General features: G+C 33.9%; 1 protein-coding gene across 4 annotated transcripts; it reads left to right on the forward strand.

Moving 5' to 3' along the window:
- The first annotated feature begins 48,733 nt into the window (after window positions 1–48,733).
- RBBP8 (RB binding protein 8, endonuclease) lies at window positions 48,734–121,574 on the forward strand. 4 transcript variants are annotated; one of them, XM_016163865.2, is made up of 19 exons: window positions 48,734–48,873; window positions 51,448–51,667; window positions 65,267–65,309; window positions 70,675–70,770; window positions 80,365–80,477; window positions 84,091–84,157; window positions 90,470–90,645; window positions 95,203–95,307; window positions 96,987–97,084; window positions 98,736–98,848; window positions 99,929–100,826; window positions 100,909–101,035; window positions 102,817–102,905; window positions 103,696–103,813; window positions 106,960–107,103; window positions 110,683–110,752; window positions 114,446–114,542; window positions 119,728–119,869; window positions 121,143–121,574. In XM_016163865.2, the coding sequence occupies exons 2-19, from the start codon at window positions 51,559–51,561 to the stop codon at window positions 121,238–121,240; spliced, it is 2,703 nt and encodes a 900-aa protein (XP_016019351.2). In that variant the 5' UTR covers window positions 48,734–48,873; window positions 51,448–51,558; the 3' UTR covers window positions 121,241–121,574. The 4 variants fall into 4 exon arrangements, with proteins under 4 accessions (XP_016019351.2, XP_036085794.1, XP_036085795.1 ...); XM_036229901.1 differs by having other exon boundaries at window positions 48,738–48,873; window positions 51,461–51,667; XM_036229902.1 differs by having other exon boundaries at window positions 48,746–48,877; window positions 51,461–51,667.
- The last annotated feature ends 322 nt before the right edge of the window (window positions 121,575–121,896 follow it).

A 121,896-nucleotide genomic window follows, 5' to 3' on the forward strand; every position in this document is an offset into this window, starting at 1 on the left:
CTCATCAGAAACTTTGTAGGCCAGGAAACTTTGTAGGCCAGGAGACAAATGTTATCCAAAGAGCTAAAAGAAAAAGAACTGTCAAACAAGAAGCCTATAGCTGACAAAACTGTTCTTCAAAGTAAGGGGTAAATTAAGAAAGTCCCAGATATACAAAAGCTGAATGAATTCATGACTACTAGACCTGCCCTCAAAGGGAGTCCTGCAAAGTGAAATGAGAGGACACCTAGACCCTTACTCAAAGACAATGGAGAAATAAGATCTCAAAAAAAGGTCAATACATGTGCAGTTATAAAAGCTAATATTATTGTAAACATGGTTTGTAGCTGCACTTTTAATTTTCAACATGATTTAAGAGACTAATACATATAAGGGGAAAAAAATATTAGCCTAAAGGCTCGTTTTATTATAACTTTGGTTTATAAGTTCAAATTTTGATTTCTACATAATTTAAAAGAAGAATGCATTATAAATAATTATTATTAGTTTATGTTTTGGAGAACATAATGTATTAAAATGTGATTTTTATAATAACAACCACCAAAAGAGTGAATACACAATGGTAAAGGAGAAGAGTTTTTGTATGTTACTAAAGCTAAACTTGTATAAATTCAAATTAGAGTGTTATAAATTAAGAATGTTAAATATAAACCCCATAGTAACCACAAACAAAATAGTTACAGAATATACACAAAAGGAAATGAGATAAGAACTTAACATTTAACTACAGAAAAGTCAACAAAAGAGAAAAGAAAACACTAATGCAGAAAATGAGGGACAAAAAGAAACTAGAAGGCATATGAAAACAAATAGAAAAATGACAGAATAAACCATTCCTTATCAGTAATTACTTTAAATGTAAATGAATTAAACTCTCAGATCAAAAGGTGACATTGGAATAATGAATAAAAGCACCTGATCCAACTACATACTATCTACAAGAGACTCACTTATTTTTGTTTAAAAAGAAACATTTTTTTCCAATTACATTTGACATTCAACATTATATTTGTTTTGGGTGTACAGCAGAGTGGTTAGACATTTATATAACTTACAAAATGATCCTGCCAATAAGTCTAGTATCTACTTGGAGTCACACATAGGTGTTACAATATTATGGACTATATTCTCTGTGCTGTACTTTACATTCCCATGACTATTTTGTAACTGCCAAGTTGTACTTCTTCATTCCTTCACCTTTTTCACCCAGGCTCCCTGACCCCTCTCCCATCTGACAATATTGGTTTGTTTTCTATATCTATGAGTCTGTTTCTGTTTTGTTTGTTGACTTTGTTCTTTAGGTTCCACATATAAGTAATATCATGTGGAATTCATCTTTCTCTGTCTGACTTATTTCTCTTAGCATAATACCCACTAGATCTGTTCATGTTATCATAAATGGTAAGACTTAATTCTTTCTATGACTGAGTAATATTTCATTGTATATATATGCCACTTCTTCTTTATCCAATAGTCTATCAATAGGCACTTAGATTTCTTCCATAGATTGGCCTTTGTATATAGTGCTGCAAAGAACATAAGGATGTATATATCTCTTCAATTTATTGTTTTGGTTTTATTGGGATAAATACCCAGAAGTGGAATTTTGGGGCCATATCCTACTTACAGTTTTAATTTTTTGAGGAACCTCCATACTGTTTTCCATAGTGGCTGCACCAATCCAAAATCCCACCAACAGTGCACATCTTTCCTCCACATCCTTGCCAACATCTGTTGTTTTTTGATTTATGAATGATAGCCATTCTGACAAATATGAGAGCATATCACATTCTGGTTTTACTTTGCATTCCTCTGATGATTAGTGAAATTGAGTATCTTTCCAAATGTCTATTGGCCATATGTATGTACTCTTTGGAGAAACGTATATTCAGGTCCTCTGCTCATTTTTTTAATCAGATTGCTTTTTTCATGTTAAGATGTATGAATTATTTACATATTTTGGATATTAACCCCATATCAGATATATCATTGGCAAATATCTTCTCCCATTCAGTATGCTGTCTTTTCGTTTTGTTGATAGTTTCCTTTGTTGTGCAAAAACTTTTTAGTTTGATGTGGAACTAAAAAAAGAACAAGCTAAACCTAAAGTTATCATAATCAACAAAATAAGGAGTAGAGCTTAGAGAAGAGATGTGAGAAAATGCCATATGATAGAGGTTCTGCTCATCCCTCTGGTGACCAAATCAAAATTGTGACAGAAACAAGGAGCAGCAGCAAGGAGAAATCACCTGGGATCTAGATGAACAAGCCATACAACTATGGAGAAATCCAAGAAATCACCCTGAAATTGCAGAAGGTAGGATGGGGTGAGGACGCGGGGCTACCCTGTCTTGAGCAGCAGCAGCTGTTGCAGCAGTGGCAGTGGTAGAAGCCTCTTAAAAGGGCTGCATCTGCAAGCAGGTTTTTGTAGTGATGTACCTGCTCACTCTGAACACCAGTGATGATTTGGTGGCACGCAGGGAGCACCAGGGACTTACAGAAAGGCATTGTCAGAGTGAGGGCTGAGGTGAGACCCACTCTGTACAGAAGTGCCGGTGGTACCCATTGTTCCCTGCTGAGCCTTCCCCTCTCCCAGTGCATGGACACAGCTCTGCCATAGCTATGACATCATCAAACTCCATAACAGAGGTCACTCCTCCCAGAGGAATCCCAGAAACTTTGCCTAGCACAACTTGTGGCCCCACCCAAACCAATCCAGGTATATCCTCAGCAAATTAAGAGCTCCTTGCTGGGCAATGCCTAGACTCACACTGGAGGCTACTGGCCTCAGTTTCTGGTGTGGCCTTTTGAAGCAACTATAAGCACAGTATCTGTGGATTTCTTGCTGAATCTTAACAGGTGGCCCTGGAGGGGCACAGGCTTAGGCTAAATTGGCCTGCAGCCAAACCTCTCTTAGGAGTGTGCTACTGTACACCTACTTCAAAAATCCACAGTAATAAGACTGGCAGACTTAGGAGCTTTGCTTAGTACATAGAAACAGACACAGAAAGGCAGCCAAAATGGGAAGACAGAGAAGCAGAAGCCATAGGAGAAAACAGAATAGAGACCCAGATATAATGGAGTCAAGTAATCTAACAGATGCAGAGTTCAAAACACTGCTTATAAAGATGCTCAATGAACTTTTGGGAAGTGTAGAGAACTTCAACAAAGAGATAAAAAACATAAAAATGAAAAAAGCAAATTATAGAAGAGAACCAGTCTGAAATGAAAAACACACTATCTGAGATGAGAAGTATATTAAATGGAATAAACAACGTGAACAAAGAAAAGGATCAAATGTCCTATCTAGAGGATGGGAAAGCCAAGAACACACAATCAGAATGGCAAGAAAAAAGAAGCCAAGACTATAAAAATAATTTAAGGAGCCTATGGAACACTATTAAAGGTCAAAATATCCATCTTATTGGCGTACTGGAAGGAAAGCAAGATGTTTAACAGTTGTTTGAAGAAATAATGATGAAAATTTTTCCTAACCTGGTGAATAGACATTCAACCCCAAGAAGCTCAGAGAATCCCAAAAAACAGGAACCCAAAGAGGCCCACACCAAGGCACATCATAATTAAAATGCCAAAGGTTAAATACAAAGAGAGAATCTTAAAAGCAGCAAGAGAAAAATAGGTAGTTACCTACAAGGGAGCACCCACAAGACTGGCAGCTGATTTCTCTAAAGAAACTATGTAGGACAGAAGGGCTTGGCAAAAAAATATTTGACAGGATGAAGACCCAATATGATTTATCCAGCAGAGCTATCATTTAGGGTTGAAGGACAGATAAAGAGCTTCCCAGACAAAAATAAGATAAAGGAATTTGTCGATGCCAAGCCAGTATTATAGGAAATGTTGGAGGGGCTTTTTTAAGAAGAAAAATCATGTATCAAAAACAGGAATAAAAAATGGTAACAACTACATTTCTATCAATAGCTACCTTAAATGGAAAAGAATTAAGTACTCCAACCAAAAGATAGAGTGACTGTAAAGAAAAAAAACAAGACCCCTTAAGAAAAGAAAAGAAAAGAAAAGAAAAGAAAAGAAGACCCTTATATGTGCTGCCTACAAAAGACTCACTTCAGATTAAAAGACACACATAGACTAAAAAAGAAGGGATGGAAAAAGATATTGCTTTGATGGACCTAGAAGTTATTTAAGTCAGACAGAGAAAGATAAATACCATATGGTTTCACTTATATGCGGAATCTGAGGAATAAAAAGAACAAACCAATCAAAAATAGACTCACAAATATAGTGGACAGTTTGGTGATGGACAGAGGGGATGGTAGTTTGGGGGACTGGGACAATGAGGTGAAGGGTTAAGGAAGTATAAATTAGTAGCTGATGGATGGTTACTGGGATGCGGAGCCCAGCATAGGGAATGCAGTTAGCACTAATATGTTGGCTAGGTAAAGGGTCAGGGGAGAGAAGGAGCATTGGGAGAATCGTTTTACAAACTATACAGATGTCTAACCAATGTACTATATACTTGAAAGTAATTAAAATAAATTTAAAAAAAAGAGAGATCTTAGATAAATGAAAGAGGGAATAGAAAACAATATGGAAAATTAATGAAAAAAATGTTGGTTCTATGAAAAGATCAACAAAAATGACAATACTTTTAGCTACATGAACTAAGGAAAAAAAGAAAACTCAAATTTCTAAAATCAGAAATGAAATAGAGGACATTGCTACCAATTGTACAAAAATAGATTATAAGAAAGTACCATGAATCTGTTCATAGCAGCATTATTTACAATAGCTAAATCATAGTAGCAACACAGAGTTCATTAGAAAACGAACAGACAAGCAAAATGTGGTGTGCACAATGAAATATTCAGCCTTAAAAAAGAAGAAAATTCTACAGTATGCTACAATATGGATTGACTTAAGGACATTATACTAAGTTAAATGAGCCAGTCACAAAAACACAAGCACTCCATGATCCCACTAAGATGGGGTACTTGGACAGCCAGCAAGGAAATAGTCATCTCAGTCATACAACAACCACGAGGAACTGGATTCTGCCACAATCATATGAACTTAGAAAAGTATCACAGCTCTAGATGAGAACACGACCAGGCCAAGCCCTGAATTTTTATCCTTATAATACCTTGAGTAGAAGGACAAACAAGAGAAAAAATAGAATAGTCAATATAAAGCAACTCTGAGATGATACAGATGTTAGATTTAATAAAGACTTTGAAAAGTTTGATAAACATATTCAATGATGTAGAAGAAAATATGTTCAAAGAGAATATGGTTTAAATAAGTGAATAGACAGCAAAGCTCAGCAGAGAAATATGAACTATAAAAAATAAAATCCATCATTTTAGATTAGACAATAGATTCTTAGATATGACACCAAAAACAGGAGCAAAAAAAGAAAAGAAGATAAATCGGACATCATCAAAATCAAAAACTCGCATACTTCAAAGGAAACTATTAAGAAAGTAAAACCATAATCCATAGAATTTGAATTTATCTGATCAACAAATCATTTTGATAAGGGACTTATATCTAGAATATATAAAGAAATCCCATAACTCAATAAAATGACAAATATCCTAATTAAAAAAATGAGCAAGGATATGAATAGACAGTCTCCAAGGAAGATATACAAAAAGCCAATAAATGTATGAAAAGAAACTAGACATCAGTAGCCATCAAGGAAATACAAGTCAAAACCACAATGAAAAAATACTTCACACCCACTTAAGATGGCTTGAAACAAATAGTCAGATAACAAGTGTAGGCAAGAATGTAGAGAAATTAGACTCTTTATACACTGCAGGTGGAAGTGTAAAATGGTATAGCCACTATTGAAAACAATCAGGCAGTTTCTCAAAAAGTTAAACATAGAGTTATCATCTGACCAGTAATCCCACTCCTAAGTATCTACCCAAGAGAAATAAATATAGCCTTCAGCCTGTCTGCCCAGAAAACCTAACCAGAGCACACATGAAGCTGTGTAGCCCATTCAACAGCCCTATATATGATGGCACTTGACTAGAAAGCATAACCTGTGGCTCCCCCTGTCTGTAAAGCAAAACCAATGGCTCCACTTAAGCAGACAATTCAGTGCATACTCTGGCTCGATTCCAGTCCCCAAACAAGTGACACAGGCCCTGGTTCCTGCTCTGCTGTCCTGACAGGGCAGTAAAGCTAATTCATAGTCCCATCTGCTACTAAATGTAGTACCCACTCCTGACCATCTAACAAATATGACCAGAGAATCCAGGCAACCACAGAGTGCATCCTACAGCCTCACTTTGTTAAGGAACCAAGCCAATAATCCTATCCAATTATTCTCATTCAAAGGGACACACACCAATCACCATCCTCAGAGCTTGAAGAGCTGTCTTCCCCCAAAAGAGACCATAATAGCAGGTCCCAGCAGCCCCCCAAAATTAACTGCAGATACAGTCAGGATCCCAAATGAGCGCACCAGTGCAAAACTAAAGATTACTCAAATACACAAATACCAACATGAAGAATCAAGGATCACAGAAAATCAGGTAAATATAACACTACCAAAGGAAACTAATAAAGCTCCAGTAACACCCTAAACAAATGGAAATCTATGAACTGTCAAAGATTTTAGAGTAATCCTCTTCAGGAAGTTTAGTGAACTACAAGAAAACAAAAATATACAACTTTAAAAAAAAATTAGAAAAACAATACATGAACAAAACAAGAACTTTCACAAGGAAATAACAACCTTTTAAGAAAAAAGCCTTTGATATCATCTATTAAAGAAAAATTTAGCCATAGCATCACCAAGTCAGAGAATTGAGCTTATCTCTATTAAGCTACCTAATTAACTATTAGGAAAAATTTTAAATGATTGATCACTATGAGAATGCAACCATTTGATTTTCATCTGATTAGATGCTAAGGATTATGAAGGTGGTTAGCCCAACAATTCCAGGGCCTGATCATTTCTACAGTGTAGAATCACTCAAAGTTCATTCTTAAAGATTTTTCTAAAATGTCAGATTACTCACCACAAAAAAAAAAAGCAATTACATGACATGATATAGATGTTAGCTAACACTATAGCAGTGATCATTTTGCAATATATGTGTATCAAGTCAACATGTTGTACACCCTAAACATACACAATGTTATCCGTCAAGTATACCTCAATAAAGCTGGAAAATAAAGTGTTAGATTACATTCCAAAAATAATAAAAAAAAAGAACAGAAATCCTAGAGTTGAAAAACACAATAATTAAAATGAAGAATTCAATACAGAGTTTCAAAAGTAGACTTAATCATGCAGAAGGTACAGTTGGCTACCTGGAAAATATTAGGAATTACCCAGTCAGAGGAGCAAAATAAATAAATAAAAAGAAGTGAAGAAAGCATACAAAAATTATGAGACACAATGAAAAGTAATGCTATTCACATTATGGAAATACCAGAAGGAGAAGAGAAAAAGAAAAGGATAGAAAATATGTTTAAAACAATAATGGTTGAAAAATTCCAGAACTTGGAGAAAGAAATATACATCCAGATGGATGTAGCCCAATGGATCCCAAATATGTTAAACCCAAATAGGGCTACTTTGAGACACATAATTAAATTGTCAAAAGTCAAAGACAAAGAAAAAAATTAAGAGCAGCAAGAAGAGAGAAATTACACACAAGAGAACCCCCATAAGAATAGCTGTGGATTTCTCAACAGAAACTTTTCAAATCAGGAGAAAATGGGATAACATTGAAACCATTGAAAGAAAATAACTGTCAACCAAGAAATCTATACTGGCAAAGCTGTCCGTTAGTAGAAAAAATTGAAAATCCTTCCCAAACAAACAAAAGCTGAGGGACTTTATCACTACCAGACCTGCCTTAAAAGAAATGCTAAATGGAGTTGAGTAGAAGTACAAGAAAACTAATTAACACATAAAAAGTTAAAATAAATCTCAGTGGTATGGTAAATATATAGTCACAGTTCAATTCTGCAATATGGCAATAGTGGTGCATAATTCATTTACAACTATAGTTTAAAAGTTTTTAAAAAATAAACATAGAAAAAATAAGCATAACTACTACAATCTGTCATTAGTTACACAATATAAAAAATACGTAAATTGCAACAGCAATAACCTAAAATGTAAGGGGGAGGAGAAGTAAAAGTGAAAGTTTACAAATTCCATTGAAGTTATCAGTTTAAAATAGGTGTTATAACTCTAAGACATTTTATGTAAACTTTATGGTAATCATAAGAGAAAATCCTTTAGTAATTACATAAAAGAACATGGTGAAAAGGTCAAAGTATACTAATAAAAGACATCAAAACATACAAGAAAAAGCAGCAAGATAAGAAAAAAGAAGCAACAGATCTACAAAACAACCAGAAAATGCAATAGTACATCCTTATATACCAATAATTACTTTAAATGTAAATGAATTAAATTCTTTAATTAAAAGACATAAAAGGGCTGAATGGATCTTTAAAAAAGATTCAACAATATGCTGCCTCACTTAAAGACATGCATGGACTAAGTAAGAGTGAAGGAATGGAAAAAAACATTTCAAGCAAATGGTACCCCCCCTCTCCCGAAAACGCTGGAGCAGCTATACTTATATCAGACAAAATTAACTTTAAAAATAGCAAAAAGAAGCAAAGAGCATCATTATATAATGATAAAGTAGTCAATACATCAAAAAGTTATAATAATTATAAATATTTATGTGCCCAAATTTAGAATACCTAAATATATAAAGCAAAAATGAACAGAGGCTAAAAAAGAAATAAACAGTAATACTGTAATAGCTGGAGATTTTAATACCCTACTCTTAACTACATACAGGTCATCCGGACAGAGAATCAATAAACAGTAGATTTAAACAACACTATAAGTCCAATAATTCCTAACATATATGCAACATTCTATCCAACAGTAGAATATACATTCTTTTCAAGTGCACATGGAACACTTTCTAGGAAAGACTATATGTTAGGCCACAAAATAGGTCTTAGTAAATTCAAGAAGACTGAACTATTATCAAATATCTTCTTTGACCACAATAGCATGAAAATAGAAGTCAATAGGAAGAAAACAAAAATTCACAAACACATGGAAATTAAACAACATTCTCCAGAACAACCTATAGATCAAAGGAAAAAATTAAAGGGACTATAAAAGAGATTCTTGAGACAAATAAAAATGAAAACACAATATATCAGAAATTATGGGCTGTGGCAAAAACAGTTCTAAAAGAGAAGTTCATAGCAGTAAATGCTTACATTAAAAAGCAAGAAAGATCCCAATCTAACTCTGTACCTTAAGGAACTAGAAAAATAAGAACAAACTTAAGGCCACAGTTAGCAGGAAAAAAAAAGAAATAATAAACATAAAAGCACGAATAAGTGAAACAGAGAGCAAACAATAGAAAATATTAACCAAACTAAGAGTTGGTTCTTTAAAAAGCTAAATAAAATTGACAAACCCTTTGCTAGACTAACCAAGGGGAAAAAAAAGAAAGGACTCAAATCAACAAAATTATAAATGAAAAAGGAAACATTATAACTGATACCGCAGAAATTCAAAAAATCTTAAGGGGCTACTATGGATAACTATATGCCCACAAACTGGACAACCTAGAAGAAATGGAAAAATTCTTAGAAACATACACTCAACAAGACCAAATTCAGTAAAAATAGAAAATCTGAATGGACCAATTGTTAGTTAGGAGATTGAATCAGTAATCGAAAACATCCCAGCAAAAAATAAGTCCAGGACCAGATTGCTTCATGGGTGAATTTTACCAAATACTTAAAGAAAAATGAACAACAATTCTTCTGAAACTCTTCCAAAAAATGAAAGAGGAAGAAATGCTCCCAAACTCATTTTATGAATCTAGCATTATCTTGATACAAAAAAAAAAAAAAAAAGAAAAAGAAAAAGAAAAAAGGACATACTAAAAAAGAAAACTACAGGCCAATATCCTTGATGAATATATAGATGCAAAAATTTTTATTTGCAATGAAATACTTGCAAACCAAAATCAGCAACACCTTAAAAGAATCATTTACTATAATCAAGTGAGATTTATCCCTGGGATACGAGGATGTTTCAACATACACAAATCAATCGCTATAAAACATCACATTAATAAAATGAAAGAAAAGAATCATATAATCTTCTCAATAGATGCAGAAAAGCATTTGTCAAAATTCAACATCCATTTATGATAAAAAAAAATCTTAACGAATTAGGAACAAAAAAAAAAGGAATATATTTCAACATAACAAAGGCCATATATGACAAGCCCATAGCTAACATCATACTCAGTGGTGAAAGGCTGAAAGCTTTTCCGCTCCTATTGTACATAGTACTGATAGCTCTAGCTAGAGCAATGTCAAGAAAAATAAAGGTATCATAATTGAAAAGAAAAAAGTAAAATTGACCCATTTTCAGATAAAATAATATTCATAAAAATTCAGTCAAAAAACTGTTAGATCTAATCAACAAATTCAGTAAAATTTCAAGATACAAAGTTAACATCTGTATACAATGAGTTTTCTGAAAAAGAAATAAATTGATCCCATTTACAATAGCGTCAAAAACAATAAAATACTTATGAATAAATTTAAGTAGGTGAAAGATCCCTACTCTGAAATCTATAAGACACTGATGAAAAATATTGAAGAAGACACAAATAAATGGAATGGTATTCTGTGTTTATGGGTTGGAAGAATTAATATTGTAAAATATCAATACTACCAAAAGCCATCTATAGAATCAACACAATCCCTATCCAGATTCTAAAGGGATTTTATTTCAGTTCTCATTTTTTAAAATTAAGTTTATTGGAGTAACATTGGTTAATACAATTATATGATTTTCAGGTGCACATTATAATTTGACATCTGTATATTCTATTGTGTGTTTACCACCCAGAGTCCAGTTTCCTTCAGCTACCATATATTTGATCTCCTTTACCTATCCTCCCTCTACTCCTCTGTATTAGACCGCCTTTACCCCGTCTACCTTTCCCTTCTCCCTGACCCCCTACCCTCTGGTAACCACTAGTGTATAGTCCATGTCCATGAGTCTCTGTTTGTTTGTCCTGTTCATTTGTTGCTTTAGATTTATATCCCACATATAAGTGATATCACATGATTTTCAACTTTTTCTGTCTGGCTTATTTCTCTTAGCATGATTATCTCAAGATCCATCCATGTTGTCACAAACAGCAGTATTTCATCTTTTCTTACGGCTGAGTAATATATGTACCACAGCTTCTTTAGCCAATCATCTATCGTAGGACACTTCGGTTGCTTCCATGTCCTGGCCACTATGAATATGCTGCTATGAACATCCGTGTGAAAATATCTTTTCAGATATGGGTTTTCAAGTCTTTGGGGTAAATACCCAGTAGAGGGATTGCTGGATCATATGGTAGATCAATTCTTCGTTTTTTGAGGAACCTCCATACTGTTTCCATAGCGGCTGTACCAATTTGCAGTCCCACCAGCAGTGTATGAGGGTTCCTTTTTCTCCACATCCTCTCCTGTTAGCTATTCTAACAGGTGTGAGATGACTTCTCGTTGTGGTTTTGATTTGCATTTAGTTAACAATGCTGAGCATCTTTTCAAATATTTGTTGGCCATTTGTATGTCCTCTAGGGAGAAGTGTCTGTTCAGGTCCTCTTCCTATTTTTTGATTGGATCATTTGTTTTTTTATTGTTATTGAGTTGCTTGCAAATACGTATTTCCTTTCAGATAGTTCTCTCTTTACCTTGTTGACAGTTTCTTTCGCTGAGCAGAAGCTTTTTAGTTTGATTTAGTCCCTTTCATTTATTGTAGCTTTCACTTCCCTTGCCTTTGAGGTCAAATTCATAAAACCCTCTTTAAGTCCAAGGTCCTTGAGTTTGGCTCCTATGTTTTCTTCTATGCATTTTATTGTTTCAGGTCTTATATTCAGGTCCTTAACCCATTATGAGTTAATTTTGGTGTGTGGTGGTAAACAACAGTCTAGTTTCATTCTTTTGCAAGTGGCCTTCTAATTATCCCGGGACCATTTACTGAAGAGGCTTTCCTTTCTCCACTGTATGTTTTTGCATTTTTTGTCAAAAATTATTTGCACAAATAAATATGGGTTTACTTCTGTACTCTCAATTCTGTTCCACTGACCCGTGTGTCTGTTTTGCTGCCAATAAATGCAGTTTTGATTACTGTCACTTTGTAATATAATTTGAAGTCAGGCAGAATGATGCCTCCAGCTTCATTTATTTTCCTCTCAGGATGGCTTTAGCAATTCAGAGTCTTTTGTGCTTTCCTACAAATCTGACGATTTTTTGTTCTATTTTTTAAAAATATGCTGATGGGATTTTGATGGCGATTGCATTAAATCTGTATAATGCTTTAGGTAATATGATCATTTTAACTATGTTGATTTTCAATCCAAGAACACAGAATATGTTTTCATTTCCAAAGGCATTTTTTTTGAAGAAAAAAAAAACTTCTAAAATTTACGTGGAACTACAAAAGACCCTGAATATATAAGGAAATCCTGAGAAAGAACAGGAGGCCTTACTCTTCCTGATTTCAAGCTATACTATAAAACTGTAATCATCAAAATAGTATAGTACTAGCATAAAAACAAATACACCAAAGGAACAGAATTGCAAGCCCATAAAAAACCCAAGCATATATAATCAATTAATATTTGACAAAGGTGCCAAGAATATTCAATGGAGAAAAGACAGTCTCTTCAATAAATGGTACTGGGATAATAGGATATTTATATGTAAAAGAATGAAACTGAACTTGTATCTTACGTCACTCATGAAAATTAACTCGAAGTTGATTAGAGACTTAAATGAAAACCTGACACCATGAAACTCTTAGAAGACATAGGAATAAAGCTCCTTGACATGGGGCTTGGTAATGTTTTCTTTTTTAGATATGACACTTAAAACACAAGCAACAAAATTAAAAATAAACAAGTGGGACTAGATCAAACTAAAAAGCTTCTGCATAGCAAAAGAAACCATCAACAAGTGAAAATACTGCCTACAGGATGGTAAGAAGTATTTGCTAACTATGTATTTGATAAGGGGTTGATATCTAAAATATATTTTAAAAAACTCATATAACTCAATAGCATAAAAACAAATAGCCCAATTAAGAAATGGACAAAAAATATGAACAGATATTTACCCAATGAAGACATACAAAAGGACAACGGGTACTTAAAAAGATGCTCAACAACACTAGTCATTAGGAAAATGCAAATTAAAACTACAATGAGATATCACCTCACACCCATTTGAATGACCCTCATCAAAAAGATAAGAGATAACAAATGCTAGAGTGGATGTAGGTAAAAAGGACCATTTGTATACTGTTGGTGAGATTGTAAATTGGTACAGCTACTATGGAAAACACTATGGAGGTTCCTCAAAAACTTAAAATTAGAGCTACTATATGATCCAATAATCCCATTTCTGGGAATATACCCCAATAAAACAAAAACATTAACTCAAAAAGATATCTGCACCCCCATTAAACGAGTTGTAGTATATATATAATGAATATCATTCAACTATAAAATATTAGGAAATTCTACCATTTGAATGGACTTGAAAGGCATTATGCTAAGTGAAATAAGTCATACAGAGAAAGACGAATACTATATGATCTCACTTATATGTGGACTCTAACAACAACAAATAAAAAACTCATAGAAAAAGAGATCAGACTTGTTATTCTCAGAAGTGAAAGGTGGGGGAGGGGGAATTGGAGGAAAGTGGTCAAAAGATACAAACTTCCAGTTATAAGTACTAGAGATGTAATGTACAATATGATAGCTATAGCTAACAGTGCTATAGAATATGTAGTATATATAAAAAAGTTGTTAAGAGAGTGAACCATAAGAATTCTCATTGCAAGGAGCAAAAAAATTTTTTCTTTTTATTGTATCTATATAAGATGGATGTTAATTAAATCTATTGTAATCATTTTACAATATATGTAAATGAAACCATCATGCATGATGCCTTAAACTTATACATTTGTTATGTATGTCGATTATTTCTCAACAAAACTGAAAAATTTTTCAAAAGTTTAAAATCTTACACAATGGAATAAAATTCAAAATCAATTACCATAAGGTATTTTAAAAAGAATAGCCTTCATTGGGAGTCACCTGAAGTCTAGCCAGAAGTCCTACCACTGGAGACACACAGAAGAGACCATCTTGAGACTCATAGGAGAGGTAGAGATGGTCAGGCTGGTCCCACACCAACATTTCACAGTTGAGAACTAGGGGAAACATCTCAGCTGCAGAGGTCTGCCTAGAAGCGTGAGGGCTCCTGGCCCCACGCCAGGCTCTTCAACCCAGGGTTCTAGTTCCAGAAAGAGAAGTCCCCACAACTTCTAGCTGTGAAAACCAGTGGAGATTGTGGCTGAATGAGACAGAGGCTTGAGGAAGTAGTAGAATTAATTTCCTCTTAGGCTCCCGTGTCAGGACTTACAGTGACAGACTCACTCTGAGCTCCAGCACTGGGCAGCAACTTGAAAGGCATCAGATTCATATGAGGAGGAAACGAGTTGTCTGGCTTCAGGGCAAGGGCTAGAGGGCAGCTTTCTTCCAGATAAGAAGTGCTGGCAGAGGGCATTGTTCCTTTGTTGAGCCGTCCCAAGGCCTGGCATGCAGACTCAGGCAGCTACCATATCTGAGTATCCAGCAACATTGCTACATGGTGTCTCTGCCTGGGTGATTCCCTGAGACCACACCCCAACCAATTTGCAGACCTGCCCAAGCCACTTCCTGTGAATTTGCCAAGCAAAAGGCCTGTCTTGGCTCATGCTACAAAATATTCTAAAATCTCCCAAAAGTTCACAAAACCTAACAAGCAGCATCTGACCTTGGCATGTCCATACATCTTGCTGAACAGCCCCAAGCCCAGCACTAGCGGCAGCCAGTCTTGGTCTGCGGTTTGGCCTCTCAAGGCACTTTTAAGCCCAGAGTGGGTAGTGGCCATCTGTAGATTCCTTGGTGGCTCATGCCAGATGACTCTAGGCAGGGCACAAGCTACAGCAGAAATGGCCTGTGGCAGAGCCCCTCCTAGGAGGCTCCAGCCTTGCACAACCAGTGGCCAGCTTCAGCTGAGCTGGAAGATCACCTAGGGTCACATCTGAGGATGATATACCCAAAAGGCACACTGGGCAGGCACCAGAGGCCTGCTAAAGTGAATACTGCTCTGTAGGGTCAGCCCCTGCACAACAGTTTCTTCCCTGGTCACACCCAATCATCACAATCAATCAGCCTGAGGGGCAGTCCCTCCCATTGACAGGCAAACAGCAACCAAGGCTCAACTACAACAGGAAGGCACACACAACCCATACCAGGGACACGCCTGGAGTACCCAGCCTAGGTGATCAGGGAAAACTGTGTGCCACTGAGACCCACAGCACACTCTACTAAGACTAGGAGACATAGCAGCCCTATAATACATAGAAACAAACACGACTAGACAGCCAAAATGGAGAGACAAAGAATTATGTCCCAAACAAAAGAACAGAATAAAGTTCCAGAAAAAGAACTAAACAAAATGGAGACACACAATCTACCAGATGCAGAGTTCAAAACGCTGATTATAAAGATGCTCAATAAACTGAAGGAAAGAGTAGATGAACTCAGAACAAGTCAGAAATGAAGAATACAATAACTGAAATAAAGAATACCTTAGGAGGAATTAACAGTAGATTAGCAAAGTGGAGGATCAAATCAGTGATTTAGAACAGCAGTCCCCAACCTTTTTGGCACCAGGGACCAGTGCTCCTATGAGAATCTAATGCCTGATGATCTGAGGTGTGGCTGAGATGGTGATGCTAGTGCTGGGAACGGCTGCAAATACAGATGAAGCTTTGCTCACTCACCTGCTGCTCACCTCCTGCTGTGCAGCCCAGTTCCTAACAGGCCATGGACTGGTACTGGTTCATGGCCCAGGGATTGGGGACCCCCAATTTACAAGATAAGGTAGCAGAAAACAACCAATCAGATCAGCAACAGGAAAAAAGAATCCAAAAAACTGAGAATAGTTTAAGGGGTCTCTGGGACAACATCGAGCATACCAATATTCATACTATAAGGTACCAGAAGGGAAAGAGGGAGTGCAAGGAATCGAAAAATTATTTTAAAACTAATGACTGAAAACTTTCCTAACCTAGTGAAGGAAGTAGACATACAAACCCAGGAAGCACAGAAAGTTCCAAACAAGATGAACCTAAAGAGGCCCACACTAAGACACAGCATAATTGAAACACCAAAGCTTAAAGACAAAGAGACAATCTTAAAAGGAGCAAGAGAAAAGCAGTTAGTTACTTACAAGGGCGCTCCATAAGACTGTCAGCTCTACGGCCATGCCACCCTGAATGAGCCCAACCTCGTCTGATCACATAAGCTATGCAGGGTCGGGCCTGGTTAGTGCTTAGATGGGAGACCACCCAGGAATATCAGGTGCTGTAGGCATTAAAAAAACAGAAGAAAAAAAAAAAAAAGACTGTCAGCTGATTTCTCAACAGAAACTTTATAGGCCAGGAGGGATTGGCATGAAATATTCAAAGAGATAAGTAAGAATCAAGGATCTACAACTAAGATAACTCTACCCAGAAAAGATATCATTGAGAATCAAAGGATAGTTAAAGAGCTTCCCAGATAAGAGAAAGCTAAGGGAGTTCACCACCACCAAACCAGTATTACAAGAAATATTAAAGGGACATCTTTAAGAAAAAGAAGAAAAGATAAAAAATATGAAAAATAAAATTGCAATACATATCTATCAACAATTATTTTCAACATAAGTGGATTAAATGTTCCAATCAAAAGGTAAAGTGGCTGGATAGATAAGAAAACAAGACCCCTACATATGCTGCCTACAAGAGACTCACTTCAGATCTAAAGACACCACAGATTGCAAGTAAAAGGATGGAAAAAGATATTTCATAAAAATGGAAACAAACAAACAAACAAACAAAGCTGGAGTCGCAATACTAATCCCAGACAAAATAGACTTTAAAACAAAGGCTCTAACAAGAGCCAAAGAAGGACTCAGTAATCTTACTTCTGGATATTTATCCAAACAAACCCAAAATACTACTTCAAAGGGACATGTGAATTCCTATATTCATCGCAACATTATTTACAGTAGCTGAGATATGAAGGCATCCTGAGTGTCCATCAAATGGATAAATGGATAAAGAGATGGTACATATATAAGATGGATTATTACTCAGCCATAAAAATATGAATGGGGTCTTGCCATCTGCAATAACATGGATGGACCTGGAAGATATTGTGCTGAGTAAAGTACAGAGAAAAACAAATGTCATTTGCCTGGATCCCAAAAGTGGGATCTAGAGAACAGGATAAACAAACAAACACCAGAAACAAGTTTATAGATACAGAGAGCGTTTTGATGGTTGTCAGACTGCAGGCAGGGGGATGGGTGAAGGGTAAGGAGATTAAGAGGTACAAAATGGTAGTTACAAAATAGTCATGAGGATGTAGAATATAGCATGGGGAACATAGTCAGTAGTATTATAATAACTATGTATGGTGTCAGATGAGTACTGAATTTATCAGGATGATCACTTCATAAGTCATAAAAATGTCTAATCACTGTGTTGTACCCCTGAAACTAAAATATTATTGTATGTCAACTATAAATGAAAAAATAAAAATATAAAAAATTTTAAAATCCACATACATTTGGAAATAAAATTACACCATTCTACTTAGTACTGGGGTCAAAGAAAAAAATTACAAGAGAAATTATAAAATATCTCTGGTATGCCCCGTAACTTCCCTTATACTTCCTTCTCCAGAGAAGGAGTAGAGACAAGGACTGATGAAGGGCTAATATAAATTTAGTCTCTTGTATTCTTTTAGCTTTTATTTTGAAATAATTACAGATTCACACAAAATTGCAAAGATAGTATAGAGAAGACTCATATACCCTTCACTCAGTTTCTCTCAATAGTTACATCTTAGTAACTATATTTACTCAAAACCAGGATACTGACACTGTCATTTGATGTGGCATTTGGTCATGTGTGTACATTCATGAACTACCACCATAATTAAGACACAGAACTATCACCACAAAGATCTCTCTCGTGCTCCCCCTTTATAGTCACACCCTCCTCCCCTTACCATCCCTAAATCCTGGCAACTACTAATTTTTTTCTCCAGCTCTATAATATTGTCATTTTTAGAATGTTACAGAAATGAAATTACATAATATATGGTTTCTTAAGATTGACGTTTTTTACTCAGCATAATACCCTGAAATCCATTCAGGCTATTGCATGTATCAATACATAATCCATTCCTTTTTATTGCTAAGTAGTATCCTCTGATGTAAATACACCCTACTGTTTGCTTAATTAGTCACCTAATGTAGGACATCTTGATTGTTTACAGTTAGGAGTTATTACAAATAAAACTGCCATGAACATTTATGTAAAAGTTTTTGTGTGAACATAGGTTTTCATTTCTCTGGGATAAATGTAAGAGTACAGCTGCTGGATTATATGTTATATATATATTTAGTTTTTAAAAAAAAAAAACAAAACACAAAACTGCCAGACTATTTTCCAGAGTGCCTATACCATTACATTCCTGCCAATGACATCTGAGAGACCTATTTTCTCTGAATCTTCACTAGCATTTGGTATTGTCACTATTTTTTAAATTTTAGCTCTTACAATAGGTGTATTAAAAATATCTCATTGTGGTCTTAATTTGCATTTTCCTAATGGCCGGTGATGTTGAATATCTTTTCATGCACTTATTCGCCATCCGTATAGCCTCATTAGTGAAGAGAAGGTGTCAATGTCACCTTGAAAGGAGTTCATGTGGGATAGGAGATACTGTTGCTGCCATTATTAGAAAAGATAGTCTGTACAGGCTACTTTGAAAAGGTGGATCTTGAGCTAGGCAGGATTGGGATAGGCAAGTAGCAAGAAAAGGCATTTTGAGTGTAAACTATCATGTGCACTCTGTCACTGAGAAATTTTAGAGTACGGCATTTTTATTTAGTCAAAAATGTGTAACCAGAATAAAAGATTTGGAGATAGAGGGCAGGCCACATCAATTTTATATAGTAAAACCTCTCAAAAAGATCCTTTATTCAAAGGAAAAAAATGGCGTAGATGATAGAGGCTCTTTTCATCTCTCTGGCGACCAAATCAAAGTCGTGATGGAAACAAGGAGCAGCAGCAAGGAAAATCACCTGAGATGAACAAGCCCTACAACTAGGGAGAAATCTAAGAAATTACCCTGCAATGGCAGAAGGTAGGACAGGGCAAGGTCGTGGGGCTGCCTGGTCTCAAAGGGCTAAGTGAGACAGAAGCTGTAGCAGCAGCAGCAGCAGCAGCAGCAGCAGCAGCAGCAGCAGCAGCAGCCTCTTAAAGGGGCTACATCCACAGCGAACTTTCGCGGTGATGGACCTGCTTGCTCTGAGCACTAGTTCTGATTCGGCAGCACACAGGGGGCACCAGGGACTTACAGGGAGATATTGTCAGAATGAGGGCTGAGGTGACAGCCGAAGTGAGACTCGCTCTGTACAGAAGTGCCAGTGTTATCCATTGCTCCCTGTTGAGCCCTCCCCTCTCCCAGTGCATGGACACAGCTCCACCATAGCCATGACATCATCAGACTCGGTAACAGAGGTCACTCTGCCCAGAGGAATCCTGGAAACCCTGCCTATTGCAGCTTGTGGCCCCGCCCAAACCAATCCAGGCATATTCTCAGCAAGTTAAGTGCTCTTTGCTGGGAGAAAAGGGTGAAGGGTTAAAGAAGTACAAATTAGTAGCTGATGGATGGTCACGGGGATGGGGAGCACAGCATAGGGAATGCAATTAACATTAATACGTTGGCTTGGTAGAGGATCAGGGGAGGGATGGAGCGATTGGGGGGATCATTTTACAAACCTTAAGTTTGTATACTTGAAACTAATTAAAATAAATAAATTTTTTAAAAAAGATCCTTTATTCATCTCTTTTTCTCAAAACTCACTCTCTCTGGCAATTAATTTTAACCTCCATTCTTTCTCCTCGTCTCTGCAGCCCTAGATGTTAATCTGTCTCTCTTATTCTCTATTACGAGAAGAAAATTTTTTCTTTAACTTCTTCCAATCTCTTCCAAAATCAATTCAGAAAAAAAAAAAGCTATTATATAGTGACTGTTCATCCTTTGAATGTTAAGGAAGAACATAAGTTCCATATGATAGGTGAGGTAACCTGAGGGAGGAGCAGGAGTTTTATAAATCAAAAGAGATGAAAATGGTACTCTAATTTTTCAATGGATTCAGTATATACTAATGTATTTCCGTCTATGTGTGCCCAATCAAGTGCATTTAGAGATTATTAACCTAACACTCGCACAATGGCTTAAAAGGCAAGATAACAACACAAACAAAGCAAGCACAACACCAAACAACAAGAAAGCAACACAATCTCTTCTTCATTGGCCCATCCTCATTTACAAACAATAACAGTATAATGAAATCTGGCAAGAAACCAGCCAAAAAATTTTGAAATTACTTCTTAAATTATTTTTAAATAATTGCAGTTATCATCAACAATAAACTCTACTTTGTATTTAGATGTTCTTGGTAGTAGAGCTACATGTATATAATTTATAAGTAAGTAAATAATAAATGTCAACAGTCCGAATATTTAGAGGCCGCTGGGCTAAAGCTAGCACTCTTCTCTTCACCTCTCTCACCCTGCCCTACCCCTGTTAGGCTGCCCTTGTGAAGGTGAGGATGCTTCTCTGACCTCCGACTCAGATCTCTTGAGTTCCTAATTTTCTCTTTTCTCCCAAGGTAAAGATGCTTGGAGAAAGTCTGGCCTTGGGTACCAGCTGAATAACTTGAGCCTGTTTCCCTTTGCTTCAATTCTGGATAGATTTCCTAAGTTTGCATCCCACATTCTGGTCCCTTCCCTCAGTACCTAAAGCCAGGACCAGAGCCAAACTTCCAAGTTGTATATTCTCCATCATTTGGAGCTTGATGCCTATCTGGCTGTCCTCTACCTGATACTTAGGAAAGAGCCTGGCAGCCTGTGCGGCTTGGAAAGAACTGAAAACAAGCCAACACCTACAGTTCTAATAAGCTTTATAATAACTTGCTCTGAGGATAAAATTCTTAAAATCTAAAGTTAAGAATAAACTTTATATGTTTTTTAAATAATAATACGGTAGTATTTAATGGAAATACCAAGAACCTCTATCAATTACCAGTGCCTTCCCAATAGAAAAATACATTTATAGTGCTACTTTTTGAGTCCCAGACTCTGTTGACCTATGCCTTTTATTAAGACAGGAACCATTCCTCATGCATCTTTGTTTACTCAGGCCTAGCACTGAAAATAATGTTAGGATTATTTTTAAATACATATTGCTACTGCTTTTTAAACATTTCTATGGGCTCTTGCTAAGCACATTGCCAATATTCTCCCATTTAATCCTCGTAATAATTTTTATTAGCCCTCTTTATAGATGAAGAAACTAAGCCCAGAAGCCCAATAACTTACCAAAGTACTCATACCTAGTACATGGTTGAACTGGGATTTGAAAGCAGGACTTTCTATTTTGAAACTCTAACTCCTAATAACTATACTATAATGCCAAGGAGGAAAGAATTGGAGGGGCAGAAAGAGAGATATAAAAGCTTGCCACTGCTTTCAATACCAAAAGCAAGGGCATGTTGCTACTTAGAAAATGTGACTTCCAGCCATATTTCCAGCTAATTACAACTTCCCTGACATTAAAGACACAGGTCATGACACCTCAGACATAGGAGATCTCTTTCTAACATATGTCACGAAAATAAATAAAAATAAAAGAAAACAATAAGTTGAAGAGACACAGACATAAAGTAAAAAAAAAAAGAGAGAAAGAAATAGGAAATAGGAACTTTTACCCAGGTAGTTGAGATTACTTTTCCTTGGTAAATCTAGTTATTATTGCTGGCACGTAAAATGAAACTATTTGCAAATTCATATCTCTTAATTTGGCACATGATAGCACTTTAAAGGAAAAAAACTATTGATAGAAAAAAATCACTGCTTACAACAGCACTCGGAACAAGAGTGTTGCAATTTTCATTGCATGTCTCCTCAAGTTGGAGACTTTGTTAGCACTTATATAGTACTTAGGTATTTTCAGACAAAACAATTTGTAATATTTAACCATAAGTTCATTTTGTTTGTAGTTCCATAACTTCATTTTAGACATTCAACTACATCGATTACTTCAACATTATATAAAGATATAAAATATTCATTTCAATTTCTTTCTCTTTTAAGCCTTGATCAATCATAAAATTTTCTAAGTCGTAAATTCTCAAAGGTTTATTCAACTATTGAAGTTCATTTTAACCATAAGAATTGAAAAATCTGCCAGATTGCAGTTTTACATTCAATTCTAAATAAATTTTCATTTACACTGATCTTTTAATGGTAAATAATGCTTAAGATAACTGACCAATAGGAAACTATCTTTGATCAATGAGAATGGACCCCATCAGCCTGATATGTACTAAATAACCTGCCCCTGGCCAAAACTGAGTGATTAGGGGTGGATATATAATCTAATCTCTATCAATCTGATTCTTCCCTCTGGGGATTTGGAATTGAAACTCAATTCTAATTAGCTAAAGTTGCTTGCTTAAGTTCCTTCAGGAAGGACTTTTTTCTCCTCCATAAACATTAATAAGCAAAAGTAACAACTATAAAAATTTATTCTCTTACTGACAAATACCAGTGTTGTGGGCTGAATTATGCCCCTCCTCCAAATTCATATGTTGAAATTTTAATCCTCAGTACCTCAGAATATAATTGTATCTAGAGATAAATCATTAAGGTGGGTCCTAATCTAATACGACTGCTGTCCTTATAAAACCAAGAAATTTGGATACAGATATAAACAGAGAGATGACACAGGGCAAAGACAGTCATCTACAAACCAAGGAGAGAGGCCTGGAACAGTTTCTTCATTCACGGCTTTCAGAAGAAACCAACCCTACTAATACCTCGATTTCAGACTTCTAGCCTGCAGACTGTGAGAAGATAAATGTCTGTTTTTTAAATTATTTAATCTGTGGTACTTTGTTACAGTAGCCCTAGCAAATAAATACAACCATTAAAAGATGCGTCCTTGTTTCAGTTGTTTAGGATAAAAGATAAAATCCTGTGACATAAGTATAAGAATCAATAAAACAAAAGAGATGGTAAAACTTCCTTCTTTCCTTCCTTCCTTCCTTCCTTCCTTCCTTCCTTCCTTCCTTCCTTCCTTCCTTCCTTCCTTCCTTCTTCCTTCCTCCCTCCCTCCCTTCCTTTCTTCCTTCTTTCCTTCCTTCCTAGTCTAGCTAAAATTTATCAATTTTTTTCTTTTTTTAAAATAGTATAGTTGCATTGATTTTTTAAATTGTCTTTTTAGTTTCTATTTCATTTATTTCTGCTCTGATCTTTGTTGTTTCCTTCTTTTTACTAAGTTTGGATTTAGTTTGTTCTTTCTCTAGTTACTTGAAATGTAGAGTTAGGTTGTTTATTTAAGAATTTTTTTTTTCTTAATACCTACATTTATCACTATAAACTTCCCTCTTATGACTGCTTTTGCTGCATCCCATAAGTTTTGGTATGCTGTGTTTCCATTTTCATTTGTTTCATGATCTTTAAAATTTCCCTTTTGGTTTTTTCTTTGACCCACTGGTTGTTCAGGAGTGTGCTATTAAATTTCGACACATTTGTGAATTTTCTAGTCTTTTTCCTGTTACTGATAACTATTTCATACCATTGTGTTCAGAAAAGATGCTTAGTGTGATTTTAATCGTCTTACCATTTGCTAAGGCTATCCTGGAGAATATTCAATGTGTACTTGAGAAGAATGTGTATTCTGCTGCTGGATGGAATATCTTATGTATGTTTTTTAGGTATATCAAGTCTAATGTGAATGGAATGTTCTATATATATCTGTTAAGTTCATTGGGCAAATGCGTATGGCCCAAATGTTTCCTTATTGATTTTCTGTCTGAATGATCTATTCATATTCATTATTAAACGTGGTATATTGAAGTACCTTACTATTTTTTTTTTTTATCACTGAGGAATGTTACTGAAATTGGGACTAAAGTTTAAGGAAAATAAACCATAAAATGTCACAACTTAGAAGAACCCTGGAGAGTATCTAGCCCATAGCCTTCATTCTATAGTCAGAGACTGATGCTTAAAAGAAAGAATAAATTTGCTCAGGTAACCAAGTCAAATAGAGTTTAGTTCAATTCATGCAATATACATTTACTGAATGTTGACTCTATGCCAGGCAGACTCTGTGCTAGGTGTTAGAGGTACAGTGGAGAAAAAAGCAGAGATAGGCTCTGATCTCACTGAGTTTATTTTTAATTGAGATATAATTGACATGTAACATTTTATGAGTTTCAGATATACATCATGATTCAATATGTGGATATATTGTGAAATGACCACCATGATAAGTCCAGTTAACACCTATCACCATACACAGTTACACATTTGTTGTGTGTGTGAGATGAGAAATTATAAGATTACTCTCTTAGCAACTTTCAAATATATAGCACAGTATGCAGCTTTTTAGTTTGATGTAGTCTCACTCATCTGTTCTTGTTTTGTCTTTACTTTTGATATCAAATTCAAAAACTCATCACAAAGACCAATGTCAAGCAGCTAACCACCTTCTGGCCTCTATGCGCTAGGAGTTATATGGTTTCAGGTCTCACTTTCAAATCTTTAGTCCATTTTGAGTTGATTTTTGCATGCAACGTAAAACAGTGGTCCAATTTCATTCTTTTGCATACATGGAAAATTGGCTATCTAGTTTTCCCAAAACCATTTTTTGAAGAGACTATCTTTTCCCAGTTGTACGTTTTTGTTTTTTTGTCATAACTTCTTTGACCATACATGGATGAAGTCTGTTGTTATTGTACTGCACTCTCTTTCTCCCTTCATATTTGTTAATATTTGCTTTATATATTTAGGTGCTCTAATGTTGAAATATAAATATTTACAGTGAGCTCTTATATCCTCTTGATGAATTGACCCCTTTACACACTGACCTTCTTTGTCTGTTGTTGTAGTTTTTGGCTTAAAATCTATTTTGTCTGACATATGTATATCAGCCCCTGCTTTCTTTTGACTTCTGTTTGCACAAAATATCTTTTTTTCATCACTACATTTTCAACCTCTGTGTGTGCCTTTAAAGCTGAGATGAGTCTCTTGTAGGCAGCATATAGTTGGGTCTTGCTTTTTTATCCATTCAGTCACTCAATATCTTTTTTTTTGAAGAATTTAGTCCATTCGAAGTAATTTTCAATAGGTGTGACTATTGTCATTTGTTAATTGCTTTTTAGCTATTGTGTAATTCATTTGTTACTTTTTCCCGTCTCTTATTCTCTTCCTTTATGATTTGGTGGTTTCTGTAGTGGTATGCTTAGATTCTTTTCCTTTTGCCTTTTGCATATCTGCTATAGGTTTTTCCCTTTGTGGTTACTTTGAGGCTTACATAAAACATCTTATAGTTATAATAGTCTATTTTAAGCTGTCAACAACTGTAAACACAAACTAAAGCTCTACATTTTACTCTTCCTAACCAACATTTTGTTTTTGATTTCACAATTTATATCTTTTTACCTTGTGTATTTATTAACAAATTGTTGTGGTAATGTTTAATACTTTTGTCTTTTAACCATTACTAGTTTCACAAGTGATTTATCCACCAACATTACAATCTTAGCACATTCTGAACTTAACTATATATTTACCTCATAAATTTTAATATGTTGGGGTTTCATTATCATTTATAACAAAATACATCCTAATTTTCCATTTCATTTTATCATTGACCCATGAGTTAGTTAGAGTGTGTTAGTTTACAAATGTTTGCGAATTTTCCACACCTTATTTGTTTATGACTTCTAATTTAATTCCATTGTGGCCAGAAAACATATTTTGTATGACTTTAATCTGCTTAAACTTGAACCCTTGGACCTGATGCTAAAGCGATATTTTTGCATTTCTTATTCTCCTTTCTGGTACTGCCTCCCTGATTCCATTACTAACTTTGTATTGGAGTACATTTCTAATAAACCATTTGCACCTGAATCCATATCTCAGCGTCAGCTTTTGGAGAACATGAATTAAAATTAGCTTGCATTTTTAAATTGCTCTCTTATAAAATGTCTCCTTGATTAGCCTATTTTGCTCGTGCTCCAACATTTTCAATTGTCCAAAAGAACTTTAGAGTAAAAGAGTTGAGCTAAATATTTAGAATATACTCAATCAAACTTCGTTATTTAACAAATAAAACAACTGAGGCTCAGGATATTAAATAAATAACAAATCCATGTTTATATACCCTAAGAATAACTGAGGCAAGCTCAAAATCATGCTTCCCGATTTGGTCTTATTCAGGTAAAACATACTCTTAATTTAATAGTGATCAGGTTTTACTAGATTTTGAATAATATGTTGCAAACCCTTACTTATGAATATTGGCAGGTATAAATGTGCACACTTTTTTCAACAGGTGCAAGTTTGTTCTTGTAACAGTTTGATTGCCTTCCTCATTTTATGATCTTTGAACATTAATCCCTGGTGAAGAGTGAATTCAGCACTTGCATTAGAAAAAAAATGTTTAAATTAAATCTAATATCAAAAACTAATCATATTCACATCTTACCCCCTTCCCTCTCCCTCTCCCACACCCCCTCATGCACTCTCTCTCCCTTTTCTCGCTCCTTCCTTTTCTCCTCTCTCTTCCTCTCTCTTTCCTTCCCTCAGGCATAGGCAACGTGATTTTGAAGTGAAAATCACATAGTCTTCATAACTTACTTGTGTGCAATGACCCTATATAGTGCTGTGGTCTTGGGATTGGTGGCCATGTTGAACTTTAAGGAAAGAGAAGTAGAGATACTTCCCTTTTTAAATTTACTCATATTCTGTAGCACATTCTTCAGTGCTTTCTTACTTTTACTTTCTGGTAGATTACCTCAACTTTATTTTCTAACTCCCGTTGATTTTCTTTCTGCTATCATATTTTCAATAACTTTTATTCTCCCAAAGTTTCACTTTAGATCGCCTGATGTTTATGTTTTATTTAACTGATATCTTCTATTTCTTTGAAGATATTAATATAAGTGGAGTTTATTATTATTAGTCAGCTCCCTATATTGACTATTTTATATAAATTATATAAATTCTTTTTATCTATTAGTTTCTTTTTCGTCTCTCATGTTAGATGATCTCTTAGAATGAAGCATTAAAATGCTGATTTGAAACTGTGTGCCTAGGTGGGATTTGTTTATATTATAGTAATGTTGACTGGTAGGCTTAATATTAGACGAGGGTTTCTCATCTTTGGCACTATTTACATTGTGAATCGGATACTTATTTTGGGTGGCGGGGAGAGGGGAGGATGTGCTGTCCTATTCATTTTAAGATGTTTAGTAGCATCCCTGGCCTCTATGCATTAGAAGCCAGTGACACACCTCTCCCCACTACCAAGTAGTTTACAATCAAGAATTTCTTGAGACATTGCCAAATGGTCCCTGGGGACAAAATCATCCTTAGTTAATAACCATTGCATTAGGGCAATAAGAATTCTGAGATTTTCTTGGAGAAAATTTCTTCCTGACTTCTGAGTGAGGAGTATAAACCTGGTTATTACATTCAGAAGTCAAGCAGAGGAATGGACATGGTCATCTCACCATTCAATATAGAAATTTTGTCTTAATCTCTGTGGTAGGCAGAATGAGGGTCTCTCAAAGATGTCCACATTCTAATCTTAGGAGCCTGTGATATGTTATGTTACATGGCAGAGGAGAATTAAGGTTGAAGATGGAATTAAGGTTGATAATCAGCTGATCTTAAAATGAGGAGGTTATCCTGTATCCTATGATTGGATTTAAATGTGGAAGAGGAAGGCAGCAGAGTCAGTGTCAGAATGCTACAGTGTGAGAAAGACTTGACTGGTCATTGCTGACATTGAAGATAAAAAGGGGCCATGAGCCAAGAAATACAGGAAGCCTCTAGCAACTTGAAAAGACAAGAAAACAAGTTCTCTCTCATAGCCTTTAGAAAGGAACTCAACCATGCTGATGCCCTAATTGTAGATGGTGAGACTCATCTTGGACTTCTAATCTCCAGCACTGTAAGATAATAAATGTGTTCTTTTAAACCATTAAGTTTGTGGCAATTTGTTATAGCAGCCATAGGAAACTAATACAATTTCTTTGCTTTCATTGTGGTACTTCACCGTTCACCCTCATCTCTACTTGGTATTTTCAAGTCCAGAACCAACCTAGGAAATCTTTCCCATTGTGAATCAACAAGTCCTACCTATCTTCTGCCAACAAATCCTCCCGTTTAAAGCCCCATCCCAATTCCCCAAAACCATCTGTGGTAGCTTGTGACTCCAATTCCTAAAGTTTTCCAGGATTCTGCAGCAAAGATAGACTGACTTTTATTATTGAAAGTAGACTTTCTCTTTCTCTGTTCTGCTAAATCAGTCATCATTTATCTATCCTTCTTCTTCCAAAATTCATGGACACATCTTGTCTGCTACCTCTCTCATTCTTTTTGATCCTTAAAAGTTCATGTTGTTTTTGATTCTTTACTGTCATTTTAGTGGTATTTTAAGAAATAATAGAAATAAACATCCATGCTCAACTGCTATGCTTAACTAGTTTTATTTCTAGCTGAATTTTATTGGGCCCTTACTGTGTACTAGATTTTTGGATAAAGCCTCATGTGAATTATATTATTTAATCATAAATAACTCTAAGGGGTCACAACTGTTACTTTCATCCACATTTAATAAAACAAATAAGTTAAATAAATTAAATAAAGTAAAATGGATGCTCGACTCAGGTGACAAAGCTAATATGGAACAGAACTGGGATGGATGCCAAGTCTTTCTGATACCCAAGCTTATTTTCTTTACCAACTATGCAATCTTGTTAATTTTTACAATTTTAGCTCTAGAGCAAGGGTCAGCAAACTATGGCCCATTGGTCAGATCTGATCTGTCACCTATTTTATTCATTTCTATTGGAACAAAGCCACACCATTTCACTGACTATCGTTTGTCTATTTTTCTGCTACAATGTTAGAGCTCAATATTTGAAACAGAGACAATCTGGCCTACAAACCCCAAAATATTTACTCTCTCATCCTTGTGGGAAAATTTGCTGGGCCCTGCTCTAGGAAATAAACCTATTACTAAGTTTTCAGGTTATGGTGTCCTCAAGTACTTAAAACTTTTATTACTGAATCGAATCAAAGGTATTCTTTTTATTGTTCCCTCGACCTTTTGTTATCCTGCAGATAGCAATCTTTGGTCATGGTTAAGAAAGAAAAGTCTCTAAACCCATCTTCTTTGTGAAATCTATCCCATATTCAGTAATATTTGCTCCTTTTTCTGTGTCCCTACCTCAATTATTACAATTATAGTATTTAACCCATTTTATTCAAATAATAGTTATTAGTTATAATTCCCCTTGGATCTAGTAAGAGCTGGTACTGAGTATATCTTTACGTAACACACATTTATTAAATACTTTCTAAGGGTCGGTGTACTAGACAATGAAGATACAAAAATAAATGTGGCAATTTTTGATTAATATGTATCCTATTTAATTAAGTACAAAAAATAGACAAGAAGCAGGAGTCTGGGCCTATGGTCCCTGCAACAACTGCAGCATAATCACCTAAGAGCTTGGGTAACATCCCAGACCTATTGAATCAAAATCTCTGGAGGTGTGGCTCAGTAATGTGTGTTCTCAATCAGTATTTTAGATGATACGTAAACAGGAAAGTTTGAGAATCACTGCATCAGTTTATAGAAAACATTGTTTCTAAATATGCAAGTGTTATGAGAAAATAAGACTAAATCTCACATGATCTCCCTTAAGAGAAATCAATTTCTGTCAGAATGTGATCTTGTGTTGCTCATTTCTTCTTCCCAAAAGATTACTAAACATGTTTAACTGGAACTTGGACATTCCTCCCATCTCTTACTAAACTTGTCTTTTTCACTACTGTAACCCTGTACCTGGCAAGGTTCCTGGCACCTGGTAGATATCAATAATTTATGTTCAACTGTTGATATCCAAGTAAAACTTTTTCAAGTTGTCCTAGTATGTAGAAATAGGAGTTTTTCCAATTTTAGATTACAATTGTATAAGGATCATTTGAGTACAAGGAAGATAACACACTCAGGCAAATGTTTAGTCAGGACCACTAGCTTTCAGGGCCACTACTCTTGTGGGAATATCAACCTCCCGCTTAAGGCTAAGCTAGAGTAAACAAAGTAAAGTAGACTAGTAGAAAAGGTCAGGCATTATAGATTCTTCTTCATTGTAGATAATCTCTTTCTAGAGGCTTCAGTCTGCAGGGAGCCCTGGAGTACATTTAAAAAAGGATTGCCTATCTCTGAGGATGATAGATACTCGAGTATCTACAATGAGATGTTTATGACAATGGACTCTTGCTATACCTAACACACATCTCCACCTCCCACTAGAACTCTGAATTATTTTGCTGGAGGCTACAACATTCTAAGCAGTTTGTTGGGAGTTGACGGCAGGTGGGGATAACTCACCCAGTACAAGCTTAGCAGAGTTGAGCCGCTGCAGCTTGTTGGGCCAGCCTTTGATGCAGACTGGTTGGACGGGTTCTGGATCTACAGAAGAACCGGTTTGACTGGCCTGTTATGCCAACATATTCTGGTTTGATTCCATGTTCCACAGACGGTAGAAACCTGCCCAGCCAGTTAAATGAAAGGCATATTAGGTTATCCATTGCACACTGTATATAGCTTAGATGCAGCAGAACTCTTCCACATAGCAGTAGTATCTGCAGACTCTAGCGTAGTCCAGAGAGGTGGTTTCCACCGCTTTACTACTTAAGTTCATAGCTTCAGGGAAAGTCGGCAGTGAAATATCTGCTTTTGACCAAGAGCAGAGGTTTTCTAAATAAATTAAAGGGTAAGTTAATACTTTTTTTTATATTTCTCAATTTTCTAGGCACTTTAGAAAAGTTAAATTAAATAATGTTTTAAGAAGATTTCTATTTTTAACATAATAATACCTGCATTATACCTTTTACGTTAAAGTAGTTAGATATAATTTTATAACACTTACATATATGTTCATTGATTTGTTTGGCTAAGGGTTACTTGGCATATAATACAATTTTGCTATACTTTTTTTGTAAGCTGGGCATGGGTATAGTCATTTAAAAAGCTGAGTTGAATAATTTTATTAAATATATTTCACCTATTAATGATTCATCTTAACCCATTTACTTCTTTGATAATATACTATTATGTTTTATAGGCTGTTGCTATATGGTAACAATTTTATATGGTAAATCTAATTGTGAATGAAATAATAATTGCTTTTGTTAAGGTGTAAAAAATTGGTGGCCTCCTTGGTAATACTAAGTACATTAGAGGAACAATTCAAAGCAGGAGTTGAGGAGTGTGAAAAACAAAGATTGTGGAATCTGGTAACTGATTAACTATTGGAGCGCAAAAGCACTTGCTGAGCTGAATAGAAAGGAATGAAGACAGGTTTTGTCATGCCTTATTACATCTGAAAAACTTATTGGGTTAAAAAAATTGGATCTTCCTTTCCTTTATACTATACTTTAAAATAATTATTCCATGTCTCTCATTGATCCAATTAATTTATGTTAGTAGTTTGTGTCATTTAAAATGCAAGTTTCCAGTCCCTTTAGATTCATTTTGGTATACCAAACTACTCCCTTAATATTAGATTGTGTTGAATGCACGCATCTTCTAGGCATTTAATTTAACATAAGAATTGACATATGAATTTATCTGGAAATTAGAATAACTTTTTAAACAGATTTATACTGAATATTCTGTCAAGAGCTATCTGTAGGCCATCTTAATATGACACTGCTTTGAACTGAGAAAGCTGATACATACTTTTCATTGTCCCTGGAGTCCTCACTTTGTCATTATGTTCAAATTCAAAGGCTATAGTTTCTTCAGGATGTTAATAAAGAATTTTTTAAGTGAGAATAAATATCTAGATGAGATTTTATTTTTTTCAAGTGAAACCCTTTGGATGCTTTTCAGTCCTACTTGAAGGCAATTCTGCATAAAACTTCTGATAATTCAGCTAAACTTCTAAAAAGCCATGCAATGTTGCAAAAGGAATGTGCTGATTCAACAAAGCAAAATTAATTTTATTCAGCATAAGCTGTATTCTGACAATTTAAGAGGAATATGGATAACAGTTTTTAGTTGGTTGAATTTTTCTCTTTTCAATTAGTTTTCAGGCAAGATATAAGTACATATCAATAAAATATAGTTTAGTGTTTCTGGTGAATTTTAATTACATATGTAATTTTGAACCATATTGTGTTTAAAATACAGGGCTTATTGTTTGAAAATAAACACAATTTGGTATTCCAATTTATTTATTGAGCATTTTTACATTTATGGTTTTGAAGAAAGCTATTTTGGAACTAGATATATATTTTATAAAAATCTATGGGCAAAAAAATAAATAAAACTAAAAATTGAAAAAATAATATATGGGTAAAATTTTTAAGCCTAAAATTTTGGAGAGGGAGTCTATAGTTTTCATTTAACAAAATTTTCAGTTTCAGATATATGAAAGTCTTTTAAATAAGACTTCTATGTATTTTCCATAAATTGATTCCTTTAAAATATTGATACTTTGTGATGTTTTGGTTAAAATTTAGCATATGTGGATTTATCAGTCAAATTAGGAGTGTGTGTGTGTGTGTGTGTGTGTGTGTGTGTGCACTCACATGCTTTATGTTACATTATCTTAGAGCTCAGGTCAAAATGTATTCTGCTCATTTAAAAATCTTTTAATTCTTTAAGTATCGTTGGGGATGCATTCCTTTGTCTTTATTCCTAGTCACACAGTTTCACACAATGACTGTTTTTTATCAACAATGCTAGCTTTCTTAACAACAATAACCTTCCTGAATGTCTTCATGTGTTTGCTACTAAAAGTACTTAGAATCATAACATTTCTGAACCAGAAAGATTCATACAGATAACTAATAAATCCAACTCCTAATGTATGAGTTGAATGAAAAGACCAAAAATGTAGCTAAATCACTACTATACAATCTAAGGGTAGGTGTGGGACCAGAACATCTCAGTTTCCTGAATATCAGTCCAGCCTGACAGGTTTTTTTCACTACCCTACACTGACTCCTCTAAATGCTACATGAAATCTAATTTATTTCCTAAAGGATTTATAAAAAAGATAAAATTATATTATAGCGTTATATAAATGAGTGTTTGCTAAACTAAGAAATTTATTTGATTCTATATTTTAATCTAGATCATTATTGCCCCCAAACTTTTTTGTCATAAGTGGCTGAATTTGTGGAGTTGCTATTGATAATAAAGGTGATTACCACTTCAAACCCTAATCTTTTAATGCCATCATAAAATTTTGTAACAAACTGATGAGTGCCTCACATTCTTTCATATTTGCCTCACATTCCTCTTCATATTTGTGGATTTTGCTGTCATTTTCTGACTTAATATTGTTTTAAACTATCTTAACTGTTTATTTTTTAAGTGTGCATTTTTGTATTGTTTCACTCACTCTTACATGGATATAGTTTAAGATTTGCCTAAAAAGTTAGTACATCTAAAATTTGGATAGAACCTGACAGGAAAATTTCAATAAGGTTGTGAAGACCAGAATTGTAGGATTCAAAGCCCACGTTAGAGGTGATAGAATATGTTATTTAAGGGGTGAGCTCTTAATGCAGCGCTTTGCACACAAGTGTTCAAAAATGCTTTAAGTGTTTTTAACTTGAGAAATTCCAAGGAAATGGGATCATGGAAAGCTTGAGAACCACTTTCTTATTCCTGGAATTAAATGTTAATTCTCCTAATCTCCTTATCTTTTCACAGGGAAAATTCCACCTGAGGGATGCTTCTAAATTTGGTAAATTTAGTTCAGCCCCACCAGACTCTGGAAAATATTTGTTTCTTCCATTTGTTTCTTATCTTTACAGGCAAGAGAATGAGTAATATATTGAAAAATATATGGATTTTTGAGCCAAACTGGGATGGATTTGAATATTGACTCTGCTACAGACTAGTTTACCCTTAGGAATTATTGAACCCTCTGAATTCTCTTTTCTTAATCTGTAAATTAAAGAAATTAATACCATTCTCTAAGAGCTGTTGAAAGGATTACATGATACATTGTGTGTAAAACATCTAGTACAGTTCCTAGAACATAGTAGGTGCAGCGAATGACAATATCCTTTCTACCCTATTAATAGGATATATAATAAATTTCAACAAATAGCTTGAGTAAGAGAATATCTATTACTTCATATGACATCAAAGTAGTTGTCCAAGGATTTCTATATGCTCTAAGGATCATGCTCTTTCCACTATCAATTGAATTATTTCTTCAAGGCTCTAGAATATGTTTTTTCCTCCAGAAGATTCTTCTCCAAATTAAATGATTGTAGGTCAATATTAAGTTATATTTATTTCTTTGATAGTAAGTGATAGGGAGAATGAGTCCAAAAAGTTTTGGGTATAGTAAGACAGAATAAGATTTAACATTTTCTAAAAATAATATTAAATTAGCCTCAGACTCATTAATTGATTAGGAGATGGAGCCAATAAGCAAAAGTTACATGCAAGATATCTATGAAATGTATGTCATTGATCAGAAGGAGTTCAGAATAGTGTGAAAAAACATTCTAAAAGGAATGAGCAGAAAATAGATTATGACTTGATATTAAAATCAACAAAAAGTTCCACTTATAACACAAGTTGATTTTATTAAGCTATTGCAATCAACTTTAATTTCCTGAAATATGTTTAATTGCTATACAAGTAAGCTTTGTACTTATAATATAATTTGAATTTATATCCACAGTAAATGAATTTTGTTTTTCTCTTAAATTATAAAGTTTGTATGTAGAAGGTATACCTACAGACAAAAGAACCATTACCAATTACGCCCACTAATTAAACATTCTTATTTAAATTATTTTATTAGACACATAAACAATTTAATCTTATGTGACTATTCATAAAACTAGTATTTAATTTGCATTTGTTTTCACACATTCAGAGTGGATATTACTATAAACAATTGAAGGCAAGGAGTAACTTAAATTTTAAAATACATTTAAAAATATTTCTATATAAATACAGATGCTTCTCAACTTATGATGAGGTTATAAGGATATAACCCCAAAAGTTGAAAATATCAAAAGTCGAAATGCATTTACTACCACACTGTAGAGTACCAGTTGCTTGCCCTAGTGATCACATGGCTGACTGGAAGCTAGGGCTTGCTGCTGCTGCCTTGATAAGGAGGCAGTAGAGTACTGCATATTGCTATCTCAAGAATTAAGTTCAAAATTCAAATTTCAAAATGCAGTTTCTACTAAATGCATATTACTTTCACACCATCGGAAAGCCGAAAAATCGAGTCAAATCAGTGCAAGTCGGGGACTAGCTGTACCTAATTTAGAAAATTCAGGACAAACAACCAAACTTGCTATGCATCAAAAATGAACTGGAAAATAGAAAACATTATAGGTCATCATGTTAAAGACATACAGCTTTAAAAGTAATCATAAAACAATTATCTTAGAAGCTATTATTACTGACAAAAGTAAAAATATAACTTGTGGACAAATTTTTAGTTTCAAAGTTCTATCTTAAGTCTAGTTCCTTGAAAGTTCTTTGCAGTTTCTACAATGATTAGATTAGGAGTGAGAAAAACTTCTTTCCAAAGTGAAAACATTTTAAAAGTAATAAATGTCTGAATAAATCTTGAACACTGAGAAATGCAAGATCAATAACTATGTGGCTTGCAGTTCAGAATTTTTAGAGCAAATTAGAGAATTCTTTGATAAAGTCTTCTATAAAAAATTTTATATTTAACATACACAGGTCAAAATTTGGAGGGCAGGGGTCTCCTAACTGAAAGTAGATGAAATTCAGTCTGAGATGGTAGGATCATTCACTTTTCTGGAAATATTAATATTGTAATTAATTTTCAATAATATAATCAGAACTGAATGGTAAATACTGTCTCTATAGCATTTAGTGAGCTTTTAAATTCTGCTCTAGTCACTTTCCAAGCAATTGTCTGACAAAATTAAAAAAGATATATATTGCTCAGGAACAAGTATACTTTTTTAAAACTATAATATAGAACTACCCACTGGAACCTGGCTACAGGCCAGAAGCTTATATACTGGACCTGGAACTTGGCTACACCAAAATCTGGCTACAGGCCATTCAGTAAGTTGTTCAGTCCGTTCCAATATGACAGTACCAGTTTTACTTTGTGAGTTTACCTATTTGAGATGAATGACCTTTTCTAGTTCCACCAGTAAGCATACATTAAACATACCTAGTATAAATTCTTAGCAATTCTTTGATACCATATAGAAATCAAATCAAATTTCTATAAAGGAAGAGCACAGTGACTTAGAAATAAAAATTAGGTTATCTTTTTAACCTGACTTCTTAGTCTGTGGTTTGTTAGCTCAATTTATTAGAACGTGCGATTAATGGTACCATGATGCTAATTCAGTCCCTGGGGAGTCAGTTAGTTTTAATTTACTTCATAGTCAGATTATATCCAGCCATGTTACTACAACAATAATGTAGCAATCTTTCTCAAAGTGTAGTCTCTGGACCATCTGACTCACCTGGGGAATGCCTATTAAAAGTGCCGATTGCTAAACTCCATTCTAGACATATCACATTAGACTCTCTGGTGGGTGGATCCTATGACTCTGCATATTTACGTATTTTCTAGATTATGCTAATGCTGAAAACAGGTTATCTTGCCTATAAGAGACTGAGTTAAAGTGTATGAGTTCCTTCAAATCAACCATTACCACTATCAGAAAAAAAATAGCTTCAAATGCACACATTCAACCACTGTTGGGTCAGTTTTAACATTCTTAAAGTTTTAACCTGTTTTCTAAACAGTTTTAACATTCTGAAGCACTGCATACAATTAATCTGGTTCCCATCCATGCATGCAAATTTTCAAAAGTTAAAATTTCCATGAATAACTTTAAAATAGTGAAATGAAAATCTTATGTTTAACCTTTATCTTTTAGTTTGGTTTCTCCCTGGAAAGTAGACACTAAGTCCTCCAGATAATGTGCAAGTTCTATATTTGGGAAGTCATCCCAGGGAACAAAAGTAGGGGATCAGGAGAAGAAAATGAGAAGAGAGAGAAAGCCAATACAAGAGTGTGTTCTGGAGTTCATCTCCCACTACAGGCAAAAGGGGCTCAATCCCAGTACTTTCTTAGGAGCCACTAAGTTGAAAACATGAAAGAGGAGCATTTATCCACCAAATACAACCTCTATCATTTAAAGGTTGCCTCTTGAATTACTAATTTCCTCACTTTCAGGTTGTACTTCTGTTTTCAAAGCCTTCAGGAATCCCCCAGGATAGAAAGTCATGTGAGAGACTGTCAGCTTTCACCTGCATGAAACTGGTTGCCACTGCAATGGCTGGAGTAAGCAGAGCCCCAAAGGTCCAGTATATCACTATTGTAGGACAAATATGCTCAAAGTGATTTTTCCTTATTTTACTAATATAATTTTAATACACTATACAACTAAAATTGATTTTCTGAGAAATAAGTATAGCAGTTTCAAATGGAAAGTGGAGAACTTTGGCCTATTTTTGTCTCACATATTTGATCCATTCCCACAGAACCTGAGATGCACAGAAACTTGATCTTCTGTGAGAAAGGTATTTTCTAATAAACTACATTTCATTTCCCGAATTTGGTTCCCAGTTTTTAAAGGGCCAAACAGCAGTAAAATGAATGACTAGTGTGTACTCTGAAAATACTTTTATGTCCAGGATTGATCCAAAGGCTGCTTAAGTTTACATTGGTAAACTTATAGTAAAAACAGAATGACTACTTTGGACCCTCAAGTATCACTTCTTATTATAGTGAAACACAGAATTTTGAATAGTACGAGTTTGTCTTGGACTGTGTCAGAGGGGGTCTGGTTACAAGAACTAATTCATTACAGCCTCTAATGTGATCCTAGGGCATGACTCTGAAGAATACCTTAGGCAAAGGTTCTAGTCAAATAGGTTAAAAATAGAAACTAAACACCCAGTTATGTGCTTTAATTAAGTAAATATCATTTGTTTGCATAATGATAGAAATAGTTTAGAGAAAATAAGGAAGGAATTAGGTACAAATTAAAAATTTGACTAAAATTCTCTTCATTTAATTCGTTAAAATAAAATAATTATCTGTTTAAAAAAATAACTCTTTCTTAGAAGGTGGTTAAATTAGCTAGCATATTGATAAGGATGAAATAAGGAAATTGGACTGAAGAGGCATAGAAATAAGATATAGTGGGGATACATACTGCTGAACAAAGCCCAATAATAACAAATATTATTTTAAAAAGGAAAAATCAAATATACTCAGGTCTTCACTAAATTAACTCAGATAACAATCAACTTGATACCAATATCCCTTTTCTTGGACTTGAAGCTAAAAAGATCTTAAATCTCTGTTAAATAAATGATTTCTTAAAACCACCAATTTCTGAAATAAACAAATAAATTAGTTTTTCCTTTCTAGACAATTTTGCAGTTGGAATAAAATGGAAATAACAATATAATAATAATAATATCTGAGTTATTTAAACTTAATTATGTGAAACAAATAAGATATGTAAAAGTGCTTAACAAATTATAATTTAACCCTTTCTATAATTATAAATCTCTCACAATTTACATAGCAATTCAACAATTTCACTATAATTATATAACTAGCAATTGCAGAGATTTGTCTAATTAGCTGTAACCCTTAAATCCATCTACTATTAATGAGTTTCTTACACTGTTTGGATTCATATATATGACCGATCCTATCAACAATCTTGTGAAATACCCAAATTATATATGATTCTCTTCATATCACTAATAAACAACTAAGGCACAGAGAAGTTAAATTACTTGCTGAAGGATTACAATTAAAAATTAGAATTCATTTAATAAATTAAGTGGAACTGCTGCTGATTTTCCAATATAAACCTATACAAATACATTACTATATACTCATAGTTTCAGATTCACAACAATACCCCACAGGAGAACCTTTCTTTGCACATGTCTATGCTCCCAACAGGCAAGCTGCTTCATACTTCTATGAGGTCACCTTTAAGAAATTTCACATATTATTTCATTTTTTAACGACCCTTTTGGATACAATAAGTATGTGTATTCTCATCTTTCAGGTGGGGGAAGAAAACTTATCTAGGAAACATGCAGATAATCAGAGATAGGGCCAGAGCTTAAACCCTGGGCCTATCTCTCAGCTCAGAACTTGCCTGGTACCATACACTGAGAATATGGCTATGTGCCATTGTTGACTGTGGAACACAGTCACAATTTTTGGAGCACTTCCTGCTCTGGTCCTTTCTGAGATTGTAACATAATTCAAGTCCTTTAATGTATTTAGTTTTAAATTTACTACATGCAAGAATCCACAACTTGGGGCTGGGAAAGCTAGTATAAACACGTTTGCTGATTCCATTAGAAGTCAATTTATAGTCATCTCTCAAATGTCTACATCTATTGTAAGGAAAGTAAAAGAGTATGTGTGCCATAATTAATAAGAAATCTAATTATTAATACAAAAAAAAGAGTTTAAAATGAACTGAAATTCGTCCACATAATAGGTGCTTCACTTCAAACCTGACTGAGAGAGCCCATTTTATTTTCTTTTTCTCAATTATGACTTAATTAAATTGCTATCAAATTTAAAATTCCTTTTAGTAACGTTGTTAAATGTAAAGCTTTCTGAAGTAAATAGAAAAATGTCCTGGAACTGCAAATAGCCTGTAGGTAAGAAGAATTTTTTATTGAAATTCAGAAACTGTATTTGATTATTTTCTCAAAAACGTTTTCTAAATTAAAAAATAGAAAAGCACCGGATAAGTTTTACATAAATTCTACTACTACAAAATAGCCTAGTGTACTGCAAAGAGCATAGATATAGGATTTACAGCCAGAAGACAAGGTTTGAAGTGTTGAGTCAAGTTATCTATTAGTTTGTACATTTAATACTAGTCAAACAACCTAATTTCTCAACTTCTGTGAAAAGATGAAAACTGTTTCTGTTCTACTTTTATGACAGTTATTTTTAGATTCAAAAGAGAAGATTTGTAGAAAAAGCACTTTGTATTTTTACCATCATTAATTGTTCTTGAATCCATTTCCTATCAGTTTAAACAAACAACTTCTCTCTCAACTCATAGAAATTTCAAAGTACCATCAATAAGTCAAGTAATATTACAACTTATATTATCTAAACAATAATATTCTTTAAAAAGAGTTTAGGTAGGTCTGTACATATTAGAGAAGGAGATACTTCGACTGAAAAAGTTCATTTAAATCTTTTCCTTTTTATTAGTTTATATTTCAAATTTCTTAAAGTTTCTGACTACATGATTTATCACCAAAACCAGGACACTTTTTAGAGTAAATGGGAGCCCTTTAATAATTAGCCAGAACAACAGACATTAATCAGAACTGTTGCTGGTAAGCCAGGGCATATGATCACTTTATATAAGAAGTACACTACATTTGGGAAGAGGAATTCATCTATTTCAGTCTTAATATCTACAAAAACATAGTTTGCAAAAACTATAGTTAAAAAAAAAGTGGTCCATGAAAATGAATTGTCACCAAGGATGTGAAGTGAATTAAAACATAATTTAATTTCACTGTACATTTCTAATGCTTCTGGTTAATACTTAAGTAAAATTGAAAAAATATTGGCTGAAACTAAAGGTCTCTGCCAAGAATTTTTTATATAAAACGTTTTTAGAAAGGTTCCTTAACCTTAGACTAAAATGTAGATTGGAAAAAGCCCAAATCCAATGTTTAAACGAAATCTGTTTTTATCAAGCATTATTGGAATGGAGAAAAATTGGGGAACAAAAGCCATATGAAGACATATCTGTAATTTGTGAAGCATGACTACTTTAAAGATCACAACTACTTGCCAGCTGTGAACAAATTTATCAATTTATCATTTACATTTTTCCTACAGTTAATCCTTCATAATATTTAGAATTTACATTACTGTAAACAAATAATTGTTCCCACAGCTACCATCACAGCAGCATTATACATATGTACATAGAACAATGCAGTATAGTACTATATTCACTAGATAAAAAGGTAAAGATTAGTTTTTCAAGATTCCCAAAATAAAATCCTCTTTTCTACTCTTACAGTCTTAGTGATTGTTCTTAATTTTTTTTTTATCATCAGTTAAGCTCTGAGTTTCTCGTAAGTGCCAGTGGTAACTGGCAGTGATACGTGTTAATGCCAATCTTATAAATGCCAGAGCTAACTATCAAAAATCCTGGGTTTTGTAAACCTATATGCATAGGTACAAAATATTGTTCAAGCAGTCACTGTATTATAAATGGATGACCTAAAAGAAAAAGATGCCCCTTTCCATTGATAACATATCATTTTGCAATAACAGACCATTGACATTCTTGATCAGCCCATCATCATTTAAATTTAGGCAACTAGACAACTATATAGCATACTGTATAGGCATCATCACCAAATACAAAAAGATAATTCCTAAATTCAGCAAAGTACATTTCTCATAAAATTTTGTCTATTACTGATGTGAAATGAAGTAGCTACGTGAATGATATTTAAGAACACAAACACAAAACTATTTAAAATAGTTTATGAAAGGAAATGAAAAAGGTATATATATCCATAGTGAAAATCAAAGTATATAAAGCTTCTTTATCTAAGTTGGAAGTTAGCCAGACTACTTGAGTCTGATTTTTCTAGTTGGAAAGCAATGTATAATCTTTAATGTGTATTATAGGCACTTTAACAACCTCCTGAGGCTGTCAAAATAAAAATTGTGATACTGATGCCCTCCATGAATGTTAAATATATCTTTTAAAACAATTATAAAACTGTTCAACCTTACTGGATCTTGGCACCATAAATCAAATCACAGACAAAACATTTTGGCGCTTAGGGCAAGATCACTAATTGATGTCTATGCCTACCCCCAAGTGACACTTAAAAATTACTGTAAACAACTTTTTAAAAATTAAGTATTCAAGTTGACACAAATGTTGACAGTTAACATAATTTTCTTTTGTCTTAAAGTCTTATCTCTCAAACAGTCTTTTGTCTTATTCTTAAAATAGTTCTGACTTTAGGTATAATGCTCACCCCAGTTTTTTAGTATCGTGTGTTCACATTAGACATAGTGAACAGTATCATGTAAATGTTCATAATGGGTTTAACCATTTACTTTAATATTTTGCCTGAAGATATAGGCCCTCAATGCTGGGGGAACAGAATGATTTGGGGAGTGGGAGAGAGATGCTAAATGCTTAGCAGAAATAGCCTTAGACTAGGAATCAGATTTTCTCGTCCTAGTCCCAGCTCCATCCTGGTTCTTCAGGTAAGTTACATAATTTAATTCGATATTCATTTGTTCATTAAATATGTTAGTCCTGTGCTATCCAATACAGTAGCCAGTAGCTACATGTGACTTTAGCACTTTAAATGTGGCTAATCCAAATTGAGATGTACTGTAAAGATAATATATACATTGGATTTTGAAGACTCAGTAAGAATAAAAAGAATATAAAAAGTCTAATTAATAAATTTTTATACTGATTACATGTTGAAATAATATTTTAGGTAAATTTGATTAAATAAAATATATTAAGTTAATTTCATTTGTTTCTTTTTACTTTTTTAAATGTGAAATTTTTAAATTACATATGGAGGTCTATTGGACTGTCCTGTGCTAAAACTCTGGTAAGAAATAGGAATACTGAGAAAAATAAAGAAAGCACAGTCTCTGCTATCAAGGAACTCCCCATAGCCTAATCCAGAAAGATAAAAGATACAAAATAATTACAATATAATGGCATTAAATGCAGTGATAAAGATATACATGCAGAGGTATGGGAGAATGAAGAGGGCTATATCTGGAAGGGGGTAGGATGGAGGGATGAAGAAAGACGTTAGGTTAGCTTCCTGGAAGCAGCACCATTTAAACTGAGTCTTAAAGGATAAGTAGAAAGGTAAAATACGAAGGATCTGCGTGGAGGTAATCCCAAGAGAATGAGCTGCAACAAAGAAATAGCAAGGGGATGAGGGAGAAATAAAAGCAGTTTCCTATCGATAAAGGGAAAGAGTGAGGTGGGGGGAGGAGAGTGTGCAATACTAGAGAGGGCTGTTGTGACTTTTTTTTTTTTTTTAAATGCCTACAGCACCTGGTCTTCCTAGGTGGTCTCCCATCCAAGTACCAAACAGGCCCAACCCTGCTTAGCATCTGAAACCTGCTATCAGGATTATTCAGGGTGACACAACCATAGACCATGGACCCTTCTTCCACTGGGGTGTGAACCCAGTACCTTCTGTGTGTAAAGCAGATGTGCTAACTGCTACACTATGGAACCATGTCCATTCTGTAGCATTTTAAAAGTACTGAACTTTAACTTTTAGGCAATGGAGAGACATTGAAGGGTTTTAAAGCAAGGGAGTGACAGGATCAGAAATAATAACTTAAATCTCTAGCAGCTGTGTGGAGACTGGATTAAGGTGAAAAAGACTTGAAACAGGAAGGCTGTAGTCCAGTAAAATATCAGAGCCTAAACTAGAGCAACAAGATCAAGGATGGAAAGGAAAGCACTAATTCAAAACTATATTTAGGTGGTAACAACTATAGAATATAGCGGTCGATTTGTCCTTACTCCATGAAAAGGGGTTTCATTTTATTCTAAGGTGATGGAAAGATACTGGAATGTTTTGAGCAGGGGAGCATCATGTACAGACTTAGGTTTTAAAGGACTGCTCTGACTGATGTTGGAGAATATACACTGCAAGGGAAAAACTGGAAGTAGAAAGATAGTTGATTTTTTTTTTAAAAGGAGGCTATTGCTGCAGAAGACCTATTGCTGCAGAAGATGAATGATGATGATGACTTGGCTCGGGGTAGGTGCAAAAAGGGGGTGAGAAGCAATGGGATTCAGGTTGCACTTTTACCCACAAAATAGTATCGCCCAAATCATGGGGATGAGAAAGAAAAAGGGAAGTTCAGGAAGATCACACCTGTCGAGCCCAATTGTCTTCTATAACCAGGAGGCTAAGGTGTCTGCTGAGAGTGAGAATACTGCACAGAGGCTTGAGGAAAATAGTGAAGATTTAGAAGACAGCAAAGAAACAGAAGCTGCTGGACGAAGGTTATTTTAGTGATTAATTGATACTCTACATGAGGTTCGAAACCATGTAATTTTAGTGATACCACACTAACCTGTTATGTGATTTTCCTTTCACAACCCTCAGCTACCCCACTGTAGGAGTTAAGCAGATTGTAGAATTAACAAAGTTTCGATTGTAAAATGGCTTAGGGTAGATGATTTTAAAATCTACGTAGTTCTAAAATTCTACAATAAAAATACTAGAATTTTTACTGCTACTATATAGTTTTTCTTATTGTGGTTAAATGTACGTAATATGAAATTTACCATTTTAACTATTTCCCCACACAATTTTTAAACAAGCATCCTAACCAGGGGTACTGCAAAGGGTTTTATGTATGCTGAGACAGTAAAATCCCAGCCCTCAAGGTGGCAGCACTGGGCCTGCTGTGGCTGAAGTCCCAATACTACAAGGGGTTGATGAGGGAGAAAGCATATAGTCCTATTAAATGTTAGGTGATTCAAAAAGACAAAATTCAAAGCTAGGGCAGGATTCTCTGCAGAACTAATTAGGTGATGATCAGGCAAAAAGGTTTCAAAGTTAAGCCAGGAAATAGTAACAAAAGTCTGAGCTCCATATATGAATAGGGACTTATGGCTATCACTAACTCCCAAAGTAAAGAGTAGAAAAAGTTCAAAAAGTCTTCTTTATCTGACAATTACTACAGAGAATTATTTTATGAGGGTCTAGAATTTACACGCAGTATGGACTGTGAACTTCATTCATTAATTGACTCATTCATTCAACAAAAACATTTAAGAAGGTACCATGTGCCAGGCATATGTCAACAAGACAGACATAGTCCCTGACCTAAAGGGATATATATGTCTAGTAGGAGACAAAGGTGTTATATCTCTATTTATTGATTAATTATAAATTATAAGGGCTTTAAAGAAATAGAAAAGGGTGCTATAATAAAAACACTAGAGGGAGGCGGGGTCCTTAATTAAGACTAGAGATTGTAAGAGTCAAGCAGTCAATGTGTACATTAAATAGAAAACTGAAAGATAAGTAGGAGTCAATCAGACAAAAAGTTGTGGGGTGGAGGTATTCCTGGCACGGAAGTCCTAGTAGAAGAACTGAAAGCACACCGGTGTGGCTGGAGGATAGCAAGTAAGTGGGAGAGTGTTAAGAGATGAGTTTAGAGAAGGAGGGAGGGAGGAATCTAATCATAGAACTTTGTAGGCCATACTAATAATTTTGGATGTTAATAAGTGCAATGGGAAGCTACTAAGAAGTTTTATTCAAAGAAGTGACATGAAACAATTTACATTTTAAAACAATTCCGAATGTGACTGCACATTAGAATAGATTGGAGATTGGGCAAGAAAGTAACTAATTACAACTACTGAAGAAGTCCAGGCAGGGAATAATGGTGGCTTGGACTATGGTGATGGCATTGGATAGGGAGATAAAAGGATGTGAGAAATATTTTGGATGATGAGAGGAATAAAAAAGAGTCTGTTTAAAACAAATATGTCGGAACAGAGGTCCCCAACCCGCAAGCTGAAGACTGGTACAGGTCCCATGGCCTGTTAGGAATCGGACCACACAGCAGGAGGTGAATGGCAGGTGAGTGAGTGAAGCTTCACCTGTATTTGCAGCCCCTCCCCAGTGCTAGCATCACTGCCTCATCTCCACCTCAGATCATCAGACATTAGATTCTCATAGGAGCACCGGTCCCTGGTGCCAAAAAGTTGGGGACCACTCTGTTAGAGGAGGGTGTTATTTACTAAGATGGAGAAAATAACAACGGGAGCAGGATTTGGAACAAGCAAAGATCACAAATTCAATATGGAGCGACTGTAAGATATCAAATAGATAGCTGGTTATAAAAATCTAGAAGAGGTCAGGATCAGAGGTGAAAGGCTGTCATTAACATATAGATGGCATTTAACGTCACAGGCATAAATGGGTTATTGAGAGAGTGGGACGGTATGGATGAAAAGAGTAGGGGAGAGAAAAGAGAAACCCTGAGGAAATTCAATATTAAAGGCTGGGGAGAAGAACAACCTCCAGAGGAGAGTGAGGGAGTAGCTAGTAAGTTGTTAAAACTAGGTGTCTACAGTACCAAAGAATGAGGGTTCAAAAAGGTGGAAGTAGTCAACTATAATTGCAAAGACAGGAAAATATCCTTTGATTTCAACACCATGGAGGTCATTGATTGCTATGATGAGATTATCAAGTGGATTGAGTTCTGTTGAAATATCAAAGAATCAATTTATAGATTAACTCTTGTACCATCAGAATCCATTGGATTCAATTTTAGATTTTGAGTTGCTTTTCTAAGAGGTTCTAACTATAAGGGTAAATATTTCATGGCTTATTCTTTCTTGGACTTCCCGCCCCCCAAAGAACAAAAAATATATGCACTTAAAAAAACGTGTAATAAAACTCATTCTATCATGCAATTATCATGTGGGGCCATTGGACCCTTTCATAACTTATGAGAGCTTAGTGATCATAATTTCCACTAGCTTTAAGCATTTTACTATATCATCGTCCTAGAAATTATTTCAACATTACTCAACAGTTATTCCCAACTATGCAACATGAGGGAAAGACAAAAAATAATAAGAAAACAGAAAAATTCTGAATCCCCTAAAATGTGATTCAATAGTAAACATCATTATTACATCATCCTTCTGTTATCTTATTGTATTCCCCAAAGTACTGCATCATCTTTTAAGAAGGTATAAAAAAATCTGGAGACATTATCTCTGTAGTTTTACTAAAGCTTTCATTTAATCACTAATGAGAATTCAGAATTCAGAAATTTCATTTTCTTCTCATAATGGCAAAGAAAAAAATTAATAGTAGAAAACACTTCAAAAGTATTAGAAAAATCAGAAGATAAATGCAAAAGTACAGTGCTCTAGATATTGACATGAAATTTATCATAAAAGTGAAATTGCAGATGATGAGTCTTTAGATAATATCCTAGATAAATTTTCTCAAACTCAAGAATCAATGATTCAACAATATATATCTAAAAATCAAAAGGAAATATGGCATTCTTATCCGGGTGGCCATTTAACAGGAATGACATTCAATATTTTGCAACAAGAACCTGAGCTTCTCTAAAAAAGTATGATGTTCTGTCATCTTTTAGGATGTTTTGCATAAAATATACTTGATATGGTTTGTAAGTTAACAAGTACTAAAGGCAACGAGTATACAAAGATGACCGGAAGGAAATTCATGAGGTAGAGATGAAAAAATTCACTAAATTGCTAATTCTACCACCCGCCCCCCCCCCACAGCTTTTTGAGATATAACTGACATGTAGCATTGTGTAAATTTAAGGTGTACAATGTATCTGAGTTGCTAATTCTAATTGGTGTTTATAAATCTAAGATGAAAGTGTTTCAGTTTAGAAGATGGCTATCCTCTCTTCAACAAAATTACAAGCTATCGACCTTTTCAAAAGTATTGCTTTCTGTTGATTCGAGTGCAAGAAGAAACAAATAATATGCTAGAACCATCGGAAATGCATTTGCAATCTGGAATCGATATTTATAAGATAACTGTGTTCCTGGTTTGTATATGTTGATTGATCAATAGTTGTAGTCTAAGGACATGACCTATTAGGATAATATAGAATAATACAGAATAAAAAATTGAGTTTGCTACGTATAAATTCTTATTAAAATTTATTTAAATTTTTTTTTAAATGTTACCAACAGCGTGTTGTTCCAACAAATAATGCTGGTCACTTTTGATTCCTTCTCATTTCAGGTTCTCCAGAAACTTTCCATTTAACCAAAGAAAAACATACATCGTTTTGTCATACGGCCTCACTGCCCAGTCTTGTCAAGACACGTCACTGAACTGCAGGTAGGTAATAGCTAAAAGACAGAGAACTACCTTAGATTGATCCGTGTCCATTTCATCATACGTTAATTTTAACTTCCCCTTTGGTACAGGCCACTCACATGCTTTCCCTGAAATGTGCTTAAGTCAGACACATCAATTACTTTCCCGTAACACCAAGGAACTGAAACTTCGAAAGTCATAATGGCTTGAGCTTTCTCCGAGGCATCTCAAAACGCTGTGCAGGTCGCCAGCTCTTGGAGCTACTCCCGACCGCTCAGAGGTGGCGCTCCATGATCCATTCACCGCCCTACGCGGTTTGATACACCACCGAACCCGCTCTTCCGTGGTGGGCGTGAGGAGGGCCGCCTCACTCTGAGACCAGAGGAAGGGGCGTGACGTCCCAGAAACTCCCGCGTGACGTCGCAAGGGCTCTAGGTGGGGCCGGTCCGGCCGCCTCCGACCCCGGCGGGCGGTTATCGGGACCTCCCTCGTCATAGGAAAGCGCGGGCTGCCCTGAGGGGCTGGCTTTCCCGCTAGGCTTTGGCAGCTTAGTGAAGGAAAGAGAAGAAAAGTGCGCCGTCTCTTCACAGCCCCGCAACGAGCCCGGTTCCCTGCCGGAGTTTTCAAGAATCTCGAGGCAGTCTTGGAAGCCGTAAGTAAGAGGAACCTCTTTCTCCCACCCGGAGCGCTGGGTCACAGGGGCCACTTCCGGTCTGGAGCTGCGCGCTGACCGAAGGCGTTTGGCCCCCTGGGTGGGTGGCCGTGAGACTCTGGTGCTGAGTCTGAGGAAGTAGGCTGGGGTCAGCCTAAATGCGGCAGGACAGGAGGGAAAACAGGCTCCCCGCCAGTGCAGTTTTTTGGTCTCCCGCGCTGGCTGAGGACCTGCCTCCCAACGCTCAGCCGCCCCGCGCATGCGCCCACTGTCGCCCTGCGCTGGGACTCCCGTGCTTTTTTCGCACCAGTCTAAAAGTTAGTTTGTGGAGCGTTTGCAGGAGAGGCTGATGGCCTAGGGTCCTGGGATGGGAGTCTTGGACTTCTGCTTTGCTAGTAAGAGAACCGCTCAAAGTCCCTATTCCGTCTGTTTAGGGCTCCTTTTACTGGAGGCGCGGCTCTTGCCTTAACCTTTGTGAGAATACGTGTGAAATGACAGGAAAGAAATATTTTATTGAGCACCTTCAGTGTGATGGTTTACGCTGTTACAGGATGTACAGAGAGGTATTATATTACTATAGACTTTTGAGCCCAGAATGCAACTTCAGAGGCAAGCTGCACATTCCTGAGATATTAAAGCGCAGCATGGTGCAGCGAATAACGGTTCATTGCCAAAAGAGATGCCAAGAAAAAGTGCTAGGCCTGCAGGATAGGTTGGATATGGTTTTGTGAGCCAGAATTTGCAAATTTAGTATTGATATTTTGTTTCTATGTGAGGAGAATTTTTTTTTACTCCCTCTAAAGATATATTTCTTAAGGGACACTTTTTACACCATTGGTTTTAAATCATTTAACATTTTAAAAAAGTTTTTAATTCATTAAAGTAACTAAAACTCTGTTTTACACTATTTACTTAATGGAAATAATTATTTTACCTTTTTTTGTCTACTTAGTAGTATTTTGTAGTTAATTGGCAACACAACTTGAATTCTAGCCATGACAAAGCCATGTCATAGCAATGTGACCTTGACGAGTCAATCTGTTAAACCTGGTTCTCCATCTCTAAAATTAAATTAATAATAGTAGCTGTTTTATGGAGGTGTTCTGAAGATTAGGTTAAAAATGAATAAAAACATGATCCTTAGCTAGGTGGAGAGCCAGAAAAGAGAAAGAGTAATCAGGGGAATCATTTCACAAACTACATAAATATCTAAACAATGTACTATATAGTTGAAACTAATAATAAAATAAATGATGAGGGAGACACTAGAATTATGAACTCCCTCACATACCCATCCATTGCCCAGCTAATAATTATCAAAGTTCAGCCCTTGTTTCATGTTTCCAACCAACACCATTTTTTGTTTGTTTCAGCTGGAGTATTTTAAAGCAGATCTCAGAGAACATGTCAGTTTACCTGTAAACACCTCAGTATCTTTATATACCTCTTTAAGAGATAAAGGACCTTTTACTTTTTTTAACATAGCCACATCATTATACCCAAGGAAATTAGAAATAAGTCCCTAATATCTAAAATCCTGTACATGGTCAGTTTTCACTGATTGTCTCAAAAGAGTATAATCAATTTTTGAAAGTTTAATAAAAGTGTTTTTAATTTTGTAGGGCTTTACAGTTTACCAAGTGACTTCACACATAATCTTTTTTAGAAATGTCACTGCTTATTGTAGTCTCTTTATCAAAAACCTCAAGAAATAGCAAGAGACATTTAAATCAGTTTGGGCACTTGTTAGCTATAGTAAGGCATTAGCTAAGGGGCCAGGTGTGAGGTTTAGTAGACTTGTTAATCATTTTACTTTTTTGATGGTAGCTAGTTAATGGTTTCAGTTTAAGAACACATGAAAGTATTTATTAATTCACCTGAACTTAATAGCCTGTTGCTTCCTTCAGGGCTATGCCTGTAATAAACTTAATTATTTACCTTTTATTCTGAAAGAGGCACAAAATACCTTTACCTTAGTTGCCTTATTATAAGATGTTTCTGTATCCATAGATCTTTGCTGTGTCTGTATATTGCTCACAGATTGCTCTTATTATGAGAAAGGTATTCAGATACTCATGTATTACATGTATTAATACATCAATCATCTTTCTCTTTATAATGTGTGTCTGTATGTATGTATATACATTAAGTCAAGAATAGTTCAGAGTGTTTTTCAGTTTTTGGTTCAATGTATTGTATCAACTCAGTAAATTCTTTTCGAATGGTGAATCAATACTGACCATGAATGATTACGAACTTCTCTATATCAGAATCTTTTTAAATTAAATTTTAATTTAGGTAATTACTTCCTTCTAAGAGGAATAAGAGAAAATTTGCCTGAAAATTTAGGTTAACAAAAGTCCAGATTACTCAAGTCAGGGCTTATCTCAGCATTATCATCTTTCCTCACTTCCCACCACCCAAATGATCGAAATCATTGATGGTACCTGGGACGTCACACCCCTTCTTCCAGTCTCAGGTAAATAAGGAAAACTTGAGAACAGCTCGCTGGAGCTGAAATCATCCCGACTTCAAATTACACAAAGGTAAATGCAGACTTTATTTATGTTGCAGTCTGTCATTTCAGGTATTTCAACTGTCTAAAGACAACTTTATACATATATAATGTAACAGAAAAGAGCAGAAAACATTAGATACATAGAAGTGTGGAGCATATTAAGCAAAATGAACATCTCTGGAAGCAGTTGTGGAAGCCCTAGTTCTGCAGATGTATCTAATGACTTCAAGGATCTCTGGACAAAACTGAAGGAGCATCATGATAAAGAAGTACAAGGTAAAATCTTTTCTTCAATACTTACAGCAGTATTCTGTTAAGACAGTAATAAGAGTTTGATATGACAGTTAAAGATCTCATTTTTAAGGGACCTTCACTATTGTAATTTTTGGTGCTTCATTGTTATGAGTTGTTTTTTAACTATAGGCAACTACTATGGTATGTCGCTCTTGCACAATTTGTAGTCATTTACTCGAGGTGATATGTGTGGTATGATATAAAGGGCATAGAAAGTTTTAACTGAAGACCTAGATTTGAATTCTTATTTTATTTATCTACTTGCTCTGTAATCTCAGCCAAGTTACATAACTTCTAAACTTAATTTTCTTCTGTAAAATTGTTCACAGGATTATTTATGGACACAAAAATACTACATAAGTTATTTGACGAATGTTTGAGAATCTATTTACTACCAGTACTGAGATACAAAAGTAAACGACAGTTTGCCTTCAGAGAGCCTGCAGTCTAATAGAGTCATGTAAACAGATCATTATAGTATAATGAAATAAGCACTTAAAAGGTTTATATGAAGTATAATGAGTGAACGCAGGATTGAACTGTTGTGGTTGGAATGAATACATGTTATTTGTGATTGTGTTAAAATAGAGTGCATGTAAAGGAATTTTCTATTAAAACTAAACTCAAGGTTCGATTACTAAGTTTTAATATACATATCTAATTCTATAACTTTAATGTAATGTGTTTTTTCCTATGTATGGGAAATGCTTCCTATTATATTTGTTTCTTGCAACAATAGATTTAATTCTATAGTGCTTTATAGCTTTAACATTACACCAGGATGCCATTAAAACTGATCTACCTCAATCTAAAGTAAATTTGTGGGTCTTGTTGGAACTTACCCTTGGTACATTGGGTTTCTCGCAAAACTTGATAATGGATTTATTGATTAATGGATTCTGAAATATGAACCCCAAAAGTATTCTTGTAAGCCCTAGTGTATTTGGAGATACTTGTTCAAGAAATGTTTTTTTGGGCACTTAACTATGTGCCAGACCTTGTGAATAAAAATGAATCATATACAGTCCTTGTTTTAAGGGACTTTGTAGTGTACCATGTTATCTGGGAATAAAAAGGAAATAACAGGAGTATACTGAGGGGAGGGGAGTAGTATTAGACCAGGCTTTACAATTGAATTAAGTTTAATTAATCAGTGTGTATTATGCTAAAGGCATGGTTGTCATCATGCCTTGTCTCTAGGGTTAAATCTAAAACTTTCATCTTGTGACTATTCCATTTATTGCAAATGGATAGAAGTAGTGCAGTGTTAAGGAAGAGGCCATGTGATGGAGTGGTTAAATCTAAATTCTGAATCTACACTGCTAATCTTCAAAAGCCGTACATGTAAAGCATTTCTGAGAGTGTCTGGCACATAGTAAGCAATATACATGTTAACTGTCACTATTATTCTGAAGCAGGAACCATTATGTACTATCAGTTCCTGCTGTGGACTGTCCTGGCTGGAGACAATGGGAGTGAAGATATTTAAAAAAAAAAAAAAATGTCACGAGGGTGGCTCAATAGTGTAGTGGTTGGCACGTCTGCTTTACACGCAGAAGGTCCTGGGTTTGCGCCTCAGGTGGAGCCGTGGACCATACCCTGGGGACCCCAGGCACAGGGTGTGCCCTTTCTGTGAGCTTGTGGGAGGAAATGCCCCACCTTCGGAGAAATGGCACCATCCATAGGTCAGGAGTGGAAGTAGGGAGGAGGAATTAAAGATGGAGGGGGAAATGTCATGAAATATATGTAACATAAAATTTATCCTCTTAACCATTTTTAAATGTACAATTCAGTGGTATTAAACACATTCCTAATATTGTGCAGCTATCACCACCATCCATCTTAATAACTCTTTTCTGAAACTGTATACCCATTAAACATCCACCCCTCCCTGCAGCCCATAGCAACCACTATTCTACTTTCTGTCTCTATTTTTTTGACTACTCCAAAGAGCTCATATAAGTGGAATCATACAGTATATGTCTTTTTGTAACTGGCTCACTTTAGTTAGCATAATGCCGTCAGGGTTCATCCATGTTGTAGCATGTTGCAGAATTCCTTTCCTTTTTTAAGTCTAGATAATATTCCATGGTATGTATATACCATATTTTGCTTATCCATTTGTCTGCGGGTGGAAATTTGAGTTGCTTTCATCTTTGGGCTATTGTGAATATGTTGCTATGAACATAGGTGTACAAAATACCTCTTCAAGACTCTGCCTTTAATTGTTTATATACCCAGAAATGGTTTTGCTGAATCACATAGTAATTCAACTTTTAATTTTTTGAGGAACTGCCATACTATTTCCATAGTGGCTACACTATTTTACATTCCCACCAACAATGTACAAGGGTTTTAATTTCTCTGCCTCTTACCTGTCTTTGTTGTTTTCTGTTTTCTTTCTTAGCCATCCTAATGGATTTGAAGTGGTATCTTATTTTGGTTTTGATTTGCATTTCCCTAATGATTAGTGATTTTGAGCATCTTTTTATGTGCTTATTGGCCATTTGTGTATCTTTGGAGAAATACCTATTCAAGTTCTTTGCCTATTTTTTAATCAAATTTTGTTGTTGTTGTTGTTGAGTTATAGGAGTTCTTTGTAACTTCTTACTAGAAATGATTTGCAAATATTTTCTCCTATTCTGTGGATTGCTTTTTTACTCTGTTAATTGTGTCCTTTGATACACAGAAGTTTTTAATTTTGACACAGTCTAATTTATAGTCTATTTTTTCTTTTGTTGCCTGGACTTTTGGTATTATATCTAAGAAATTGTTGCCAAATCCAGTGTCATCTAGTTATTGCCTTACGTTTTCTTCTAAGAGTTTTATAGTCTTAGCTCTTATGTTTAAGCCTTTGATCCATTTTGAGTTAAATTTTGTATATAGTATAAGGTCAGGGTTTAACTTCATTCTTTTGGATATGGATATCTAGTTTTCCTAACACCATTTGCTGAAAAGACTGTCCTTTCTCAAATGGCTTTGGCACCCTTGTGGATAACCTTTTGATCATACATGAAAGTTTATTCCTGGGCTTTATTTTATTCCATTGGTCTGTATGTCTGTCTTTAGGCTAGTATCACACTGTTTTGATTACTGTAGCTTTTTATTAAGTTTTGAAATCAGAAAGTATGTGACCTTCATCTTTGTCTTCCAAGATTGTTTTGGTACTTAGAGTTCCTTGAATTTCCATATGAATTTTAGAATTTTTCTATTTCAGGAAAAAACATCGTTGGGATTTTGATTGAAATAGCGTTGAATCTGTAGATCACTTTAAGTAGTACTGACATCTTAATATTCCAGTCTATGAACAATAAGTTGTCTTTTTATTTATTTATGTTTTTAATTTCTTTATGCAACACTTTCTTTGTAGTTTTTATTGTATATCTTTCTTTTTCTTGGTTAAGCTTATTCCTAAGTATTTTATTCCATTGGATGCTATTGTAAATGCAGTTATTTTCTTAATTTTCTTTTCAGATTGTTCATTGTTAATGTATAGAAACACTATGGTTTTTGTATGTTGACTTTGTATCCTGCAACTTTACTGAATGTCTCTATTTCTTTATTGTAGTTTTTTTAAAATTGTTTTTTAATTTAGTTTCAAGTATACAGTACATTGGTTAGACATCTATATAGTTCATAAAACAATCCCCCCAATTGCCCTCTCCCTCCCCTGACCCTCCAACATATTAATGCTAACTGCATTTCTTATGCCATGCTCCCCCTCCCCATGACATCCATCAGCTAGTAACTTGTACTTCTTTAACCCTTCACCCCATTTTCCCGACCCCCAAACAACCCTCCCCTTTGTCTGTCACCATTGTCCACTATATTTGTGAGTCTGTTTTTGATTAGCTTGTTTTTTTTTATTCCTTAGATTCCGCATATAAATGAAATTATATAGTGTTTATCTTTCTCTGTCTGACTTAAGTACTTTCTAGGTCCTTCAAGGCAATATCTTTTTCCATCCCCTTCCTTTTCATATGTAGGATTCTTGTTTTCTTATCATTTCAGCCACTCCATCCTATCCCTTGGTTAGAGCACTTAACTCTCTTCCATTTAAGGTACTTATTGATAGAAATGTAGTTGTTACCATCCTTTATTCGTTTTTGATGATTTTTCTTCTTAAAGAAGTCCCTCCAATATTTCCTGTAATACTGGCTTGGTGGTAATAAATTCGTTTAGCTTATTTTTGTCTGGGAAGCTCTTTATCTGTCTTTCAACTATAAATGATAGCTTTGCTGGATAAATTATTCTTGGTTATATATCCTAGGCCTTTATCCTGTTGAATATGTTTTGCTAAGCCCTCTGTCCTGCATAGTTTCTTTTGAAAAATCAGCTGCCATTCTTATGTGTAATTATTTGTTTTTCTCTTGTTGCTTTTACTATTCTTTCTTCGTATTTAACCTTTGGCATTTTAATTATGATGTGTCTTGCTGTGGGCCTCTTTGGATCCCCAAATTTTGGAATTCTCTAAGCTTCCTGGGGTTATATGTCCATTTCTTTCACCAGATTAGGGAAGTTTTCCATTATTATTTCTTCAAACAGCTGTTCGGCATCTTGATTTCTTCAGTTACACCTATCAGACAAGTATTTGGAGCCTTAACGGTGTCCCATATCCTCAAATTATTTTTATAGTCTTGGTATCTTTTTTCTTGCCATTCTGATTGAGTGTCCTGATTAGCTTTATGTCCTCTAGATACAGCATTTGATCCTCTTCTTTATTCACTGTTTATTCCTTTGTTTATTCCATTTAATATACTTCTCATCTTGGATAATGTGTTCTTCATTTCAGACTGGTTCCTTTTTATAATTTCCATTTTTAAGCTTTTTTTAAAAATCTCTTTGTTGAAATTTTCACTAAATTTATCTACACTTCCTAAAAGTTCATCGAGCATCTTTATAACCAGTGTTTTGAACTCTGCATCTGTTAGACTCCATTATATCAGGATCTGTGTACTCTTCTCTCATACAGTTTCTGCTTCTTTGTCTTCCTATTTTGGCTGCCTTTCTGTGTCTATTTCTATGTACTAAGCATAGCTTCTAAGTCTCCCAGTCTTATTTGTGTGGATTTGTGAAGTAAGTGTCCAGTGGCTCAGTCCTGAGAGAGGGTTTGGCTGCAGGTCAAATTTAGCCCAAGCCTGTGCCCCTCCGGGGCCACCTGTTAAGATTCAGCAAGCAATCCGTAGATGCCGTGTTTCCAGTCGCCTCAAAAGGCCACATCAGAAACCAGGGCTGCCTCCAGGGTGAGTCTCAGCAAGGAGCACCTGACTGGAGGAGGATATAGCAGGTTGCGACTTGGGTGGGTCCGTGAGTTGGGGTAGGCAGGGTGTCATGGAATCCTCTGGGCGGAGCGGCCTCTGTTATCCAGTTTCCTGACCTTTCTGCTATGGCAGAGTGTGTCCGCACACTGCAGGTTGGGGGTGGGGGTGGGGGGTGCTCAACAGGGAATATTGGATACCTGGAGCACTTCTGTACCAAGCAAGTCTCTCCTCAGCCCTCACTCTGACAATCTCTCCTTGTAAGTCCCTAGAGCCCCCTGCGCGCAGCCAAATCGGCACTGGTGCTCATAGGGAGCATGTCAGTCACCACGAAAATTCACTCACAGATGTGGCCACTATAAGAGGTGTCTGCTGCTGCCTTTGTCCCACTCAGTCACTGGAACTGGTAGCCTAGAGTTCTTGCCCCGCCCTACCTTTTGCCACTGCAGGATGTTTTCTTAGTCTTCTCCCTAGTTGTATGGTTTTTTCCTTAGATACACAGTGATTTTTCCATGCTACTGCTTCTTGTTTCAGTCACAACTTTGATTTGGTCACCAGAGGGAAGAACTGAGCCTCTATCATCTACGCCATTTTTTCTCTCTCACTTCTTAATTGTAGTTTTTGAATTACTAGCTGAGATAAATATTAGAAACTCTTAATTTTTTTAATGAAAGGTTGGAGTTTGACTACTTCTATTGCTTCACCTGCATCCTTTACTACTCTATAATGTTCATTCTTTGATTGATTATTCTGATCCATGTTTCCATGAAAGCCCTCTTTCAATATATAACATTGCTGATGCAATCAGGGTGCATTAGTATTCATTTAGAAATGAATGGTATCAATGGAGTTATTATTTTCCTTTTTTTTTAATTTAAGTTTTTTTAAAAAAAAAATGTGAACAAAAGTGAGCAACGAAAAGTTACCCCTCTCACCCACCCACACATGCACATAACCACTTGTATTTTTTTTTGGTATGTCTGTTTTCTTGTTTAAACTTTAAGATTTTTTTTTGTTTTGTTTTAGGAAATATTGCATATATACAGAAGTAAGGAAAATAGTATAATTAATTCCTATATACCTATCACTCAGCTTCAACCATTGTCAGTACATGGCTAGTCTTATTTTACCTATATTCCATGTACCTTTCTATCCCTCTTCCACTCAGTTATTTTGAAGTCTCTAACATAATTTCATCTATAAATACTTAAATTTAGTCCAGTAGTCTTTTTTAACAAAAAATTCCATTATCACACTAACAGAACAAATTCTTCAATATCATCTAGTAGATGATAATGTTCAAATTTCCCTACTTACCTAAAATGGTTTTTTTAGTTGGTTTATTCAAATCCGTACTTAAGACATCTCCATGTTGTATTTGATTAATATATCTATTAATTTTTTTAGTGTAGTTTCAAATTTGTTAATGATAAAGATCTAATTTTAAAATGAACTCTTCTTTTGGTCATATGTCTGGATACAAATATGGGTATTTTATATTAATTCTGCTCTTCACTTGACTACACTATTTTCTCCCAGAACATCTAGTGTGCAACATTGAAGAAGGATTCTGAGTTTTAGTGCTAATTTGCCATTTATTCAGTGAGTAGTTATTTAATTATATGCGATGGATGGTAGCAGTTGCTGAGAATGCAACAGTGAAGACATAGTAAATTTTATGGACATCGTATTCATTTTCTTTAGGAAAATATTTATACAATATAATTGTATAATGAAATGATAGCAAAAATAAGCCAGATACAAGACAGCCTTTCTTGGTAACACTGATACCAATAATGTAATCAATTAAATAACACTTTTTTTTTTTTTAATTGGAAAGGAATAAGCAGTGTCTACCAACTTCTGTTAAAGAGCAGCAATTTCTTCTTTTTGGTTTATAATACTGTGACCCAGCTCATAGGCTTACCCATAAGAATGGCTTCCAGTTTAAACTGTTATGGGAGCTACATATTAGAAAGTTTATTCTTATGACCTGGAAGTGAAGCAAATATAATATTTTAAAATAATTTAAATAGGACCAGATATACTTGAGTTTTTATTAAACATTTGTTAGAGGAGAATTAGCATTCTGCTGTCTTTAAACATAAGGTTAATTTCTTTATCCTTCAAATAATTACTTTCTGTTGTTTTGTAACTGGTTATAAGAAGGTCATTACATTCTTATTATGTAGAGTCCCTATCTAACTCATCTTTACATCCCCGTAGGTAAAAGTCCTTCGCACATAGTATAAAATCAGTAATCAGTAATGATATCTGAATGAATTGCATAATTTAGAGCTAGATCAATGAAACATTTTCTTGAGCAGTTTTTAAAATCTCATAATATATAAAAATATAAAAATTATATATCTGTCTAAAACCCTGAAATACTTTACTACCATTTACTTTAATATTTTGTTTTTAGATAATACTGTAGAAACTTGGGAAAGGAAAAAACAAGCTACCATTCTACAGAAATGACATTTCTCTCTTCTCTCCTAGTTTTAAATGATATGCGTGTAGCTTTTCATATTGTGTTCAGTATACATAGCTATTTTATATCTGGCTTATTTTTACTATTTTATTTAAAACATGCTTATTTTTACTGTTTTATTTAAAACATGCTTGTCTTTCATGTTGCACAGCATTGTTATTTTAGAATTTTTAGACATACCTGAAACTGGGCCAGTTTTATTTTTAGGTCTTTAACAGTGATAAAATATTTAGCAGATTTCTTCTTCATGTTTCCTGTTTCAGGGTCTTCAGGAGATCTCTTTTATGATGAGGACACATCAAGAAAATAAATAATACTCTGATAAGAACAATATGCCATATTCATCAGATTATAAAACATATAAAACTCACAAAGATTATATAGTATATATTTTTTTTAAATTGCGTGTTTCTTGTGGCTATACTTTGATAGTCATCATACTCTCAGCAGAGTGTTTATATTCACTGAAAAACTTTAAGGGAGAAATATAGCAGTTGTTGGTATATTTGGTAAATATCTATGTTGTTTGTAAGTGGCAGATATTGGATATATGTTTGAGAGAAGATAACCTCTGGTACTTAATAATATATTGATCGGGCTACATTTTTACATTTTAAAATCACTTACCGGAGTTTTAAAGGCATTGAATGAGCACTATCTTTAAAAAATTAGTATGTTATTTTAAGATATTTTGGTTGAGGGCTAGGCAGATTTGCTGAAAGCAGGATTTTTAAAGAGTCCTTCGTCAATGTTTTTTGCTTAGTTCCACATAAAATTAGATTGTCTGACTGTGAGATAACATCAAAGACATGCCTGAAGGGTACTTAATTTTTGTGAGGTGGGGGATCCATTTGGGAAAACCAGTATAAGTGGCTATTTGAAAGACATCAAACATGGACTTGTCCAGACTTTGCAGGTTTTGAAGTATACATAGGAATAAAAATTGACTCATTACTTGTAAACCTTCATGTCAGTTTCAAGAAAAAAAAAAAGAAAAATGTCATGAATGTTAATACTTGAAATATGTAATTTTTACTCAGGTATCCAAGAAAGTCTACCCATAGGAACTTAGATCCATCTGAATACCCTGCTATATGTATCTAGATCTTTTTTTTCCCTTCTTTTGACCAAAACATAATAAAATGATAGCAGAAACATATCATATACAAAACAGTATGTACATGCTTTTTAAAAATAATTTCTTTCAAAATTAGGGGATAATAAAGTCTCCAAGCTTCTGTCAAAGAAGAGCAATATGTTAACCAGACCATTTTTGTTGGAAAATTTTAGAGACATTTGTGACTGAGACATTTATATATATAAAAACATATATGTTTAATCTTTAAGATAATTGTATCCTTTCACAATTGTTCATTTTAGTGTCTTATGTTCCTTTTGTGACATGCTGCTAGTGTCAGGGGTAAATAAAAGTTGTTGATAATATATAGTCTTTACACTTTGAATTCAGAATTAAGTTTTAATAGAATTTAATAGAAGTTTCAGAATTATTTAAATTTTAAAAGTTTAATGAAGTTCATTTGGGTATAATTTTTTTTTTTTTTTTTTTGCCATTTGAATGTCAGTATCAGGTTTATTATTTAAAAGCACAGTAACAAAATGGGATTTAGAATATTTATGTTTCAGAATGCGGCCATTTTAATAAATGGTTTCTTGTTTATGGCAGGTTCTGCCATCAGTGTCTCATCTAATAATATTTTCTATATCTGATAAATATGGTTATGTGTTTCATAGAAAAGCAGGCAGATTTGGGGGAACAAAATTGGAACTCCTTTGAAGAAATGAGAAAGTATAGAGGCTCTAATATAACAGGATAAATACTTCTTGATTCAGTTTTGTATTGCTTCATTTATATTTTCAAATGTTTCATCAAAAGTTCCAAAAAGATTTTTGGATAACATTTATATTCAGACTACACAAATTAACAATAAGAGGAATTACATGTAATTTTCACCCATAACATCATATAGATTCTTTCATTATTAAGAATACTATCAGTAATTTACATCTGTTATTTTTCCATTTGCATTTCCATATATTCAATAAAATCCACAAAAATTAATTTACTCATTTTGAGATAATTAAATATTAAAGAGCAAACTAGGCACACCTTAAATATGGCTGTATCTCATAAAGACAGGAGTTTTCACTTTGGAGTTGAAATAATTTATTAGGCAATTACAGAAATACTAGTAGTATTTTTGGTAGAAATTAAATTGGGCTATATATAAAGCCACTATTTGTCAAGAAAGGTGTTATTAGGATCATAATTTATAATTCAGAACTATAAATTGTTTTAAAGTGAAACCAGTACATACATTTGTTCTGGGTAGAGAACTAAAAAAAGCAAAAATAAACAATTATTTTTATTGGGTTTATAACAAATTGAATTCTTGCACATTTCTGAATTCATACTTAAATTTGTTTCCTGTATTATAACTACATATGGGCCCTTAATTGTTTATTTCCTCTAAAATTCATATATGAGTGGGTATAGGGTTAATTGTAACATAGTGCTTGGTCTTTTGAGCACTGTTTCCTCAATAGGTGTCTCAGGTTGCCAGTGTTACAATCCCAAATACTTTGTTGAACAGACTACCTGTTCATACAGGAGCTGCATTGTTGTATAGCCTCATTCCTTCCGATGGGTGTGGAGCAGGATTAAAGCACACTTTATAGGGGTTCTAATTGTAGATGCCTAATTGACTTGATGAATAGCAAATGCTAAAATTTAAACACATACACATGCACACATAAACCTGTTTCAGGGCTGATCTGCGTGACAGAACAAATGCCTCACAGGTGTTGAATGCTAACAAGATAAAAGAGTAGTCTTTTCATATTTCCCAAGAATTTTCTTTTGAAGTTTATATGGATTTTCTATTTCATTGTTTCTTTTTTTAAAAATGGTTCGTGGCAAGACTCCATTTCATCTTTGGGTGTATTTTCACTTCCTAAAGGCAGACCCAAGATTTAGAAGTCGTGCAAAATTAAAACAAGAAAATCTGTCAACAAGTAAATTTCACACACTTTGGGAAGGAAAGAAGAGTTAAAAACTGCTGATTCTAGTCTTTGACCTAGTAGGGTCACAAGTTCTTTTCTTAATTATTTAAGAATGATTCAATGCTTCAGTAAGTACTTTCATGGTCTTGTGAGTTTGTCATCATTACCCAAGAAAGTTTCTCAAGCAATGAACTTGACAAATTGATGGAAAAGACTTTTTAAAAATCAAAAGATGATCCCAGTTGTTATTTGTAACATTCTTAAAAAATACTTTCCCTTTATTGTTTTATATTTTAACAGTTTTCCAACTCTTAGGGCAAATGTTTTTCTATAAATTTGTTTAGCTTTTCATTTTGAGCTTATTGTAGATTCACATTTAGTTTAAGAAACACTACAAGGAGATCTCTTGTACCCTTTACCCACTTTCATCCAATGGTAGTATCTTGTACAATTGTAGTATACTATCACAACGGGGAAATTGACATTGGTACAGTCTACCAACTTTATCAAGAGTCCTTCAGTTTTACATGCATGTGTGTAGTTCTATGCAGTTTGATCACATGTATAGATTCCTGTGACTACCACCAAGGATCTCTCATGCCACCCTTTTATGCTACCTTCCTACCTCCCTAAACCCTCCATGGCTACCTATAATCTGTTCTCCATCGCTATAATTTTGTCATTTCAAAAATGTTATAGAAGTGGAATCATATGAGATGTACCCTTTGACGTGGGCTTTCTTTTTACTCAGTGTAATTCTCTTGTGATCCATCCAAGTCGTTTCATGTATAGACTTCATTTATTTTATTTATTTATTTTGCTGAATACTACAAGGCTATACCACAGGTTTGCTTTTTTGGTTTTTCGTTTGTTTTTTAACAATTCACACATTGACGGACATTTGTTTTTTTTCTATTTTGGGTTATTATGAATAACGTTGCTGTGATTTTTGATTACAGGTTTATAACATTGTCACTATTCATAACATTTTATTTATTCAAACTATAGGTCATAGAAATGAGGCTAAAATGAAATGTAGCAGTTGGACATTTCCTAGAGGTGAAATTTGAGATATAGTACAAACATATAACACATAAAAATTCTCCAGGGCCTTTATTTTTCCTTAGTATCTACATTTCTTGGCATTAAATTATTAAACTTGGGACAATAGGAAAGGATAACTTCCCTACTTTCCTATTAGTATCTTTGTGACTTTTAACTTTGTCCCCAATCAGCATCATGGAAGGGGTGATTGTGGGGAAATGAATAGATTTTTTTAAAAAAACTTTTACTTGTCTTAAATTATGTTATTCAAAAGATTGTCCTAAATTAAACAGATAATGAAAAATTCTGTTCTTAGACATGGCAGATTTATTAATGTTTCTATACACATTTTATGGAAAATTTTTCTAAATATATAACTTACTAGAGTCCATAATAGAGTCTATAGACCAAAGACAAATAGTAAATCTTTGATTTTTTTCAGAAGTCAGTCAACCTATAACTATTTATTCGAGACTAATTCTGCCTTAAATAAAATGAATTCTTGAATAGATATAGAATTTTGAAACTTCCTAAACATTATTTTTAAAATAAATAAAATATCCACAACTTGTATAATTATAGAATAGTGAAAGGATTAAGTTAGATATCAGAGAAAGTACATACAGAAGCTTTCTCTCCCTTTTTGATAATTACATTGCAGGAAATAGAGAACATAGAGAAAACCAAATGGTTCAGTGTTGCTAAATAGACTTAATTTTTTTATTTAATGATTTTAGTAGCTATATATTCCATCAAGTAGTTATATATTTTACTTAAAAATGTCCTAATTTTAAGCATTTTATATTGCTATAAATTGTTCACTATTCTTTGTGACTATGAGTTTCTTTATAGTTTGGACTATAGTGTTGGGTTAGAATCCAAAAAGTCAGATATTGATGAAAAAGTGTCCTGTTATTGCTAAATTGCTTTCCAAAAAAAAGTGCCAATTTATAATATCTCAAGCAAAAGATGAAAGTATAGTTTTACAACACTTATTAACATTTGATATTATATTTCTGCTAAGTAATTTCTTTAGGTTTGGATTTATATTTAGTTGCTGGTAATGTTGTATACATGCTTATTTAATAGTTGTTTTTCTCCTTAATTATTGTTTCTGAAAATTAGAAGTGTCACTATATTTTAGTTATATCTTCCTTACAGTTTTAGTGCCCATTAGCATGGTTTCTTCACAATAACTACCTAAGTCCCAGAGGCAGTGGTCTTGTTATGTTTTGTGTCAGAATCAGTTAAAATTAAAAATAACTATTACAGATATCTTGAGATAAAACACTAGTGCCCATTGTTAAGTTCTTTTTGTAAGCAATTTTGCTTCTAGTCCAGGACTTCCTGCCACAATCTATTTTAATCCCAGAAGACTTGAGCCTACATGAGCACTATTGCTGTTAGCAAGTACATTGGCTGTGTCAGAACATAGAACTTCATTTATAGTGAACTTCTAATTACATGCTTGCCCTTGCTATTAGAAAGGAGGTAACTCACTTTAGGTAGAGAAAATTTCATTCTACTTGGCTGTCATATAATAGACTAAAAGCAATAATGTTACAGATATACTTTTGTGACCTCAGGGTACAAGTAAGGGAAATAACTCTCTTCAAACTAATGGGACCTGGCCCATTTTTCAGAGGCCAGACTCAAGTGACTTAATAATGTAGCATTAGACTCAAAGAAACTTAGATTAACTGCTTAAGAAATAGGGAAATGTATAAATAAAATACTGTGGTTTATTTCCTTTTTATTTTTCAGGTTTACAAGTAAAAGTAACTAAACTGAAAAAGGAACGAATTTTGTAAGTATCAATATATAACACTTTTGTCTTATTTATAAGGAAATTAGCTTTACTTAGTGTGAACCTTGGATAGCTGACATCAAATTTTTCAGACTTTTAAAGTAAAAAGAATAACTTAATCATTCTGAGTATAATCTTAGTTAACATTTGCTTATATTTATATTTTAATATGATTTTAATATGTAACTTTTATAAAGTATTTAAGACAAGAACTGACCTGTAAATTCATTTTGATCTGTCAACAAAATCCTTTTCTCAGCTATGATCAACACCTGCAACATCCTTACCCATAGAATAATTTATATCTCTGTTTCTATGGTAAAGCCATTCAGTTCCCACAATGGAGAGATATTTTTTTACTTATTGAGGAAATTAAATCATTTCTGAGTAGTAAGTTTAGGATGTATATACCTTATTAGGATAATTTCTTACTGTGAACAAAGTAAGCCACTAGAAGTGACTTTTACAGCAAGGAAAACATATTCTTTCACATAAAAGGTCCAAAGTAGGGAGATTCTAGGATGGGTTATTCAGTGACTGAAAGATCATCAAAGACACGGGTTATTTCTGTCTTTCTTCTCTGCCATCTTTAGTGTTTTGGCTTGCCTTTTTAGTTGTCGCTCACTACAAAATGACAAGATGACCATCATCATTCTGGTTATCACTTGCAGAATCTCCTTGTGTTCCTTTTTACTAATTATAAAAGTTTTGCAGAAGCAGCCCCCATCAGACTTCCTCTGACTCACTAATGATTATTGTGTGTGCTGTGCATTCCTAAACAATAACTAGCAAAGGGAATTAAGTTAAAGTGATTCGCTTAGACTAATAAAGATTCTAACACTATATGTATCTATATGTATTCTAGGACTGAGCAAATAAGTAAATACATTATTGATATTGAGAGCCAGGTTTTACCCTCTCAGGAGAAAGGGGTTAACAAGAGGAGAAGGCTAGAATGAACCCTCTGCTGCTGGGTAGGAATTGGAGTTATTAGTATGAATATATGGGTGAATACATATAGAAATAGATATAGATATGTGTTAATAGATGTGAAGACACACATACATTTCCTAGGCTTGGTCCATTGAGAGGGCCTAGAAACAGTGATTCGCAGTTGCAATGAGTACACCTGAAGCCCAGATCTTGATTTCTAAAAAGAAATCAAGGCTCTTTGGAGAATTGTCTGATTTTGGGACTTCACGTGTGCTCATTGGGGGTATGCAAAGTACAAGATGAGCTAGAACAGAAAATAAGAAAACGGTAAAAAAAAAAAAAAAAAAAAAATGGGGACATGTTGAAAAAATACAAAAAAGAACTTTAAAAAAACCCAAAACCCCTCTAATGGATAAATCTAGGAAAATCTGAACAATGAAATAATGATAATCATGAAATATTCTACCTGTGGAATAAATGGACAGTTCTTTTTTAGTATAAGTTTTGCAAATTACTCAAAGTATCTCCCACAGGATACTTAATAATTGCAAAGAGAAAATTATTACAGTGGAGAGACCAGGCAGACTTCATCTCCATCAAATAATTAAAGTTAACATCACTGGTAATCAGATATGTTGGCTTCATGTACCTCCTGATGTGATACATCAAGAATGCAGCATTACTTCTGTTGTATCCTTACCAAAAATGCACAGCCCAAATTTTATCATGGGAAAGACCAGACAAACCTTACTTGAAGGACAATCAACAAAAGAAATGGCCAATACTTTTCAAAAGCATCAAAGACAGAGATGAAAGACAAAGATAAAGAAATTGTCTCAGGTTCGAGGAGACGTGACATTATACGCAATGTAGGATCCTGGCTTGGAACAGAAAAATAATATTAGAGGGAAGAGAAATTTGAATAAGGTCTGTAGATTAGGTAATGGTATTGTATCTGTGTTACTTTTTTTATTTTGATAATTGTATTATTGTTTTGCAAGGTACTAACATTCTGAAAAGCCAGATAATAGGTATACAGGCACTCTTTGTTCTATGTTTATAACTTATTTGTAAGTCTAAAGTTATTTTAAGATGAAACATTAAAAAACTTTTTAAAGATTTCATCCATTGAGCCTGGACAGATAACTTCTCTCCAAGCAGCTACTAGAAATTGAGAAAAATTGCTATTCTTTTAGCAAAGAATAAGGAGATGATTGTTGGATAGGCAACAAAAAATGTAACTACATTTAGACATTTAGATGCTCCTGCGGCTCAGAGAACAGTAGCCAATGCAGCTCTTAAGGCAAGGTTCCCTTTTATGACACAAATTTTGCTTTGTTTCTGTGGGCAATAGGGATATCAAAAACCATCCAGCTTTTTAATGCACTTTAATTAATATTGATGGTATTACCTTATATGTATGTTAGAATTATCTGAATAGTTGCAGAAAACTGTGTATAAATTTTCCCTGTAATAAAAATTATTCCAAAAATAAATATGAAATTGCATCAGTTGAATGAGGAAAATAGATTATTTTCTTAATTAATAAGTAAGATTTCTCTTTTTCTATCCACCTGAACTTGGGAAAATATCTTTGTTTCATTTAGGAGTAAATAGCCTTTTTTATACTGGTGAAAATATTTTATTTGAGTGATTTGGGATTAAAAATTGTTATGAAATACACTTACTTATTCTGTTGTTTTTATCTTCACTTTTGTTTATAGCCCAGGTAGTGATGGCTGCTACAAGCATTGTTAATCAGAAATTGAGTACTATCAGTGACTTGGTATGGTGATTTAACACATACCAAACTAAATAGCTAATTACTGTTTGTTTGAGTTATTCTACAAGTTTCCTTTTTTATGCACATAATAACACTACATAAGAATTCTTGTTTTCTCTGACCTTTTCTGATACTAAAAGTGTAATGTTTCAAAGTTGATTAGGAGTTAGACAATGACCTCTTTATAGTGTTCCTTGGTTTAGTGTTGAAATTAGTGATCTTGTAAATGCTAGATTAACAACCATTGATTAGAATGACATCCTTTAGAGTCAAAATGTTGGTCACTTTTAAGAAGCAATACTAAAATCAAGAAAATGTGTTGGCTATCTGATTATACATTTTAAGCTATGCTCATTAAAATTTTTTGAAGGAATTTATTTTTATTAAAATGGATCCTTTATATAGGCCTGGTAATTTTATTTTCTAAAATATTACTATTTTAAATAAATTTTCCCTGTAATAATATAGCTATAAATCATATAGCTATAAAATTGTATTTCCTTTTAGCTAGAATCAGAATCATTTCCCTGCAAATTGAATAACTAGACATAATCAGAAAATATCTCGATTTGCTTATGACAAACATGCATTTTATAACAGACTTTATGTACAAAATGTATTTCTGTACACCTCTAAGCAAACAGCTACATGAAAAACCTTTTTAAATTTGTAAACGACTATTGGGTGTTACTTTCTCAAAAACTACCTATAACACTTCTGAATTTTAAAGAGTGGAAATTCAGCTGGTTATTCAGTAGCTGATGATACTGTCTTACTTGACTGTATAGTTTAGAGTTATATGATCCTCGTAGCAGCCTTTTAATATATATTGTAATTACTCTGTACCTCAGGTAGCTTGGGGTTATACATTTTGGAAGCACAGATAAGTAACTAAATGCCCTGAATAATCAGAGAATTAAAGGGATGCTTTATGTTGTAATAAGTTAGGTTTTTTTCATTGTGAGACCAGGAGCTTGGGTTTGCCTATATTATCATAATCCCCTTTTCCCAGAATATTTTATAGTAGACAAGGTACAGCAACATTTAGGAGGTCCTGTCTCCATATTATTACAGTGGCTGTATTGGTAAGATATCACATTCCTTAGGGATTCCCACCCAGAAGAAGCAATTAGAAAAGTAATAACTATATTATATTTATCCATCACTGAATTGTTTCAAAACCTGTGTTTTGATGACAGTTGTCTCTGCACATGGCTAAAGCTGCTTTTTTACATAAATTCATTTACAAAATTAAACATGTAGAAATGTTGACTGTTGAATATTTATTGAATACTCCCAAAATAGGGTCAGTGAAAACCTAGTGGCTGCTTCTGAATTAAATATATTTTCTAGAAGTATTAAAAAAAAAATTATTATTAAATGAGGAACAGCTAAATTAACAAGTTTCAGTTACCTGTTACTATCTATTATTTCTAAATTTTCAGATATCTACATATGCTACCAGAGTATATTGTAGAACAGGAGGCTGTCACTCATAGATGTATTGGTTTTTCATTCAGTATCAACTATTTAACCAATATTTAAGAAATACCTTGTTAGTTGGATATCTGACATTTTGACTTTGAGTTATTTTACTCTCCTGAGTTTTTTTTGCTGTCAATAATATTACATTGTACATTTTAGCCATTTTGACATAGTCATTTGGACATCTACTTTTTGTGGCAGAGTAGTCTGTCATGTTTATTTAGATATTTTAGACCCTTAAAGGGGCTGAAGGAAGATATTTGACCCAATGTATTGTCCTATATTTTCAGCTTTAAGACTATACAGAAGATCCCAATTAAATTTCTAATGTTTTCTTAGAGTTAAAATATGTGCCTGCTTTATATAATAATGTGATTTAAAAAAAATATAATGGTGGAGGAGTAAAATATTATCCAGCCTTGGAAAGTAACCAGGTAATATACTAGAAGAAAATTTTACAAGTCTTCGTTCATTTCTTCCTGACTATAAAGTCATTATAAACACCTTAAATAGAACTTATTTGTGTTCCAGACTGTTCTGCATGCTATATGTACATTAGTACTTAGTCTTTGCAAATGTCATATGAGGTAGATACTAATGTATCCACATTTTTTGAGGCATGGAGTATAGGTTACTTGTACCAGGTCACACAGCTGGTAAATGAAAGAGTTGTACTTCACGGTAAGCCCTGGTTTAAAAGTAATACCAGAAAAAAGTTTAAACAACACAGAAATTAATTAAATAGAAAGTACAAATCCCCCCCATAATGGGAACAGAGATGATAAGGTAGAGATATGTTATTTACATTAGCAAATGTAGACAAAACAATAGTGTACATTTTAATGGCAGTTTTGACAATATCGAATCAATGGTGGCTTCACAATCCACTCCTTCATCTGTGTTCCAGCATTGAATAATGAATGCTTGGTGCTTTGGATAATTCTTCTCTAGTATATAAAAATACTGCAGAGCAAATTCTAGTATAATCTGAATTCCAATTAACAAGATATTCAAACCTTACTTTTTAAGTAGTTTGTTTTGATATAGCAAATTCATGATATATGTAAGTGGTGATACCATACTTTGGAGTTTTTATGACAAAATCATCCTATTAGAATATTTTTTTCCTAAAAGAAAACAAAAAACTTATTTATTGACTTTTAGAGATGCACAAAGACTTGAAGAATTCTTCACCAAAAATCAACAGCTGAGAGAGCAACAGAAAGTTCTTCATGAAACCATTAAAGTTTTAGAAGATCGGTGAGTCTGATTCTTGGGTCTTAAGTGAGAGATGATTTTCCCCTTAGTGGAAGGTACATTGGTTTTAGTTTGTAATCAGCTCTGAGACCAAAAGTGATCTTTTTTCCAACATTATGTCAGCTTGGAAAAATACTTTGTGATATTAAGGATGTAATCTTACAACTTTGTTTTTTCACTTGTTACAGCAGTCGCATCAATTAACCCTTTAAATGGTGTTTCTTTATCTGGTATTTGATGTAGAATGAGCTTAAGAATAGCAATGTTCTAATTTATTTGATACTTTAATTCCATTTTTACTTCTAAGTAGGTGAAACTGTTTCACAATTCTATTCCTGTTTTCTTATTCCCGTGATTCTTATTCTTTTGCAGGCAGTCTAGGGATTCTTTCTGAATATTCCCGAGATAATGCCTATTACTTACTTCCCCTCCACGTACAGACTTTCTTTCCTGCTTTTATGAGGTTAACACCCTACAATAGAAAAGGCTTCCCAATTTTGCTGTATTCCCTTATCTGAACTGTAAGGGCTGTTTAGGACCTTGAACTACCTGTAGTAAACAATATTTCTTGCCTTCTTTATAGTTAATATTTTTTCTTTTACTACTATTTTTGTTTGTGTTACAGAGGGCTGGTGGTTTGAATTTCCTACTGTGCTTTTAGTGGTGGAATAATCTAATATTCTGCACATATGTAAACTGAAGTTGAGTACGCTTCTTCTGTAAACATCATCTCAGTGGATGCACATTTACTGGAATAGGCAGCCTATTGTGGAATAAAGCACTATGTGCTTCAGAATCATAGATGTGAATTTGAATTCCAATTTCAGACTGTGTCCTTAATTCAGATTCAACAATAGTTAATTCCTTACTATGTTCTAGGTGTTGCTGTAAAGGCTAGGGATAATACTATCCCTAGTATGTCATGGAACTGATATTTAATTTTTAAAGGTTGGGAGTGAGTCATACAAACAACATAACTTCAGATTTTAAGTGCTATAAAAAAATAAAATTAAATAACGTAATTGAGTGACTGTAGGCATTGAGAAAGGAAGGGATACTGGTGGATGTAAGGGATGGCCTTTCTGAGGAGGTACCATTCGAAATAAGGCCTGAATTATACCAAAAAAAAAAAAAAAAAGAGCCAGTCATTTAAAGAACTGGATATAAAAAGAGAACAAATGCAAAAGCTTAGGGCGGAAATAAGTTTCGAAATATTTGAGGAACAGAAAGCCCATTATGGTTCTAACTTAATGAATAAGAGGCTAAATGAAAGGAGATAAGATTGGAAAGGTGGGATATAACTAGATTATTTAGAGACATAGGCAAAAAGCTTGGATTTTAATTGCAATGGAAAGCTATTGGAGACTTTAAGCAGGGGAATGTTGAAGGAATATGAGTGGGTACTAATAGCATCTACTATATCTAAATAGAGAAAGTCAAGTACATCATCATATATATGAGTCCGAACTAACTGTAGTAATTAGAGCTAGAGAAATAAATATGAAAGTCATCATCCTTGTATAAATCCTATTTAAAACCTCAAGATTGGATAAGATCTTCTAAGGGCATCTTAAAGAATATAGGGAGAGAATAAAAGAGGACTCAGGGTTGCATACTAATTAAGGTTTAATGAAGATACAGACCCAGTCAGCAAAAAAAAAAAAAAAAAGATTAAGAGAAATTATCAGAGTAGGAAAAAAGCCAGGAACAAATGGCATGACACTTACATACCTTCTTCACAGGGCTGTTTTGAAGATTAGAGATAATGCAAGTAAAATTACATAAAAGAAGTATAAAAAGACTTATAATGTTCCTCCTAAGCATTAAATATAATTCCAGCTTTTAACACTGTAGTCTACTGTATACCACAGCCAGATCTAGTCTCTCCCAGCTGAGACATCAGGAAGCTAGAAAGCCATCTACCCTTCTCACCCTTGGTCCAGGATCAAAAAGGAAATCATCTGTTACTCTTCTGTTAGTGTGGTGAGGCATTTCCTTCTGTTTTGTCTATATATGTAATAGAGGATTTGGGAAGAAGGGTGAAAAGCATATCTTTCTTAGCCTTTAATTCCAGCAATTGAAGCATTTACTTATCTTATTTCACCATATTTTTTCTCTCATTTTTACCAGTCTACCACTTTCCACGAGCAATGAGGTAGTAATAATGGTAGTAATGGCAAGAGACCAGGAATTCTTTCTGTTCAGTGATTCCTACATCAAGAAAATTTTAAGGTTAGCTTCTACTAAATGGTTTAGCCCTAGTTCTCTGAGAAGCAAGCATCAAGATGACAGTAGACATTAAAGAGATCTATTGGGGGAAACTAGGGTAAAATGAGGGAGCAGGAAGAGGCTGAGAGAACTATGAGATCTCTATGGATCTTAGGCTGAAATTCAGTTTTAAGAAACTTAAGCAAGGCCACTGAGGAGTTCTGGAACCATAATATCCCTTCTTCACTCACTCAGAGGGTGGGTTGTGACTGTGGAATGCCTGGTGTGTTCACTTGTATAAAGAGGTGAAGGATTTCAGAGCAAAACAGCTAGGGCCAGTGATTTCACTTCTCACAGCAGGAGATGCATTTTTGTGGCTGCCACACTCAAGGCCTGATTGTATTTGTTTCCAAAATACTTCCTGTTTAGTTGGACATTAGCAAGTTGTTAGGGCCCACAGTCAGCATGCCGAAAAAAATGACAAGATAAAAGTTTTCATTATGTGTTGCTTGAATTGCCTTAATAAACCTACTTTCCATTTCATCCCTCAGATACAGTGTTCCTCATGTTAGCCCTTGAAGACGCTCCTTTCTAGTGTCTTCTGATCATTTCTTCACTTTATGATTTAAAGTTTGGGCTTCTAGTTCTGTTATTCTTTGTATTTTGTGTTTCCCTTCTTAAGTGAATTTTTGTTTTCCAGGCTCTTCCTATTGAAGTATTTTCTAAATTACTCTCTTTTATTTAGTTAATTGTTAAAATTATCTTTTTGTGGAGTTTTCAGATTGGTGAACATGTGGAGATGTGGAGGGAGTGGCATGCTGGGGGAGGAGAAAAATAAAAATATGTATTTTTTTTATTCTGTACTTTGTTAAAACTAGATCGTTTTCTATTTTTGATCTGTGGTCACTAATTTCATATGGATATCATGCTTCTTTGCTGTTTCTTATCCTAAATGTTCTCTTTTCATTCAGTTCACCTCTATGTCCTCAGGTAGGTGGGCCTGTAATTCATTATGTGGTATTAATTTGGTGGTAGGAGTCAGGTGGGGCAAGGAGTGTAGCTCATTTCTTCATACACATGCTTTTTCTCTCCTTTCTTCAAATACAAATCTGAAATTTCCTTTCAGCTGTACTTTAAGATTTATTCTTTATTTCTTGAAGCCTCATGTAATTAAACTAAGAATGATCTAGATTTGACCATTTCTTTTTTTTATGTAGGAACCGATATGTTTTGAAGGCTCACTTTGGATCCAAGCAGCTAGCACTTAATCTTCACATTAACATTATGTGGTAGATGGTAAATTCATTTTATATGTGAGGAAACTGAGCTGGGAAAGAGTTAAGAAACCCCCAAATCACATAGTGTATAATTGGGTTAAATTTGAACCTCTAAACCCCTCAGTTTCTACTTTCATGATGCCTTGTCTGTATATTGTCTTAATTTTATAAATGTTGTACAAATGAATTATACCTTAACTGATCATCTCAAAGTATTTGCACTTGACCTAAAATTACCTAAACAAATAACTCTACACCAATGCCTATTATCTAGTCTATTTTCTTTGAATATCTAAGTAGGTAATATTTTGTAAAGTTATGCGTTATATAAATTTTTGTTTTAGTTTTATATCATAGGTAAGAATAGTATCTAGAGCAAATCTATAAAAGTTAATATTTTGCTGAGACCCTTAAAAGCAACATGCATTTTTGTTAACATTTCTAGTAGGAATTCTGAAACTTGTTATCTACTCTTCTGTAGATGAAGTGATTCTTATTTCTTGTGGTAATGTGGTAAGAATATTGTGAGATGTTTAGATGAAAGGAATTACCCAGTAAAGGTAAATTAGATAATAAAAATTTCTAATTTTTTTGTGGCTCGCTTATATTTTACTACTACTATTATTACATTTACAAACTTTCAAGAAATAGTATTTCACTAAATCTGAGAAACAGTCACTCCTGGAGAAGTAGATAGAATACATTAAAAAACAAAAAAACAAAAAACCTGAACAAAGCATTTAAACCATAACTGTCCAGTAGCTTTTAATATTTTTAAAAGCATCTTTGGCAGTCAGGAAACTATATTTCACCTGTCATTAAAAGGGAAAATTGATACTCATAATCAGAGAATTTGTGGTTCTGAAACTTTTTTTCAAATACTAGACCAAATACTCTCTTTTGTCTTGCTAATAACTTCTTACTCATAGACGTGAATTTAAACATCATAATCTTCAGGAGACCTTTTCTGACTTCCTAACTTGGTTAAGTTCTGCTGTATGCTTTTATATTTCATAGTACCCTGTATTTCCACTGTCATGATTGAAATCATACTTTTGTAAAATTACTTTTTTATTGTCTTTCTCTAGTAAGCTCAACTTTTTAAAAGAAGTGACATTGTGTTGGCCACTGTTGTATTCTTAGTACCTACAGTAATCAATGAAGGTGTTCAGTAAAACTCTTTTGAATTAACTTTAATTTGAAGAAATCTTTTTGGGCTATAGAAAGCAATTGTGTATATTAATCAGGTGAGTTTTAATTGCAAAATAAACACTTTTATTTCTTCAGATCTATGAACAAACTGGAATAAAACTAAGAACACATGTTGCTATCAGCTCTTTCCAGTGGAATTACTCTTCTTTCCTTTTTACCTGTTTATAGCTACTGAAATTGCATTCTCCTGTGGAAATGAGGCTGTTTTTTCCTTCCCTTACAGCGCAGTGTAAGATAGTCAAAAGAAAAGCAGTGGAACCCTGCTGATGGAAATAGGAGGTAGCATATTTGCTCACATCCTTTTAAATTCAAACTAAGATCAGTGAGTGGTTAGGAGTTGACTTAACAGATATTATTATCAAGAGTGACAGTTGATTGGAGAAATCTGGAAGTAATAAACAAGCTAGAGAATATTGCTTCATTTTATAACTGTCTATGGCAGTGGCATTTTTAAACTTAGAAGCTAGGGGTCCCAAGGTTTGGTTTTCCAACATACTTTATAATATTTTACTATGTAAAATATGATTTCTTAGAAACAATAAGGTGTTTAGTTTCTAATGACAAACTGACTAGTAGAATGATATTTAAATCATTCATTAAAATTGTTTAATGCCATTTAACTTCTTTGATGTTTTTCAAAGACCTTTCAATGTCATGTGCTCTTTGGCCTCTGTAGCTTAATAGCTCTGTGTAAATTATTTACCACAGTCAGGTCAACTATTTGAATGTTTATTACATCGACCCTCAAGCTATTAATTTGAGTCTTAAAAGAGAAATGTAAATATGAAATATGAAGTATTTTAAGCAAATAGTTAAAATTGAATTTCTTCTTGTAACAGTTTAACAGTGTCATGGTTTTGGAACAGTTTAGAGAGACTTTATTCTGATTTCATTTGGAATTTTAAATAGACTATACTATTAGCTTTAGAAATGCTTGGAAGTCTGAAAATGTTAAGTATCATAGCAGAAAGATAAGGAGGTGTATGTCCTTTTTAGTACCTTAATTCTCAAAAAGATTTCATTCTAAGTTTATTAGGATATAATATTAAATTAAAATGCTATAATGAAAAGGAGTATAATATACTATTTGGTATATTTTATGTTTTCCCCTTTTGGATTTTTATTCAAGTAATACATGTATATTATACAGTCCTATAGTTATAATGAAAACAGTGGTCTGCTGTTCTACTCTTCCTACCTCTCCCTGTTCTCTGTAATGTTACTTCAATACACTAGTTAGTGATCTTTGGTTGTCTATGTTTAAGAATGTGAGACTGGGTTTGAATTGCTGCATACTTGGCACGATATACTCTGTTTTTAACTATATCTGTTTTACCCCAGCCCTTCCACTTTCCACCTTCCTCAGGAATTTTCCTATGAATAGGAACATGGGCTGGAGGCTCTGTGTGTGCCATGGGAACTTTACTTTTCAGTAAGAAAGTGGGGAGCTATCCTTTGGCCTGGAGGGCTCCCAATAGGTAGGATTTTGTACTGGGGCACTGGCACTCAGCTGTAGCCCTATTTTTTAAATTTTTTAAATTTTATTATAATTTCCCTTGTGATTTCTTTTTTAACGCATTGTTTATTTTAGTATTGCATTGTTTTAAGATTCATGTATTTGTGGATTTTCCAAATTTCCTTCTGTTGTTGATTTCTAATTTAATTCCATTCTGGTAAAAGGACATATTTTGTATGATTTCAGTGCTTTTAAGCTTGAGACTTGTTTCATGATCTAGAAAATGGTCTATCCTAAAAATGTTCCAAATGTTCTTAAAAAGAATGTGTATTCTGCAGTGGTGGCTAGAGTTTTCATAGATGTCAGGTCTGGATTGTTTTTAGTGTATTGAAGTTGGCTGTATCTATGGTGATTTTCTGTATTACTTGTTTTATCCATTATTAAGGGTGAAAGTCTACAACTATTGTTGAGTTTCTTCAAGTTTGTCAGTTTTTGCTCTGTATTTTGGAGCTCTAGTCTTAGATACATATGTGTTTATGATTGTTATGTCTTTTTAATGAATTTACACTATTATAAAATTCACTGTCTCTAGTAACACTTTTTATATCTTAAAGTCTCTCTATTTTGTCTGCTATTACTTAATGTAGATATTCTAGTTCTCTTTTGATTTTCATTTGTATGGTATATCTTTTTCTATGTTTTTGCTTTTGACCTATTGGTGCCTTTAAATCTAAAGTGTGTTGACTGGACAGCATATAGTTGGATCTTAATCTTTTGTCCTATTTGATAATTTCTGCCTTTTGATTAGAATGTTTAATCAATTCATGTTTAATGTTATTATTGATCTGGTTGGATCAATAATAACATTAAACATGAATTGATTAAACATTCTTTTCTGCCTTCCCACACCATTCCCTTACTTGATCTTTTTGGAAAGCCTATTACTGATATTATAATGTTATTTACATATCTTTATTGTTTTTGCACTTTGGCACTACTTTTTCAGATTTTCACAACTTTATTTTCTCACGCTCTATTGAGTTTTTTTCCTGCTGTTAGGTTTTTAATTTCTAAGATTTGTTTTTTTCCTCAATACTTCCTATTATGGCAATCCCGTTTTCATTTCATAGTTTGGTACCTTTTTATTTTCCTATATTTATAATTTGGTGGTGGTGATGATATTTTTCTTTCTCTTCTCCCTACATAGCTTATGTTTCTTTTTTGTTTTTTCTTAATGTCTTGGTTTCTGTAGTTTCTTTCATTTTATAAGCTTTTCTCAGATGTCTGTTGATACTTATTATTTGTTTATGTTTAAGAGAGGGAATGAAAGTGGTTAGAAGCTCTGAGCATAGCTATGGACTGTGAGCTGCATGCACTGTGTGATGATCTGCCCTCAGGTCTGTTACACTGATGGTCCTCTAATGTCAGTATCTTTAGGTCTTTCTTGTTAGGCTGGTCAGATTTCTTAGAGAAGACTCCTTAATTTTTCTTGCTGAATTGGATGTATGCCAGTATAATAGGGCTGGCTACCAGTGTTCTGGAAGCCAAGTGGATGACGAAGCCTTAAACTAGGATCTGAGAATTTAGTATGCATCTACATTTACTTCGCTCTTGTACTCCTACCTTTAACCATTCCTGGTGTCCTCCAGACCAGACACTGTCTTAGATTCTCTGGAAATGAAACCACTAGTTTTATGTTGGGAATTAAAAGGGTAATCACTTGACTGCTCAGAATATAGGAGAGAATATGTTAATATGTTAGTTTCTTGAAACATGCTTCAAATTAGTCATTGCTGGTACCAATTTTTGAATTCTGGGAATTCTACAGCATAACTTAAGTTGGTTTTAGGTCAGTACTGTCCAGTAGAGTTTTCCGTGATGACCGAAATGTTCTACATCTGCAGTGTCCAGCACGAGTAGCTATTGGGCACTTCAGGGTGCTTGAGGAGCTCAGTTTTTATTTTAATTTAATTTACTTAAATTGAAATAGCCACATGTGGCTATGGCTACCATATTGGACAATACAGTTCTAGATTTTTCCTACCATTGGCTTAGGATTCAGCATCTTAGGTCAGTTTCTATTTGTCTGCCAGCTGCCTTGTTTTCAATTATTTTTGTTTTCTCTCCCATTCTCCCTGTCTTCATGGGCTTTTGTTTTTAAATATATACAGATATCTTTACTGTAGCTTTGTGAGATTCAGGGAGCGAGCAAAAAATAGCTGCAAATTTTCACTTTGTCATCTTTACTTAAATGTTGTTCATCATACAGTATAGTTTCAAAGATTTGGACCATCCTAGCCTGCCATCAGAATGTACTCCAATTAAACCATGATGCCCAATTCATTATTCCTTCATTCTAGAAATTCTAATTTCATTAATGCAACCTATGACCCCCAGTCTTTATTTTTTAAACCCTTATCAACACTGTCAATATGATTTTTACTTTCATATAAAAAATCTCTAGGTTGTTTTTGTTTTAGTTATATAGTTTTCACATTTTATCTCCTTAACATTTTTTAAAATTCATTGCATGTACTACCATGTTCTGATTTTTGTAGACACTTAAATACTTAGTATCTTATTCACTTAGGTTATTGAGGTGAAATTATTATCTTAGAATATGTATTTTCTAAATTCCTAATGTGGGGTATGTGTCTTTTTCTTTTTAACCATATTTTTTTTCCTGATTCTATAAATAATTAAATTATAGAAAATTTGAAACATAGAAAAACACTAAGAAGAAAATCTTCTGTAATACAAGATAACTATTACCAACATTTTGGAGTATACCTCTCACTCCATGCCCCACTTCCCCAATACAATACATGCATGTTCCTCTTCCTTTTAGTGTTCACAAATAATTAGTAAAAGCTACTTGTAATTTTGTAATATAATAATACATTGTGAATTTTTACTAACAGGGCTTTTTTAAAAACTGAAAAGAGCAAAGTATAAGGTAACTTTTTTAAAAAAACTTGGAGTTCCTTAAGTTTCCTTAATAATTCAACTAAACATGTCACACACTCATTATGTGTTATGTACTATGCTGAGCAAAGCAGATGCAAGCTTGCCTAAGATATAATTCTGCCCCTTAGTACTGTACTGGTGTTAATATTTGGGCTGTAATAAAAACAAATTTCTTCGCTAAATAAGCTCCCTTGGATAGACTTTAAAATTGGCAGATTTTTACAGAATTTGACTCACAGTTGCCATCTGTAGAAAGTAATATTGTAGCATTAGTTCAGCCTACTTGAAAATTTGTTAAAGTTACAGTACATCATTAAAATAGTTAATTTTCTCTCTATTTGTCAAGTCAATTCTTCAGCTATTCATAAAGTACAAAAATCTTGGAGTTTAAATATAAAGAAATATCTTTTAGTAGTTTAGGTTTTTTCCTTTATATTTCAGCTTCCACTCTAAAAATACTTTGTTTTTGTTTCATAGCTTAAGAGCAGGATTATGTGATCGCTGTGCAGTAACCGAAGAACATATGCGGAAAAAACAGCAAGAATTTGAAAATATCCGGCAGCAGAATCTTAAACTTATCACAGAGCTTAGTGAGTTTCCTTTTTTCATTTATTATTTCAAGCATAATGTACTGTTGTTAAAACCTATTAGTAAATTGGTTACAATCAGATGGGCTGTTTACATATATTTTTTCTTCTTTAGGCAAAAATACAAATGTCTTTTGTTCCCTTTGTGTAGATATAATCCCATGTTTATTTGAGTAAGAAATAAGGTACAAAAAAGTTGTCTAAATACTGTCCACATTGTCTCACCAGTTATAAGACAAAGCAAATGTCCTTTGAATATGTCCATATTTGCTGCTTTGGTTTTATCTTTAGTTTATGTAATCTAACTATTTAGTAAAGTTAAAGCAGACAATTGAGTGTTTGATAAAGGTGTATACTGTTTTAGTTTTCATGATATACTATTATGAGTATTCTGTTTTCAGTTAGCTCCTTACCCATTTAATATAGGATTTTCCTACACTCTTAGCCTTTTTCTCTTAACCTTTTTCTCCTAACCTTTTTCTCCTCTAATGCCTCTCAACCTTCTTCTCTTTTAACTATATTCTCTCTTGCTGACCCTTATCTGGGTTCCCAACTCAAAATCAACATGTCCAAAATCCAATTAATTTTTCTTCCTTTCCAAACTAATTCTATCTTCTGATTATACATTTTTATATTAATTATATTATCCTCTCGTTCCTCAAGAATATATGAATATATGCTCATTTTTTAAAAAAGAGAGAGAGAATAGTTTTATTCTGCTCCCAGAGGTAACTACTGTTAACAATCTGATAAACGTCTTTCCAGGTCCAGGTTTCTCTGTTTTTCTGTATTTCCCTGTCCTTTGTTTTTCTTCCTCCTTCTCTCTTTAAAATTTCTGTGAATTATACCATACTTCTTTTCCTGACATTTGTTATTTTGTTTTATACTATGTCTTAGAAGTCTTTACATGTTAATATATATAGCTCTTTAGGTTCTATAGTGTGTATGTGTGAATACATGCATGTCTTTATTTAGGAATGTTAGAATATTACCAGTGAATAGAAATTACATTTATTACATCTCAGTAAACATAATTGAGATCCACTATTATCATTAGTACTAAGAGAGAATCTCCAGTAATGTCTGCATATCTAATAGTCAGACGTCCAGCAATTTTAACTGTCTGAGAATAGCCAAAAACTCCAAATAAACAAAAAATTGAGGTGTTAAAGAATTGAACACTGTTCTTTTTCATGGCTACATTATATTCCATAGTGTAGATATCATTTATTTAGCCATTGTCATATTGATGGACAGCTCAATTTTTTTGTTTGAGCGTTTGAGAATATCCATTTTCCTACATCATCTTCAGCTTTTGGCAAATGTAGTAATTGATAATATCCATTCTGGTGGATAAAGAATGATACCTTTTTTAAATTAGCATTCTTCTCTTACTATCCAGGTTAAGTATTTTTTCACATCATATTCAGTTTGTATATCTTCTTGGATGAATGGCTTAAATAACCTTTGTCTAATTTTCAGATATATAAAATACTTTGTGAGTTTATGCTGAAAATTCAAATTCAAGATTATGGATCTTTTACTAACATCTTCTAATAACACTTATATCTCCTTTTTTCCACACTGAGTATCCTGATTCTCAAGGGCACAGGGATGACAGAATTAAAATGTCCCCTAACTACACATTTTTAATCTATTACAACTAGTAGTTTCAGAATGGTACCATGAATAATGCCACCAATGTGATTACTGAAAATTCAGAAAAACTAATTTTACCTGAAACTGAGCAACAGAAAAATCATCAAAGTCAAATCCAAAACACAGTTGTTTTAAGAATAAAAACACTAAGGACTTCATGAATTTTTGGTTTTTCATCTCATTGCTACTTTTTTCTTCCTGCCCTGCTTTTTTTGTTTTTACTCTTCCTAGTTACTGAATTTTGAGTATATTTGTTTTTCTCATTTTATTTTTATTTGATTTTTTTACTGTTTTCTTTAATTCTTTATTTCTGTTCTTTTTGATCAAACTTGAAATTTACCATGCATTCCTAAAATGTAAAATTAACATCTTCACCCTCTTATGAATCCCTTTAGTTCTGATCTGCCAGCGGGAGGCATCCTTCCTGGCTTTTCAGTATCACAATTGACTGACCTTTAGAGTTGTTTTTTCATTTCATTAGCTTTGGGGAGGGAGAGTCAAGTAAACCATCTTAATCAGAAAGCTAAGGTCATCTTTGACTTCTCTTACCCTATAAAGGATGAGTTGCCAAATAACTATTGATTCTGCCTCTGTAACAACTCTCCTGCCTGTTCTTACTTCCTATTTTTGCACTTGCACATTAGTCCAGATAATTTATTTCTTATAACAATAACCTGACTTGTCAATGCTTTTGTTTCACTTTGGTGTAATACATACTAACAAATCAATTTTCCCATCATTCATCAGTGAAAAAGAACTGATAATTTTTAAAATAAATTTCCTACTTGTTAGCTTGCTTTTGAAGGCTTTCTACCATTTATTATACCCAATCTTACCTTCTAAGTTTGTTCCATTAAACCTCTGCATAGAATAATCACCTATTCAGCTCCATTGTCCTCTCTGTGATAAAGTCTTTCCTGATTTTCTTAAGGGCCCAATGAAAATTTTCTCCTTGAAATTTTCTTTAATACTTTATCTGTACCTCTCTTAATCCTTTGTCACTTTCAGTTATAAAAATGTTTATGTAATAGCTTGTCTTTCATTAGACTCCACTTTCCTTTAGATCATTGTTCATATCTTAAGTTTTTTTTTTAGATTCTCCACAGGAAGTAGTTTATCAACCTTACATATTATAGATAGTCAAAAAATTTTATTTACTCAATGTAAGAAAATATGTTTAGATTTATAAAACACTAAATTATTAACAAATTTTTGGAATATGATTAACTTTCTTTGGTAGCAGATAATTGTATTTTGTGATTTCATCCCTCGTATATATTCCTCCTAGAAAAACACATGCTTAACCAGTGACATCATACTAAAGACTGATAAGAATTTTGTGCTGGCTACAGTGGAAATTATATGAGTTTCTGCTTTATAAATTAAATAAAGATGAATAAGAGAATTTAGTTGAGGTAGATTCAAACAAACAGTTACTAATTCAATGGATATATTTAGATTACTGATAGCATAATTATTCGTGGAACATAATGTATGACCAAGGAAGAAAATTTAACTTAAGTGTGTTTATGTTATAAAAATTACACTGACATTCAGTGTTATATTACTTTTATGATTAGATTTATTTCAAGATAAATGACTCTCAGTAAAATGGTATTTGAAATTAGTAGAGTTGAGTAACCAGATAGAATGCTTTCTTGTCCTCAGTATGAATAATTAGACTCCGCTCCCCAGTACATGAGGTACTCTTTCTTTCTGCCCACAACATTACATAAAATTATCAGTTAATCATTTACATGAAAATGGTACAATATAAGATAGACTAATCACTACCTAGTAACAAATTAGTTTTGCATGGTAACACTAACCCTGACTAACATTATGACTTAGAATTAGAAATTCTAATATCTCCATAATTGTTGAAATTACTTAAAAAGCCTAACATACATGTTAATAGAGTTATAATATGTGCCTTCTTTTTCACATTATTTTTAAGTGAATGAAAAGAATACTCTACAGGAAGAAAATAAAAAGCTTTCTGAACAGTTGCAGCAGAAAATTGAGTAAGTATTTTTTCTAAATTGCAGCAGAAAATTGAATATTTTCTCCCAACTTTCCTTTCTTCATTTTACTTAGCTATATAAACTGTAAAGATATATTAAGAGCTGCAGATTTTATTTTTAAAAATTATAAATTGTTCTGCAATAAAAGATATAAAGAAAACCACTGTGTTTTTGTTCATGTTTTTGGAATATATATGAAGAGTGTGTGTATGCATCTCTTATATTAGTGTACAGTGTATAAAGAAATTATCCAAACATTTTAATTTAAAGCATTTTAATTTTTATAATGTATTATTATAGATCATACATCATTAAAATGAAAAGTTTTAATATTTGAAGTATGTCTTCCAGTCCTGTCCCAGAAGCTTCACAAAAGCACAATGAATAAGTATTTCCTCTTACACACTTCTCAGGCCTTAAGAGCTTCCTCTCGCTGATCCTCTCCCCTCTCCCATCATTTCTCTGAAAGAATAAAAATAACTTACCTTGTGTACCAGTTACTCTTCTTTGTATTTTATGCTTATCATTTATAATCTTCACTGTGATTCTTCAAGGTAGTTTTGTTATCTTTACTTTATGGATGAGGAAACCAAAGTTCACTAGTCAAATAACTTGCTATGGTCTCACATTTATTGGGTTATAAAACTGTCACTCAGGCTGGTATCTTCTGACTTAAAGGCCGTTCTTTTCATTATGGAAGAGTATCTCAAAATTAATCTATTTCTCTGGTATGGTCTGACCGATGCAGAGCAGAGATATAACTTGCTCTTACTTCTCATTTATATAAAGCTTATATAATATTTTTTAAGAATTAGGATTCAAGATAGTCTTAATGGTTTTAGAGTGAGTCTTTGCTGGTTTTGAAGTGTGACTAGAACACAGATCCACCTAACCTCACTTGAACTGACAGGATGCTATTTATAGTCCTTATTTATCCCACCACATTTCTATATTTTGCTGTGAAAATATCTGTGTGCTTGACTACAGGATGCCTCAGGCTGCACTGAGGGTGTTATGTAATAATCTATGTATGCTCTGTATTACCCTTAATGTAAAAAAAAAGAAAATCTGAACTTGGAATTACATTTGTTTCTATAAAGATTTCAAATAAGTGATTGTTGACCTGTATTAATTTGTTATATGAAGTTATTTAGCACAGGAAGCTTATGGTATTTTGAACACATCAGCCTTGATATTTATGAATACCAAAGAAAATGAGTGTGTAGAGTTTAATACAGAATTAGGTGATTACCTTAAAAACCAAAGTGAATAAAGTATTGAAAGTAGATAATGTTATTTGCTTGGTAGAAATACTAATTCCAATTAATTAGAATAAGTTTAATGTTCTCAGATACACATTTTTTTTGTTGAAGCCTATTGATATTTTAGGAAAGATGAAAAAGCTGAACTTTGAAATTACAGTAAATATTAATTATGTAAATAAGTTTAGGGCAAGTATATTCAGACATGCCTTAGAACAGTATATTAGGTAATCTATTGTGTCTTTCAGTTCTCTTCTGAAATTTAAGATAGTTATTCTCATAAGCCAACTTCTTTTGTAGTTTACTTTCCTCAAACAAATTTCCTTTTGCTTGACAGGTTGAAAAAATAGCAAGTATTGTCTTGTACAGGCAACCTAGTTTCCTCTGACTACCTAAAACACTGTAACATACTATTAATGCTTGAAATTCCCCTGAATTAAAAAAAAAAAAATGTTTGGCTCATACTTCTGCTTTTGAAATGCAGTAATCCTAACCAACCTAAGCTGATTTTAATATTATAGATACTTTATGTAGTAGGACAGTTATTTAGTGACACTATAATATGAAATTATTCAGCAACAATTTGCCATTATAAAATTTAAATGTATATGTGTATTCAACTCTACCAGTCACAGAAAGCAAGAGGTCACGACTCTTTGGGGAAATGGATGTGCTGGTTTAGTGAAAGTCAAACAAGTTTATACTTAAGTCTATACACTTAATAACTGTAGCATTCATTGCATTCAGTGCTCTCTTCTAAGTTGAATTCCTTGTATGACTTCTTTAATAAATAGCATTGTTTGAACACCTTTAGTACAAGTTCACTGTCTTCCAAGCCTATTTAATTTTAGTGAGATGAAATTAATAGAAAATTCTAAGTTTGTGTAGAAATCACTCTACTCACAAGTTATATTTATAGATTCTGATTTTGCCTTCTGGTACCATCTGGAACAAATTTACCCCCTATTCTACTTGGTGGCCCTTCGTGTATGGAAAGATAGCTGTCATGACACTCCTGAGTCTTATGTTCTTTCGAGTAAATATCCTTTGTTCATTAACTTTCTCATGTGATACTACTTCAAGACTCTTCAAAATACCATTTCTCTTAATGTTTTCGTTTGTCAGTATGATAATTAAGAACTCAATATTCTAGGTATAGTCGCCCTGATAGAGTAATACTACCTCCTCTATTTTTCTGTATCTTTTTTACTTACATTAATGTAGTCAAAACATACAAATGTTACTGGTGGTTCCTTATTAGGTTTACTACTCCCTGTCCTCTGCTCGTGGATTTGTTTTAGATATAAACACAGGAATTCAGAGTCATGTCTTTCTTCATCTCAGATTTTTTTTTTTTAAGAAACTATATCATTTAGCCTACTCCTTCATTTACGATAATAGCACTGTTGATAAATACCTGTTTTCTGAGCACTGAATTACATCTTTACATATATTTTTCCTTTTCACAATGTCCCTACAAAAAAGAAGTAGGAAAGCTATAGTACCATACCTACTTTATAGGTAACTGAGGTAAATGAGGCTCAGAAACATTAAATAACTTACCAACAGTAACTAGTGTCAGACCCAGGATTTGAACCCGGGTCTGTCTCACTTGAAAGTTTGTATACTCTTTCTATAGTTTCGGGCTGAAACATCCTCAGAAGTTTACCTACATGGTGTCACTGTAGCTGGCAGAGCCTGGATTCTTTCTCTTCTGACTCAATTCAGTGATCCTTTAGCTCATATTTATCTTGTTCTATTTTGTTTTATTAGATGTGGCCCATTATTCCAACTTCTGAGTGTCTTTTCATATGCCACTTTTATTTCCTGCTAAGTAATTAGGTTAGCCTTTATTCTCAGCTTTGTGTTATCCACAAATTTGATAAATATTCCATCAGTGCCATGCATCAAAAATCATTAATAAAATGTTGAACAGTACTTGCCTGAAGATGGAGCCTTGAGGCATGCTACTACAGATTTCTTTCATTAATGATAATTCTTTGTGTGATATTATTTAGTCAGGAGTCTGTCTTTATTAACATCGAGTTTATATTTCTTCTTTTTGTATACAATGATAGCAAGAGAATCATTGTCAGATGCCTTCCTGAGAGCCAGATATATAATAAAACATTCCTCAGAACAATTGATTTCATAGTGCTATTTTTGAAAATTAGTCTTACTTTTAATTACTCATATAGTAAGCTTATACTGGTTTTAAGAGATCAGAGTATCAGTTACTGGTTTGTATTTTAGGGAATCCTCTTCTTTCATTTTCTGAAAATCTTAATGTTTAAGTGAACTTGATTGCTATAACTGCTTCATTAAGTTTAAATTACATTTTAACCAGAAATATATAAGTTCTTTAGAGGAGGAGAGAAGTTGAATGTTAAAAACTTTTTACGGACTTTATGGAAGGAGACTGTATACTTACAGATCTTTGGAACAAAGAACAACTAAAACTTTTGACAAGAATTTAAGGGGAGGCCTACAAATAAAGTATACAACAACAAAAAATTATATTCAAGTTGTTAGAAGGAAAAGTTAAAAGAGCCTAATTAATTTAAACCAAAGCAATGGCATAAATTTAACTTTCCTCAGCAAAACAGAGTGAGTCCTAATGCTCTAAAGAAACTTGGTGAACACCAAGTTGGTTTGGAAGTTATTTTGTCTACCTTTCCCCTTTTTTTAATGACTAAGGAAGGACAAAGCCAGCACTTACTAATTTTGACACTTCTAGTTAGATCTGATTTTCCATTTTTTTCTTTCTTTTGTGATCCCAGCTAGTTCTAGATCTAGATCAGCTCTGTCAGGAAATCAGTTTCTTGTGACTCATTCATGTTTCAGGTTGAATTTTATGACTAATAGGCAGGTAGCCTGTGATGTGATTAAAGTGAGGTCAGATAGATTTCACACTCCATTAACTCATAAGCCTTTCTCGCATGACTGACTTACTGTTTTTCCAGAATAAGACAGTGGAATTTGTAGGGAGAGATTAAAAATAAGATATTAGCTCTAAAGATCTTCAATGCAGAATAAAAGAGTATAGACCATAGTAATATTGATATTATCCAGGAAATTAAGATATAAGTCAATGTTGGGAAAAATTAATTTTATCTTCTAATGTTTTTTAAAAATCTCTGTTGGTCATAGTTTATAAAATTATTGTTGGTTTGGAAATAATATTACAAATAGAAGTATAATAGGACAGACTGGTTTTGTCATGCAAGGCCTGACAGACTGATAAGAATTGATTGGCATATAAAGTCAGTAATGGTTTAACATGGGAAAGTCAGTTGAGTTAAAGTTAATTAACTTTACTCACTAACCACAATTGAATCCAAACCCAGTCTGTAGGTGCCATTGGTTCTGAATTGAGTTGGACATATGCCTAGATCAGCACAATTTTTTTTTTCTAGTGGAATCTGGGAATCTCTCAATCATTAATTCATTCAGCAAATATTTATTGAGAACCTACTATGTGCCTGTTCTTGTAGACTCTTATTATATATCAGTGAACCAAAGATCCTTATATTCTTATTAAACTTTACATTCTGGCAGGTGAACGGTAGACAAGTCACTTATATACTATGTTAGAAAGCAGTAAATGCTATGGATAAAGTAAATAGAGCACAATAATAAGGGAACGAGTGCTAGGGTATATAGGAAGAGAGTTGTTATTTTAAATAGTGCGTTCAAGGTAGTTCTCGATGAGAAAGTAAAACTCCAGCAGACTTGAAGGAGATGAGGTAATTAGCCATGTGACATATGTAAATGAGCCATCCAAGCAGATGGAAACAACTAGAGCAAAGAACCTAAGGTAAGAGTATACCTGGTGTGCTTGAGGAACCTCAACGAAGTAAGGGTGGCTGAAATAGAGTATGATATGAAAACAGGTCATAGAAGATGTAGGGGAGGGAGACAGTCAGATCATGTAGAACCTCATACATTATTAAAAGGACTTTGGCTTGTGTTTTCTGTGAAATGGGGAGATGTGGCAGGTTTTAATCATAGAAGTGACATAATCTGACTTAGTTTTTAATAGGACTGTTATGACTGATGTATTGAGAGTAGATTTTAAGGGGGCCCAGACAGAAGCAAGGGAAGAAGCTAAAAGATTGAATCCTGCCTGTGGTCAATCATTAGTCTCATGGTCTACACTAGGAATAACAGTGGTTAACAGTATTCTCCTGGGAGTCTGGCTGCCAGGATTTAGATCCCAGTTCTGTTATTTATTATTTTAGTAAGTGACATGACTTCTGTAGCTTCATTTTTTTCTTATGTAAAATGAGAGTATTAGTAATACTTTATACAGTTACGATAATTTAACTGATACATGTAGGACTTTGAACAGTGACTGACATATAAATTTGCAAGAATGTCAGTAGTTATCAGTGTTAGTATTACTTATCATCCTACTTTTGTCATTTGTGGAGTCATGTTGGTTCTGCTGCCACAGTATTTAACATTGGTCCCTTCTTTCCATAGCTATTTTTAACCTCCTGGTTCAAATCCACAGAATCTGTTGCCTATACTATTTTAGCCATCGTCTAATTGATTTCCTTGCCTCCTTTCTTTCTTTTGCAGTCAATCTTCTGCACTGCTGCCAGATTGTCACATTACTTCCATGCTCTAAAACCTTAACTCTTTTCCTCTTTCTTTCCAAATTGTGCACACTTAATCAAGGCTCTTCACATAGTTCCAGCTTGCCTTTCTCTAACACAAGTACACAATACTGCATGCCTTTCCTCAAAGTGTGTGGATCCTCTGCTGATTTTCTCTGCCCTTTGAAATTCTTTTAATTTCACTTCAAGTGCCAGCAACTACACTTTGTACTTCACTTCTCACAATAATAGTCTCCACTCGAATCATTTGGGTACTTCTAGTTCTTCTCTAATTATTATATTTAAATTATGAACATTAGATGCAAGGTATTACATTTCTTACAATTTCGTACCTGTGTTTTGCTGTTTTGCACTAGCTCCATACGGTAGATGTTTTAGTAAATATTTATTGAATTAATTTTCTTTCAATTGTCATTATTTTCCTCTAGGAATGATCAACAGTGTCAAGCGGCCGAGCTTGAATCTGAGGAAAACATTATTCCAGATTCACCAATAACTGCTTTTTCATTTTCTGGTGTTAACCGGCTACGAAGAAAGGAGAATTTCCATGTCCGATATATAGAACAAACACATACTAAACTGGAGCACTCTGTTTCTACAAATGGTAAGGATTAGAGTTGTTCTTTGGTTATTTAGTTTCGTAAAAATAGTATTCATCTGTTGTTTTTGTGTTACTCAGTCTCGTGGAAGGTAGATAGTCATTGTTCAGGTAAGTTATGTTACAACTGTAAATTTAACGTCCTTTAGTGAAATGACCGGGAAGGCATTTTTTCTGCTTGTATTACATAAAGACATCTGTTGCTCTTCTGAATATGTGAGCACTCAGCATTTTATAAAGTAAATGATTTCATTTTATTTAAAAAATATTCTTATGTGTATATATCTGAGTAGGATAAAAGAAAGAGAAAAGGAACTTAACATTAAATTCTGCCTACTGTGTGCCAGGGATGCTGAGTGATTTGAGTACATTATTATATTTTAATTCTCATGACAGGCTTGCAAGGTAGCTTTTAGCACCTATGCTTTAGATCAGCGGTCCCCAACCAGGAACCAGTGCCCCTATGAGAATCTAATGAATGATTATCTGAGGTGGAGCTGAGGTGGTGATGCTAGCGCTGAGGAGCGGCTGCAAATACAGATAAAGGTTCACTTGCTTGCCCGCTACTCACCTCCTGCTGTGCGGCCCAGTTCCTAATAAGCCATGGACTGGTTCCTATCCGCAACCTAGGGGTTGGGGACCTCTGTTACAGATGATGAAAGATGCTCTTTAGAAGGGTTAAATAACTCGCTCCGGGTCACCTGTCAAGTAAGTAGATGAGTCAGAATTCAAATGTAGATCTTCCTGGCTCTGGTCTTTTGTATTTTTCAGGCTTTGCCCATAGCTGTTCTACCATTGGAACTGCCTTTAACTGGCATTTTTATTTGTTATGATTTGTAGCAATTGGTGATAATTAAGAAATGGCTGTATACTGTATCTACTTTGTGTTTTATCAGTGGCATGTTTCTGTTTCCAAGCCAGTTTATCATTTCTGTTATAGTACCTTTTCATGTAGTCCTGAAATTTATCATGTGACATGATACAGTGATCATTCTTTTAAATATTGATCTAAAGAAACTGGTAAAGACTTTAATTTTTAACCTTAACTATTTATGACAGGGAAAGCATTTGGTTGGGTGGAGGAGTATACAGAGTCCTAGAGACATTTTTATTATGCAAATAAATTGTTAACAGTAGCTATGCCTTTGAAAAAATAAGTAGATTTTTTTTTTTTGGATATTGGCGAATTGGCATAATTTTCTTCATTTTATATGAGCTTGTATCACCATCTAGTGGAAAACAAAGAAACTGTTAAAAATATTACATGTAATTTGGAGCTTAAGTAAAATATAAGGTCAAAGATCAAGAATGAACATTCATTGGCCTTTTTGCTATCAGATAAGACATGAATCACTACAGATAAGCATCTGTATAATTTAGGTTATCTTTAAATCCATGTATAAGAATATTCAGAAAAACAAATCACAGCAATTTTCTTTATTAGGAAGGTCTCTTGAATGTTTTAAATGCCTCTGGTTTACTTCTTCGTTGTATGAGAATAACGTATAACTATTTAAAAACATGAATCTGTTTTAATCTTATTCTGATCATTTTTACTTGGAATCTGAAATTTTGGTTTAAAATATGAGATAACTTTTGAGCCATGCAAATTATTTTAAAACTGACTTAATGACTACTTAGTCCTTTGTCCTTTTCTCATTCTTTTTTTGTCTTTATTGAAATATAATAGACAACTACTTGCCTGCATTTACATTGTGCAATTCATTGGGCTTTTATTTTTCAATTATAGTTGGCATACAACACACCAGCCTCAACTGTACAGCATATTGATCAGAGAACCCCACAACTTGCAAGGCGCTCACCTCACCAAATCTAGCACCCCTCCCCCCACATGTTCATTCCAACATTATCAACCATCTTCCCCACGTCTACTCTGTAACCATCCACCTGCACCTCTCAATCCCTTTACCCTCCTCCCATCTAGTATACCTCAAATTATTCTCTGTATCTGAGTTTATTTCCGCTTTTGTTGTTGTTGATTTTGTTTTTTAGATTCCATATGTATGTGAAATCATGCGATATATGCCTTTCTCTATCCGACCCATTTCATTCAATGCAGTACCCATCAAGGCAATATCTTTTTCCACCTCCTAACTTTTAGTCTGTGTGTGTCTTTTAATCTGAAGTGAGTCTCTTGTAGGCAGCATACACAGGGATCTTGTGATCTTATCCATTCGGCCACTCTATCTTTTGGTTGGAGCACTTCATTCTTTTCCATTTTAGGTACTTGTTGATAGGAATGTAGTTGTTACCATTCTTTATTCCTGTTTTCGGTGTTTTTTCTTCTTAAAGAAGTCCCTCCAACATTTCCTGTAATACTGGCTTGGTGATGATATATTCCTTTAGTTTATTTTTGTCTGGGAAGCTCTTTATATCTGTCCTTCAATGCTAAATGATAGCTTTGCTGGGTAAAGTATTCTTGGTGGTAGATCCTGGGTTTTCATCACGTTGAATATTTCGTGCCAAGCCCTCTGTTGTGCATAGTTCCTTTTGAGAAATCAGCTGCCAGTCTTATGGGTGCTCCCTTGTAGGTAACTAACTGCTTTTTTCTTGCTGCTTTTAAAATTCTCTCTTTGTATTTACTTTTGGCATTTTAATTTTGACGTGTCTTGATGTGGGCCTCTTTGAGTTTCTGGTTTTTGGGACTCTGAGCATCCTGAGGTTTTTTGTCTATTTTCTTCACCAGGTTAGGGAAGTTTTTTATCATTATTTCTTCAAATTGCTGTTCAACATCTTGTTTCCCCTTGGGTACCCCAATGAGACGGGTATTTTGACCTTTAATAGTGTCCCATAGTCTGGGCTTCTTTTTTCTTGCCATTCTGCTTGGCTTTCCTACCCTTTATATAGGTCATTTGATCCTCTTTTTCACTGTGTTTTTTCCATTTCATATACTTCTCATCTCAGATAATGTACTCTTCATTTCTGACTTGTTCTCTTTTATAATTCTATTTCTGTTTTTTTACTCTCTTTGTTGAAGTTCTCACTGAATTCATCTACCCTTCCTATAAGTTCACTGAGCATTTTTATATCCGGTGTTTTGAACTCTGCATCTGTTAGATTACTTCACTTCATTATATCTGGATCTCTTGTTTTGTTCTCTCATCTTGCTTCTGCTTCTTTGTCTTCTCATTATGGCTGCCCTTCTGTGTCTGCTTCTGTATACTAAGCAAAACTTCTAAGTCTCTTGGTCTTATCAATGTGGATCTGTGTAGTAGGTGTTTAGTGGCACAGCCCTGAGAGGGGATCACCTACAGGTCAAATTTAGCCCAAGCCTGTGCCCCTTTTGGGCTATCTGTTAAGATTGAGCAAGCAATCCACAGATCTGTGCTTATAGTTACCTCAAAAGGCCATACCAGAAACCAAGGTCAGCTTCCATCAGTGTGAGTCTTGGCACTGCTCAGCAAGGAGCACCTGACTAACTGAGGCTATACCTGGATGTAGCTTGGGTGGGGCCCCAAGTTTGGTGAGGAGGGGTTTCGGAGAATCCTCTGGGTGGAGCAACCTCTTGTATCCAGTTTGCTGATGTCTCTGCTGTGGCGGCACTGAGTCCATGCACTGGGATGGGAAAGGACTCAACAAAGGAACAATGGATACTGCCGCCACTTCTGCGGGTGGGGGAGAGCCTCACTGCAGCCCTCACTCAGACAACTCAGTGTCGCCCTATAAGTCCTTACACAGCCAAACCAGCACTGGTTCTCAAAGTGGACAGGTTTGTCACTGTGGAAGTCCGCTCGCGGACCTGACCCCTTTAAGAGGTGTCTGCAGCTACCACAGCCTCAGTCTCACTCAGCTGCTCGATACTGGGCAGCCTTGTGTCCTCACCCCATCCTATCTTCTGCTGTTGCAGAGTGATTTCCTGGACTTCTCCCTAATTGTATGTCTGTTTCAGGCAATTTTTTTCTTGCTGCTGTTCCTTGTTTCCGTCACAACTTCGATTTGATTGCCAGAGAGATAAACAGAGCCTCTATCATCTACACCGTTTTTTCCCCTCCACCCTGTCCTTTTCTCTTTCTAACCACCTTTGCTTGTTTATTTTAAAGTGCTTTATGGTGCTTTTTAATATTATTTTTAGATTATAATTAATAAAAGTCCATTTCTCTTTACTTAGTTCTTTTTTTGTTTGTCTTCTTTTCTTTGAATTATTTCTGATAAGGCATGTTTCAGTATTTCCTTCCAGAAAATAAAAACTCTAAAACCAAGATTGTGGAAAGATATGATGCAGTATTCATTTTAAATTAACCTACGTGTCTGCAACCAAAACATAAGGAAAAGAAACATTAAAATATTACAACTTCAGGATGCTTGGATCAGAAGAAGCTAGTCTATTCCAGTTCTTTTTTCCACTGTCCTCACTTCTAGTATTCTATCTTCCAGCTTTGTTTCTTAGTGAAAATGTAGGAATAAATTTTTTATTAGAATATGAAAATTATAAAATAGCATTTCTAATGCATTTAAAGATAGGTTTTATTGGCCTTTCAAAATAATATTTTGGTATTTTTTCATGATTGTTAATAATAATCTCTCCATTTTTTTCCCCCTTAGAATCAAGAAAAGTTCCAAAATCTTCAACTCATCTACAACATAAGCCTAATGAAAAGGAAATTCTTGTGGCTGACACTTGTGATCAAAGTCAATCTTCAATGGCTAGTAAGCAAGAAATTGAGATTACTTATAAATTTAAAATTCGTGGTTATTGGTGAGCAAGAGTAGCCAACAGTCTTAATTAGATGATATTTTTAAATATTTTTCATTAATTTTGTTTGTATTACTAGTTGTTTAGCAGTCTTTTTTATATTAGAAAGTAATGTTATTCTATTATTAATTCATGTTAGTATCCCTATCCATATGAATATAAATTGCTAATAATTTGTATTAATCTGGTTTACTCATTGACTCAACAAATATTTTAGTATTTGCTGTATACCAGGCCCTGAACAAAACAAAGCCTTTTACCTCATAGAGCTTAGTTGGGGGATAAAAAAAATAAATATATGTTAGGTAGAGGAAGCAAGTTCTCTGAAGGAAAATAAAGCAGGGTAGGAAGAAATATTAGAAAGCCTCACTTTAAAAGTAATATTTGAGCAGAGATTGAGGGAAACGAGTGTGTCACGTGGCTATCTGGGGGAAGGGCATCCCAGGTAGAGAAGTCAGCAAGCACTAGGGCCATGAGGTGAGAGTGCTGTTTGGTTGGTCAAGGAACCTTGAGGAGGCTTGTGTGGCTGGGGCAAGGTGAGTAAAAGGAAAATTGGTTTGGGCAGCTCTATTCTTTAGAGTAGTTATTTACTGAGAGGAAATAGACTGTGAGCAGCAGATTCACAGGATAGGGTTGGGGGTGGTGAGAAATCAGGAGCTTGGTTTTGAGAGTATTCTGTTTGAGATGCTGGATAGACATTCAGGTAAAGATTTTGGATAGGTAAGTAGTTATGAGTTTAGAGAAGTCTAGGGTAGATGAATGGAATTTTTAGTATGTAGGTGATATCTGAGCCATGATATTGGATGAGATTACCAAAAAAGCAACGTGTAGGTGGAGAAGTCCAAGTACTTAGACCTGGGGCACTCCATTGTGTAAAATAGTCAGTCTCACTTTTTTTTTCATTATCACCCCCTGCCCCGCCTTTTTAGATATTTTTTTCCTCTAATCACTTCCCCCATGGAATTTTAACACTGCAGCTATATTGCGTGTGTGTGTGTGTGTGTGTGTGTGCGCGCGCGCGCGTGTGCATGCGCATGCGCGCATGTATCTGTGCCTTACACATAAAAAGAGATTTTTTTTTAATCATCCAAGAACCATTTTTTACCCCCTTGGAGGCAGTATCACAACTGTAGAAGTGGTGATTCAGAGGTTGTTAAAATGAAGAACCAACAAAGTAGCCAGTGAAGGAGCTGCCTGTGAGATTTTTGTATAAATATATGTTAGCTTAAAACTTAAAAATTGTGCAGTGTTGAAAATCTCTCCCACAAAGTATGTTTTCTTGAAAAGCACTATAAATATGGTTTGATATTTATACTATATCTTAGGTCACAGAAAATCCAGTATAAACATATATGATTTTTTCAGTGGCAATAAGAAAAATAATCTACCTGTTGCATTCAACTCATTTAGGATAAGTAGAAAGTGTAGCTGAAAAAGTTCAAATTTGGACTCTAGATATCTGCAGCTTATTGCCATGTGTACTAGATATTTTGACCTTTTTTATACAAATTTTAAAAATTGTCAGGCACCATCTTGTCAAGTGGTTCTTTGAGCTTTTTATTCCTTTTTTGTATTTTTTTATACATCTACTGTCTACAGTTGTATAATTGTTCATTTTTAATTCCTTATTTAGAAACACGTGGAACAAGCAGTTATCCTACTGATAAGTCATCTTTTAATTTAGCTACAGTCGTTGCCGAGACACTGGGACTTAGTGTTCCAGAAGAATCTGTAAGTAGTTGTTTGGTGATAAGATGAATTAATTGGTCAGTTTTTAGAGAATTGAGCAAGAGAAAAACTAATTTTCTTCCAGAGATTATTGGTTAAAGATCTAGAACAAAATTGATGTGGCTAGAAAGCTCACTTTATTATCTACCCCAAGCAGTCCCAGACATCTAGATAGTCTTTAGTATTCTTGGAATATAAATTGTGAGTTGAGTCAAAATTTAGAGAAGTGATAATAGTTTAGAGAATTTACCCAGTGCTATTTCTCTCCCCATCCCTTCTTCCAATTCCTACCTTGTTTCATCTAAGAGAGGACTTAATAAACCTTTAAGTTGATTTCAGAATTTACTGGCTCTTTTCAGTATCCTTTAAACTGGGGCTTGATTTGAAAAACAGGCTGCATTTTTGGGACTACTATATATACTTTTGTTCTTTGTCCTAACAAGTGCCAGTCCAAACAGACCTCATTTGTGGGGTTTGGGTCAATAATTGACCCCTTGATTTTTTCATTATTTTAGTACTTTCTTGTATCAATCACACTTTTTTCTCAATTGATCCCTAAAAATACAAAACTTGAATTCTTCAATCTTAAGGAAGTTTCACTTTGATACAACTAAAATAGTATTCCTTTGCTTTAGTTAGTAAATGTATATGTGCTCTAATAAAATTGTCTTCCTATTCAATTTGTAAAAATTGAATTGTTATTTTCATACATTTGGATTTCTTTTGTTGTAGTTTTAAATCCATATTCAAGTGATGGTAGTTTTTAGCTTTTGAACTTTAAATGTGTTTTAATGGTTTTTAATTCTATTCTATCCATATGGCTGACAAGACAGTAGTTTAGACACCTAATGAATTAAGGGAGCCAATCTCTAAGGACTTGCTCAAATGTGATACACCGGCCAACAACATCTACAACATCTGTGCCTCTACCATCTGTATCTCTAAACAAATTTATTAGAGGTACAGAATCTCACCTACTGAAAGAGAACTTCGCATTTTAACAAGATCCCTAGTTGATTTGTATGCATGTTAAAGCTTGAGGACCACTGCTCTCTAAAGGATCCTTTTAAATTCATCTTCTGTCATTATAATCATTTCTTTCCCCTTCCTCTCATTTTAATAATGTTTTTTGTGTGTGGGGGGGGGGGCGTGGGGGAATTGGAATTTTATATACCAGTAACAGAAGGTACTTACCTAAAATAGTAAAATATTAATGTTTTTCTCTTTTTAAACTTAACATTTTCCTCATTTTTTTATTGTGACGAAATGAACATAATATAAAATTAACCGTTTTAAAGTGTACAATTCAGTGGCATTTAGTTTATTTACAATGTTATGCAACTACCACTTCTGTCTAGTTCCAAAGCATTATCATTATCCCGAAGGAAAGCCCTGTACCTGTTAAACATTCCACCTTTATTCACCCTTCATTACCCACAACTCCTAGCAACCACCAATCTGCTTTCTGTCCTTATGGATTTACCTGTTCTGGATAATTCATATAAACTGAATCATATAGTATTTGGTTTTAGTCTCCCTTTCATTTACCCTGTTTTTTAGGTTTATCCATATCAGCATGTATTAATATTTCATTCCTTTTTAAGGAAGAATAATCTTCCATTGTATTTATATACTTCATATGTGATTCTTGAAGGAATCTCAGGGTCCCATGAGCCCTCTTGGTGATGAACTCTACCACCCTCTGGAAGGCGATCACAAGAAACAACCTTGTGAGGAATCTACAAGAAATAATGAAGATAGTTTAAGGTAACTTGTGGCACCTTGGCAAAAATTTATAAACTGGTGAAATCGCATTACAATGAGTTCCATATAATTAAACCACCTCTCTCCCTCAGCATATAGTTTGTTATTCTGGTTATATTAATTTTTTTTTTTAATATCTTCTCCAGTTTATGATCACCTGAGGGCTTTTTGCAGTACTATAGAGGGATGGATATTATTTTTAGATTCTTTCTGTACTTCTATCAAGCAGTACTTAAGAGTTCCCAGCCTTGTTGCTCTGCCCCTTTAAAAACCCAGTCATCCCTCTGGGTTGTATTTCCAAAAGCAAGGATGTTGTATAAAATGCATCTGTGAGCTTGGATGAGCTTCCAAGACTGTTTCGCACCTTGTTTTTACTAATTTCAGAACATCCATTAACTAATAATACCTATATATTAATGTAGCATTTTGCTTTTTAAAAGCTTTTGGTTTTAGATACATATATGACATTTAATTTGTTATAGTAACTCACTAAAGTAGGTTTTATTGCCCCCATATTTTACAGTCAACAAAAATATAGCCCCAGAGAGGTTAAACGTCCTGTTAGGCTACATGGCTATTAAATACTAGAAGCAGAACTCACCCATTCATGTTTACAAACTTAAACCTAATGCTGTTTCTACTACTACAGCTCTCTCCTCTGTTGGGGCAGGCCGGGTCTTAACTTATATTCAGTTCTATAGTGTAAGAATTTTGTTTCTTAGAGTTACTCATGACAAGATTTCCTAACAACAAAAGAAGTTGAGTCCCCAGTGGTATTTATTAACATATGACCTTTTATTATAGTGAAGTTATTTAAATTATTTAGGAAAAATATAAGTTGTAATATCATGGTATTGAGATAGTTTACTGTATCATTTTTCTCTGCTTTTTGTCAGCCTAATGAAAAAAAGCCAGTAGCTATCTCTTGTTTTAATTGTTAATTAATCATCTTTCTCTAATACGTGAATAAGACCTTACTATTAATAATTCTGTATTACCAAACATTTTCTCATTATGCTTGTTGTCTTTTAATTTCTGATTTATATAGTCAGGAAAAAGTTTTACCACTCTTTATTTTTTTAGATTTTCAGGTCCTAACTCAAAGACTCCTCCTCAAGAAGAATTGACTACTCGGGTATCATCTCCTGTATTTGGAGCTAGCTCTAATGTGAAAAGTAGTTTTGGTTTGAATATAAGTGTGTCCCCTTCTCTTTTAGAGACTGGGAAAAAAACCCATCTGAAAACAGTACCTTTTAGCCTCACTACTATTTCTAATTCTAGAACAGAGAAAACTAGATCAAAATCAGAAGATAGTGCCCTTTTCGCACAACATAATCTTGGGTCCGAAGTGAACAAGATTATTAGCCAGTCATCTTCTAATAAGCAAATGCTTATAAATAAAAATGTAAGTGAATCTGTAAGTGAACAGGATAGTACTGATCTCATTAAAGATGGTTTCACTGATAAACATGTGGTACCCTTGAAATCACTGGGATGCAGAACATCCAAAAGGAAGAAAATTGAGGAAGAAGGTGAAGATGAAATAAACTGCCCCCAAGCCTCTTTTGATAAAGAAAATGCTTTTCCTTTTCCACTGGATGGTCATCCTTCCATGAATGGAGACTATGTGATGGATAAACCTCTGGATTTGTCTGATCGGTTTTCAGCTATTCAGCGTCAAGAGAAAAGCCAAGGAAGTGAGACCTCTAAAATCAGATTTCGGAAAGTGACTCTCTATGAGGCTTTGAAGCCCATTCCGAAGGGCTGTCTCTCAAGCCAAAAGGCCTTGAGTGGGAGCTCTGTGCTAACCAAAGATTCTCCAGAGGAGCCTTGTTTCCAGGAGTGCATCCTTCAGCCCTTGAGTAAATCCTCTCCAGATAATAAAACACCATTACAAATAAAAGAACAAAATCCTATCTTTAAAATCCCTCTATGTCAACACGAAAGTTTGGAGAGAGAAACTCTTCTTGATGACGTGAAGGTTTGTGTTAAATGTTCAAGGATTTTGGTTTAAATGGTTGTTTATGATTTCATCTAGATACTAATAATTCTTTCTGTTTTAGGATGCTGGTTCTCAGGAACCAGTAAGAATAAAAACCAAGTCAGTCCACGGAGCATGTGAACTTGCATCAGTTCTTCAGTTAAATCCATGTAGAATCGCTAAAACAAAGTCTCTACAAAACGACCAAGGTATGTACACTATAAACAGTACTTCCACTCTTTATATTATCTTGATATATTATTTAAGATATTAAATCTATATTACCTTAATATATATTATAATATATAACATAGTCATATTTAAATATATTATTTACATTCTTTGTTGGATTGAATTGCTTTGGGAAGAAGTATTTTCTTACTGCATATTTCAGTGTTTCTGGAATAATTCTCATTGGATTCATTTTACTTGTGATTTTCCTCCTTGTGGTTTTTGAAAAAGATTGAGTTCTTTACCTACTTTTACAGATGATTTTGTGAATTTACATATTTTATTTAGTTATTTATTTTCATCACAAAAGCTTTAAAATTTTATACAGAATTTTAAAATATATAAAATAGAATTTTCATTATCCATATTGTGTTCTTTACTCCATTGATATCTTGTCTTTTTTCTTTGTATTTACCTGTATATTTATAAACATTTACATACATTTATATGGGTTTTTTAACTTGCTTTGAAAACATTATTTGCTCTAATATTTATATTCATCTTTTCATAATTTTATTGTGTTTAAAAGGAGCCTTGTTTTTTTTTAGCCACTAAGTATTTCTGTACTTCATATGCAGTATTTTTTCTTTTATTCTTCATTGGAAATTTATTCCTTCATCTGGGTTATATTTTCTTTTTTCTGAAACACATTTTTTAGTTGTTCTTCTAACAAGATTTTCAGTCTCTGTATAAAAACATTTTTTCCACTCTCATTCTTGTTTTTTTAATGGTTCTAGGGATTACAGTGTATTACTACTTAACCTTTCATAATCTATTCAAAGTTAAAATTGTACCACTTTATGTTTTGTAACTATATACTTTATGTGGTTGTCATGTGTATCTACATATATTGAAAACCCCTCCAAACGATGTTACAATTTTAACTTTTTTAAAAAAAAAATTATTGGCATAAAAATCACATATTAAAGTGTACAGCTCATTGATTTTGGTATACTCACAGAGTTGTATAGCCATCACTACATTAGAACATTTTCATCATCCCCAAAATGACATAACCCATTAGTAATTTTTCATTCCCTGTCACTCCCTAATCCTAGGCAGCCACTAATCTACTTTTTATGTCTATAGATTTTCATTTTCTGGAGTTTTTATTTAAGGAAATTATATAATATATGATCTTTTGTGACTTTTTTGCTACTGTACTTTTTCTACTATTATAAATAATGCTGCTATGAACAGTGCAGTACAATTTTATGTGGATATATGTTTTCATGTGTGCGTGTGTGTGCGCTATACATAGTTGTAGACTTGCTGGGCCATATGTTAATTCTGTGTTTAACCTTTCGAGGAACTATGTAACTGTTTTCCAAAACAACTACATCATTTCACATTCCCACCAGCAGGATATAAAGGTTTTGATTTCTTCACATCCTCACCAACATTTCTTATTATCTGTCTTTTTGATTCAAGCCATCCTATTGGGTGTGAAGTGATATCTCATTGTGGTTTTGATTTGTCTTTCCTTGATGGCTAATGATATCAAATATCTATTTATGTGCTTATCGGCCATTTGTGTATCTTCTTTAAAGGACTATTAAGATCCTTTGCTTATTTTTAATTTGGGGTATTTGTCTTTTTATTGAGTTGTGAGAGTTCTTTATGTATGCTAGCTACAAATCCTTTGTCAGACATGATTTACAAAACATTTCTCACAATCCGTGGAGCCCATATATTTTAAAGTGATGAGGATTTTTTAAATCTATTTTTAATTGTGTATTTTTTTTCCTACTTTTGTAAGATGTATCCTTTGAAAATATCCAGTGGAGTATAGATCCAGCAGCAGACCTCTCTCAGTATAAAATGGATAGTACCATAGTAGATACAAAGGTAAGTTAGAAAGTAAAACCAAAGCCCATGTGGTTATTCTAGTAAGCTCTTAGTCACTATCCTGATGCATTCTGTGACCTTGAGATAATCACAAACGTCTTAAAATCTATATTTATTCAGAAAAGTGAAATGTAAAAAGGCTTATACCTCTAATTTTATAGTATCTTTGAAAATGTATTAATACTTTCTGACTCTAAAGGCCTTTGCTAAAAATATTAGAGCTTTTAAATAATGCAAAATATGAGTTTTATATTTTAAATAATTATCAAAATAATTCATCATATGCCTCAATTAGCTTTTAAAATAATGTACCATCAAGAAAAAATTTTATTTTCCCAATTGGCTAGATTTTAAAATACTGAGTGTTAATAATAGTATGTAACAGTTGTTAGAATAATATATATCTATCAAGAAATCAGATTTGATTTATGAAACTGTTCTTTATGTACATTGATGTTCATTACTGAGACACACTGGCAAAGACATGAAAGAGATCCTGAAGGGAGTTCAGTGATATATAACTCTCTTTCCTTTGGCAGCAGTCCTTTGCCTAGGCTTGAGAGAAGGTGCTTTTATATTGAAGCTAAAATGCTTTACAGACAATAAACCAGAATCTGCTATATTCCTAAAGGGTAAAGTAAATATAACTTGATGCTACTAAAGTCTACACTTAAAATATGGTTAAAATGGTAAAATTTATGTTATGTATATTTTACCAAAATTTGTTTAAAAAGTAAATATGAGGCCATAAAGGGATAATTGTTAAAATTTTGAATTTTTAAATATTCAGGATGACAGTCAGTCAAGATTAGCAGGAGGAGAGACAGTGGACACGGACTGTACATTGGTTAGTGAAACTGTGCTTTTAAAAATGAAGAAGCAAGAGCAGAAGGGAGAAAAAAGTCCAAGTAAGATTTGATTTTTTTTTTTATTTAATAAAAGTGTGGAGGGAATTTTGTAGTTATACCATTACACTGATAAGCACAAATGACCTCTTCACCATAAACCAGGTGGGGTTTTTTTTCCCCCTGTCTGATAGCATTAGATTTCTCTTAGTAAAGCTCACTTACAATATTTCAGGGGAAAAAAATCTTTAGCCAAAATAATTTTTATTTCAGAAAGAATTCAGATTGTTTCCAGGAGTCAGCAAACCACAGCCAGCTTCTAGGTTTATAAATAAAGTTTTATGGGATCACAGCCTTACTTGTTCGTTTATGTATTGCCTATGGCTGCTTGTATGGTGCAGCAGCAAGTTGATAGAGCAGAGTTGAGTAGTTGCTACAGAGACCTTATTGACCCCAAGGCCTAAAAATATTTACTGTTTGACCATTAAAAAAAAGTTTACTGATTTCTGGTTTAGATCATTTTTTTTAAGAAAAGATATGAAAGGGACTCTTGAAAGTCATGTTTTAGAAATATGATTCCCCAAAGCAATTTGATAAGGCAAAAAGAGAAGATCCTACTGTTAGTATAGATTTGCACATTAGCAGCAAACTATGAATGATAGTGGTATATGCTGAGTTACTTTGCCATATTCTGCTTCCACATAAAAGGGAATTGGGCCATAAGGGATCTACAGCCCTTTGTGGTGAGAAATTCTTCATCTAAAGCTTTGGTTTTCTAAACGAGGTAGGAACCATGGAAGGATTTTTGTTGGTATCACCTCAGCAACATTCCTAACTAAAGAAGCATATGACATGAGATCAACTAGACTGGGACTAGTTATCATTTATCAGCCTTACATGTTGAAGGTTTAGGACTTGTCCCATGGGGTTACAGTGCTAAAAGTAGAAGCATTTTCCAGCCATCATCTGTTAGACACTGAGGCCATTCAGACTAATTACATTCCCTGTCTTCTGCTGAACATTCTGTAATCTCCCTGCTCAGGGCCAAATAATAAAACAGCTAGTCTTGTCCTCACTTCTTTTGAAACACCTTATGTCTAGGACACTAAATGCAGCAAGTGAGAAAAATTTTAATACTTTGCCTTAATTCTTTGTTCTTTAGTAATGAATAACTAACTATCCATATGAACAAGTAGCTGGCTGCCTCGGTTGTGAGAAGACAGTACCCAATAAAAGAAAAACCTTAACAGTGATTTATTGTCTTTTTATAATAAATGACAATTTTCGTCTTAAGATGACACTTTCTCTTAAGATTATTTTTTTCCAATACCCCTCTTAATAAATGTTTTCCTCCTTTTTCTAGTAAAGGGGAAAACTGAAGTATGACTACTTTGACTTAAAAATTTGTCTAGTTGATTCAAAGAACATGTCAGTTTCCCAAATATATTGGAAGCAAGTCTCATGTAGAAGTGAGATTAGAACTCAAATGAATGAGTGGAGATAATTATGGCTACATAAGGTGTTGTGAGTACTAGTGATACATAATAAATTACTCCAGTAACTTAGAGGATTAAAACAACAATAATCATTTTCTTTTATAGTTTCTATGGCTCAGGAATTCAGGAAGGGCTTGACTATGCAGTTCTGTCTCAAGGTCTCTTATGTAGTTGTAGACAGATAGTGGCTGGAGATGCAAGAGCAGAGGGCTAGACAGATAGGGGTGACTTGGCATCTCTCCTCTTATTCAGTCTCAGAGTTCTCTATATGTTCTTTCCATGTGGGCTAGTTTGAGCTTTCTCATCACATAGATCTAGTTTCCCAGGGTGAGCATGCCAAAAGAGCAAGATAGAAATGCATAGCATTTTATGATCTGGCCTCAGAAATTGCATTGTGTCACAGAGACTTGCCTGGGTTTAAAGCAAGAGAATATGGCCCTCACTACTCAGCAGGAAGAATGCCAAGATCACATTGTAAGAACAGCATATGAGAATAGATATTGTTGAGGCCATATTTGGAAAAAGATAATCTGCCCATTTTACTCATAAGGCAAATCTTTTTAATACTTAAATTGGGTAAAAAAAAAAAAAAAAGGAAATATACCGATAAAAACCCCCACTTGCTGCTAATATTTTAACTCAAAAATATTTTTTACACTCTATATTAGACTTACTAGATGCTCTGATAGATCAATAAGGATATAGTCTCTATCCTCAAATATTTCACAATCACAAGTCAGACCAACAGAAAAAAATCATCATCAACTTACTGTGATCTACTAACAGCATATAAAGAATGCTTTGGGAATGCCTGGCACATAGAAGTTCTATTTTATCTAGAAATTTGACCGTCAAAGTGAAAAATCAATAAATGTTTAATCATTTAATAAATATTGAGTTGCAATTCTATACCAGAAAGTGTTCCAGGAACTAGAGATAATATGTAAACAGAATAAAAGTACCTGCTTCTTTGAATTTACATTCTAATAGGGAAGAAACAAGCAAATCTGTGGTGTGCTGGATGATGGTAAGCGCTAGAGAAGGATAAAAGAGGGTTCGGGCACTAGAGCACTATGGATTAGGGGTGAGGGGTAGTAATTACTTCGTAATCTCAGCAGGCTTCTATTTTGTAATATTTATTAGTCAACTGAATCTACTTCTGTTTTTTAGTAAATTCTGGTGTTTTTTTTTTATATGATTATATATAATAGGAAATGTAGTTAATACTCTGAAGATGAGTTTAGCACTTTGCATCTCAAATATGGAATTGAAATCATTATATCTCTCAACACTGTACTACCAAGCGTAAATGTTAATGCAAGAAAATACTTTTTTTGTTACCACATTAGAAAAATAAGCAAGTGAGCCAAATTCTGTATTTTAATGTCAGCTATTTATAGACATTTTATTTAAACTTAGTACTTTTTATCATTCATTGCGATATATTTTTTATTCTTCACAGTTTCTTGGGTACGATTCCTTTTGATTTAGTATGAATTATACATGAGCTGATAGGAAAGAAAAGATTTTTAGTGTTTGTAGTGAAAATAACAAAAACTAGCATTCTCTTCACATGAGTAAAGGACATTTCAAGCCTTAACATAAAGCTTTTATAAAGGTACAGTTTTGTGGCAGTTACTACAAGTTTCATATTGGTCTACATAGAAAGCAAAAAGTTTGCATGTTGCCCTGAGCCAATGTTCTTTTACATAGATGGAGAAAGAAAAATGAATGATAGCTTGGAAGATTTGTTTGATCGTTCAACACATGAAGAATATGAATCCTGTTTGGCAGATAGCAATCCTCAAGTAGCAGATGAAGAGGAGAAATTGTCAACTACCACAAAGAAAGCAAACAGTAAGGCTATTTTTTTTTTCTAATTATGGCTTCTCAGTTACACTGAGTTCAGTAAATAAAGTCATCAAGCAAATTAACATAGGCTTGATGAGGTATGTTCACAATTTCATATTGTAAATTTTTCAATTTCAATTTTTTTGAGATTATTTTAGACTAATAGAAGAGTTATGTAAATATTTCAGAGGGTTCCCCTATAGCTTTCACTCAGCTTCCCCTTACGTTAACATCTTATATAACCATAAAATATTCATCAGAACTTAGAAATTAATCTTGATACAATACTATAAATTTCTTTATAACATACACATAAAGTTTATAAAAGTCTTGAGAAACCATCTTGTCTAATAATAAAGTAATCATTATAATAGAGTGAAAAGAAAGTTTTGCAGAAAATTCAGACCCATTTTCTGTTTGAATGCTTTACCTTCCCAGACAAAATACTTATTGTAACTATATATATCAGACTTCTTAAGATCCATTTTATGAAAAGTAGTAGTTTATAAACTAGGGTAACATCTAAAAGAATACTGTAAGTGAAGCTCTTAAATAGAGGATCTGAATTGAAAATTCATTAAAATTCTTGCCAAATATCTCATTTTCTTACTGTCCATTTACCTCATTTTCTTACTATGTGTAAAATGGGCAGAATTTTTAATCTTATTTTTTACTGGCTTAAATTACACACCTTCTGCTATGGTACAGTCTATCTTGATTATGTTTTCCTTGTGCTTCCATTAGGTTTTTAAAATGATAGGCCTCATCTCAGTGAATGTGACCCTAACCAAAAATATAGGACAGCATGCTTTGCTTGCTCAGTCTATGGCAAAAACATAATCATGCAAATTTGGTTAATAAAAATCTGCAACTGTTCAATTCACTTTTTTCCCCCAAGAAGATTCTTTTTTAAATTTATTTTAATTCACACACACACACAAGTATTTTTACAAGACATAACATTTACTAATTTCTGTCTTATTTTTTTAAGTTACATTTCATACTATTCCAGAATTTCTTCTCACTTAGCTTTTGTGGCGATGCTGCAGTGTTCTCTTGAACTCTGACTTTTTTTTTCTAGCATATTCCCAAGACCTTTTTACTTCATTTACTCATTTTCTCTCATGCTCTTATTAACCACCTCTGAAAATGCGATTCCAAATCTGCATCTCTCGTTTGACTTCTGATGATTCCGTCTTGCATTTCTTAGTATTGGTACATTTGTGTCTCTTCAGTAGCTTAAATTTAACATATCTAATCCATGTTGCCTTTATTTCCTACCAAGTGACTTTCAGATATTTTTATTTTCCCCAGTCACCCAGGCATATAATTTAGGACTTACTGTCCATTTATTTCATCATCTTGACACTCATATCACAAAGTTCTACCAACTCTTCCCTCATAGGAAGGAACATGTCTTGGGGAATATATCAGAAGCTCAATTCTGGACATGTTAATATTACTAGACAATCAAATGGAGGTATTTCGTAGGCAATTTGATGTGTCGATTTTGGACAAGAAATCCACAATAAAAAGATTTGAGGGACAAGAGGGCAACAGCAAGTAGATGGTACTTAAAGTTGTGAAACTGAATGAGATCACCAAAAGTATGGAATATAAATAGAAAAGAGAAGCATTTCAGGTTCCGACCTCTGGGGTATGGCAACATTAAAAGGTCGGAGAAACAAAGAACCAGCAAAAGAAATTGAGAAGGAGCTACAGCTTTTGAAGTAGGTGGGAAATCAGAGTCTATGCTGTTCTGGAAGCCAAGTAGAGAAGATATTTTTGTATATGTATTACTCCCAGCCTCATCCTCTTTTTTCTGAACCCCAGATTTGAATCCTACTACCTACTTGACATCTTAGAAGCCCCTTGAATTTAATATAGTCAAAACAGAAATCTTTATTTTTCTATCCAAATTTGATCTTCCCTGCCTTTCATTAAACCTCAGTAACTATCCTCTCAGTTACTAAAGATAAAATTGTGAGAGTCATACTTGACTTTTTCTTCCACCTTACTCTCGTGCCCAATGTAATACTCTGGCATTCCTATCTCCAAAATACATCCAATGACACTTCACTTCTCTCCATCTCTGTAGCCATTGCTGTAGTCAAACCACTCCTATCTATTCCATCATGCCTCCTAACAGGTCTTTTTATGTCAATTATTTTTCCTTTCTAGTTCAGTGTCTACAGAGAATCAAAAGTGATTTATTTTAAATGTGAATTGGATTATGTTCTTGCTTAAAAACCCTTCAGCAAAAAGAAGATATTTGAATGGCCAGTAATTATATAAAAAGATGCCCAACATTATTGGACATCAGGCATAGAGATACCACTTCACGCCTGCTGAAATGTTTAAAAAGACTGAAAATATCTAGCATTAGCAAGGGAGGCAGAGCATCTGGAACACTCATACATTGCTGGTGGTAGTATAAAATTGCACTTTGGAAAACAGTTTAACAGTTATTTTTTTAAACAGCCTTACTGAGGTGGGTCAGTTTTTTATAAAGTTAAGCATAAGAATTCCTGTGGCCCAGCAGTTCTTCTCCTAGGTAAGCATACACCTAAGAAAAATGAAAACATGTTCACAGAAAGCTATGTTCAAGAAAGCCACTGAAGACAATAAAATTCAAACTCCTTTTGGCCTCCAGGGCCCATCCTGATTTGATACCTACTCACCTGTCCAACCACATCTTCCCTAACACTTCCCTTTTTCACTAAATCTCAACCACCCTGGCCTTCTCTTAGTTTTTATAACATACCAAACTTTTTCTTATCTCAGGACCTTTACCTAGAAACATTCTCCACTCCTACCTCTTCTTATGGCTGATTTCTTGTTACTCATAAGTTATCACCTTACATGTTCTTCCTCAGATAAGCCTTAACTGTCTGCTTGTTTAATGTTTACCTGTCAGCTTGCTTAATGTCTGTATCTCTCACTGCATGTAAACTCTACAAAGACAGGAGACCAGATCTCTCTTGTTCTACATTTTATGTTCAGAACTTAGTACAATGCATAGTAAATTTTGATGATTTGAATAGGCGATAACAACAGTTGGCTCTTTGAGTCTAGACAACTTGGGATTCAGGTCTGTGAGCTCTAGTTGTTATTTTGTTACCAGTTTTCTAATAAAATTATTTAATCTCTTTATTTCCTAGTTATAACCTACCTTAAAGACACATTATAAAAAAATCAACAGAACTAATAAGTAAAACATAATTAAAGCTGTCTTATTATTTGGTGCCAAATGATAATGAGCATCTGAGTATTCTAAAATACTTTTATAAAAGTCTATATAGAGAGACTTTCATATATAGTTTTTTAATCTAAAATACTTTTATACATATGATTTTTCTCCTGTCAGTAACTTTGAGGTGAGATAATCAGCACTCTCCTCATTATACAGATGAAAAAAAGGGAGAAATTAGTTATAGAAAATGTAAACAAGTTGCCAAGGGACCTAGAGTATGAAACTCAATAAAAATGGAACTTTTGGTACATGTCCTTTTTTCCCCCCCAAAAAGCTAATTATTTCACAGTAAGTTTTGCATTCAGTTTGTGATTTGCTTGTTTTGTTTATAGCCCATGGTGATAAGCAAGATAAAGTCAAACAGAAAGCATTTGTGGAGCCATATTTTAAAGATAATGAAAGGTAAGTTGGTGTTGATTAAAACCAGCAATGTGATTGGAAATACAACACAGCTATCCTTGTCAGAGGCTCTCTGAACTGTTAAAACTGTTACTGTGGTTAAAAGAGAATGCATATCACTTACTTTATGACCATAGGAAAAGTGGAAGTCAAGCTTCATAAAAATGATAAATGTTACAAATAAAGAAATTTTTACCACTACCCTGTTTTTGACAGTGGCAATAGCTGTTTTCTCTGCTTAAGATAACAGATATTTTATTCTTATTTTACCTTATTGTGAACTTTATTTGAACTTTGGAAAATTTTTAAATTATATACTGTAACTTTTATATAGTATAAAACTTTAGATAGCAAGCCGTAAGTTGTGCTTCAAAATTATTTTATGAGGATTTCTAAACCTTTTAAAAAAACAAATTTGTAAGCATAGTGCCACATTCTCCCTTTTAGAAAATGATTGCAAATTCTGTAACTTCGAGTCAACTTTTGTTTATTCCAGAAATGAATTAAAGCATAGTAATTAATTCCAAGATTTTTTTATGCTTTTTTTTTAGGTTATGATGTTAGCAAATTGAGTGATTCAGTAAGCTAAAATAGTTAAACTTTTTTTTTTATATAAGTTAAACTTTTATTTCTGTTGAAAATTTTAGAGATCTGACAGGCCAAGATATTTTTTTGATGCCTTTAAGACTCTCATAGATAGGAGATATCATTTTTTTGCTAAATTACTATTTAGTTGCCAGTTTTCAAAGAAATAGTATCTTAGCATCATCTCAAATGATGACTAGGTAGTTTTTTGTTTACATATCATTATGAATTCATGGATTTAAATATATTTGATGTATTTCAGTCTTTTACCATTATTATCCCCTATTGATACCCAAATTATCCCATCTTTGTCCAATGGAAGACTCTTTGAAAATATACTACCTTAGTCTTTCACAACTTTTTCGTGTCACCATGATAAGATGTTCTAGGCTCTCATGTACACATGTACACTTCCTGCCATAGGCCTGGAATCTGCTGTTTCTCCAGGAGCCGCAGTTTTTTTTAGTGATAAATGGTATTTGTATTTAGGCCACAGTCTCGCTGCTAGGGTTGCTCATTGCAGCGGCTAGTCATTGTTTCTAGACCTTTCAGGTGGACAGAGTTAAAAATAAAGTTTTTGTTTCATTTTGGTGTTTTTTTTTTTTTTTTTCAGGTAAACTACACTTATTTCTACTGATAGCTTCAATTCAAGTTCAGGACTAAAGGATTTTTATGTAGTCTCCTGTGTCACATCTGTATCTGCTTTCCCACCTACTGAAAATTCCACTTCTCAGTACCACCACCATCATTCTCCATTTAACTTTATTACACAATACACACACAAAACACTCTCAGAATAATACAGACTATTACCAATAATATGATTTATGAAAATTATTTAAGCCTTTTTTGTGTGTCTTTTTGTCCTTAAGAGATATCAAAAATATATAGCCATATCACTGTATTTTAAAGCCACTTAGGATAATTATTTTCTGTGTAGTTATTGCCACCAATTCAGTATCCAGGTTTATTTTATTTTGATTTTGATTTTTTTAGGATTTTTTTTTCTTTTTACTTTTAATTCTTTTTAAAAATTAGGTAAATTATGTACATGGTAACAGAGGCTACAAAACAAGGTAGATTCTGATAAGTCTAACTAGTCTTATCTTTAGCTTTCTATCATCAAAAGTAAGTTTTTGATTTTCTATCCATTTTAAAAAGTTAGAACCCAATTTTTTTTTAATGAATTTTTTATGGCGACATTATTTAACAAAATCTAATAAGTTTCAGCTGAACATTTTAACAGTAAGGCATGTACATATTTACACTGTGTGTTAGAACCAAATATTTATCTACATATATCTACATCAATATAGATATAGGTAGTCACATTCTCTTCCCTTAAATGTGAAATGCAATATATGCTTTTCTCAGCTTTTTCATTATACTGTATGTCCTGGAAATCACTCATAATAGTATATAGTGCTTTCTCCATTTTTTTTTTTCTTTTTTAGTTTCATAGTGCTTCATTGTTTGTACCATAGTTTATTCTCTAGCAATGGGCATTTGGGTTGTTTACAGGTGTGCTGTCATGCATAGCGCTGCAGTGAATAGCCTTGTGCATTCTTTTTTCAAATTTTTGCTTGTGTATGTTTGGAATAGATTTCTAGAAGTAAGATTGCAGAGTAAAGACTATAATTTCAGATGTTTCATATTAGAGGTTCACTAACTTTTAAAAAAATATATGAGTAGTTTTATTTATTCTTAAACTATTAGCTAGCTGGAGATGTAGGAGCTGGATAAAGGTGTAGGGATGGTAAAAGTCTCAGCTAACATGGTTCCTCTCCTCACTGAGAACAGTAGCAAACCCTGGGAAGATTGGTTATATTGTGTCAGGGAGAAGCCTACTGACCTTTCAGGTGATGCTCTGAGGTCTACTACAGCTGTCAGTCTACCAGTTGATTCCTTGCTGCGTTATTGTACACAGAAAAACAGTATTCAGAGGAAAGGATATGGCCAAATTGCATTGTGCATAAGCTTAAGATTCCATAACCGTTTGAAAGAAAATAGTTATGGCAATATTGTTTTATGTCTTTTCTTGGTCTCTCTTTTTTTAATTCATAGATTACTCTCAAGTTGAGAGTTCTTGGGTTTAAGGCCCAAAGGAGCCTGTAACCTTATATACTTTAAAATAGAGCAATCAAAGCTTTCTTCTGAAGGAAAGTGCTTGCCAGCTAGAGGGGCATATGGTCAAAATACCTCAAAGGAGTATGTAGGTTACCAGCAACTCATTTTAAAAATCAAGTTTTTATGAGTCAGACTGTTTAAACTCACTGGGGATGTTTCTATTATTAAAAATAGGTATGTGCCTGTGCTATCATACATATAACTCTTTACCTATCCTCTAAGTTTAGAATTTTCTATATTATTTTTTTTAAAGCAGGATACCAGTTTATTAATTTTAAAAAATACTCTGTGCTTCCTGATGGCTTTTTTCCTTCCCAAAGTACCCTACACCTCTTTAATCCACACCTCAGTGGCTTTAATCTAGGTTTCCAGTGGTTTACAGTAGGATCTGATCCATTTAAGGACAAGTGTAAATGATAATTTTGCTTAATATTTTGAAGACTTTAGGGTGGATGGAAGCACCATAACAAATTTTTTAGAGAAAATAGTAAATGACATACAAACAAATGAATCTTTTCTTTGGCAGGAGTAGGTTAGCCATGAGATATGGGTTCTTTGTACTAGAAAATCAAGTTAATAGAGGCAGTATTCTCTTTCTTGGATACATTATAGAATACCAATTCATTAATTTATACGGTATAATACTGTATAATACAGTATTCCTGTTTATTAGGCTATCTTATATTTTACCTAATTGTTATTTTCAGCCAGTCAAAGGCGAAAATAGGAAGTTGTATTTAGCTTTTTCAGAGAAAAATATCCAGAAAAATACCTCACATATAATAGGCACTTAATATTTATTGAAGAATAAATGAAGAAGTATATTTTGTTTTAACATACTGAATAAGCATTTCAAATAAAATGAATGAATGTTTTGGGATGATTTCTCTCCTGGACTCTCACCTTTGTTAATTTAAAGCCTAAACTAAGGATCTTTGTAGTAACAAATGGATTAATTTTAAATTTAATTTATTTATTCCCCAGAGAGACTGGCTTACCAAACTTTCCTCATAATGAAGTGATTCGGAAAAAAGAAGAGAGAAGAAAATTGCCCGGACACACGTGTAAGGAATGTGAAATTGTAAGTACTACATAAATACTCTTCAGTTGTTTTTTTTAAAAGTATGGCTTTATAGATGATAAATGCATGATTTAAAAAAGCATAGATATAAACCATGTTTGTATCTAGGAACCTAGTTTGAGCTAGGCATAACAAAACGAATAAAGCGTATACTGCCCTGAAACTGAAAGATGTAAATAGATGAAAATGAAAGCCCTCAATTTCTGTTTAGATTTTTATTAGGTGAATCTGAAGCCTAAGTACAAGTTCTTATTACCACCTTAAGATACTTCTGCCATTTTTTTCTATATTTATTTGTATTTTAATTTTTTTTTCCTTGAGTTATGTTACAGAAAGGGCTATTATATACTGTTTGGGGGAAATTTTGATGTTTCAATAGGAAACTTTACTATAACATTTATTACACCAGCAGTTTCAGGAAATGAGATATTATTCATAATTGTTTTTCTAAATAATTGGTACAACCATAAGCTTTTATGTTTTTCCCCAGACACCTTCCTTTCTAAACAAAATGTAGTAAATAAACTCTGTTTCATCTTTAGAACACAATTATATTTTCCTTTTCTACATTAGTTGTCTTGATAGTACAATTATGATACATAGATAGTACTAATCTAATACTAAATAGTTCCAGGCAGGTTCTGTGTTCTTGAAACATGCTGTTTTTATTTCTTCCTGGTTATCTATTAGCTATCAGATGCCTGTTTCCAGCAGTTTACTTCTCTTTTTAAATTTCTTTTTTAACTATGAGCTAGAAAATTTGGTAACCAAGCACATTAAAGTTATATATGACTAGATTATAGTACAGATAAGCATTTGGTGAGAAATATACTCCAATACACTAACAGTGAGAGTGTAAATTGGCATCACTGTTTTGGAAAGCAGTTTGGCAATACAAGCAAAACCTGCTGTGTTATGAGTTTTCATAACACAAATTGAATATATCATGATTTCTTAACCTCCGGCTTTTACTTATAACCATAACTCTTTACAATCTGGAACTAAATTACCAGTTAGAAAAAAGCTCCTTTTGCTAGAAACACTGTTAATTTGCTTTGCTTCTCTTAGAAATCATTTCCTGTGCTATTATCCAATTTCCAAAAAACATTGTTTCATAGATTTTATTCTGCTTGTTTAGTTGATTAAGATAGGAGGGTAAATCTGTTCTCTGTTACTCCCTTCATGACCAGGAGTAAAAGTGCCAGTCCCATGTGTTTAAATATAATCTATATGCTTATAGTTACTAAATTTATCCCTTTGCCTAGTCCACACGGAATATGTAATAATATGTATATGTGTAATAATCATCTCAAATTTCACATGTCCAAAAGCAGATATACAATTGGTACCTCCAATTTTGAAACCTCACCTTTCAGTCTCTTCCATGTTCCATCTTCTGGTTTTTTAAAACCAAAATCTTGTAGTTATCCTCTACTCTTTTATTTTCAATATCAATAACTGATCCATCAGCAAATCCCATTGATTATGCCTTCAAAAGATATCCCATTTCCAGCCACTTCTTATCTCCACCATTAACCCCCTGGACCAAAGCATCATTTCATCTTGTCTAGACTGTTGAAATAGCTTCTAAGTGACCTCCTTGTGTTTTCATTAATAAATGATTTTTTAAAATTTTTAAAATTTTAATTAGTTTCAGGTATACAGTACATTGGTTAGGCATCTATATAGTTAGTAAATGATTACCCCAATTGCTCCCTTCCTCCCCTGACCCTCCACTTAGCCAACATATTAATGCTAATTGCATTCCCTGTGCCGAACTCCCCACCCCCATGACCATCGTCAGCTACTAATTTGTACTTCTTTAACACTTTACCCCATTCTCTCAGCTCCCCAACCCCCCTCCCCTGTATCCAACACCAAATTGTTTACTATATTTGTGAGTCTGTTTTTTATTAGTTCTTTTTATTCCTTAAATTCTGCATGTAAATGAAATTATGTAGTGTTTATCTTTCTCTGTCTGACTTAAATACCTTCTAGGTCTATTAAAGCAATATCTTTTCCATCCCCTTCTTTTTCACATGTAGGAATCTTGTTTTCTTATTCTTTTAGCCACTCTATCTTTTGGTTGGAGCACTTAATTCTTTTCCATTTAAGGTACTTATCAATAGGAATGTAGCTGTTACCATCCTTTTTTTATTATTATTATTAAAGAAGTCCCTCAAACATTTCCTGTATCACTGGCTTGGTGATGATAAATTCCTTTAGCTTATTTTTGTCGAAGAAGCTCTTTATCTGTCTTTCAACTCTAAATGATAGCTTTGCTATCATTGGTTGTATATCCTGGGTCTTCATCCTGTTGAATATTTTTTGCCAAACCCTTCTGTCCTACCTAGTTTCTTTTGAGAAATCAGCTGCCAGTCTTATCATTATTCCCTTATAAGTAATTATTTCTTTTTCTTGCTGCTTTTTAATATTCTTTCTTTACATTTAACCTTTGGCATTTTAATTATGATGTGTCTTGGTGTGAGCCTCTTTGGATCCCTGATTTGGGGAATTCTCTGAGCTTCCTGGGGTTGTATGTCCATTTTCTTCACCGGGTTAAGGAAGTTCTCCATCATTATTTCTTCAAAAAACTGTTCATCACCTTGATTTTCTTCTGTTACGCCAATCAGATGAATACTTGAAGGCTTAATAGTGTCCCATATCCTCCTTAAATTATTTTTATAGTCTTGGTGTCTTTTTTCTTGCCATTCTGATCAAGTGTCCTGATTGGCTTTCCTGTCCTCTAGATAGGGCATTTGATCCTCTTCTTTATTCACTTTGTTTATTCCTTTGTTTATTCCATTTAATATACTTCTCATCTTTGATAATGTGTTCTTCATTTCAGACTGGTTCCCTTTTATAATTTCCATTTCCATTTTTCTCTCTTTGTTGGAGTTCTCTACTTTTCAAAAGTTCATTGAGCATCTTAATAACTAGTGTTTTGAACTCTGCATCTGTTAGATTACTTGACTCCAATATATCTGGATCTCTGTTCTGTTCTTTCACATGGTTTCTGCTTCTTGTCTTCCCATTTTGGCTGCCTTTCTATGTCTGTTTCTATGTCCTAAGCAAAGCTCTTAAGTCTTCCGGTCTTATTAGTGTGGATTTGTGAAGTAGGTGTCCAATGGCACAGTCCTGAGGAGTTCAGCTGCAGCCCAAATCTAACCCAAGCTTCTACCCCTCTAGGGCCACCTGTTAAGATTCAGCAAGCAATCCACAGATACTGTGCTTATAGTTTCCTCAAAAGGCCACACCAGAAACTGATGCCAGCTGCCTCCACCAGTGTGAATCTCAGCAAGGAGCATCTGAATGTGGCTAGGGTGTGGCCCGAGCTGGGGTAGGCAGGATTTCAAGGAATCCTCTGGGCGGTGCGACCTCGGTTATCCAGTTTGATAATGTCACAGCTATGGTGGAGCTGTGTCCAGGCGCACTGGGAGTGGGGAGGGCTCAACAGGGTACAGTGGATACCACCGGCACTTTGTATCAAGTCAGTCTCGCCTCGGCCCTCATTCCGACAGTGTCTCCCTGTAAGTCCCTGGTGCCCCCTGCGCACAGCTGAATGGGCACTGGTGCTCAGAGCGAGCAGTTCTGTCACCGAAAAAATCCACTTGTAGACGCAGCCCCTTTAAGAGGCGTCTGCTGCTGCCACAGCCTCTGTCTCAGTTGCTTGGGACCGAGTTGTCCTGCGTCCTGGCCGCATCCTACCTTCTGCTGTGGCAGGGTGATTTCCTGGACTTCTCCTTAGTTCTATGGCTTGTTCTCTAGACCCCCAGCAATTTTTTCTTGCTGCTGCTCCTTGATTTCGTCACAACTTTGATTTGGTTTCCAGAGCTTTTATCATCTATGCCATTTTTTTTCTTCCTCTCTCAATAAACAATTTTTTAGAGCAGTTGTAGGTTCACAGCAAAATTGAGCAGAAAATTCAGAGAGTTCTCATATCCTCCCATCCCTATTCTCCTGTTCTTTTTATTTTTATCTCTTCACTGTATAGTTTCAACACAGCAATGAATGGACATTTTTTTCCTAATGATCTTTTTAGAATTAAAGTTAAATCGTATCACTCCTCTACCTAAAACCCTTAAATGTCTTCCCATCTCACTAGTAAAGAGAATCTAAAGTCCTTGTCCAGGACAGGGGACTCTGGCACCTCAATTTTTCTCTTCATTTTCTACTACTTTCTCACTTGCTGTGTTACAACCACACTAGCCCAGGTTGTTTTTGAATACGTTGTAATTTGGTGGCAGTGGTTTTCTAATATTAAGTGATAACCAACCATGATTCTCTAAGAGCATCTTATCTCACTTCCCAGGCAAAGACTCATACTCATGACAATGAGAATGGTGAAAAAGATACCCCCCAAAAAAGTTATTTCAGAGATACCTTTAATTATGCTGTATAAAAGAAAAATGTATGAAAGCCCTTTACTTCAAACTTAAATTCTGGTCCTCAGTCTGCCACTTTTAATAGGTGATACCTTTGGTAAATTCATTTTGATTTTCAGTTTCTCAACTGTAAAATGGAATTAACTGGATTATGTGATCCTATGTCTACTGCTTTGTTTTCTTTAGATCTAGAACTTGGAGACCTATACAGTTTTTACATAAAAATTTTATCCTTATTTGCGTGAAGTTCATGATTGCATTTGCAAAAATTAATATGCCTTTGATCCTGATTGAATGCCTTTGATCCTGATTGATAAGTATAGTTTAAGGGAGAAGTCATGAACCCTGCAACATTCAAAGCTAAAATTTATTTTTAAAACCTGTAGTGATAGAAAATTACTTCAAAACACGTTACGTCCAAATAACAATTGAAAAAAGTGCTATTCAAAGTTCATTTTTGTTACTGGTATGACAAAGTGTTTGTACCAGTTTGTAAATCAACTGTGTTACTAAGTACATTGTAAGTTCAGCTGGCACTTTTTTCCATTGTAAGACTTTATTGACAGTATGTTGATTTACATTGTAATACAAGCTCTTTTTCTCATTTGCAAAGCAAATATTTCACAGAGCAGCAGTAATTATTATTGGTAAATAATTAATACTGTTATAGGGAGTACTAAGTTTCCTTGGCAGGCCAAATACTTCAATAAATAGCTTTCTTAGCTTCAAGTTTACAATCAATGAGCATAACACTCCATTTATTATTCCTAAGTGAAAAACTTACCAGTTTTTATTTTTAGTATTATGCAGATATTCCACCAGAAGAAAGAGAAAAGAAATTGGCTTCCTGTTCAAGACACCGATTCCGCTACATTCCACCCAGCACACCAGAGAATTTCTGGGAAGTTGGTTTTCCTTCCACTCAGACTTGTATGGAAAGAGGTAAGAGTATAGATTATAATATTTTGGAATTAATTTTTTTTTTTTGATACTGTATATACCCAAGTCTCACTTTTCCCCCATGATTCTCTTTACCTTCTACAAACTGGGTGCTAGTTTTATGACATAAAAACAAATTCCTAAAAATAAAAGTCTTCCCTTCAACTTCAGTTAGAATCAAAGGTTTTTTATACTTTAGTGTGATCATGTGTACATTATCCTGGTTTATCAATCAGATTTCAGAAAGTAATTTCACGACATCATCAAAACGACTTTTAATAACTAATAACCTTACAAAAGTTGCCAGCAAAGTTATATTGTTTAAAAAAAAAAAAACAAAAACATCTTTTTAAAGTGACTACTCTGAATTATAGATTTTAAAACTTCACTTATCCAGAATGCTTGGCATTTACAAACCATAAAAGTAAAAAAGACCTTTGGAAGATTGTTGACATGCAAACTAACTCCTTCAAATATGGCATTTATATTTAATATAATTTAAGAATGTATACAACTTTAAAGCTCCAGATGTTTAGTAGTAAGGTAATTTTTCCAAAAGATGCAAAGTCTTTGACACCCATTACTGTATTTTCACCTTCCTCATTCATAAGTGAGATTAAATCCTGTTTGACATCATATCTCTGCCTGGTTATCAAATAGAATCAGACAATCTGGATAAAGCCTGTGTTTGCACCCCTAATAAAACGTAGTCCTTCCCTACAAACTACGTGATTAGACACATCTTAGGAGAATGGAAGAGCCTGAAAAATATAGGGGCATGTTGTCTAATGAAATTACTACAAAAAGTGTCTTTTTATTTTTAAAGCTTTTCTATGAATCTAAAATTACTTCAAAATGTAAAGATTTATGGGAGGCAGATTAGGAAAGTGCTTCAGAGCTCTGGTTCTGGAATTAGATCTTGGGCAGGGTTCCAGCTCCCTCACTTCCTAGCTTTGGGAACTTGAGTGGGTTAACTTCCCTGGGTCTCCATAACCTCATCTGTGAAATAGGTGTAGTGGAAGCTACTTCAAAGGAATGTGAGAGTTATCTGAGATAATGTACACAGCATACTTTACAGATGTTTGCTGCTATTATTGCTAGTATGAATGAGGAAACATGCTAAATAGTGAAATCATTCATCAGCATCACTCAACTAATAATCAGAGGAATCATGTAAATTCAGAAGGCATTAAATAAAACAAATGTTTACTGGATATATGCTGAAAGAAATGTATGTTGCAAAGATAGTCTTCTAAATTTGTAATTTGTTTTTAAGGTTACATTAAGGAAGATCTTGATCCTTGTCCTCGTCCAAAAAGACGGCAGCCTTACAATGCAATCTTTTCTCCGAAAGGCAAGGAGCAGAAGACATAGATGTCGAAGCAAAAACAGGATAAAGAACAACTTTTTTTCTTTTTTTTTTGCTTTTAGTTATTTATAGCTAAAGTCGGTATTAAACATGGTTTTTTTAATCTTCTGTAAACTGATATATAAATCATTTTTCTATTGAAAATGTTTTTTAAATGGCATTTACCCACCACACAAACAACTATTTAAAATGTGGATAGGTTTAAGTCATATTTTCTTGCTTTTGCACCTTTAAAACAATGAAGTGCTTTCATTTTGCACTCTAACTTAAGAGTTGTTTATTTACTTTTTTTATATCACCTAATTACAATTTTGAAAATATGATAGTTGTAATCTGTGATTTATTGTCTTGCAAATCTTTTTACTCCATCTTCCTTTGGTATTTACTTTCAGCAGTGACTTCATGTTAATCATTACAAGCTTCCATTTTCTTAAGCAGTTGCTCTCTTCTGTAGGTCATTCCAGTGTCTGGCATTTAAGTCTTTTTTGGAAAAGGCTAACTTTTGATAGTCCTTTAACTTTACAGCTTTTTTCTTTTGTTGACCTGAAATGAGGTACTACTCTGTAGTGTATTCCTTTTGGGATGATCACAAATACCAACTTTTTTCCTTTTGCATATACTATAAATTAACAGTTCTCTGATTTGATCCTAATATTCCAAC

The sequence above is a fragment of the Rousettus aegyptiacus genome, unplaced genomic scaffold (genome assembly GCF_014176215.1).
Source record: "Rousettus aegyptiacus isolate mRouAeg1 unplaced genomic scaffold, mRouAeg1.p scaffold_m13_p_12, whole genome shotgun sequence".
Classification (NCBI taxonomy): domain Eukaryota; kingdom Metazoa; phylum Chordata; class Mammalia; order Chiroptera; family Pteropodidae; genus Rousettus; species Rousettus aegyptiacus.

Excerpts from the sequence above, each read along its gene's own strand:
- RBBP8 (XM_016163865.2), top strand. The coding sequence starts at position 51,559 with ATGAACATCTCTGGAAGCAGTTGTGGAAGCCCTAGTTCTGCAGATGTA. Across the intron at positions 51,668-65,266 it reads TCATGATAAAGAAGTACAAG|GTTTACAAGTAAAAGTAACT; the intron begins GTAAAATCTTTT and ends TTTATTTTTCAG. Across the intron at positions 95,308-96,986 it reads AAGTCAATCTTCAATGGCTA|AAACACGTGGAACAAGCAGT; the intron begins GTAAGCAAGAAA and ends TTCCTTATTTAG.